This window comes from Balaenoptera borealis, assembly GCF_965194805.1.
Source record: "Balaenoptera borealis genome assembly, chromosome: 4".
Taxonomy (NCBI): domain Eukaryota; kingdom Metazoa; phylum Chordata; class Mammalia; order Artiodactyla; family Balaenopteridae; genus Balaenoptera; species Balaenoptera borealis.
The window spans coordinates 146,042,007-146,184,540 of NC_138861.1; the positions used below are offsets into that span (position 1 = coordinate 146,042,007).

Sequence of the window (142,534 nt, forward strand, 5' to 3'; positions counted from 1 at the left end):
TATACTTAGAAATGGTTAAGATAGTATATTTTATGTTACATGTATTTTATGGCAATTAAAAATTTTTCAAAAGGAAAAAGAAATGACCCAACTTGCCCAGGTCCTTCTGCTGGGAAGCGTGAGAGGCAGGATTCAGACTCAGGACAAAGTGACACCCCTCCCAGCCAGTGGTTCCCCAACACAAACCTCCCTGCCATATGTCTGTTCAATGGGTACAATTCAGGGGAAGAGCGTGGCGCTCAGAAAGAGAGCTGAATACTTTACTGAGGGAAAACACGAAAGGTGACCCAGGAGAGAGGAGCAATCAGTGGGCAGGAAGTCAGGAGGATGGGGTGTCAGGCAACTTCTGCTGTGTGAGCTTGGGCACACCGCTCACCCTCTCTGGCCTGCTATATGAGGGTTAGGTCAGGAGGGCATCCAGATCCTTCCAGCTCTAAGGTCTAGGGAGGGCCGAGATGAGATGCCCAGATACATGCTGACAGCGCCAACAGGCCTGAGTGCCCTCTGCCACCTGAAGATCCTTGCTGGGTGCTGGGAACTGCCTTCTCACTTGGGTACCTACCGTGTACCAAGCTCTATTCTGGGCCAGGTCCCCGCCCTGGGGCTGATGTCCTACTGGGGAGGACAGGCAATAGACAAGAAAATAAACAGAAATAGAGCCTATGAAGAAAGAAACATGAATACTATGGTAGGGTTTTTTTCATTGGCGGGGCCAATGTTCCCAGGGAGGGAAGGCAGCCCTCTGGTTGGGGCCCAGGAAGGCACCCTGGAGAAGGTGGCATTTGGGTCCCCGACCTTTGTCCCAGCCAACCAGAGGTACGAGAGGTAAAGAACTTGGGGGTCCAGTCTTGTGGGGAAGACAGACACGGCAGCAAACACATCGCATATAACTACGGGGCAGGAGAGAGCGGGGCGGCAGACCACCTCACAGGAGATTTTCCTGGACAGAAGGGCACACGAGCAGGACTTTGGAGGCTGAATATGTTAATCAGAGCTGAGAAGTGCACCCAGGCTTTGGGTCAGGACAGGCAGGGCAGGCGGACGTTCCTGCCACCGAGGTCTCCCAGTCTGAGCTGAAGGGGCTTTAGGGATCCGCCACCAGTCCCACTTTTCCATGTGGGAAACAGAGGCTCTGAGAAGTAAACCACCTGCCCCTGGCGGCTTGCTCTGTGGCACGCTCTGTGCCATGAGCTTTACCTGACGTGTCTTCTCGCCTAAGGTCACCTCTTCCTGGAAGATGTCAGCTTCCTGTTAAGGATACTTAAGCATTGTCATCAGACTGTGACGTAATTATGGCACATAAACACACATATAAAATCCATTTTAATAGGCATCCATTATATCTATTCCCCCCTGTAAGCACCACAGTATCATGAGCTGTTAGTAACAATCCTGTCTCTTATGAATGATCCAAATCGGACTGTAAATCTTTGGCATTCTCTGATCTTTATTTATTCATTCAACCAGTATTTATTTTGAGCACCTGCTGTGTGTGAGGTCCTGCGCTAGGGGCTGGGAATGCAGCAGTGCTCAAAGTAGACAGAGCCCTAGGGACTTCCCTGGAGGTCCAGTGGTTAGGGCTCCGCGCTTCCACTGCAGGCGGCACGGGTTTGATCCCTGGTCAGGGAACTAAGATCCCCACAGGCCATGCGGTGCGGCCACAAAATTAAAAAAAAAAAAAAAAAAAAAGGTAGACAGAGCCCTGCCTGCCCTCCTGAAGCTTACAGTTAGAGCAGAGAGAAGTGCCAGAGACAAATACATATGCAAGAAAGCACGTGATGATTAGTGCTGTGAAGAACAAAACCAGATAACACAGCTGGAAGGACAAGTGGTTGTGCTATTTTGTGACCATAGAAGATTTTTAGGGCCATAATGTAGTGGGTTGAATGGTGCACTCCCCCAAAAATATGTCCACCCAGAACCTGTGAATGTGACTGTATTTGGAAAAAGGGTTTTTGCCAGTGTAATTAAATTACAGGTCTCGAGATGGGTTCATCCTAGATTATCCAGGCGGGCCCTAAAGCTAATGACAAGTGTCCCTATAAGAAGAAGAGAAGACAGAGATACACAGAGAAGGTCACGTGAAGGCCCAATGTGACCACAGAGGCAGAGACTGGAATGATGTGGCCACAAGTTATGGAATGCCTGGAAACATCAGAAGCTGGAAGAGACAAGGGATTCTCCCTGAGAGCCCTGAGAGGGAGCATGGCCCTTGATGACACCTTGATTTTGGACTTCTGGCTTCTGGAACTGTGAGAACATCGATCTCTGTTGTTTTAAGCCACCCAGTTGGCGGCCATCTGTTACAGCAGACACAGGAAACGCATACACATAATTTCTGACTGAAGCTTGAACACGGTGAGGAAGTAATCACGCAGGTGTGTGGGAGCAAAACATTACAGATCAAGGGAATAGCGAGTGCAAAGGCCCTGAGGCTGACTGTGCAGAATTAGGGAATAGCAAAAAGCCAATATGGCTACAGCCGGGTGGGTGGGGGGATGTGAGAGCAGGTCAGAAGCAGCCTGGTAGGTGAGGACCTTGTGGGAAAAGAACTTTGACATTTACTCTGAATGATGTAGGAAACCACTGGGGGTGTTGGGATAGGAGGGTAACATGACCTGATGTGATTTATAATCAGACCACTCTGGCAGCTGAGATGAGAGTAGACTGAGGGGTGGGGGTGGAAGCCCACTTGACATGACCCCCGAGTCAAATCCAATTCCAAAAGCATCATTAAGGTCTCATGTTTTAGTGAAGGTTCGATGGGAAAATAGAAGGGTCAGTTGCCTGGCACAGCACCCAGCAAATGCTACCCTCTGTTCCCTTTAAACACCTCAGTTCCCTTCTGAACGCATTTCCCATAGAAGCTACTGGTTCTCTCTCTCTCCAGGCAAAGTCTCTTATAGCCAAACAAAGCCTCCTGAAAACCCCGGGAAATGATTCCAGACTTTCCGATTATCATTGTCAATGTTATCTGCTTATGGTTCAGATTTGGTGCCAGACAGTGAGCAAGCATGTTACATAGATTATCTGTCTCCCTCTAAACTCACAACAACCTAGGAGATGGACACGATTATCCTCATACCCATTTTACAGATAAGAAAGCTAAGGCCCAGGAGGGGCAGGGACTGGGCCCAAGGCTATGCAACTGACAAGTGGAGGAGTCAGTCCCTTGAACTTGGGCGTTAAAGTCAATGTAACTTCAATTGGACTGAGGTTGGGGAAGTGTCCATATGTATTTGCATGGGTGTGAACTGGCAAAGGTATCCACCAGCCACCCTTTTCACTGGGTTTTCACAGTGGCCTTGGAAGTGACCAAGTGCAGCCAGGAGACTCAACAGTGGCCTATCTGGTACCAGGAGTTTCCAGGCCTCTGGGTATATCCCAGCTGATCGGGACTCAGGCCTCCAGACTCCAGCTGTAACCACCACCCTCCCTGCTTCCTCCTCAGGTTGTGGCTTAATAGATGCTCTCTTGGGACTTCCCTGGTGGTGCAGTGGTTAAGAATCTGCCTGCCAATGCAGGGGACACAGATTCGAGCCCTGGTCCAGGAAGATCCCACATGCCGCGGAGCAGCTAAGCCCGTGAGCCACGACTACTGAGCCCATGTGTCACAACTACTGAGCCCGTGCGCCACAACTACTAAGCCCATGTGCCACAACTACTGAACCCACGTGCCACAACTACTGAAGCCCATGAGCCTGGAGTCCATGCTCTGCAACAAGAGAAGCCACCACAATGAGAAGCCTGCACACCACAACAAAGAGCAGCCCCCGTTCGCCACAACTAGAGAAAGCCTGTGCATACCAACGAAGACCCAATGTAGCAAAAAAAAATAAATAAATTTATATATATATAAAAAAACGCATTTGTGAAAAAAAAAATTAAAATAGGTGCTCTCTTTAGCCAGCCTTCAATGCTATTGTCCCAAACTTGCAGGGTTGGAGAGGTCCTTGGAGCTCAGCCTGTCTAGACCGTAGTAAGTGCTTCAATATCTCTTGCAAGATCTCAGCTAAGTGATCAGGCCACACACACATACTCCATTTACAAGTTTCTCACCACTCCTGAGAAGGTCAGTCCCATCTTGGGACACCCATGGCTGTTTAAAGTGGACAGAGCACCAGAAGGGAGAGTCGGTTTCCAATGCTGGGTCCAGTCACCTGGACAAGTCACTTCAGCCCTCTGAGCCTCAGCGTCCTCACCTGTTAAATGGGGACTCGTGGGGCGGTGGATGAGGTTGAAAGGAAATAGTATAGGTGAGAGTTCTTTGCACAGAGTATGTACATAGTAGGTGCTCAGTAAAAGCATCCATTGCTCACAGTCCAAATATGTACAACCTTCCTGCAGGCAATTCCAGGTACAGGAAGAGTTCTGAATGCTCATTCCCTGCACCAGGTATGTTTTTTTAAAAATTATTTATTTATTTATTTGGCTACGTCAGCTCTTAGCTGTGGCACGTGGGATCTTCGTTGCAGCGCGTGGGCTTCTCTCTAGTTGTGGCGTTCGGGCTCCAGAGCGTGTGGGCTTAGTTACACTGTGGCATGTGGGATCTTAGTTCCCTGACCAGGGATCGAACCCACGTCCCCTGCATTGGAAGGTGGATTCTTAACCACTGGGCCACCAGGGAAGTCCCCCAGGTATGTATTATTAACCCTCTCTCACAGATAAGGAAACTGAGGCTCAGTGGTCACCCAAAGTCAGACAGCTTTGGCCACAGTCTGGCTCTTGGCACTATACAAACTTGCCACTTCCCATGAGTCTGAGATATGGTTAGAAGTCAAGGGCAGAGGGTCACCAAGAGGAACTTCCTTTTTCTCACTCCTTCGCAGGCGCACACATGGCACTGACAACTTTGCAAGGGAGGAAGCAGGAGCCCTAAGAAAGGGCGTAACTTGCCCAGGATCACCAGCAAGTGAGAGCCGAAGCCTGGCTCCTTCTTCCGGCACACGGCTCCTGAATGGTGGCCTTGCCTTGGGGACATTTTTGAACTGAGATTTGATCTGGCACCCGGAAGACCTGAGACTCCCCGCGCCATGCAAACACCTCCAGAACATGAAGCGTATCATAAGTGCTCAATCCAAATGTGTTGAATAGGTAAATGAATTATTCCATAGCACTCACCATAGATTCACGGCTCCCACCTACACTATGAATAAATTCCAAACTCCTTGCCATAGCCTCCAAGGCCAGGCTTGATCTGCACTCTGTTCACACACACACACACACACACACACACATCCCACCTCTCCAATGTCACCTGGAATCCTCCAGCCATGCCAAACTGCTTTCATTTTCTCAGTGCACTATGACCTCCCCTGCCTCAGGACCTTTGTATGTGCTATTCCTCTGCCTGGAATACTCCCTTCAACCCTTCAACCTACCTTCCGGTACTGATCACAAAGACCTGGGTCCTTTTCATTTTCCAAACCTCAAGCTGAATATCACTTCCTCAGAGAAGCCTCTTGCTGATAAAAGTCTAAGTAGATAATTAAGTAGATTCCCCCTGTTTGTTTCTTCTTAGAGCATTTAACAGGTTAGTAATGACATATTTCTATTTTTTTTATAGTTGGTTTCCACACTTAGATTGTAAGTTCCACGGAGCCATGTTCGCTTTACTTACCAATGTGTACCAGGAGTCTAGCACAGTGTCTGCCAAATTTGTTGAATCAATGGACAGAAAGATGGGAGGGAAGAAAACAGATTTGGGATTGACAGGGACCTGGCTGTTTCCCAGTCCTGAATCTGTGAACCAGCTGAACTGTAAACTTGTGAAAATTACTTCAATTCCCTGAGCCTCAGTTTCCCCCTCTGTAAAACAAAGATAATAATAGTCCCTCCCTTCTTGTGAGAATTAAATGAGATAGTGTGTGTAATACACAAGACCAAGAACATAGAAGGTGTTATGGGTTGAACTGTGTTCCCCCCAAAAGATATGTTGAAATCCTAATCCCCAGTACCTCAGTGACCTTATTTGGAAATAGTCTTTGCAGATGTAATTAGTAAAGATGAGGTCATATTGAGTAGGGTGGGCCCCTGCTCCAATATGATTGGCATCCTCATAAGAAGCGAGAGAGACAGAGGAAAGATGGCCATGTGACAACCAAAGCAGAGATTGGAGTAATGCATCTACAAGCCATGGAATGCCAAGGATGGCTGGAAAACAACAGAAGCTAGGGACTTCCCTGGTGGCGCAGTGATTAAGAATCCACCTGCCAATGCAGGGCACACGGATTTGAGCCCTGGTCTGGGAAGATCCCACATGCTGCGGAGCAACTAAGCCTGTGTGCCACAACTACTGATCCCGTGCTCTAGAGCCCACGAGCCACAACTACTGAGCCTGCATGCCACAACTACTGAAGCCCGCACGCCTAAGATAAGCCACCGCAATGAGAAGCCGGTGCACTGCAACGAAGAGTAGACCCCACTCACTGCAACTAGAGAAAGCCTGCGTGCAGCAGTGAAGACCCAACGCAGCCAAAACAAAACAAAACAAAAAACAGAATCTAGAAGAGACAAGAAAGAATTCTTCCCTAGAGCCTTCAGAGGGACATAGCCCTGCTGACGCCTTGATTTCAGACTTCCAGCTTCTATCGCTATGAGACAACAAATTTCTGTTGCACTTTTTACAGCAGCGCTAGGAAATGGATACAGTAGGCACTGAACAAATGTCAGGTCAGCGTGCCTTCCTTCATTTTTGCTCTATCACGTTCTGTTATGTACACGTAGTCCCTGGAGAGACGGTGCAGTCCTCAAAGTGTCCACGTCTGATCCACATAGCACAGACCTGGTCTGAGAGTGCAGGAGGTGGGAGTCAAGCACATCAGTGCCCTCGTAAGGGCCCTGTGCCCTTAGCGCTTGGAAGACAAGGGCCGATTTCCTGTCGTCCTTGCCTGGCTGGGAACTGCCCCACACTGTGCACTGACAAGAATGGTGCGAGAACTGGTCTGGCCCAAGACGTGGAGGTAAATGGAGAGGATCTCGGTCTGCCCAGGCTTCCCAGTGGTGGGACCTGCTTTCCTGAAAGGCATTCCCTCTTATGCCTTCCCGGCCCCTCCTCCTGGTATGGTAGCAGGGGAGCCCCTTCTGATGGAGGAGAGGGGATGACTACCTTCCAGCTCACCTGCTCTGGGCTTTTAGATATCACCTGGATGGAGCATCCTCTCCTATAGAAGGCCTGGTGTCTGACAAGCTGCCGGTAGGCTATGCTCACAGTTTAATACCTTGATTAAAAATCACCTCCAAGCCCTTTGCATGTCAGTCGCCCAGATGCAGGGTCCTCTTGGGCGTAGAAGGGCAAACCAGTGCAGAGGAAGCCTCTGTTACTAATAATAACAAACCATCAGTGCTGAGGCCAGGAGGTCGGGAGGTGTGGTCAATGTCTAGCCTTCAGGCTCCAGCAGAGGGACGTCAGCCTTGCTTCCCACCCAGACTCACAAGGGGGAGGCGGTTTCCCCAATCGCAGGAAGGGGCTTCATATCCTGGGCAGTCAAGAGGCTGGTGTTTGCTCCTGGAGGGTGCTCTGGTTGTTTCTATTTTCGAGGTTTGGAAGCCAGCTCAGAGAGAGGAAGTAACTTGCTCAAGGTTGCACAGCTGCCGAGCGGCAGCATTGGACTCCCACCCTGGTCGGCCGGACCTCAGAGCCCGAATGCAAGGTCATTTCTGGAGCAAATTTCATAGGGCAGAGCATGAGGGCTTTAGCTCAGCGGCTGGGGAGAGGGCACTGATTATTTGGGGAAGGCAATGAGTTAGCTGTGGACATGCTGCAGTGCGGGTCCCCACCAGCAAGGTGACAAGTGCAGGAGGCAAGTCTGGGGCCTCAGAGAAAGGTCAGGGTGAGGAGAGAGATATACGTGTCCCTCATCTCCATGTTAGTTCAAGCTGTGGAGCAGATGAAACTTCCCCAGGAGGCTGCTGAGTGATGGGGTGAAGCGGTGGAGTGAAGGGGGACAGAGGAAGAAGGGACCGGAGCTGGGGCCGGCGTTTACGGAGTGTTTCCTGTGCACTGGGCACTATTCTGACCCTCTACATGGATTCACGTATCCCCCTCACAACAACCCTCTCAGGTGGATACTATTATTATTATTATTTTTAATTAATTAATTAATTAATTAATTTTTATTTATTTATTTTGGCTGCACCGGGTCTTAGTTGCAGCGTGCGTGCGGGATCTAGTTCCCTGACCAGGGATCTAACCCAGGCCACCTGCATTGGGAGCTTGGAGTCTTATCCACTGGAACACCAGGGAAGTCCCAGGTGGATACTATTATTATTACAGCATTTTGCAGATGAGGAAACTGAGAGGCTAAATAGCTTACCCACGTCAGCAAGCTAATAAGTGGTGGAGCTCTGCTTCAACCCAGTGGGCTTAACCACCGTACTTACCCGACCTCTAGATTGGCCCGTCGCTGGCGCCACTGTTGAGTTCTCCGTGGATTGGGGTGAAGGGGTAGGAATGAGGAAAAAGCCAGCAGCCATCGGAACAAATTTGGAAGAATAATGGCAAGACCGCGCCTCTGATTTTGTTTGGCCTTGAACACAGCTAACAGCCAGGCAGGGTAGGCCTATTACCCCTCCGTCTTCTGATGGAAATGGAAGCCCTGTGAAGGTCAGTGGGCTCCTCAAGGTCATACTGTGAGGCTGTGTCAGAGGCTTGACCTCAACTCTCCAGATGCTGGAAGGGTATCTAGCACCCCCAAGAGGAATGCAGCGCCGCTGAGAGGAGGGGCGGTCGGTCAGGAGGGGCTGTAGGTCCAGCTGGCCGCCTTGAGTGACAACGTTCAAGCTGAGGTGAACGTTAGAATCCTAAAGGAGGGGATGGGTCCCAAGGGGAGTCAATGGGGAGCTTCTCTGGTCGGGGGATCATTCACTGAAAAGCTGGCTCGGGATGGACTCTCAGGGCACCGCGGGGCACAGGGCTACAGTCAAATCCCGGTGCTTGCCACACAGCAGCAGCACGGCCTGGGCAGGCCACCTAACCCCTCCAGAGCCCCCGGCGTCTCTAACTGCCCATAGGGGTAACCTCCCCACTGCTGGCTGATGTGCGGGATCAGTATGGCGTGAGTAAAGCAGCGGGCACACAGCTGGGGGCTCAGTAAATGGGCTGCTATTGTCAGTGTTGGACACAACTGAGGTCTGTACACATTCTTTGATTTTTAAGATCAGGCTTTATTTTCTAGAGCAACTTAAGCTTCATAGCAAAATGGAGCAGAAAGGACAGAAATTTCCCATATGCCTCCTACCCCTCCCTCCCTAGCCTCCCACTTGTATTAAAGTGTAGCTTCATTGAAATTTTGTTTCCAACGTTCACAGGAAAAAGAAAAAAAACAAAAAGGAGACTTTTGAAACCTTCCTGCCTAAGTCCCTTGCTGTGTAGAAGGGGAAACTGAGGCCCAGAGAGGGAGATTACATACCCAAGGTCACAGAGCCAAGGAGGCCTGACCCCTGCTTTCTATCAGTCAGTGTGGGTTGCACAGCCTCACCAAGCATCCTGGACTCAGCCTCGTCCCGCTGTTCACCACGCGTACATGGGGTTACAAAACTACTGCCCCAGCTGGCATCCACCGAAATCCTTGCTGGAATCCAGAACATCAAAGTCAGAGGGCACTGGAAGTTGTCACATTCCCCCTCTCATTGCCTTGTCCTCGTGCAGGGGTTAAAGAGCCAAGACAGGTGGTTCTCAGACTGGAGAAATGAACGATCACAGACATACACAGAGGCCAAGATGGTTTCTCTTTACAAAATCCTGAAGTGGGGCTCCAGAGCGCAGGCTCAGTAGTTGTGGTGCATGGGCTTAGTTGCTCCGCGGCATGTGGGATCTTCCCGGACCAGGGCTCCAACCCATGTCCCCTGCATTGGCAGGCGGATTCTCAACCACTGCGCCACCAGGGAAGTCTGAACCCACACTCTTTAGTGTACCACCCTGCCTTTGACATTCCTTAAAGTTTTGGAAGCTCGTGGCTCTCTCTGAAGCCCGTGAGCCGCAACTACTGAGCCCGCATGCCACAACTACTGAAGCCCGTGCACCTAGAGCCCGTGCTCTGCAACAAGAGAAGCCACCTCAGTGAGAAGCCCACGCACCACAACGAAGAGTAGCCCCTGCTCGCCGCAACTAGAGAAAGCCCGCGCGCAGCAATGAAGACCCAATGCAGCCAAAAATAAAGTATAAATAAATTAATTAATTAAAGAAAAAGAGTGTGGGCTCATGCTTGAGAACCCAGTTCCCGACGGCTCCCATGAACACAGGGTTGTTTTCTCACGTGTATCTACTTGGACTACATTACAGATGACCTTTCAGTCATTCATATACAAACTCGTAGGCCCTGTGGTGGGTCGGTGAACACCATGGACAAGATGACTGCTCTCCTGGGATTCAGGTCCCCGGTGCAAGGGAGGCTGAGCTTAAAGAGTAAACAAACATACAACCAAGATAATTTCAGATACTGGTAAGAGCTATGGATAAAAACCAAAACTAAACGGGATGGGGGCATCATGACTGGGAAGGCTGGCTACTTTAAAGTGGGGATCACGGAAGGTGTCTCTTAGCAGGTGACGTTGTAGCTGAGCCTTGAACAAGGAGGAGCCAGCTATGCAAACATCTGGGGAGAGAAGGTTCTGTGAAGAGAAATCAGCAAGTGCAAAAGCCCTGAGGCTGGAGTCAGCCAAGCCTTCTAGGACTTTCATCAAAACAAATAATCTGGGACTTTCCTGGTGTCGCAGTGGTTAAGAATCCACCTGCCAATGCAGGGGACACGGGTTCGAGCCCTGGTCCAGGAAGATCCCACATGCCGCGGAGAAACTAAGCCTGTGCGCCACAACTGCTGAGCCTGCGCTCTAGAGCCCGTGAGCCACAACTACTGAGCCCGTGCGCCGCAACTACTGAAGCCTGCGTGCCTAGAGCCCGTGCTCTGCAACAAGAGAAGCCATCGCAATAAGAAACCCGCGCACCGCAGCCAGCGAAGAGTAGCCTCCGCTCAACGCAATTAGAGAAAGCCCACACGCAGCAACAAAGACCCAACGCAGCCATAAATAAATAAATAAATAAATAAATAAATAAATGGGAAAAAACCAAAAAACCAAATAATCTGAAGGCAAGGGGGCTGGATTTTTTGTTTGTTTGCTTTTGTTTTGTTTTGGCCGCACCACAGGGATTGAACTTGGGCCCTCAGCAGTGAGAGCACAGAGTCCTAACCATTGGAGCGCCAGGGAATTCCCAAGGGGGCTGTTTTGTTAAGGAAGCAAAGTAAACAAGATATTTTCATTTTCTAACCTGTAATCTTCCCCCACCACCTCAAAATCATACTAATTCTAGTTAATTCCTACTCAGTTTAAATACCTCTTCCTCCAAGAAGCCTTCTGGTCCCACTAGTTCATGGTTTATAAAAACTGGTCTGTGGCAAAATGAGAAAAATGTCAGAAAACCCGTGTGTGTGTGTGTGTGTGTGTGTGTGTGTGTGTGTGTGTGGCTAAAAAGTTGCCAACCATGTTACCTTTCTCTGAGAATATCTGAGATACATTGTTACTACAATCATCCCTCCGTTCAGCCGGGATTGGTTTCAGGACCCTTTCGCTACCAAAATTGGAGGATACTCAAGTCCCTTACATAAAATGGCACAGTATTTGCATATAACCTATGCACATTCCCCTCCTTCATACTTTAAATCATCTCTAGATTATTTATAACACCTAATGCAATGTAAATAGTTATAAATACAATGTAAATGTTATGTAAATAGTTGTGGCGAAGTCAAAATTTGCTTTTTGGAACTTCCCGGAATTTTTTTCTCAAGTATTTTTGATCCATGGTTGTTTGAGTCCACGGATGCAGACCCATGGGTACAGAGGGCTGACTGTATTTTTATTTTTTACTGTTAATAAGTCCTTTTCACTAAATGATGAGTGTAGATGACGACAAAGTTAACGCGGCAAAAATTAAAAGTTGACCACTCTTTGCAAATCCCCTATATGGGGGGGGGGGGTGGAATTTCGCTGGTTGGTCTGTGAATCCCAGGTCTGAGGGCACCTGGGAACTACACTCCGAAGCTCCATTACTTGCCCCTTCTTTGCACCCAGGTCACTCTGGATTTCCCACACCCTTTCATCCTCTCCCTCTTTTCAGAGTTTGATCTCCAAGAGGGCAGGGCCACCCCTGCCTAGCGTCCAGCAAGGCCCAGAACAGGTGCTCAGAAGACATTGATTGAATGCACTGTGATTCATGATGAGACACGTTCAGCTGAGATGAACCTCACAGAGTAAAATTGGGAGCAAACTGATGAAGGCAGAGAGCTGTGTAAAGGAGAAGACCCCAGACCTCATAGCCAGGAGCCTGGGTTCAAATCCTGCAAGGGGCAGTGTGGTCTGGGGAAGTCAGAAGACCTCACCTCTTCCGGAGCAGGAAAGCTTAGGTGAAATTATTTACTTTCTCTGAGCCTCGGGTTTCTCTCCTGTGAGATGGGGGTGATAATGCCTTGACCCTGGATTCTTCTTAAGAACAAAACACAGGTGTACAGAAAAGCACTTTGTAGATAGTGTGCAAACAGTTCGTGGTCCATCCCTCCAGCACCCACCCAGGCCGTAGTATCCAGTTTGCCCCTTCCCAGCCTGTACGTCAGCTTCTCCTGCGCCGGGGAGCTGGTGCGGGAACCTTGCTTCGCAAGTTCTGAAAGGAAAGCTCAGTGCCTGGCACGTAGTAGGTACTCAACAAATAAATCAATGAAGAATGACCCCCAGGCAGGTCACGCTCCCTCTTAAGTAAATAGGCAATCTCCAAGGCTCCTTTCTCTCTGGTGCCTGTGATACTTATTTGCCTTTTTAAGGACAGACCTACGAATCACATTTAGGAAAAGTGGGTGGGTGTGAAGAGACTTTGATTAAAAGGTTAGTGCACATTTTTGGTTCCCACTTCCGAATCTTCCAGAATTTATTTTTGCCTACTTAATAAAAAGAGCCATGTCACATTTCTTTAGCTTGTCTTCTGGGTTAAAAAAAAAATTTTTTTTTAAGCCTGTATTTTAAACCGCCCACTCCAGCCATCCCAGGACGCGGCGAGGAGGGGGCCGCAGACAGGTGGAGCGTATGCCGGGAAGGCGGGGACCGAGGCGGCCCGGAGGCGGGTATGGGCGGCGGCGGAGTTCAGGAGCCCCACTCGCCCCTCCGCAGGGGGCGTCTCCGCTCCTACGCCCCGCACACAGGGTGGGCTCCCGCCTCTAGTCCTCCAACCTCCCGGCGACTCCCAGAACCCACCGACAGCGGCAGGCCACCTCCAGGCTCCAGGCCCCTCCGCCCGCCCGCGCCGAGAAGCCCAGCGCCGGCCGGAGGGGCGGGGCCGGGGCGGGGCGGTGGCGCTGATGTAATCCCGGCTCCTGGGCGGAAGGATATGGAGCGCGCCCGGTTGGCTGGGCGCTGAGGCCAGTTGCCGGGTAACGGAGCGGAGCGGCCGCGGTGCGCCGCCTCCTGCCCTCCGCCGAGTGGCGCCGGAGCCGCCGCCGCTTTACGTAAGGCGCAGGCCAGGGCTGCCCGGCACTCGGCAGCCGCTCGGAGCCCTCGGAGTGAGGAGGCGCCCCCGCCAGCCGCCGCGACGCCCGGCCGCTCGGCAGGTACCGCGGGTGGGCTGGGCGGGCTGAGCGGGCCGCGGCCCCTCGGGCGGCTGGGGCGGGCCGCCACCGCGGCCGAGGGTCTCCAGGACCGGGCTGAGGGAGGCCGGGCCGCCCCGCCGCCCCGCCGGGCCGCGGGCTCCGCGAGGACCCCGGCCGGGCCCCGGGCGTGCGGTGGGCTGCCGGCCCGGGGACCCCGGGCCTGGGGAGCCGGGAGCCGGGCGCCGGCGCACGGGGCGGACGATGAGTCCGCACAATGGGCGGGTGTCGCCGCGCTGGGAGCGGTTCTCTGGGGGGAGGCGCGGCGAGGCGGGGAGAGAACGTGCGGCCGGGGTGCGGCGCCCAGAGTGCGGCGGCCGCGGGATACCCGGAGCGGCCGGCCGGCCGGCCGGCGGGTGGGCGCTCGCGGCGCTGCCCTCGCCCAGCTGCGTTCCTCCGCCCCCTCCCCTCCTGCATTGTCCTTTAGGGGCCCGGGAAGGGAAGCCGCCGGCGGGGGAGGGGCGGGGGAGGGGCGGGGCGGGGCGGCGCGGACGGACGGGCGCGCGGGCCTGTGGCGCTGCGCGCGCGGGGCGGGCCCTGCCGGCGGGGCGGGCCCTGAGGCGCAAGGTTCGGCGAAGGTTACGGCCGCCCGCGGGAGGGACGGGCCCGCAAAGTCACCCGCGGCCGCAGCGCGGGAGGGCCTCAGCCGGCTCGGGCCGGCTCCAAGCACACGCGTCCCCGGCAGCCCCTCGGAGCTCTCCGCCCCTCCGCGTCCGAGGAACTGCTGGTCGCGAGGGAAATGCCTGCAGCCCCAGGATTTAGCGGGCGGTGCGCAGTTGAACGGGCCTGCCCAGCTGCTGGTGGCGGACCCCCCCAAATCCTGGCAGAAGCGGTTTTGATTTCACTTTCGCCACCTTTCACTTTTTGCCCTCCATAGACAAGCAATGGAGACCTCACCTAGTACAAAGTGCAGGAGATTAAGCGGGTAGGGGGACATGTGGTTCTTTGGAATGGTTTAACTAAATGTGGTTTCTGCTAATAAATATCTGGGTTGGATTCTTGGATATCTAGGTCGGCTACTTCGGCCAGGTTCCTAAGATTGAGCTTTACATGTCTGGGTCTTTGCTTGTTTAAAAAAAACAGTGGTAGGAGATTGGTGAAGAGGTCGGGGCAAGCAGTTTTGATAATAGGTGATGCCGTGGATAAAACTAACTATACAATCAAATCCCTAATCCCTAAGGTAGGTTTCTCCTGTGCAGTAAGACCGGGGCCAGAGCACCTTGACCATTTCATAGACTTCGAATCCGACGTGGCGGTGGTCGGGGGAGTTGGGGGGGGGGAATCTGTCACTTTGCAGCCTGAAGGTCAAATATTCTCTCATCGGTTATTTCGGATTGATCCACTCATAAATGGTTCCCAGGATCTTTATGACATTTCTTTGTGACAAAAATTATTTCTGAAATCGTGCCTTTGCATACCTGTAGGTAAGCGTCTTGCAATGTTCTATATTCAGTTGCTGTACTTGATAAATAATGAATTTTTAATAATTCAAAAAATATTTACTGCTTCAGTTTGGGCACACATATTACGGTTTTTACATAAGCCTGTGTCATCAATGAAATGCCAGTTTGGCCACTGAAACATTGAAGGAAGGAGAGAATATGACTCTTAAATATTTAATTTTGTAGAAAGTAGAATTAGAGGTACAAATGTTTTGTTTTTAAAGAAAAGTACCAGTCTTTACCATGGCATCAATATAAGGCAAATCTGTAACAGTTTTAAGGGTCATTAGCTTATTTGTTACATGTTGCAAACATTTAAGAAAATTAAATGGATTTTTAGCACTTCTTTAATGATACCATAGATCACTCTGTGCTTTATTTTATAGTAGCACTTTTCAAAAGCAGTAGGGTTGTTTTTATTTTGCATTGTGTGGAAAGTACTGAGCCTGGGTGGTTCTCCCTGTTTCAGCAGCGTTTGACTTGGAGCAGTTCATGGCCTCTGGGCCAGTTTTCTCGTCTCTAAAATGGGAAGAGTGATGGTAACTGTCTCGTGGGATGGTTGGAATGATCAAGTGAGGGGAGATGTGAAATTGTTACGCCAACATTCAGTCCCTTTGAAAATATTAGGTAGTGCTAGTGTGTCAAAGCTTCAGATTCCTCTCTTGGCTTAAAGCTTTTTTAGGCTCCTCCCCATCCCTTCCTATCTGCACTTTGCCTGGCTGTCAGGTCATCTTTCCTAAATCCAGATTGGATGCTGTCAGTCTCTGGCTCAGAAGGCTTCTAAGGACTGACCGACCGCCTGTTGTTTGGAGGCCAGAATCCAGACTCAGCAGCATCACATTCAAGGCCCCTCACAGTCTGGCCCTGGTCATCTCTGAACTGTACCTGTCTTCTTGGTTCCCTTTCCACACTGTCCCGCCAAATGAGACGACTCTTGGTTCTCTGAACAGGCCAGGCTGCTTCATCCCTTCTTCCCTTATATCTTCCTCTCTGGCTGGAATACCCCATCTCACTTCCACCCACTCCACTTTTTAAAAGTCCACATCTGATTTTATGTCCTCTCTGGAGCCCTTTGGAAATCCTGTCAAAGTGAATTATTCATTTCTGCAGTCATAATCTTCTATTTTTACTTTCGTTATTGCCTGTATCACGTGTTGTGTATGTAATACTCTGGCTGTGGTGACCATGTGATTATTTTATCCCCAACACCTTGCTCAAGGGTTTAACCATGAAAATGTTCAGATGTTTGCTAAATAAAGTCAAAGTCTGTAATCCACCTTATGGAGGACATTATTATTATTATAAACGGTTTTAATAACAGTACCAACCACAGCACTGGGAATGAGGTTTTATTATATTGAAGATGGGTAATACTTAGCATATTTCTTTTCAATTATTTTTAATCTCTCACAAAATACCAAGTGGTATTTTTACACAAAATACAAACAACCATGTGTGTGGAAACTTTCAGGGTCCATGAACCAGCAATGCTGACTGAAGTCACTGCACCCTGTCTCTTGGGAGAGGGGATCAGAGCATACGTTTTAAAATATTCCTTACCTTTAAAATGTAATTGCACTCTCAGCAGATTACACGCTTTTTGTTTGAAACTTTTTTGGAGATTTATTATACTCAAAAAGTAAACTGCTTTTGAGGGCGCTTATTTTAAGTGCATTAGACCTGGATTCGAGAGACTCAGGTTTGTGTGTTGGCTCATCTCCTCACCCCTGGGTCACCATGGGCAAGTCGGTGAAATCTCTCTGGAACTTCAGATTCTTTATTTTGTGAAATGAGAACAGTCTTGTCTGTACTATTTTTGCTTTGCGGTGTCACTTAGAGTGGCTATTCTTTGTGTACTGCATGCCCTTGTTCAGATAAAGGTAATAAGATGATACTACTTCACGGCACATTCGTCTTCCTTGTCACTCAGGCTGGAAACTTTTCGAGGCTTCCTTTTCTTGACCAGATTTTTACCAGGTCTGCCTCCATGTGTCTTTTCAGTCAACCTTTTTGTTTTTCTCCACAGTTCCCCTGCCCCTGCCCTCCCTGGCTCTTGTCAGTTCTTATGGGGGTTGTTCCTGTAGGCCTGCTGACTGGCCTCCCTGTATCTAGTCTCTCTAGTCCTCCTGTGTTCTGTTCCCAGAATTATTCAATATGTAAATCAAATCGTATCATGCCCTGCCCCCCAGGTATGTACCAGCGGTTCTTGACATTTCCCCCTATTCCGTCACGCCTGGGGTTATGACCTAGTGCTGTCCGTAGGCTTACTCCTACAAAGATTCTCACCTCGGCGGCATCACCCCCTGGCCGGTTGAGAATTAGTGTTAAGGGGTTAGGAAAGCATTCTAAGACCTGTGCCATCTGGCCTCATTCTGACTTTTAGCTTCATATTTTACTGCATCTCTCTTGTTACCTGGTATTTCAGCACTAGACCTCTGGCCACGTTCATGGTTGTTGGTCTGACTTCTTTACTCTTGAATGTCCTTTCTGCCTTTTTCTTCTTATCAAAATCCTTAATACTGAATGAAGGCTTGGCTTAAATGCTTCTACTTCTATGAAAGAAGCTTCCCCTGATTTTCAGAATTAACTCTTCATTATTCTCCTACACAGGGCTTGATGATACTTCCACTCAGCTATTTTTTCTTTTTGACTTTTTAGTTTATTCTTTACATGGATTACAGACTCGTTAAGGGAAGAGAGGAAAATCTTATCCATTTGCTGATTCCCTCTAGTGTGTAATGTAGTCTTTCACGTAGTACTTGTTGATTTAAATCCTTGATTGAGTTAACTCAATCACTCTACATTCTCTGAATTTAGCAGAGGGGGAGTGGGGTTGGAATGGCTTTATGTGAGCGCTTCATGAATCCACACGACATACTCAGAACAGGGCCCCAGTACGTAATAAGTGCCCAGTAAGTGGCAGCTTTTAGCTGTTAGTTGGAGCAGGTGTAGTGGTTGGGTATGTTGATTTTTTTTTTTTTAAACATCTTTATGGAGTATAATTGCTTTACAATGGTGTGTTCGTTTCTGCTTTATAACAAAGTGAATCAGCTATACATATATTGTCATATTTCCTCCCTCTTGCGTTTCCCTCCCACCCTCCCTGTCCCACCCCTCTAGGTGGTCACAAAGCATTGAGCTGATCTCCCTGTGCTATGTGGCTGCTTCCCACTAGCTATCTGTTTTACATTTGGTAGTGTATATATGTCCATGCCACTCTCACTTCGTCCCAGCTTACCCTTCCCCCTCCCCATGTCCTCAAGTTCATTCTCTACGTCTGCGTCTTTATTCCTGTCCTGCCCCTAGGTTCTTCAGAACCTTTTTTTTTTTTTTTTTTAGATTCCATATATATGTGTTAGCAGGGTATGTAGATTGATTGTATATGCTGGTTACTGTAACAGTGTTCACAGATTTATTTCTGGCTTCTGTGTAAAGGAAAAAAAATCGTCTGGTCTCTCCATCTTCACTCGTTAGTTTTGGGAATTAGCAGAAAAGGGAGTATTTGGTTGGAGGGAGCTTTTGCATAAGCAGATTCATGATGGTGGTCCTAAATTATTCTGAAGAAGGGAAACCTTTCTGTAAGTGAGCCAGGTTTTTTGCAGTGGCTTAAGAAAGTGGAAAATGGATTGTCAGTTGTTATACTATACGTTATTTTTCGGTAAAGCACATGCTTTCGTTTTAATCTTACATCTTGTAATTATATATTAAGCAGTAGAATCTTCTTATTTAGTGTTTGGAATGACTGTTGAAATTTTGTTTTTGAAGTCATCTCCAAAGCTTTTTCTTGCCACTAGGCTTTCTCCGTTAGTTCTCTATCTTTTCCTTTGTCTGCTCAGCAGTCTTGCCCTGTGGCTAGACAGGGAGAAGCTAGGGGAGGAAAACAGCTATCATTTTGAAACTTTTAATTAAATATTTAGGTACTGTTTTTAAGTTTATATGTGTTACTGATGGACAGGTTGTATCCAGAAACCTTAAAAAGTGGTATCTCTGGTTGTAACATAATATGGAATTCGCTACTTGCAGCAACATAAGAATATGTATCAATTGCTGTTTAACTTACGTTGACTATATTGATGATTATGAGCTTTTAAAAAATCATTGGAAATATTATATTCCTATTATTAGGAATTATTATATTCCTAATAAATCTCTCTTAAAACCTGCCCCAAAGAATTGGGGATGATAGGCCTATCCCAGTGGATGAATTAGTATCAATTAGAAATAAAAGCAGTAGGACAGTTAGAAGATTAATGATTGCAAAAATGCTTGAGAATGTGTTGCTTTGTGTGTGTGTTCCTAGCTAGAGTGATGAAGGAATGTGAGTTCTGTGAATGCAGGTTGTGTGTGTGTGTACACGTCTGTACATGTATGTGGTTCTCTGGTGACGGGAAGCGAGCCTAGGCACCGTGTGTCTATAGTCTTTATGGTGCCTGGCGCAGGGAGTGGTCACTCAGCACACACTGATGTCAAATGAGTCAGTCACACATGGAGATAAATAAGTGTAAAGAAATGGGCCTCAGCACGTTTTCAAATTTCTCTTTTGGTAATGTGGTTGTTACCTCAATAACAGGAGGAGGTAGAAAGTGGGGAGGGATTTATTTTCCCTTTCAGCCAGGAGTTTGTTTCTAGCTCAATTACGTTTTCCAGAGTACCTGTGGAATCTTAATAGCCAGTACATAACTATTTCAAAATTGTTTACCCAGTTTGGGGATTTATTCGAGCTCTTTACTTCTTTTCTTCAGTAACTAGCTTTTTCTTGGGTGTCTGATTAACATCTAGCTCCTTGTTAGCAGCTTCCCTGAAGATTTTAATGGTGAGAAAGTTGAAAAAAATTTTTTTATCGAAGTATAATTGACTTACGATATTATATGAGTTTTGCTACACAACATAGTGATTCAGTTATTTTTATGCATTACAAAATGATCACCACGAAAAAGCTGAAATTGAATAGACACATTTTTGGTCCTTTTTTTGGTTGTTGTTGTTTTTGCCACTGCTTCCTTTGATTACCACCATAGATAATTATTACTGATTGTATTGTTAATAGTTTTTTGCTGGTGCCATCGAAGCAGTTTCTTGTTTTTGTAAGATGTAAAGCTTAATTTAAAACTATCAAAATATATTTTGTATGATTTACCAAAACATTGTTTTGAATATAAGTAACTTTTATAAAGTCTATTTATTTTTTGAAAAGTCCATGTTAAATCTAAAAAAGCAGTAAGTTTTAAGATGAATATTAAGTCTTCTCTTTCACTCCCCTTCCCATCCTGTACTCATTTTGAAAAATCACTGATAAGCTTCTCGGATGTCATAGAAAAAAAATTATGCCTGTACTTCTAAAAAATGGAGTCACGGTAGAGAGTGTTCTTCGTTTAAACACACACTAAACTTTGTATCTTGGAGCGCTTTCCATATCAGCATGTACAGACCTACCTCGTGTACAGATCTACTTCACTGTGTTTTTTTTTTAATGTGCCCAGTATTCTGTGGTATGAATGCACTAGAATTTATTTGATTAGTTGATGGAGTGGGTGTCCATGTTGTTATTGTAACAAAGTAAACATTTTTTTTTTTTTAATTTATTTATTTATTTATTTATGGCTGTGTTGGATCTTCGTTTCTGTGCGAGGGCCCTCTCCAGTTGTGGCAAGCGGGGGCCACTCTTCATCGCGGTGCGCGGGCCTCTCACTATCGCGGCCTCTCTTGTCGCGGAGCACAGGCTCCAGACGCGCAGGCTCAGTAATTGTGGCTCACGGGCCCAGTCGCTCCGCGGCATGTGGGATCTTCCCAGACCAGAGCTCGAACCCGTGTCCCCTGCATTGGCGGGCAGACTCTCAACCACTGCGCCACCAGGGAAGCCCAACATTTTTATACATAATGTTTTGGTGAACTTTTGTGAGAAACCTCCTTAACCTAGGCAGCCTAAAACAAAACAAAACAAAAACTGATGAACAGGTTTCTAACTTCTCTAAATTATCATTGATCATATGGAAAATTTTCTTGGCAGCTTTATTAGTTTTTATAATTTTAGACATTAGGCTGGGTATTTTCTTTTCTGAAGTAGTCCTGCGGGTATTTAGGGTTATTTGGGGCGTTATTTAGTTTAAAAGTGGTCAGTTTGTGGTGAAGGGGAAAGGTAAGGGGTTCTTAGAAGTAGCTATTAGAACACGGGTAAGGAGGAGAATGAGCTCACACTTGTTAAAGCACTTCCTACATGTGAGGCCTTTTGTTAGGGACCTTAGGTAAACTGTTTCCTTTAATCCTTCTGACAGCTCTTGAGAGAGGAGGTATTATCTCCATTTTACAGATGATGAAGCTGCAGCTCAGAGGTCTCAAGAAACTTCCCTAAGGTTACACGTAATACATGGCAGAGCAGGAGCCCCAACTTCTATCTTTGCAACTTCCACTGCCCGGCTCTTCCTAGAGATTCATTGGTTCACAGGGCGCTTGTCTGCTCACAGTGTCCTATGCCTAGATGCCAAGATGGTTAGGCATGCCGGAGACTTACACGGGGAGGGAGGGAGCAGGAGTGCTGGGAAGAGCCATCGGCTTCCCTTCCGTGCAGGTGTGATCCTGTGGGAGGAGAGATGGGGGAGGGCAGGCCAGAGCAGCCTCAGGCCAGGGCAGTTTGGAGACAGTCTTGGCCAGGCTGCTGGCTGCTCGGCAGGTCAGGTCTATACCCCCTGCTGGTCAGCATTGCTGGGAGCAGCCTGAGGGACACGTGGCCTGATGTCTTTGCCGTGGTGACCGTGTAGCAACTGGAGGCTCTCAGTCAGCTGGGCTCCCCACGGCAGGCTGTCTCGAGGGGCTGCCTGTGGCCACCACACCATTCAGTGCTGGGGCGGGTGGGGGGGAAGCAAGCAGATGGGTACACGGATCAAGTGCAAATGCGTGCTAAGAGGGAAAATGAAGTAGGCCAGAGGGATGTTGTGTGTTTAGGGTGGGCAGGAAAGGGCTCTCTGGTAAGACGATACTTGAGCTGAGACCTGAGGGGAATAGGGAGAAAGGTGTGGGGCTGTCTGAGGAGCAGAGCATTATTCAGGGCGAGGGCAGAGCAAGTGGAAGACCCCGATCGTGCATCGTTATGAAGGTGGAACGGAGAGGATTCGCTGAAGGGTTGGATACGGAATGTGAGAGAAACAGGAGGAGTCAAGGATGGTGCCAGAGCTTTTGACTTGAGCAGTGGAAGCACAGAGTTGCCCTTGACTGACACTGGGAAGGTCATGGCAAGGATGGTGGTGGTAAGAATTTGTGGGTTTTCGTTTGTGTTTTTTAAGAGATGTTGTAAGTTGAGATGCCACTCAGACACCGTCTAGTAGCTTGATGGCTCTGTAAGTTTTGGGTTCATGAGAGAGAAACGGAGGTGAGAGAAAGTTTGGAGTAATCTCTACGCAGATGTAGAGATTACAATCATGGGAGTGGAGATCAGCTAAGCCTGTGCTGTTCAGTAAGGTAGCCATGAGCCACGTGCGGCTTCTGAGCATGTGAGATGAGGCTAGTTTGACTCGAGATGTTCTGTAAGTGTCACATACACACCATATTTCAAAGACTTAGTATGGGAAAAAAGAATGTAAAATAGCTCATTAATGATCTTTTACCTTGATTATATTTGGAGTGATAATATTTTGGGTCTATTGAGTTAAAGTATATTATGAAAATTAATTTCATCTGTTTTTCTTTTTTAACATGGCTGCTAGAAACTTTTAAATTACATTGGCGTGACTCAGGTTTTGCTATTGGATGGCTTCAAAGGAGGAAGTGAATGTAAACAGAGAAGTGTGAGGCCTGGGCGGAGAGCTGGGGAAGAGGAGGGCCCTGCAGAGGAAGGGCTGAGAGGGCGGCACAGTGAGGGTGGTAACAGTTGTGGTCTCTAGAGCTTGAGCGAAAGAAAAGTACCAGAGAGCAACTAGGCCTGCCACCGTGTGACCGACGGCCGTGGCTTTAGGAGTCAACAAGTCTTGGAGGTGGTCTGTAGAGTGGGATCTTTCCCTATACTGTTTTGTTTTTGTTTTTTAAGTGAGTCTCATCAGGACAAGAATGCAGCCTTTTCAACCAGAGTTATAATGTAGCCTCTCTGTGGATGCAGCCACACAGTAGGAAGAAGCACACATTTAGAAGATTGGACGCAGTTAATGCAGGCAAGTGGCTGTGACCTTCAAAGCCTCGCTCTCAGGGCTTGCTTTCATCTTGCAACCTTCCCTAGATGAAACGACTGTGAGAATTTCTTACCTTCCTTTTCCCAGTTCTAAGCCGGGGAGTGGACCTAGTCACTGGAGTGGCCGTCCATTATCTAGGCCTGTAATTGGGTTTTCTGGTTGACACGCAGCTTGTTCTGTTGTGGTAGTCAGATGATTTGGCACGCGTCCCCTCCCTGCCCGCCCCCGGCCCCAGTCCACTTCTGGCCTGATCAGCGCACAGGGCTCCAGAGCTGAGGAACAGGCTTGGCCCTTCACTGGCAACAGGCCGTCTGAGGACCTTCCGGTGCCGCTCAGGGGCTTCTTTTTACTGTGTTGGTATGTGTGTCAGGCACATGTTTTTGCCCTTAGATCTTATACTTTTTCCCCCTGCATTTCATTCTCCTGTTTCCAAAAACACACTTGCACATCTAAGAACAGTGTTTGCAAGTTTTTTCACTAGCCATGCGATAGGAGCTGTCATGGAACCCGCAGCTCCTCTGAGTGGAACTTGCGTGGGCCTTGCCAGGGCAGGCTGGCCACCACCTTGGGAAGGCTCCGGTAGTGCCCTGCGGTCTGCACTGGCTGCGTCGCGGCAGGGCTGGCCTCCCTCTCTCTCTGGCTCGGGAGTCAGGTCTGTCAGCTTCTCAAGAGGCCTCCGGGCCTGTGGGGACAGCGAGCAGTAATGGCCAAGCCAGGGGCTGATTAAAAGGATCTGCTAAGTGCAAAGCAAAAAGGCGTGGCTTTGATTCTGTACAATTACATGATGGCAAGGCTGCAGGTTAGGTGAGGGGCGGATGGTGTGATGGAAAGGGCACCAGTTTCGGACCTAGGCCCACAGCGGCCCTGGGCTTCACTCACCTGGGACCCCGAATACACGTTTAAGTTTCTTAATCCGTAAGATGAGGAGGTTTGGTTTAGCTCAGTGTTTGTTCATGCTGTGAGAGCAGTGTCTGCACAAAGTAGGTGCTCAAAGATTTATTGAATGAACGGATGAATAAAAGAATTCTAGAGAGCCCAGGTACTTAGGGCATGAGGCAGACGGTGGGGCGACGGGGAGGCGTGTTTGGCCAGGCCCCCCCTCCCCTCACCTGTGCCCCTTCAGCCTGTCTCAGATATGGTACTGGGTTCTGCTACTTTGAGAAATGTTTGCACAACACTAGATTAGCAGACCTGTCTCTGAACGTGAAGATGGCATGCTTCCGATGCGCCCCACTGTCACATCCCTATATACTTTTTACCAAGATAAAAGTTGTGTGAGAATAGGGCTTCCCTGGTGGCGCGGTGGTTGAGAGTCTGCCCGCCAATGCGGGGGACGCGGGTTCGGGCCCTGGTCTGGGAGGATCCCGCATGCTGCGGAGCGGCTGGGCCCGTGAACCACAACTACTGAGCCTGCGCATCTGGAGCCTGTGCTCCGCAACGGGAGGGGCCGGGATGGTGGGAGGCCCGCGCACCGCGATGAGGAGTGGCCCCCGCTCACCACAACTAGAGAAAGCCCTCGCGCAGAAACGAAGACCCAACACAGCCAAAAATAAATAAATAAATAAATTAAAAAAAAAAAAGTTGTGGGAGAATAAATGCAGTTTCAATCATAGGTAGGGTAGGAAGTGCTGCAGAGGTGCTGTATTGTTTCCTAGCGCAGCTGTAATGAAGTGCCACAAACTAGGTGGCTTAGAACAACAGACATTCTTTCTCAGTTCTGGAGGCCAGAAGTCTGCAGTCCAGATGTTGTCAGCAAGGTTGGTTCCTTCTGGAGGTTCTGAGGGGGGACCTGCTCTGTGTCCGTCTCCTAACTTCTGGTGGTTACTGGCGGTCTTTGGCATTTCTTGGTTTGTAGGCACAGCAGTCCAGTCTTTGCCTTTGTTTTCGTGTGACAGTCTCTGTGTGTCTTTGTCCACATTTTCTTCTCATAACGACATCAGTCATTGGATTAGGGCCTGAACAGAGGTAGACTGAAAATGAATAGTGCTTGTAAGAGAATGAAGAAGAGTTACTAATTGAAAGTGATTACGTTGTCTAGAGCTTTGATAAGCATGTTCATGTTCTTAAACACAAAACGTAGAGTTTCCATAGAGTGGAATGCTGGATTCTGGTTTTTCTGCAGAGCAAATGATGTGTGAGTATGATCATTTTGTGCATGTGCTGAAATCACATTCTCTTAGCTTTAAAATTACTAGACAACACGCCACCATTACCTTCCAGGTTAAGCTGCCTTGTGTCCCCCACTGCGTCTTGCACAAAGTAAACATACACCAAATGGTGGTTGTTTCTGATATTTAACTATGATTAAGGGGGTCGTGAATCTGATGGGGCAGTTGGTTCCTTTATGAGTTCTTTGGTAGGTGGGTTCTCTGGAAAGCAGCTGCATACAGTTTAGCATGCAGAATGTTGATTAGGAAGTACCCCTGGGAGGGACTTTCCTGGTGGTCCAGTGGCTAAGGTTCTGTGCTGCCAACGCAGGGGGCCTGGGTTTGATCCCTGGTCAGGGAACTAGATCCCACATGCCGCAACTAAATGATCCCGCACGCCGCAACTAAAGAACCCAAATGCCGCAGTGAAGGTCGAAGATCCGTGTGCTGCAACTAAGACCCGGCGCAGCCAAATAAATAAGTAGATATTAAAAAAAGAAAAAAAAGAGAAGTACGCCTGGGGGCCACACCTGCAGAACCTGCAGAAGGAAGGGAGAAGCGGGGCTGCTTTGCAGGCCCAGTCACAGCCTTGGCGCCCCCCATGGGGAGCTGTGGAGGTAGAACAGCCCTTCAGAGTTGCTCCAGGTTGGACCTGTGTACTCCTGACAGTCAGTCATCAGATGTGGGGCAGTCCTGGGAAGGGTCAGGACGCTGGAAGGGACAGCTCCCTGCCGCCGAGGCAGTCCCTGAGGAGCTGGCACAGCACTCCCAGCGGCTGGCAACGTGTCCTTCAGTTGCGGGTCTGGCTGGTACGTCACAGTGTCTGCCACAGGTGGACAGTAGTTTTCTTAGAAAAGTTTTGATTGATTTGATTTGATTCATTGGTTAGGCTTCTGGAGAAATACGGGATAAGTCTGTGCCCTGTGTCTGTGACTCCCCTCACCCCCCCACTGTGTGTGTAATATGTATGTATGTGTGGCAGGGGTGGGCTCGCGCGGTGAACGGGGTCAGAGTGCACAGTAAGCTTTCCTGTCCCAGGTTAAACACACTGGTTTCCTTAAACTTACATTATTTCACGTGGTATTGATGCTAACCTGCTATTTTCTTGGTGTGGTTGAGACTTCCTTGGTTTTCTTTAGCCATCTGTCTGCCTGTTTTCAAGTATTTGTCAGTGACATTGAGGTTCTCAGAGCAATAGCTCATTCTCAAAAATGTGAAACCTATTTAATGTGAATTTAAATTCTCATCTCATTTTATGCTACTGCTCTCTTTCCCCTGTTGATTTGTCCTGCTTTGATGATTTGAAGGACCCTTTACAGAATCCGTGGTCGTATTGGACTCCATTAGAGCAAAGTGTAATTCCTGGAAAGCCAGAGTTAGATGAGACCATTGCTGCTAAAGTCATCCCCTTTGGGGCCAGAAGGATCCTTCTGGGTTGTTGCGAGTTGTTATCAGATGGTCTGTGGTGGTGAAGAGCTTGACCCTGGCGTTAGCTCAGTCTGCTTTCAAATCCGAACTCTTCCTCTTTTCTTGCTGTTTGGGGAAATTAATTTCCTAAGTTTCAGTTTCATCATTTGTAAAAAGGGAACACGTAGATAGTAAGGATTCAGTAAACGTAAGCTGCTTCTGCTGTTGCTGGAAGAAAACCACGCTTAAAAGGAAGAAAGTGTCTTTGTTCACTAATTCTAGATATAGGTGACTGAGCTGTATTTGTGATCTTAGCAAATGTCAAGTAGAAGGAAATGTTCTTAACTAATAAAGAATGTCTACAGAAAACTTAGAGAGACATCCGTCTTAGTGAGGAAGTGTGGAAACATTTCCTGTATAATCTCATAGAAGACAGAGGATGCCCCACTGATACTTCTTCTCTTCATCGTGCTCCTGAGCACCAGCCCACACACAGAGAGAACAGCGTTAATGGGATTGGAATGCTGGGAACACAAAGCTGTCGTCATACGCAGACAGTGATTGTGTAGAAGACCTAAGAGAATCTGTAACCTAGTATCTGGGAATAAATCTAATAGCCATGGTCTGCGTGTTGAAAATTAAAACTTATTTGAAGGACATAAAAGGAGATCCAGTTCAATGGAGAAATGGGCCTTGCTCAGTACTGTAAAGCAGTCAGTTCTCCTCAGATTGACCTGTATATGTAATGCATTTCCAATTAAAATCCCAGTAGGGTTTCTCATAGAATGTGATGGCTGATTCTAAAATTATAAGAAAGAGCGAAGGGCCAAGATTGGGAAGACACCTCTGGAGAAAAATCTCGCAACTTCATGGAAAGGTCTAGTGATGAAGACAGCATGGTGTTGGCGTGGGATGAGTATACTGAGCACAAGACCTGTGATTATGTGGAACTTTGATCCAGGAGAGAAGCGGTGCTGCAGATTGGGGTGGAGGGCTGATCCGTAAGTGATGCTGGGTAGTTGCTTTTCCTTGTAGAAAAAATGAAATTAGCTGCCTTCTTCACAATTTCACTTCACTAATTCTAGATATAGGTAACTTGTGGATGGGTTAAGGACTTGAATATTCTATTAGATTTTACAAGGTTGTACTTTGATGACCAAAACCCCAAATCTCAGTGACTTAAACATCAAACATTTCTTCCTGGTTCACATCACATACTGGCTGCTGTGAATTGGCTGCTGTGGCTCTGTATTAGGTGTCTTCTCATTCTGGGGCCCATGCTGTTCTGTGATACCAGAAGAGGCCAGGCTGAATCCCATGATCACTTTTAAAGCATCTTTTTGGACCTGGTGTATGTTATGTCTGACCAGTCACAGGGAGCGGTGCAGGGGCATGTACTGAGGCTTCAGGGAGGTACTGCCGGTCTGTCCCGTGGTGACAGTAGAGACCTGCTGGGTAAAGGGATGGATAAGGGAAGGAAAAGGATAGTTGGGAACAATAGTATTGCAGTCTGCCACAAATGTGAGAAGAGAAACTTGAATACTTCAGAAGAAAATGCAGACAAGTATCTTTCCGATCTTGAGGTAAGGAAGGATATCTGAAGACAGTGTTTTTAAACTTTAAAGTATATGTGTTATCTGGGGGACGTGGTAAAATGCAGATTCTGATGCAGTGGATCTGGAGTGACGTCTTGGAGTCTGCATTTCTTTTTTTTAATCTTTTTCTTTCTTTATTTATTTGGTTGCACCGGGTCTTAGTTGAGGCAGGTGGGCTCCTTAGTCGTGGCACGTGAACTCTTAGTTGCGGCATGCACGTGGGATCTAGTTCCCTGACCAGGGATCGAACCCGGGCCCCCTGCATTGGGAGCGCAGTCCACTGCGCCATCAGGGAAGTCCCAGAGTCTGCATCTCTAACAAGCTCCCAGGGAATGCTGATGCAGCTGGTGCATGCACCACTCTTTTTTTTTTTTTTTTTTTTGCACCACTCTTTGAGTAGCAAAGTCTTTAAGGCATGAACAGTGCCAGCCATAAAAAAGGGAAGGTTGATAAACTCAGCGTATTAAAGTTAGAATTTTTTATCAAAGGATAGCGTAAAGGAAATGATGAGCCACACACTGGGAAAAATACTTCTGGCATATATAACTGGTGAGGGATTAGTGTCCATTATATGAAGAACTTCTAGAAGGCCACAAAAAAGGAACAGTTCAACAGAAAAATGAGTAAAAACTGTGCACAAGTAGTTCAGATAAGAGGAATCATAGCCAATAAGTATATGAAAAGCTGCTTGTCACTAATGATAAGGGAAATGCAAATTAAATCTCCATGAGGTATTTTTCTTTTTTTACATTCACTACAGTGACAAAAATTCATGTCTCTGAGTACCATGTATTAGAGAGGATGTAGATTAAGGGATAACTTACATACATTGCTGATTGGAGTGCAGTACTGGTATGACCTCTTTGGGAAATAATTTTACTTTATGTTGCAAAGTTCAGCATTTGTATATCCTGTAACTTGACAGTCCCACTTTTGGGTATATATCCTCAGGAAAATGTGTACCAAAAGCCGTATACCAGACTGTTCATAGCTGTTGTGTTTATAATAGCAATTGGAAACAACTCAAATGTTCATTGACAGGAGATTGAATGAAATATGGTATTTATACAATGGAGTATTATAAAATAGTAAAAGTGAATAAACTTCTGCATACAACATGAGTGAATTTTGGAAACATATGCTGAGTAAAAAAAGGAAGTCCCAGGAGATTATATACATCGTAATACCATTTTTACAGAGCTCAAGAATAAATACAACTGAAATATATATTGTTTAAACAAATCTGCATTTGTGACAAGTTTTCTCTTTTAAAACAATCAAAGAAAGGACACAGGTTAGTAGCCACTGTTGGATGGGGAGGCAGTGGGATGGGGTGGGACGGGGTGGGGAGGTGGACAAATAAATGGTAATGTGTTCTAGGCTGGGTGGTACTTACTACCTTTTTGTGTTTTATAACTGGAAAGCGTTATGTGCATAGATGTTTTACCTGTAATAAAAGCAAACGTTAATACCACTAGTAGGCTCCGTTCTAGAAGACAGATGAAAGAGACAGGCCTACTCTGTCTTAAGTGATTGTGTTAGTCAGGGTCCTCCAGAGAAGCAGAACCAACAGGATAGGGGTGGGGTGGAGGGTGGGGAGAGAAGAAACTGTTTCATGTGATTGTGGAGCCGGAGAAGTCCAGACCCCGGAGAGCTGATGGGGTACCTCCAGTTCAGTCTGAAGGCGGGAGAAGACCGGTATTCCAGTTCAAAGACGGGCAGAGAGAAAGAGAATTCTTTCTTACTCAGACTTCCCGTTCTACTCCGGCCTTCAGTGGACTGGGTGAGGCTCACCCACGTTGGGGAGGGCTGTTTTACTTACTCTACTGATTCAAATGCTAATCTCACCTAGAAAACACCCTCACAGACACAGCCCAGAAACACGTTTACCAAATATCTGGGCACCCGTGGCCCAGTCAAGTTGACACCTAAAATTCACCGTCATAGTGACTGTCTCCCTTCCTAACCGCAGTTGCTCTTCTAGTAAAGATCACAGATCCCTGGGGAGGCATCCTTCTATTTCAGTTCACGCTTTCTCGGAGTTTCATGATCCTGAGCAACCATCATGCCGGAGCACTGGTTAGCTCGCTCCGTAGGAGGCCTGGGTGCTGTTGGCTCTGCTGTGCTTCCTCTTCATCCCTCCCCCAAGGGCGTGAGGACACAGAGGGGATTTGTCTGGAACATAATAGGGTACACAGTGGTGATTCAGGTATAGAGCAAGGCGAAGTAGGTTGGTGATGTAGGAGGCGCAGAAGAATGAAATTGATAGATGTGAGATTATCTCAGGGAAAGAATGACAGAACATTGAAGGAAGGATAACAGTTAAACATGAGTGCGTGGCGGTCCAGTGGTTAAGACTTGGCCTTCCAGTGCAGGGGATGCGGGTTCGATCCCTGGTCGGGGAGCTAAGATCCCACATGCCTCCTGGCCAAAAAGCAAAACATAAAACAGAAGCGATATTTTAACACATTCAATAAAGACTTAAAAAAAATGGTCCACATAAAAAAAAAAAAATCTTAAAAAAAAATATGAGTTGCATGTATGTGCAATTCTTGTACAAATTGAGGTCTGGCTAACTTACGTTCAAATGGAAATATCCTCTGGGTAGTTGGAAATATTAGACTGAGAGGTCAAAGTAGGAGAATTGATTTGTAGGTGGTGATATTTGCATAAGTTACACAGATCTTTAACATTGTCATCGAATAGTTGAAACATAAATGTTCATAGGGTCTATAACACAACTCTAGGTAAAAGTCACTCCAGTAGTTACAATTACTGGTACTTAGGTAACACCTGAAAGATGCATTTGAATAAGGTTACTCTAATTTATTAAATATTTCAAGGGATGATAATCTCTTTCTTTTTATTAGAGTTGTTTAATTTTATATTCATCTGAGTAGAATACTCATTACTAACCCCCAAATCAGCTAGTTCACATGACAGAAAACTTGACCAGAATCTATAAGAAAGGAATAATCAATTTCATATTTGACATGAGTTGTTTGAAAGTTGATGTTTTTGTTTAGTGTTTGGATAGTTAACTATTTTTCTTGCATCTTTGTTTATATGCCTTTCTGAAACATGCTGCGTAATATTTCTGCTAATTTTTTCCTTCCTTTACATTCACCTTTGTGACGTAATACTTATGATTTGAACATATCTGTGAAGTTTTAAAGAGTTTTGACCTGTATTGGGCTCTACAGATAGTCATTTTAGTCTGTTTTTTGAGGGGAAGAGTTTTAATTAGTGTAAAATTCCAATCTCAAATGTATCACCTTTGTTGAGTGTCATACTTTGCTGAGTACAGTATTTTAAATATATTTTTCAGGAATGTTGCATTGTTAACCTGTCTTTTTTTTTTTTTTTTTTTTAATTTACTGTTGGCTGCTTTGGTTCTTTGTTGTTGTGCGCGGCTTTCTCCGGTTGCGGCAAGGGGGGCTACTCTTTGTTGCGGTGCACAGCTTCTCTTGTTGCAGAGCATGGGCTCTAGGCACACGGGCTTCAGTAGTTGCAGCTCACAGGCTATAGTGCGCAGGCTCAGTAGTTGTGGCGCACGGGCTTAGTTGCTCCGCAGCATGTGGGATCTTCCCCAACCAGGGCTCAAACCCATGTCCCCTGCATTGGTAGGCGGATTCTTAACCACTGCGCCACCAGGGAAGCCCTAACCTGTCTTTAAAGTACTTACATTTTAGGTTCGAAGAGTATGTCTATTTCATTGATCTAGGGAGAATTCCATACATAAGTAGTCACTTGGGCTCCAAGTGTAGTAGGGCTTCTCAGCATGTTTCCGATTCAGGAATGCCTCAAAGTACACTTAAATTTGGTTGTATTTCTAAATTTTTTAGCAACTGTGCCTGACATCCAGCAAAAGTTTGTTAAATACAGGTATTTCACGTTTAGCTTGTGTCTCCACCAGCCCCAGGAGTGTGCCCTCTGAGCGCCATCCTCTTTCCTCCATTGTAGATCCACTGGTCAGTTGGATTCACTCTTGGTGGTGGCTCTGCTATGAACATCCTGTTGTCAGATGTCTGTCTTGATCCACTACAAAATAGCTTGGTCGTTCTGTGAAATAGGAACAACCCAAGACCATTTCAGTGGCTGTAGGCACCCGCATAATACTCGGGTGCCTCCCTTGCCTGCTGCGCGTGTCACGTAGGTAGGTGGGTCACAGTGGACCCTGCCCTTGCAGTGCGGCAGAGAACGCATTGAGGAGTCAAGAGCCTCCAGGTGTATGTAGTCAAAGGTAATAAATGAGGATGAGGCATGCCCAGGGGAAAAGGGAGGTTCTGGAAGTTTCTGATACTATTAAAAAATGGAGTACTGATTGATTTTACTGTATAGAACAGTACAATTTATGCAGATTATTTAAAGAAAAGGAGAAGGATGTACTTAATGATCTATAATTCCTAAAATTATATTTTCAGTTTAACTTTTCAACCCTGGGAAATTGAGACTGTAAGGACCCTAGGTGATCTATGTCTTGCTTATAATGTGGGCCTTAGAGAAAATGTTAATTCTTTCTGGTTAGAAGATTATGTTTACCAAAGCGTATTCTGAGGAACACAGAAAGGATCCTTAACAAGTATGGAAAATGCTGTCTACTTTGTTTCCTTCAGGGAGGTTCCACAGGCACATTACCATATTCAAAGTTTCAAGATGTCCTAAAATAAACAAACCTTTTGTTTCAGCTCTGGTATTTCCCGAATTTATGCAAAAAGGAGAAGTTCTATAACAAAAGTAATATATTTTTATATCACCTGGAGTACACCTTGGGGAAACTGTAGCAGGTTATCTTTTAAATGATGACACTGTTCATTTAAATAGCTTCCTAGGGGCTATGATATTGTTATGTTAAGAGTCACATCTAGTGGTGTATAAACACAATGAAATATTACTCAGCCATTAAAAAGAGTGAAATAATGCCATTTGCAGCAACATGGATGGACCTAGAGATTGTCATACTGAGTGAAGTAAGTCAGACAGAGAAGGAGAAATACGGTACGATAATGGGGAATCTAAAAAGAAATGTTACAAGTAGAGCTATTTACAAAACAGACTCACAGACTTAGAGAAGGAACTTAAGGTTGGGGGTGGGGGAGGATAGGGGAGGGATAGTCAGGGAGTTTGGGATCAACAGGTACGCGCTGCTGTATTTAAAATGGATAACCAGCGAGGACCTACTGTAGAGCACGGGGAACTCTGCTCAACTCTGCAGCCTGGAGGGGAGGGGAGTCTGGGGGAGAATGGATACGTGTATATGTGTGGCTGAGTCCCTTTGCTGTGCACCTGAAACTATCACAACATTGTTAATCGGCTATACTCCAATATAAAATAAAAAGTTTAAAAAAAAGATCATTTTTAAAGCTAAAAAAAAGTCACATCTAAAAACTTGATTTAATCTTTGAAGCATGTATTGAATGAATAATGGATGTAAAATGAAAATATGTACTTTGAACATATTTTGAGTTCTCAAATATATATCTTTTTGCAAAATCAAAGAGAATTTTATTCTGATTCTTTAAAATTTATAACTAGTTGGATATGAGTCAGATAATCCATATAAAATTTTTATACTGAATTAGATATCTCTTATTAACAGATACTAAAACATCACCAATTGCTTATTACCTAAGTTCGTTTTAGAGAATTGTAATATGTATTACTTAGATTATGGCTTTTAATAGTAACTACAAAAAAGAATTGACCCATTGTCTTACCAGTGAGTTGTAGAATTTCAGGCCATTTTTTTCCCCCACTCATTGAAACTCAGAAGATAGATCACTTTGTAGTTTTGAGATGAGAAGTTGAAAGCTGTAAAATTTTTGTGCACAGACATTTTGACAAGCAACAGTATCACTTTGAAAAATTATTTTAGTACACAATGATCTAGTATTTTACTTGATAAAATGTTTCATCCTTGATGAAATGGGTTTTATCATGTTAGAGCTTTTTGCATTTTCAACAATTCTAAAAATCTACTTGTTTTAATTTTTTGTTTCCAAATAAACTTGCTTTGGGCTTGTGAATATTTGCATTTCTTAGAGTGAAGGTCAATTTAAGTTTCTCCTAATTGAAGTTTTTAGGTTTCTAAAATTTAGTTGTTCCATCACTTTTCCAACAATTTTTCTAAAAGCTTTCTAGAATTTCATAATAGTGAACTATGTTTTGATTTTGGGATTTTGTTTGGTAGCTGGTTTGTAATCTTTTACACTGTTTCTTTATTTCAGATGTAAGTGTATACGTTTCCCCCTCCCTTTTGACCCAAATGGCTTCATGCGTGTTTTTTTATCCTGTAAACTGTGTGACGTGAAGTCTTCCCCTTTTAGGGAAAAAGGGCATTTTTAAAAATCTCCATAGAACTTTTTTGAAGGCATAAAAACTATCATTTTGTAGCCCTGCTAAAGAATTCTGACATCTAATAGATCTTGAACTAAACACCCCATTGGTTACTGTACTGTGATAACCTGCAAAGAAATTATAACCTTTGAAAAGCAGTTCAGCTTTTCAAACCAGAAATATTAACAGATGAGTATGAATCAGCAAATAACTGCCAGTCAAGTGAAAGTTAGAAATAAAGCAACGTTACTTTACATAAGCAGTTCATCTCCTTAATATTCAGCCCAGTTAAAACTATAAGAACATAGAGGCTGATCCAAACTTTCATTTCTGTAAGCATTTGACAACAGCACGGTCAGTAGAGGGGAATTCATCCAAGCTGGATGGAAAGCTCTTCCCTTTTATTCATTCTCATTACACGCTTGATCTACATCTCATTTGTTTTGCTTTAATGGAAGTCTGTTTAGTACTTCTGATTCTTATGTAGAACTGAGTGCTTTCACCTATACTTTATCTTCATATAGTTGGTTCTTCCTTTTTTCTTCCTTATCTTTTAAACATAGATATTGACCCAGGTCTGTTACATGCCTGCAATTTATTAAGACACCTGCTAGTTCCTGTTACTATCAAGTAGTAGTCTTACCTATAAGAACAATCCCACATTTATGAAAAAAATTCATTTTATTTGTCACTGGGGAATATACACTTACCAGTTCATTTCTGATAACCTGTAGTAAAAATGGAATTTCTTAATCTGTTATTCAATTCTTCCTATTTGCACAGAAGGAACTCATGTCCCACACTAGATTTATTGATTACGTTATTTTAAAATGGAGCCTTATTCATTTCCTAGGACTTGACACACTTCTAGATGGGGAAGAGACTGTAGGTCTGATTGTCCATTTCCATATAGTTTTCCAGTTACGTGGCTAAACAGGTGTACACGACCAGCTTTTAGCCCTTGGTCCTGTCTTCAGTGATAGGGCTGTAGGTTAGGTTATAGATTCTCTGTGGATTTTCTCTTCTGGCCGTAAATTGGCTCTGGAGCCAGGCCACCTACTTAAAGAGAAAAGCAATGCCTTGTGTTCCAAATTGATGCACTGAGATCTGAAACTAACAGGCAAAGATTGTGTGTATAACTATCTCATTGTATGAGTGCACACTCTGGTTTGCTTGGCAAATATTATTTAGGAAATTTGTGAGAGTAGTAGAATATAAAAGCCAGAGTCTTACTATTTCAGACATCTATTTTCTTTTCTGTGATCTTTTTTCTATTTCTATCTTATACCCTTTACCTTTCCCCTTCAAAGGCTTGTCTTTATGTGAAAATCCTGTGGACACCCAAATTGAAGAATTATGAAAAGATAGTTGCAGGTAATGTAGGCCTTTGATGAATACTGAGCATTTTAACCATTTTTTGATGAAATTTGTAGTGAAAAAGGGCCAGTTAAAAATAGAGTGAAAGCATAATTTGCAGAAGTACCATACCAGGTCAAAGGGAGGGCAGTGGGTTTCAGTGGGAAGTCCAAATTGGTTACCTAAGGATGAAGACCAAAGCCCACTAATTCAGGGTGGTGACACCGAAGGAAAAACCCCGAGGGTCGCTGTCTGTGTGTCACTAACACCGTGCACACTGCCTGGTACACAGTAAGCCTCCAGTAGGTGTGTGGGTGGTGAGAGAATGAGTGAGAGCCCTGGGTTAGAGGGTTACTCCCTTCCGGGGGGTTTAGAACTTGACTAGAGTTGAGTCCCTCCCCAACCCTCCCCGCCCTGTGCTGGTGTTATGAACATTGTTTTATTTCCCAAACTTTCTCCTTCAGAGTTCATTCCCCCCATTAGATTTGGAAAGTATTTGGCTAGACACAGTTTTGATCACCTGCCAGGGCCTAAGCATTCTGCTAAATAGTACCTGGAGTATGTCACAGTTTGGCCCTGAAAGACCTTTCAGCCTCATTTGAGGGGACCCACACACAGGGAGGCAGTTGGAGAATCGTGTGAATGGAGGTCATTGGAAGGCGAGGGTGATGAGGACAGCAAGAGCCCTCAGTGTCGCAGGGAGAGAGCGGTGCGGCCTGGCCTTACCTAGAGAAGGCTTCTTAGAGGAGATGGGGCAGGACCCGACTCCACTGCCACTTAGGTGTTAATGTCTCAGCGGTGTTCATGCCTTCCGAAACCTTTCTGAGCGTGTTAGTCTAGTCTCTTTTGTATGGATTATTTTTCTTGTGCAGTGTTTTAGTTGATCTGTGCCTTTGAATATTCCATCTAAGTTTACCAGACGGCTGGTTTCAACAATGTTAGACTTTAGGGTTGTTTCCTATGAAGAGTCCCATATTTTTTGCCCCTTGAAGCAGTCATTAGGGCCACTGACACACCTGTTCCTGCTCTTCCCTCTCCTGCCCAGCCTGTGAGAGGAGTGCGTCTCCCCACCTGTGTAAGTGAAGTGAGGCCATGAGACTCGGTTTGACTGATGAGGTGTGCGTGACTCACGTCCAGGAGGAAGCTTTCAGAGCGCTGGTACACACTTGGGTGCAGATCTTCTTTTTCTCTCATTCCTGGACTAGCAGGGTTCAAGACTGGCAGCCGTAGTCATCCTGTGTCCCAGGGTGATTCTGCCGAGTGACTGTGCCGAGTACCCCTGCCAGCCCGGGGTGGCCGCGTAGCACGAGCGGGATAGCAGACCTTTGTGTTCAGCTGCGGCGATTTGGGAGTTGTTTCTGCAGCACATCTACCCTCTTTGGACTAAATAACCTTTCCTCCCAGTTTTGTCCGTTGGCCCTCTATTCTGTTTATTCTCAGTTTTCTTTTTGCTCTGTTGATAAGCTTCTCTCTTCTTGCCGTTCTGTATAGTCTGGCTTCATCATTAAACCTTCCATGATTGCGTTCTACCGTAACGAAATTTGACTTGTTGACATTTGAGGCCTCTCAAACATAAAGGTAAATCTTTTCCAGTTCCCTCACACGATTCCTCTTGGGCACGGTGTTATCTCAAAATAGCTGGGGTTGGTACCCTACCTTCCGGGTATAAGGAAGAGTGTCTCGTACAGTCTATAGGCACATGAGGAGGGACATGTGAACTCTTGAAAAGAGCTAACGGTTCTTGGTTTAGCCCAACATAATCATTGCCAGCATTGTCCAGTAGAACTGTGATGATGGAAATGTCCTGTACTTTATATTTGCACAGAAGCCGCCAGCCATGTGTGGCTGTTGAGCACTTGAAATGTGGCTGGTGTGGCTGAGGAACTGATTTTTAATTTAAATTTAAGTAGCCACATGTGACTAGTGACTACTGTGTCTGACAATGTAGTAAGACCCTAGAACATCACTGGGATGACATAATGCTAGGTGAAAAATGCAGGATACAAAAGTATATATTCGTTTTTAACATGTTGAAATAATGAAAAATTTTAAGTTCTTTGCAAAGGAAAAAACACTGATAATCACACCAGAATACTAACAGTGAATTGTATTAGGGTAGAGAAATGTGTATGGGTGCCCTTCTGTTTTCATAGTTTAAAAATACTTAAAAAAAAAAAAAACTTTTATAATAAAAGTATATATGAGCAGAAAGAAAAAGTGCTCTGAGACTAAAAGAATGCTTCAGCAAGTGAATATATTGCTTGAACAGAGCTGCACAGGTAATTCTTCACAAGATCTACATTTTATTCAGTACATTTTGCCTGAAGAAGCCAGATTTACAACTGTTTACTGTCTGGTGCTCTTTATGATCAGTTGTGCTGTAACACAAGTAAATTGAGAAAGCAATCCACAAATAATATTGTATGTACCGTGTCAGAAAGACATTATGCTTTTTGAAATAATTTTTATGAGCTTTGAGCAAACCTAAAATTATGTACATTATATTACCAAAAATGAAGGAAAGTACCTTAATATGTCTGCCACATGTCTGCTCTACTTGAGCACTAAGGAAACTGAGCTATAGATTGAGTGTATGTCTCTTACAGCTGTTTAAAGGCACTCATGGGAGCTGTAACTTGAATTATTTTCAGTAACGTATGTGGTGTTACAAAGAGTATAAAAAGATGGCACTACATTTCTTAGCACATTGTTACATAGGGGATGAGATTTTGGAAGATCAATGAGCTGCTTCAAAACCACCCCTCAGGGGCTTCCCTGGTGGTGCAGTGGTTAAGAATCCGCCTGCCAATGCAGGGGACACGGGTTCAAGCCCTGTTCCGGGAGGATCCCACATGCCACGGAGCAGCTAAGCCCGTGTGCCACAACTACTGAGCCTGCGCTCTAGAGCCTGCGAGCCACAACTACTGAGCCCACGTGGTACAACTACTGAAGCCCGCACGCCTGGAGCCCCTCCTGCACAACAAGGGAAGCCACCGTGTTGGGAAGCCCGCGCACCACAACAAAGAGTAGCCCCTGCTCTCCGCAACTAGAGAAAGCCCATGCACAGCAACGAAGGCCCAATGCAGCCCAAAATAAATAAATTTATTAAAAAAAAAAAAAAAACCACCCCTCAGCACCCTGCCCCCACCCCCACCCCCAAAAATCCCACTTCATTATTAAATTACTCATTTGAAGATTGTGGCGTTACTATGTTTGTCTGGCTATTGTTGAAAAAGTACTTAGGTAATAACCTCAGTGCCTAGATCTGTTTTTTCTCCTTAATAGACAAATCATTTGTGACTAATTATCACTCTGAAAACATGCGGACTAGATAAAGAATTAAATGCTTTCGGTTTTAGAATTCAGTTTGTTATTCTAGTTCCAGGTCTGATCATAAGCACCACAGGCCCCAGGGCCCTCACTCCTGGAGACTGAGGGTGACATGGGGTTTCTTGCGGGGGTGGAGGGGTGTGTGTGTGTGGAGGGGTGTCATGGGCGTGGACGGGGCTTGACGGATGTTCCCCCCTCACTCCACTTTCACTTCCAGGCTCACATTAATACTAGGCTTGGAGGCTTTCATCCATCCCCAAGTCTCTGGGGGGTGATTTTCATTCACCAGCAAGGCTATGTTTAATTCTAGAGTCCTTAAAATGTCTAGAAATTGCACACTAGGCCACAGAAGGAAAGCGGTGTGGGCTAAGTTTCTGAGTCTGTACTGTTTGGGGATAGTGTGGCTTAAATGCAGAGGTTGCCCTGCAGATGTGCACATTCCAAAAGACAGGAAACAGCAGGCATGGTATTTCTGTGTTCATCCTCTGCACTTCACCACCTGGAGTTCTTAGCAGCGTCGCACTGGAATTTGTAGTAGAGACCAAACTTACTTAAAAAGAGGAAAGGCTTTGGTATGACTAAAACTAGATTTTTATTGTAAATGAAGGTGATTTCATAGTTGTTTTTTTTTTTTAAGGATAGCGAGGAAATTATTTTTTGTACTAGAAGCCTAATGTATTTTACATAATTACTGTTCTTCAGATAATCATATTAGTGAAGAACCCTGTTAGAGTAAGCAAGTATAAACAATTTGAGGGGGGTAGTTTGTAATAACACCACCTTCCATTGGTGTGACATTTTGTGAGATACAAAGTCCACAGATATCAATACTTGGATGCATTTCCCACTTGCTCATTGAAACAACCTTGTGAGAAGTTGAGAGGCAGGGAGAGCAAGTATTTATTATTCTCCTTTACAGATGAGTTATGGGCAGAAAACGCAGCTATTCAGTAGTGGAAGTGATACTGACTACAAAAACCTACATGTTATGGACCACTGGGCTGGTGCACTTTACACTCTTCCGTCCTGCGCTCCTGAATTACAGAAGACGCATGCTTCCATGGGCATTAATCAGCTATATATATTTTTTGGTATCCTTAATAGAAACCGTTTAAAATTTAAAGTAAAAAAGACAAGAGAAATTCTAAAATAAGTGTATTATTGTTGGACCTTTAAAATTATCATTTATACAGCCCAGTCTTCAGGATGATTTGCGTTAATTTTACGTGGGAGAAAGATGCTCAAGACAATTTGAAGGTCCTTTTTTCTCAGCGTAAACCTTTGTAGAAGGAAAAGTTGAAAAAACGAAACAAAACGAAGAACCTTTGAGTGTATATGGTGGTGCTTTTTCTTTAAAACTTTTAGAGAAGTTAAACTAAAATGCAGTTTAACTTCATACTGACTAAACTTCACATTTGGAATGAGTATGAAGGTGAATAGACAGAGTTTGACATTTGGGTGTTTGCCAGCCATGTTCTTGAACTTGCCAGGTGGATGTTAAGTGGGTTTTGCATGTGCTTGTGAGATCCGTCCATTGTTTTGGCCACGCGGTGGATCACACCTGAAGTAAGTTAAACAGATAATTTTCAGTTCAGAACTAGAAATAGAGTCTCTCATTTGGTCAGATGTTCCCTCTGCTACCAAAGGCTTGCAGCTTAGGGGAGGGGAAGCTTAGTTATGACCCAATATTTATACCTGGGCCATCTGTTAACAGTTTAGGTTCACAGTAAGGAGAATGGACACTCTTGAGCTCCAGGAACATTTAGACCTGTCATCACGGTACAGGAGGAAGCCAGCTTGGGGTGCTTCTGTCTCAGACCCTTGTTATTGGTGTCCAGTTTACAGGTGCTGCCCAGGTGACTACATAGGCTGACGCTCCCAGACTTAACAGCCTTTCCTCTCTTTTCCTCAGTCCTCTTGAGTCTGTTCTGTGTAGAGAGTAAAAACAAACTATAGTCACTAATGACTCTAGGCATATGGACAATTTAAAAATTATATGGCATCAGCTATTGAACTAGTCACAGCAGGAGTTCTGTTAGGGCTATGATGCAAGGGAAGGTCTTAACTGGCTTTGATGAGATCATGGGCATTCAATGTGTTTTGCTTTTTTTTTTGCATCTCACCTACTTCTTGAATCCTTTCACTTGTCTAAATCTCTTTGACAACAGAGAGAATCCCATGGTTGGGTTGATACCATGTTTTAAAGTAAACATAGTAAACTGAAACAGTTTTTCTTTATCAGTCTTAACAGTGAACCAGGTCTGTCATATGTGAATTTTTAAGGCCTTTATGCATTTAAATAATGGAAAAAAACCTTATACTAAGTTGTTCACAGCGAAACTAATTTTTAGAAGTTCTCTGGCAAAGACAATTATATACATTTCATTAATGACATTCTTCTGATACCTCTGTACTCTCTGGATCTGATGTATATTGTTGGATTCAATTCCCTAAAATTTTGTTTAGATTTTTTGCATCTGTGTTCATGAGCCATATTGGTCTGTAGTTTTCTTATAATATCTTAGTCTGGTTTTTATGTTAGGATAATGCTGGCCTCTTAACATGATTTGGGAAATATTCCCTCCTCTTCAATTTTTGAGAAGAGTTTGTATAGAATTGGCATTATACTTTCCTTAAATATCTGGTAGAATTCACCTTTAAGCCAACTGGGCCTGGAAATTTCTTCGTGGGAAAGTTTTTGTTTGTTTGTTTATTTATTTTGGCTGCGTTGGGTCTTCGTTTGGTGCGTGCAGGTTTTCTCCAGCTGCGGCGAGTGGGGGCCACCCCTCGCTGCGGTGCACGGGCCTCTCACTGTGGTGGCTTCACTTGTTGCAGAGAACAGGCTCCAGGCGCACGGGCTTCAGTAGTTGCAGCACGCAGGCTTCAGTAGTTGTGGCTCGCGGGCTCTAGAGTGCAGGCTCAGTAGTTGCGGCACGTGGGCCTAGTTGCTCTGCGGCATGTGGAATCTTCCCAGACCAGGGCTCTAACCCATGCCCCCTGCATTGGCAGGCAGATTCCCAACCATGGCACCACCAGGGAAGCCCCTGTGGGAACGTTGTAAACTGTAAACCCAATTCCTTTTATAGGAACAGGGCTATTAATTCTATTTATTCTTGAGTGAACTTTGGTAGTTTGTGTTTTCAAGGAATTTGTCCATTTCATCTAAGTTTATTTTATTGGTGTAAATTTTTCTAATATCCCCTTATTGTCTTTTTTTATATCTGTAGAATCTGTAGTCTCACCTCTTTCATTCTTGATATTGGTAATTTGTCTTCTCTCTTTCCTGAACAGTCTGACTAGAGGTCCATCTTGTTGTCTAAAAGAACCAGCTTTTGGTTTCATTGTTTTTCCATTTTCTATTTCATTGATTTCTGCTCTCATCTTTTATTTCCCTCTTCTGCTTAGCTTAGGTTTCATTTGCTCTTCTTTTTCTAGTTTCTTAAGATGAAAACTGAGGTCACTGATTTGAGACCTTTTCTAATATAGGCTCTCTTTGTGCTGTGAATTTTCCCCTAAATACTGCTTTAGTGACAACCTAAAAATATTGATACGTTGTGTTTTTATTTTCATTCAATTCAAAATACTTTCTAATTTCTCCTTTGATTTCTTCTTTGCCCTATTGGTTATGTAGAAATATGTTCTTTTTAACTTTTTAAAAAAAATTTTGGCTGCATTGGGTCTTTCTTACTGCGTGCGGGCTTTCTCTAGTTGTGGAGAGCGGGGGCTACTCTTCGCTGTGATGCGTGGGCTTCTCATCGGGGTGGCTTCTCTTGTTGCAGAGCACGGGCTCTAGGCACTCGGGCTTCAGTAGCTGTGGCACGCGGGCTCAGCAGTTGTGGGTCACGGGCTTAGCTGCTCCGCAGCGTGTGGGATCTTCCCGGACCAGGGCTCAAACCCGTGTCCCCTGCACTGGCAGGCGGATTCCTAACTGCTGGACCACAAGGGAAGTCCCATCCTTTTACTTTTAACCTATTTGTGAGTTTACATTTATTGTAGAATTTTTACTATATTGTAATTGGGACTTGTTGTTTTAAGACCCATCTCTGCCTTTTAATTGGTTGTTTAAGCCATTTAAATTTATTATGATTATTAACAGCTATCTTATCACAGTCTTCAAGAGTTATCATACCATTTCATGTGATGTGTAAGAACCTTATAATAGTGTTCCAGTTTCCCACTCCTGGTCTTTATGCTGTTGTTGTCATACATTTTATTTATACATATGTTATAAACCTCACAATACGTTGTTGTTTTTGTTTCAACAGTCAGTTATCTATGTTCTTTCTTTCTTTTTTTTTTTTTTTTTTTTAAATCTTTGGCCATGCAGCAAGGCATGTAGGATTTTAGTTCCCTGACCAGGGATAGAACCCACGTCCCCTGCATTGGAAGTGCGGCGTCCTAACCACTGGACTGCCAGGGAAGTCCCTCAGTTATCTTTTAAAGATACTTAAATAACAAGAAAATTTTAGTTAATGTTTCTGGTGCTCTTTGTTCCTTTGTGTGGGTAGGACATTTTGTCCTATCATTTTCCTTCTGCCTAAAGGACTTCCTTTGACATTTCATTTAGGGCAGGATTGCTGGTGATGAATTCTTTCAGCTTTTCCATGTCTGAAAAAGTGTTTGTTTCACCTTTGTTTTGAAATATACTTTTTTTTTTTGAAATATACTTTTGATGAGTACAGGATTCTCAGTTGACAGTTTTTTTTTCTTTCAATACTTTAAAGTGTTTTTGCCCCATTATCTTCTCATTTGCATAGTTTTCATCAAGAAATCTGATGTCATCCATATCTTTGTTCTACCTAATGTTTCTTTTTTTCTCTGGTGACTTTATTACTGGTTTGAATAGTTTTATTATGTGTTGATTTCTACATGTTTCTTGTGCTTAGAGTTCATTGAACTTCTTGGATATGTGTGTTTTGGTTTTCATTAGTTTTGGAAAAATTTTGGCCATTATTCAAATATTTTTTTCTGTCCTTCTCTCTCTCTCCCAATTACATGTATGTTAGATTTCTTAAAGTTATCACCCAGCTCACTGAAGCGCTGTTAATTTTTTGAACTTCTTTTTCTCTCCATATTTCATTTTGTATAGTTTTGTGTATGTGTGTGGTTTAAGATTCAGTAATCTTTTCTTCTCAAATGTCTGATCTGCCATTAGTCCCGTCCTATATTTTTAATCTCAGACATTGTAGTTTTCATCTTTAGATATTTGAATTTTATGTCTTTTCAAACATATGGAATATAGTCATAATAACTGTTTTAAAGGCTTTTTCTGCTAATTCTAACTTTTGTGTTGATTCTGGATTGGTTTCAGTTAATTTTTCTCCTCATTTGCATTCCCTTTGTGTCCCATTTCTTTGCATGCCTGCTCATTGTTTATTTATTTATTTATTTATTTAGGCTGCACCATGGGTCTTGTGGCATCTTAGTTCCCCTACCAGGGATTGAACCCAGGCCCTCGACATTGAGATCGGAGTCCTAACCATTGGACCACTGGGGAATTCTCACATGCATGCTAATTTTTGATTGGATGCCAAACATTGTAAATTTTATCTTCTTGGGTGGTGGATATTTTGTATCCCTTGAGCTTTGTTCTGGGGCCACAGTGAAAATAGTTGGAAACAGTTTGGTCTTTTGGGTCTTGATTTTAAGATTAGTTAGGCAGGTCCAGAGCAGTGTTTAGTGTAGGGCTAATTATTCCCCATTACTAAGTCGAGACCCTTCTGAGCACTCTACCTAGTGTGCCCTGAATTATGAGGTTTTCCAGTCTGGCTGGTAGGAAACAGGCACCATCCCCAGCCACGCTGAGCCTTAGGGACTGTTTCCTCCTTTCCTTTATGATGACCCTTTCCTGTGCCGTGGCTGGGTCCTCACATGCATGCCCCGATTAACACTCTGTTGAAGGCTTAGGAGCGACCCTTTGCAGATATCTGGTGTTTTCCTCTGCACAGCTCTCTCCTCTCAGTACTTTTCCTGTGATCTCCAGCTGCCTTAGATTCTCTGACCTACTTCCTTCAGCCACCGCTTCATGTCTCCTCATTGTCTTGGTGCAACCTTCATTGAATGAGTATTGGCTATCCACTTGCTTCAGGTGATGTCCCCAGAAGTGAATGTATTGTTTAATCGATGATCTGTCTGGCATCCTGAGATCCACACGTATTAAACAATTTATGGAAAATGTTTTAATTTTGAGAGTCAGCTGGAAAATTTCAGCAAGTAAACATTATAGAAAATCTTTGCTTTAATTTATCTAGTTTTTATAATTCAGAAAAGAATTATAGAGAAGATCTTAGAAAGTAGCAGAATACATATTAGTGATACATTAATCTAGTAACTTCATCCTGTGGTGGATTTAAACATCTTTTCTTTATGTTTAATGTTTGTAACATTTAGTGTGTAGTTCTAGATGAAGTGCAAGAAACTGAGCATTAAATCTTTGGTGAAGAGTGTCTGTCTTTCTGACTTGATGCTCTTACTAAAAATAATTATTAATACTTTTTAAAAAGTCATTTTTGTAACCCTCTTATTATCTGCTAAAATTCATGCAAAAGCTGATCCAATGAGATTTACCTATCACTATGTTAGTTTTCATTTTCTAGTGGCATAAATTAATCAGAACTCTAGCATAAAGAATATTATGACTTAATAAAGCCATTGTTAGATTAGTATGACGTATTGAAAGTATGTTAATTTAGTGGAAAAGAGTGGCGTCTATCACAAGTAATCAGAAAGCCAACCTAGGTATATAAGAAGAAAAGTTAAAATAGATATAACAGTATAGCCTGGCAGGGCTATAAGACAAATGTGTGTTTCATCTTAATTTTTATGAAATAAGTGATGAGCAGTCCAAAGTTTTTAGCCATACAAAAATTGATTACCTATGTGAAACTTAAATTTATGGGACTAATTTTTTTTACCAGTGTTTCAATGAAATTACCGTTCAACTGCTTGTTTCTGTTTTACTTTAAAATGAGCTAGTGATTTGTTACGAGGTAAGTTCTTTCAGCATAGCAAAATTTTACAAGTCCAGTCTCTTGAGACATAGCAAAATAAACATGAGTATAATTGAGCATGAGTACAAAAATACAAATTTCTGAGTTTTCCTTACTTTTAAATGATATGAAGCTTTTAAAAGTTTAAAATGTCACTTAGTTTAAAATGTCAACGATTACAGTAAAAAAAAAAAATAATGTTCTAAGATACCGAAGGTATTTTAATAAAGAGGAATGGTTCATTTGGATTTTTTTCAAAAGATCAGTAATGTAATTTATATCTATACATAACACATACCTTTTTTCTCTCTTATTTTTGTAGGTTCTGCTGGAGACTTACATTTGGCCTCAATGTGAAATTAAAGTAGAAAATCACATCTACATGTATGTTGCTATCAGGATGTTGATTCATTGGTCATGCCTGAAGAGGGAAATTCAATTCTAGATGGCTGACTGCCAGCAAAAATAAATGCTTACCCTAGATGTCAAGCATCTCTCCTTTTTACTGGAGTGAAAATCCCCTCCAGATACCAACAGAACATCACTGCAGAAAATGCTCCGCATTTTAAGGATGTCAGCAACCTAAATTCATGCGCCCTATCTGTACAGTTGTTGTGGATGGTTTACCATCTGAAAGCTCCTCAAGCTCTTATCCAGGCCCTGTATCTGTCTCTGAAATGTCTCTGCTTCATGCTTTGGGTCCAGTGCAGACCTGGCTGGGACAAGAGCTAGAGAAATGTGGCATTGATGCCATGATTTATACTCGATACGTCCTCAGTCTTCTGCTGCATGACAGCTATGACTACGACCTGCAGGAACAGGTATTTACATGTTGTAAATGTCTTGTGAAAATTTATGATTGTGTCTACATTTTCCTTCAAAGAGCACTTCCGTATTCTAGCACAAGTTAGACGGCTGGGGTCCACAAACTTTTAAGCTGTCAGTGAATATAGATGAGCCGCGTTACGAAACACACTGTTTGGTTCAGTCATTTTCTCTGAGATTTTCTTGATGTTGATTGCATTCTGGCACAGACTCTGGATCTTGTCACAGATGGTAATAGTTTGATGACCCGCTGCCTTTGAGTTAGCACTGCTCCAGAGTGTTGGTTTCTACTATTTAGGAAAATCACACATTGTGATTAGACGTTTTAATCGTTGGGTCTGTTATACTTCTTAACATTCCAAAGTTTAATATCTCATTTTATCTCCAAGAACGATGATAAACTGCTTATTAATCAAAGTGTGTGTTTTGAATCAGTAGACTTAAAATTTTGGTAAAGCATATAACCTTAAAGTGGCCAATATACATTTTACTTGACTTAGGTGCTTAAAGTGAAGAAAGCAACCAAATCTATGTTCTTGAAAAAAATCTCAACTTCAGTCTCACTCTCCAAGAGAAGCTCCGGAATGTGAGGCTTGCTGAAAGGGAAGCAGAGTCATCAGCACTGAACGAATGAGCTCGGGGTGACTTCTGGGTACAAATTTCATGTAAAAGGGAGTGTTTTGGGAATTCCCTGGCGGTCTAGTGGTTAGCACTCCGCACTTCCATTGCACAGGTTCGATCCCTGGTTGGGGAACTAAGGTCCCACATGCCTTGTGTCACGGCTAAAAGATAAAAACTTTTTAAAAAGGGGAGTGTTTTGTGGGCAGTATTTGTTGTTGTTTTAAACCGTTGTTACTAACACTGAAAGCAGGGACAAACTTTCATTGATGGAAGAATCTGGCTTTGACCTTCCAAACCACAGAGCAGTTTCAGAGTCCTGTACATACAGGGGGTTTCACAGCATGCCTAACATTCTGTCACATGTCAGTTGTGCAGAGTATTTTCCACTGCTGGTGTTCCCCATCCTTTCTAGCTGGACACAACTACATTTCCCCTGCTTCCAGGTTGCTTACTGCCCTGGCTGGTGATTATTAGGTCAAGTAAGGCTTTGAGGGGGTTGACTTAAAACCTAATAATCAGAAAATGTGTTATTTTGGTGGTCAGTATTTTGTATAATTTTCTTACCAAAGCTCTATTATTTTCCATCATCTTTCCAGTAAATGTACTTTAAGGGCAAGTAAAATGTTAAATCTACCAACATAGAAGAATTTTTATTTCCAGAAATGAGGCAGATATTTCTCTTAACTCAAAAATCATGTACTTCAGTGGTAAATATGTACTCATAGGAAACAAATCGTTTTTTAGTAGGAGTTTAATAAGACTTCTCACTTCTTAAAATTGTGTATTAACAGTATCAACACCAATAAATTTATTAGCACAAAGTATTTATGTGTTAGGTGCTATAGTACATGGAAAAAGGGGTAAAACATAGGTCTGCTATTAAGATTATAATGAACACTTCCGTGATGAGACCTGTTTGTGAATCCCTCTGGTCTCTGTGTTCGCTGTAGGGCGTGGCGGGGGGTGGTGCTTGGCAGCTGTCAGCGTCCTACTGTGTTGATCCTCCCTGTTCTGGTTCATTTTTAGGACACAGGACAGATAAAGGTTAGTGAAAACAGAGCATGCCTGGAATTACAAGGAGAATCCACAGGGAACTAAAAGGGCCCTAAAATCCTTTTCTGCTCAGCCCTGGCTAGCACAGTGCCAAGTCCCATGCTGATGGGGAAGGTCAAATTGAAAATGACCTTTCATAGGAGATGACCCGTAACTTTTCCATGACTCAAGGAGGAGGATATGCTCACTGAGTATCCCCCCAGAGAGAGTCAGGGCATAGAGCCGAGGGAAGGGCCTGAGCTGACCTTCTGTGATTCAGACTCCAGCTAATGGGCATGCTCACCAGCCTGCTGTGGGCGAGCAAGCATGCCACTCTCCTGATCCCTGGGTCACACTGAGGGTGGGCTCACCCCTCATTTGGAGGCCAAGTGACTCCACTTGGGGGTGTTTGTTTCCTTGCATCTTTTCTCACCGCTCAGTCCTTGAATTAGTCTAACCTTGACTTGAAAATGGCTAGTTTTAAGGCCATTGCTTCAACTACTGGCCTTATTTGTCATGTTGAATTCATGGCTTTTCACAGTTTTGGCTAAAAGAAACACACAAAGAGCTCTTGAGTTCTGAGAAACAGATTTTGTACTTGTCTCAGCAGCCCCTGGTGATTGGGTAGGAAGTACAGCTGATCAGGCCCTGGTCTTGGTTGAGGCTGACTAACAAACAGAGTTACATGTAAACCTCTGATTTGGGCACGTTTGTAAATACAGTTGTGGCATCAGCTGTGTACTGCATAGCTCTGGAGAACAACTGCCTTCTAATACGTAGATATTATAGGTGGGTCATAGTAATTTTATTTACACAGATTCTTTTTTTTTTTCTTTTTGTCAAGATTACCATATTCTGATAAATGTATGCTTAGATAAATCAGGAATTCACTATACATCATTTTTAGATGTAAATATAAACTACTTTTCTAACCCATCGTTCAAGGTCCAGGTCACCTTTCTCTGTGAATCCACTTCTGATAATTCCTGATGAAAACAATGTCTTCTTCTTCCAAACTTGACCATATTTCTACTATAGAACTCTTAATTATAGTTATTAGAATGTATTATCTTTCCTGGTAGTTTATAAGATGCTAAATGGCAGAAATCATATATTCATCTTAAAAATTTTTTTAAACTTACTTTTTGAAATAATTTCAAACATCAGAAGGAATGGAAGTGTACGACAGAGAACTTCAGTCAGCCCCAGTTGCTAACATTTTCCCACTTTTGCTTTATTTCTCTCTTCCTTTTTATGCCCGTTTAGCCTACATAAATCAGCATATTACTTTATTTATTTATATATTTTTGAGTTTTTGAATTTTATTTATCTTTTTATACAGCAGGTTCTTATTAGTTATCCATTTTATACATATTAGTGTGTATATGTCAATCCCAATCTCCCAATTCATCCCACCCCCACCCCCCACCCACCACTTTCCCCCCTTGGTGTCCATATGTTTGTTCTCTACATCTGTGTCTCAATTTCTGCCCTGCAAACCGGTTCATCTGTACCATTTTTCTAGGTTCCACATATATGCGTTAATATACGATATTTGTTTTTCTGACTTACTTAACTCTCTGTGACAGTCTCTAGATCCATCCATGTCTCTACAGATAACCCAATTTCGTTCCTTTTTATGGCTGAGTAATATTCCATTGTATATATGTACCACATCTTCTTTATCCATTCGTCTGTCGATGGGCATTTAGGTTGCTTCCATGACCTGGCTATTGTAAATAGTGCTGCAGTGAACATTCGGGTGCATGTGTCTTTTTGAATTACCGTTTTCTCTGGGTATATGCCCAGTAGTGGGATTGCTGGGTCATATGGTAATTCTATTTTTAGTTTTTTAAGGAACCTCCATACTGTTCTCCATAGTGGCTGTATCAATTTACATTCCCATCAACAGTGCAAGAGGGTTCCCTTTTCTCCACACCCTCTCCAGCATTTGTTGTTTGTAGATTTTCTGATGATGCCCATTCTAACTGGTGTGAGGTGATACCTCATTGTAGTTTTGATTTGCATTTCTCTAATAATTAGTCATGTTGAGCAGCTTTTCATGTGCTTCTTGGCCATCTGTATGTCTTCTTTGGAGAAATGTCTATTTAGGCCTTCTGCCCATTTTTACATTGGGTTGTTTGTTTTTTTAATATTGAGCTGCATGAGCTGTTTATATATTTTGGAGATTAATCCTTTGTCTGTTGATTCGTTTGCAAATATTTTCTCCCATTCTGAGGGTTGTCTTTTCGTTTTTTTTTTTTTAATTATTTTTTATTTTTTTTTTAAATGCTATTCTTGTCTGCTTACATTCTTTTTATTTATGTATGTATGTATGTATGGTATGGCTGTGTTGGGTCTTCGTTTCTGTGCGAGGGCTTTCTCTAGTTGTGGCAAGCGGGGGCCACTCTTCATCGCGGTGCGCGGGCCTCTCACTATCGCGGCCTCTCGTTGCCGAGCACAGGCTCCAGACGCGCAGGCTCAGTAATTGTGGCTCACGGGCCGAGTTGCTCCGCGGCATGTGGGATCTTCCCAGACCAGGGCTCGAACCCGCGTCCCCTGCATTGGCAGGCAGATTCTCAACCACTGCGCCACCAGGGAAGCCCTGTCTTTTCGTTTTGTTTGTAGTTTCCTTTGCTTTGCAAAAGCTTTTAAGTTTCATTAGGTCCCATTTGTTTATTTTTGTTTTTATTTCCATTACTCTAGGAGGTGGATCAAAAAAGATCTTGCTGTGATTTATGTCAGAATGTTCTTCCTATGTTTTCCTCTGAGAGTTTTATAGTGTCTTGTCTTACCTTTAGGTCTCTAATCCATTTTGAGTTTATTTTTGTGTATGGTGTTAGGGAGTGTTCTAATTTCATTCTTTTACATGTAGCTGTCTAGTTTTCCCAGCACCAGTTATTGAAGAGACTGTCTTTTCTCCATTGTATATCCTTGCTTCCTTTGTCATAGATTAGTTGACCATAGGTGCGTGGGTTTATCTCTGGGCTTTCTAACCTGTTCCATTGATCTATATTTCTGTTTTTGTGCCAGTACCATACTGTCTTGGTTACTGTAGCTTTGTAGTATAGTCTGAAGTCAGGGAGTCTAATTCCTCCAGCTCCGTTTTTTTTCCCTCAAGACTGCTTTGGCTATTTGGGGTCTTTTCTGTCTCCATACAAATTTTAAGGTTTTTTGTTCTAGTTCTGTAAAAAATGCCATTGGTAATTTGATAGGGATTGCATTGAATCTGTAGATTGCCTTGGGTCGTATAGTCATTTTCACAATATTGATTCTTCCAACCCAAGAACATGGTATATCTCTCCATCTGTTTGTATTGTCTTTAATTTCTTTCATCCGTGTCTTATAGTTTTCTGCATACAGGTCTTTTGTCTCCCTAGGTAGGTTTATTCCTAGGTATTTTACTCTTTTTGTTGCAGTGGTAAATGGGAGTGTTTCCTTAATTTCTCTTTCAGATTTTTCATCATTAGTATATAGGAATGCAAGAGATTCCTGTGCATTCATTTTGTATCCTGCAGCTTTACCAAATTCATTGATTAGCTCTAGTAGTTTTCTGGTGGAATCTTTAGGATTCTCTATGTATAGCATCATGTCATCTGCAAACAGTGACAGTTTTACTTCTTTTCCCATTTGTATTCCTTTTATTTCTTTTTCTTCTCTGATTGCCGTGGCTAGGACTTCCAAAACTATGTTGAATAATAGAGGTGAGAGTGGACATCCTTGTCTTGTTCCTGATCTTAGAGGAAATGCTTTCAGTTTTTCACCATTGAGAATGATGTTTGCTGTGGGTTTGTCATATATGGCCTTTATTATGTTGAGGTAGGTTCCCTCTGTGCCCACTTTCTGGAGAGTTTTTATCATAAGTGGCTGTTGAATTTTGTCAAAAGCTTTTTCTGTATCTATTGAGATGATCATATGGTTTTTATTCTTCAATTTGTTAATATGGTGTATCACATTGATTGATTTGCGTATATTGAAGAATCCTTGCATCCCTGGGATAAATCCCACTTGATCGTGGTGTATGATCCTTTTAATGTGTTGTTGGATTCTGTTTGCTCATATTTTGTTGAGGATTTTTGCATCTATATTCATCAGTGATATTGGTCTGTAATTTTCTTTTTTTGTAGTATCTTTGTCTGGTTTTGGTATCAGGGTGATGTTGTTGACCTCATAGAATGAGTTTGGGAGTGTTCCTTCCTCTGCAATTTTTGGGAAGAGTTTGAGAAGGATGGGTGTTAGCTCTTCTCTAAATGTTGGATGGAATTCACCTGGGAAGCCATCTGGTCCTGGACTTCTGTTTGTTGGAAGATTTTTAATTACAGTTTCAATTTCATTACTTGTGATTGGTCTGTCCATATTTTCTATTTCTTCCTGGTTCAGTCTTTCACTGAGTTTGTCCATTTCTTCCAGGTTGTCCAATTTATTGGCCTAGAGTTGCTTGTAGTAGTCTCTTAGGATGCTTTGTATTTCTGCCATGTCTGTTGTAACTTCTCCTTTTTCATTTCTAATTTTATTGATCTGCGTCCTCTCCCTCTTTTTCTTGATGAGTCTGGCTAATGGTTTATCAATTTTGTTTATCTTCTCAAAGAACCAGCTTTTAGTTTTATTGATCTTTGGTATTGTTTTCTTTGTTTCTATTTCATTTATTTCTGCTCTGATCTTTATGATTTCTTTCCTTCTACTAGCTTTGGGTTTTGTTTGTTCTTCTTTCTCTAGTTCCCTTAGGTATAAGGTTAGATTGTTTATTTGAGATTTTTCTTGTTTCTTGAGGTAGGCTTGTATTGCTATAAACTTCCCTCTTAGAACTGCTTTTACTGCATCCCATAGGTTTTGGATCATCGTGTTTTCATTGTCATTTGTCTCTAGGTATTTTTTGATTTCCTCTTTGATTTCTTCAGTGATCTCTTGGTTATTTAGTAATGTACTATTTAGCCTCCATGTGTTTGTGTTTTTTACTTTTTTTCCCCTGTAATTGATTTCTAATCTCATAGCGTTGTGGTCAGAAAAGATGCTTGATATGATTTCAGTTTTCTCAAATTTACTGAGGCTTGATTTGTGACCCAAGATGTGATCTGTCCTGGAGAATGTTACGTGTGCACTTGAGAAGAAAGTGTAATCTGCTGGTTTTGGGTGGAATGTCCTATAAATATCAATTAAATCTATCTGGTCTATTGTGTCATTTAAAGCTTGTGTTTCCTTATTAATTTTCTGTCTGGATGATCTGTCCATTGGTGTAAGTGAGGGGTTAAAGTCCCCCGCTATTATTGTGTTACTGTCAATTTCCTCATTTATAGCTGTTAGCAGTTGCCTTATGTATTGAGGTGCTCCTGTGCTTCAGATGGTGGCCGCCAGGTTTCTGCACCGTAAAGCTGAACACTTCTCTGTGTAGTTTTCGGGTCACCTGTCCAGAGGAGACTTTGAGTTTGTCGTCCATAGATGACTCCCACCTGAATTAATTATTACTGTGATGGTCGCTAAATGATGATCTTTTTTCTAACTCGGTTATCCCTTGTACATTTAGTCATTGGCGTTGTGCTGCAGTGCCTTCATCTTTTTAAAATTAGTCTTCTTGTTGTGTAGAGAACACTACCATAGGCCAAGTGCAGTGCCGCCATTTCCTGCCACAACTTGAAGCTAAGTGGTATTTTCCCTGCTTTTACTCACCTGGAAATATATGTTCGGAGGGGTTAGGTGACATGCCTAAGGCCAGGTGGTTAGTAATGAGTCAGGATTTAAACTCATGTCTGGCAGCCAAATCCCGTGCCCATTTGTTATGTCAGAGTTTTGTTTTTGTTGGCTTTCGTATGTAACAAATAATTGTTGAATGAATAACATTAAAACACTCTACGGTAAAGGCAAGTTTTAGAAACTATGTGGAATTGGTTTACTGTTTTTTTTATGCACTGTGGGCTTTAGAGGTGGGGAAAGATTGGTTTGTCTTCTCAGCTCACAGTTGAACTATGAGTTGAGTGCCCATGGAGCAGAAGTGAGCGGCAGACAGTGGTGTGCATTGCTAGGAGGCTCAGAGCATTAGCCTGGCTCCTGCAACTCTTAAAACAGACTGTGTTACCTTGTTCCAAAATATTTCATAGTCTTATTAAAAATGGCTGAAAGGAAAGCTATAGTAAAACTGTAATTTAAAGGTGGGAGGTAGCTTTTTTTGTCTTGAGGATCATGGTCAACAGCAAGTTCCCCATAACCTGTCATGAGTAGGAAGAATTATTTTAGGAAGATGGAACTGCCTTTCACTACATCATTCTTATACAACCCCAGGCAGTCTTAGTTTTCCTATATAGCCAATTACATTAAAACCACCATCCAAGAGTTTATTAAAACATTTCTTATGTCTTTATATTTTAGTGTTCTCAGCGTCATGAAAGCTTTGTTTGTCTGGAGTCCGTGATTATGACAGAAAACCCAGCTTGATCTGTCTTAAACAGAAGTAATGGTAAAAAACAAGCCCATGTGCATCATGTACTGCATGTGAGCCTCAAGCTGGAGCGCTCACTTCCAACACACGGCAACTCATTTAACCCTGACAGCCACCCTGCTGTCCCCATTTCATAGGTGGTGGTACTTAGACACAGTGGCTAAGTAACTTGCCCAGCATCACACAGCTAGTAAACATTGGAGCATTTATTGGTTTTAAAACTTGAAATGTCCATGGGGTAGGGCTGGCCTCAGCGGCAGCTTGAGAGGCCTTCAAAGAATCAGTGCCTCATCTTGAAGTTTGCCTTCTCTGTTGCTGTTATTCTCGAGCTTCCCTGCTCCCCTCCTCACTGTAAGCCCAGACTCCCACCTTCATCCGTGCGTGACCTGGCCCAGCTGCTAGGATGAGGGGACTTTGGTGCCAGGGCTGCAAGCACTTGGAACCATGAGGACTAAGAATTGGAGAGGGTGGGCTCCCAAGGAAATCTGGAATGATGAGGGTGCTGACCCACGAAAAAGAAGCGCTCTCTAAATGCCTGTGTGCAAAGTCACGCTTTCTTATTATAAATTTAAATATTTCAGGGAAATATTCCCTGATTGTACTACATTCTAAGATTTGGGCCGCAAACCACTTGCTAACGTTATCCACTCTCTTCATGATTTTGTTCTCTCTGCTGCTTCTAGGAGTTTTATCTTTGCAGACCTCCTCTGAAATTGTCCTTTCATGATAGACCCTCAACCTGTGTGACTGCTTTAGATGTTCTTACGATGCTAGATTTTTTTTTTTAGGTCCCAAGACTCCCAAGAACTTCATTAACTGTTGCAGATATGGAGCAACTCTGGATTCTGTACAAGAATTAAACTTTTAATTGAGGTATAAAATGCATACAGAAAGGGTACAAATTAGTGAATTTTCACAAAGCTTGTATCTATGTAATTACTCCCAGAAAAATAAATAGAACATTCCATTGACACAGAAGCCGCCGCCACCCCCTCCCCACACAGTTTTAGAATTCCTCACGTGTCCGGAGGGGAATCCAGCAAACTGTGGCTTCTGTTTTCCACTCCTTCCTTTTTCTGGGATTGTGATGCCTACATCTCTAGTTTTTTCTCTCCAGCTCTGAGAGACCACCCCCAGCTCCACTGGTTTATTGCCTCTTAAAGGCTACCTTTTTCTCAGCCTTTTGTCCTGGGCCTGGAATGGGTACATTTCCCAAGGGAGAAAGCAGCCTTAGCTGTCCCTCCCTGGAACGGTTGTCCTTCCTGCTTTTCTCAAGGCCTGGGTGCCTCAATAGGTCACTAATGACTTAACACGGGTGTTGGATGTTTGGTTTGGTTTGGTATGTTATCTGGCTTTTCTGGTTAGTCTGGGCAGGAGAGTTGATCTGCTGCCAGTTTTTTGGTTTTTTTGTTTGTTTTTTTTTTTAAGGCAGTTTTTTTAGAGCACTTTTAGATTCATAGTACAGTTGAGAGGAAAGTGTAGAGATCCCATATCGCCCGTGCCTCCACGTATGCACAGCTTCCCGCACCATCAGCATCCCTCGCCAGAGTGGTACCTTTGTTACAGTCAACAGACCTGCATCGACATCGCTGTTACCTAAAGTCCATAGTTTACGTGAGGGTTCACTCTTGCTGTTGTACGTTCCGTGGGTTTGGACAAGTGTGTCATGACATGTATCCACCATTATAGGATCAGACGGAGTAGCTGCACAGCCCTAAAAATCCCTTTGCTCCGCCTCGTCATCCCTCCCTCTCCACTAACCCCCGGTGACTGCTGATCTTTTTACTGTCTCCATAGTTTTATCTTTTCCAGAATGTCATATCATCAGGATCATACAGAACGCAGCTTTTTCAGATTGGCTTCTTTCACTTAGTGATATGCGTTTAAGGTTCCTCCATGGCTTTCAGCGCCTGGCTGGCTCATCTCATTTTAGTGCTGAGTGACAGTCACTGTCTGGATGGACCACAGTTTATTTATCCCTTCACCTACTGAAGGACATACTGGTTGCTTCCAAGTTTTGGCAATTCTGAATAAAGCTGCTATAAGCATACGTGTGCACGTTTTTGTGTGGACGTAAGTTTTCAGCTCCTTTGGGTGAATACCAAGGAAGCCTGATTGCTGGATGGAATGGTAAGAGTAAGTTTAGTTTTGTAAGAGACTGCCAAACTGCCTTCCAACGTGGCTGCACCGTTTTGCCTGCCCACCAGCAGCAGCGAGAGTTACTGTTGCTCCACGTTCTCGCCGGCATTTGGTGTTGTCAGTGTTCTAGTTTTTGGCCATTCTAAAGGTGTGTAGTGGTATCTCACTGTTGTTTAATTTGCATTTGCCTGATGACATTATGTGGAGCATGTTTTCATCTGCTTACTTGCTATCTGTATATCTCCTTTGATGAGGTGTCAGTTGAGGTCTTTGGCCTATCTTTTAATCAGGTTGTTTGTTTTCTTATTATTTTCTTATTATTGAGTTTTAAGAGTTTTTTGTGAATTTGTGTAGCAGTCCTTTATCAGGTGTGTCTTTTGCAAACATTTCTTCCTGTCTGTGGCTTGTCTTCTAATTCTCTTGACATTGTTTTTCACAGAGCAGTTTATATTTTAATGAAGTCCAACTTACCCATTTTCTCTTTCATGGATTGTCCACCAGTTACTTTTTAAAAGAGGGTATTCATTTGTTTTCTTGTTTAGTTTGGTGTTTATTTTGCTTATCTTGTCCTCAGTCTTTCTTTGACCACCATATTTAAAAAGAAACCTTCCATTCTCAGTCCTCTTTTCTACTTAATTTTTCTTCATAACACTTGTTGCTACCTGGAATTGTATGATTATTTGTGATATTTTATGTTTATTATGTCTCCTCTGCTGGAATATACAATTCATGAAGTTAGGGACCTTGTCTGCCATGTTTTCTGCTGTATTCCCAGCCCTTAAAGCAATTCATGGGATGTAGAAGATGCTCAGAGATTTATTAAAGAAATGAATAGATGTGTGCTTCTTTCTCAGGTGTATGACTTGTTTGTGGAGGGGGAAACATGATGGATGTGAGTGCAGGTGTCATAGGTACACACTGGGGCCTGCCTGCCCTTCAGATAAGTTACTGTAGCTTCTTCCCTCATCACCACCACCACCTTTCCCATTTTTAAGTGTACAGTTCAGTGGTATTAAATGCATTCATAATGTGCAGCCATCACCACCATCCATCTCCAGAACTCTTTTCATTTGTAAAATGAAAACTTAATAATTCCCGTCTCCCCACAGCCCCTGGCAACCACCATTATACTTTTTTTTTTTTTTAATAAATTTATTTATTTATTTTTATTTTTGGCTGTGTTAGGTCTTTGTTGCTGTGCGCGGGCTTTTCTCTAGTTGCGGCGAGCGGGGGCTACTCTTCGTTGCGGTGTGCGGGCTTCTCATTGGGTGGCTTCTCTTGTTGTGGAGCACAGTCTCTAGGCGCACGGGCTTCAGTAGTTGTGGCTCACGGGCTCTAGAGTGCAGGCTCAGTAGTTGGGGTGCACGGGCTTAGTTGCTTCGCGGCATGTGGGATCTTCCCTGAGCAGGGCTTGAACCCGTGTCCCCTGCATTGGCAAGCGGATTCTTAACCACTGCACCACCAGGGAAGCCCTACTTTTTTTTTTAAAATAAATTTATTTATTTAATTTATTTACTTTTGGCTGCTTTGGTTCTTTGTTGTTGTGCGTGGCTTTCTCTAGTTGTGGCCAGCGGGGGCTACTCTTCATTGCAGTGCACGGGCTTCTCATTGTGGTGTCTTCTCTTGTTGTGGAGCACGGGCTCTAGGCATGCGGGCTTCAGTAGTTGTGGCACACGGGCTCTAGAGCACAGGCTCAGTAGTTGTGGCGCACAGGCTTAGTTGCTCCGCCACACGTGGGGTCTTCCTGGACCAGGGCTCAAACCCGTGTCTGCTGCATTGGCAGGCGGATTCTTAACCATTGTGCCACAAGGGAAGCCCTATACTTTTTGTCTGTATGATTTTGACTGCTCTTAAGTACCTCGTATCAGTGGAATCATAGTGTTTGTCCTTTTGTGACTGGCTTATTTCACTGAGCATAATGTCTTCAGGGTTCATCCATGTTGTAGCAGGTGTCAGAATTTCCTTCCTTTTTAAGGCTGAATAATATTCCATCATATGGATATGCCACATTTTGCTTATCCATCCATCTATCAGTGGACACTTGGGTTTCTTCCACGTTTTAGCTACTGTGAACAGTGCTGCTATGAACATGAGTGTACAGATATCTCATCGAGACCCTGATTTCAGCTTTGGGGGGTATATATCCAGAAGTGGAATCGCTGGATCATGCGATAATTCTGTTTTTAATCTTTTGAGGAAGTGACACTAGCTCCACCGTTTTACATTCTCACCAATAGTGCACAGGGTTCCATTTCTACATATCCTCACCAACATTTGTTATTTCCTGTGTTTTTTTTTTTTTTTTTTTTACATAGTAGCCATTCTAATTGGTATGAGGGGTACCTCACTGTAGTTTTGATTTACATTTTCCCTGATGATTAATGACGTTGAGCATCTTTCTTGTGTTTATTGTCTGTTTGCATATATTCTTTGGAGACTTTCAAGTCCTTTTCCCATTTTTGATCTGGTTGTTTTGTTGTTGTTGAGTTTATAAGTTCTCTATAGGTTCTGGATATTAACCCCTTATCAGATACATGATTTGCAAATATTTCCTCCCCTTCTGTGGGGTTTGCCTTTTCACTCTGTTCATAGTTCTTTCAGTGCACGAAATTTAAAAATTTTCACGGAGCCCAGTTTGTCTATTTTTTCTTTTGTTACCTGTGTCTCTGGTGTCACATCCAAGAAATCTTTGCCAAATCCAATGCTGAGAAGCTTTGCCCTATCTTTCTTCCAAGAGTTTTATAGTTTTAGCTTTTACATATAGGTCTTTGATCCATTTTGAGTTAACTTTTATATTTGGTATGTGGTAAGACTCAAATTCCATTCTTCTGCATGTGGGTGTCTAGTTTTCCCAGCACCATTTGTTGAAGAGACTGTCCTTTCCTCATTGAATGCTCTTGACACACTTGTTGAAAATAATTTGAGCATATATGCGAGGGTCTATTACTGGGCTCTCTGTTCTAGTCGTTTGTCTATATGCCTATCTTTATGCCAGTACCTCACTGTCTTGACTTTTGTAGCTTTGTTGCAGTTTCTTTTAAATCCCTAATTAATTGTATCTTCTACCTCAGAGTCCATCATTCTAGAAATGTAGCTGGGTTATTGCACTTTCTGGTTTACCCACAGGTTAAATAAGAATAATCCTCGCACTGATTGCTAGTTGAGTTGGATCATTTCTGTATTCAACAAAACTTGTTTGTTCTTTCAGCCCACTTGTAACCTACTTTACAGTATATCCCCATTATTGTAGCATTTCACTGCTTGGAAAAGCTGGCATTTGCAGTGTTTTCCTTTACAGATTACTATAATCTTTAACAATAACAGTGTACCCATCCTGGGTTCCTCAGGTGTCTTGCTGCATATACTATATTTCAACAATCATTCACTCAATAGACATTAATTTAAATTAACTTTACACATAAGGAGTATGAAAAAAAATTTAGAGTAGGAGTTAGTACTAATGGTGGGTGCACAAATTCATGTCCACAGACTCCCTCAGATACATAGTGAAAGGGGTGGGGGTTTTTTTTGGTAAAATCTTTTCATGGAATAGAGAAGATGTTTTGAATATCAGCACTGCATTTAATGCCTGGGTTTTTACTCACCACACGAATGGCCATGACGTGCTAGACACCGGCGGGCACCAGGACTGCAGAGATGATTGGGGGGGGGGGGGCTCTGGGAGACGGCCATCAGGTTAGGGTCTGTGATGTGCTCTGGTTGTGCACAGTCCGGGACGTGTGCCTGGGTGGCAGCGGCGGCGGGAACCACAGGAAAGATCACAGTTGAACAGCCTTGAAGGAAGAAGAAAAGGCGGGTGCATACGAGGTCACAGGAGCAGGAAGGGGCCTGATACTGGGAGGCCAGAGGAGGATAGGGAGGGAGTGGGAGGAGATTAGACCGAGAGAGGCTAGCAGGAAGCTGATTTCAAAGAACCTGATGTGCTCTGCTGGAGGGTTTATATTTTAGTCCTGGAGACAAAAAGAACCATTGCTATATTTAGTCAGCAGTACCAAATGGCAAGCATGGTAATGGGTGATCGGGTTGGGCAACTGAAAACAGGGAGACCAATGAGGAACTTGTTGGCTGAAGACCTAGCAGGGAAAAAAAAGGATGTACTTAACCTGAAGTTATCCTCATATAATTGGTGCTACTCATTTTTTAGAGGCAGTTTACAGTTCCTTAGAGCAGTGAGAAGTGAATTTATTACTGAGGGCTTTCCTCAGATTCTAGCTATATCTTTCATTCACAAGCAACCAAAAATTTGGCGTAAATCGCCTTAATTGGAAAAAAGAAAGTCTTGTACAGCTGCAAGTCCAGAATGAGGACTGGCCCTGCCTGGCTCAGCTCAGAGCTCACAGTGTCATTAGGGCGTCCGCCCGCCTCCCAGCACCAGCTTGGTTTTGCAGCCACTGCCGGGGACTGGAGGGCAAATGGCAGTGAGCACGTTTCCAGCGTCCTGCCATCCTGCTCTCACACTGTGCGGAGGGTGTGTTCCCTGCGCTCCCAGCAGGAATCTTGTGTGGAGGGCCCATTTTCTAGTGCTCATTTCTGATTGGTCACATGCCTCTCTCTGCGCCAGTCTTTGTGGCCAGAGGGATGAAGGCCCCAGATGGGAGTGGCATTAGTCCCATTCAGACACTTGGTGGTTTGGTTTCTCAGGACTCTTGTTAACAGGAAGCTGTGGGAGGCGGGTGCCGCGCAGCGAACAGCAGACGTCGTTGATCCCAGCTGCATTTCACAATGCCGTGGTCTTTTCCTTCCTCCAGTTCTCAGTTTCCTTTTTGGTAGAAGACGGCAAGACAAAGTCAATCAAAACTCTAGCCTTATGTTACCTCACAGTAGTGTCTGGAAAAGCGCCTGACAATAGATTCTCGGCCTGAGAAGTCCTTTAGCCACATCTTCTTTTGGTGCTTGATAATTGTGTTCTGTCTTTAAGATTATGACTTTGAAGAATCATAGTTGATTTGCTGAGTTTACCTAATAAATATTTGACACATGCGTAATATTCTATGTTTATGTCTAAGTGGACTTATAATTAGTATAGTACAGAAAATATAGCAAGTAAAAAAGAAATATCTTGAGCTTTTTTATACTGTGTTCTTTTAAGGTCTAATTATTAGTTCAGTGCTAATGGGAAATGAATAAGTCATAATACATTCACACAGTACATGAAGGCAGAAAAAAATAGAATAAGGGAGCTCTCAAATACAGTAAGTGGCAAGAGCAGGATGCATAAAAATATATCTAGTATACTAGTGTTGGTATAGCTTTTGCTATAGACTTGATGGTGTTTCTTAATGAATTCAGCCTAAAATTGCAAGGCAAAGCAGCACGTATAAGCAAAATTTGTAATGTGGTAAAGTCTTTCTAACAGCTAACGTTGTTTGAATCACAAATAATGTCAAGTTGCTTTATGCATTTTCATTATGTCAAAAGTTAAAACAAGAAACAAAATCTCCATTCCCACACAAATTTGCACTGGATATGTTGTCCAAGGTCAAACTGCAGTTCTAGCAGCATTTTTCACACCTTGACACAGTGCAAAGGAAATGTCTGTATCTCAGAATCTATTTAACTTCAGTGAGAAGCTCCCACCTAACTTTCACTTGGGAGTGATTGATTGCAATATGATGACATGCTAAAAGGCACGTATCAAGGGAAGAAGCTAACAGAATTTTATAAATTCCTTCTAAGCAATTCATCTGTTCCATTGAACCCATGCCTGTGGATTAATGTCAATAAAGACATTTTCAAAGATGAAATTCATAAAATCTTAAAAATCAGCATTAACAGGGTAGTTAGGTAAGAACCAAAAAAGACATCTAGATTGGAAAGGAAGAACGGAAACTATCTCTATTGACATATGACATGGTGTTGTGTATAGAAAATCCTAAGGAATGAAATTAAGAAAATTCCATTTACAATAGTATGAAAAAGAATAAAATATGTAGGAATAAATTTAACAAAAGAAGTGTAAGACTTGCACACTAAAAATTATAAAACATCATTGACAGAAATCAAAGAGACCTAATAAATGGAAAAGCATTCCATGTTCATGATCAGAAGACTTAATATTGTTAACATAGCAATGCTCCCCAAACTGATCTACAGATTCAAGGCAATCCCTATCAGAATCCCAGCTGCCTTTGTTGCAGAAATTGGCAAGCTGATCCTAAAATTCATACGGAAATGCAAGGGACCCAGAATAGCCAAAACAATTTGTAAAAGCAGAACGAAGTTGGAGGACTAACACTTGCCAGTTTTAAAACTTACTGCAAGGCTCCTGTAAGCAAGATGGTTTGATCCTGGCATGTATATGGCTGGCCGTATGTAATGGAACTGAGAATTCAGAAATAAACCTTTGTAGTTTCCAACAAGACCATTCAATGGGGGAAAGAATAGTCTTCAACAAAAGGTGCTGGGACAACGGGATAACCACGTGTAAAAGAATGAAGTTGGACTCCTATCTCATACCACATACAAATATTAACTCAAGATGGATTATAGACCTAAATGTAAGAGCTAAAAGTATAAAACTTAGGAGAAAACATAAGAGTAAATCTTCATGACTTGGATTAGGCAATGGTTTCTTAGATACCAAAGCACAAGCAGCCAAAGAAGATATCAATGTATTAACTTCATCACAGTGAAAAACTTTTATACTTCAAAGGACATCATCAAGAAAGTGAAAAGACAACCCATAGAATTAGATAAAATAGGGACTTCCCTGGTGGTCCAGTGGTAAGAAATCCGCCTTCCATTGCAGGGGACTCGGGTTTGATCCCTGGTCATAGAACTAAGATCCCACGTGCTGCGGGGCAACTAAGCCTGCGCGCCTCAACTAGAGAGCCTGCGTGCCACAACTAGAGAGAGAAAACCCGCACGCCACAACTAGAAAGAAGCCCGCACCGCAACAAAAGATCCTGCATGCCTCAGCGAAGATCCCGTGTACCACAACTAAGACCCGACGCAGCCAAAAAAATAATAATAATAAAGAAAATAAATATTTAAAAAATGAATTAGATAAAATATTTGCAAATCATTTATATCTGATAAGGGATGTGTATTCGAATAGATAATTTAAAAATGGGCAAAAGATTTGAATAGACATCTGTCCAAAGAAGATACACAAATGGCCAATAAGCACATTAAAAGGTGCTTAACTTCATTGGTCATTAGGGAAAATGATGAGATACCACTTCATCCTCACTAGGATGGCTAAAATAAAAAACACAGACGATAACAAATGTTGGTGAGGATGTAGAGAAATTAGAATCCTCATATACTTCTGGTGTGATTGTAAAATGGTATAGCTGCTTTGAAGAATAGTCTGGCAGCTCTTCAAAAGGTTGAATATAGAGTTACCATGTGACTCAGCAATTCCACTCCTAGGTATATCCCCAACAAGATTGAAAATATGTGTGCATACAAAAACTTGTATATGAATGTTCATAGCAGTATTATTCACAGTAGCCGAAAGGTGAGATCAATCCAGATGTCCATCAGTGGATGAATGGATAAACAAAATGTGGTACATCCATGCAGTGAAATATTATTTAGTCATAAAAGGGAATGAAGTACTGATACATGCCACAACATGAATGAGCCTTTAAAATGTTACACTAAACAAAAGAAACCAGGCAGGAAAGGATGTGGATTGTATAATTCCATTTATATGAAATGTCTAGCGTAGGAAAATCTATAGAGACAACAGATTAGTAGGTACCAGTGACTTGGGAGAGAGAGGAATGGGAAGTAACTGCTAGTGGGTACAGGGCTTATTTTTGGGGTGATGGAAAATGTTTCAAAATAAGGTAATGGCGGGACTTCCCTGGTGGCGCAGTGGTTAAGAATCCGCCTGCCAATGCAGGGGACATGGGTTCGATCCCTAGTCCAGGAAGATCCCACATGCCGCAGAGCAACTAAGCCTGTGCGCCACAACTATTGAGCCTGTGCTCTAGAGCCCGCAAGCCACAACTACTGAGGCCCGTGCGCCTAGCGCCCGAACTCTGAAACAAGAGAAGCCACCGCAATGAGAAGCCCGCGCACAGCAACAAAGAGTAGCCCCCGCTCGCCGCAACTAGAGAAAGCCTGCGTGCGGCAACAAAGACCCAATGCAGCCAAAAATAAATTAATTAAAAAAAAATAAGGTAATGGTGATTGTTGCACAACCCTGTGAATTATACTAAAAACCACTGAATTGTATATTTAAAAAGCAAATTCTATGGTATGTGACAAATAAAGCGAGTGCCAGACACGTGTTCTAGGTGAAGAGCTACAGGAACTCTTCTCATTTCTCTATTCTTGACTTACGAGTATTCCATTTAAAAAACGAAAAACTAAAAACAACTTTCCACTGTTAAAGGAGTATGACCTAGTTACAAGAAAAGTTATAGATTCCTATTCCTGCTCACCAAGAGACAAGCTTCTTGGTGGCCTCTTAGTACATTTCTCTCAGACATTTTAATGCACATTAATAGGTGTGCATGTGTATTTTAACCAAAAATGAGATCATACTGTTGTATAAACTACTTCTCTTATATATATTGTGAGTAGCTTCCCATGTCAGTAAATACACTTCATAATCTCTTTAATGGCTGTAATATCTAATTGCCTGGATGAATTATAACTTATTAACCAAGTCCTCCTTATTTGACATTTAGGTTGTTTCTACACGTTTGCTGTTATTGACAGCTATATAATCAACATCACTGTAGCTAAATCTATGCACACTTCGGTGATTTTTTTTCCTTAGGCTAAATTCCTGTAAGTAGAATTATTGATCAAAAGTACATATGCATGTTTAAGATACTTGATATGTATTGTCAAACTGCCCTCCAGAAGGAGTGTGTGTCCATGTGAATTTTGAAAGTCCCTTCTGTCTGTATAATAAAACTTTATTTGGACCTTTGAATGTGTTATTAACCCTGCTGAGCTTTAATATAGCTCCAGTAGTGGACTTCCACCACTGGACCACCAGTGGACTTCCCTGGTGGTCCAGTGGGTAGGACTCCATGCTCCCAACGTGGGGGGCCGGGGTTCAATCCCTGGTTGGGGAACTAGATCCTGCATGCTGCAACTAAAAGATCTCGCATGCCGTAACTAAGACCTGGCGCAGCCAAAATAAAAATAAATAAATAAATAAATATTTAAAAAAAATATATATATATATATGTAGTTTCAGTAGAGAAACATGTTTATAATGCTGAGTAAAGAGAAAGCCAGTCTCAGCAACTCAAACAGAAAGGAGTCCTGTTTTCAGTAATTACACAGAACTTTTCTACCTTCTTTGTTTTATACGCTGTGAACAATAGAGGAAAATTATAACATTTTCCTCTGTCTTCAGAAGCTTCAAATCTACGTTGTTATGGTTCTGTTTCTGCTCCTGTGAAAGGACAAGCTCTGTCTCCAGAAGATATCGCTGATAAGGAATGTCAGGTTTCAGGTGTTGTCCAGCCAAACACATTAGATAAATGGAAATATACTGAGAGTTCTTACTTGGCCATCAAGCACATTTTCCCTTGGCAAATGGAATTGACACCACTCAGCCAGCAAATATGTTTTTCGGGTTCACGAGATCTGCAAACATGCCCAAGAAATTAAATAAAATGTATGTTAATTATGATGAGTATAGAGGGGAGGGGTCCTCCCACTCTTATCTGGTGGCATGAAAGTAATTTTATGTATTTGATCAAAGTAAAGATTGCCTACACAGTTTATGGTATATGATTTGATCCAAGAGATCTTTTGAATTTATTATTATTGTGCTTTTCCTTTCTTCCATCTCATTCATTAATTCATATCTATTTCCTGAGGCCCCACTGTAGGCCAAATATTCTTCTAAGGAGTTTTCTTAATTTTGCCTTTGTCTTTCTTTCTAATCTTCCCCCCCCCCCCCCCCCCGCCGCCTGTCTGTTCACTGGTTTTAATAATAATTTACCAAATGAAGGGCAAAATGAAGTGGCAAAGCAATTAAAAATACTCAAGTCCCAGTTTAGGGAGGTAAAGTAAACCTACATCTTGGAATATTGTATAACCAAAGAATTTGTAGTAACATGGGGGTAATGTTTACAATATAAGTTAAGTACAAAATTGTACAAATAGTGTGAATTCAATCTTGTTTTTTTTAAAGCATGTGAAAAAGACCAAATGAAGCAGACCAAATTGTTATAATTTTCTCTGGGTGGTAGGATCGTGGATGATTTGCTTTCTTCCTGCTTTTCCAATTTTCCTTAGTTTTTATAACGGGCATATATAATCAAGGGGAAAATAAGCTTAAAATACATAAAATATTTTATATCTGTTGTTTTTTAGACTGCAAGATATAGGAATGAACCATTCACCTGTTAAATGTTAAGATCTGCTAGTAAGGGACTTCCCTGGCGGTCCAGTGGTTAGGACTTTGCCCTTCAACCGCAGGGGGCACGGGTTCAATTCCTGGTCTGGGAGCTAGGATCCTGTATGCCGTGTGGTGCGGCCGGGGGAAAAAAAAATCTGCTGGTAACATGAACAGTCATTATTGACGAGTGGGAAGTACAGAAAAGAGGACATTTAATTGTGTGTATAGTTTAGAATTTATACTGAAATTTAAATGATAACACTTGAATTTACATGTGAATGAGTTTATTAGCATTTTCTATAAATATAAATGGGTCAGATTTATTGAGATCATAAATCCTAAATAATAATTACTTCAGGAACAGATATCAAAACAATGGATTATTCTGAAGTGTTCTGATTGACAGTGTCCTGTGGTCTCTTAATTTATTAGTGTGTACCAATTTGTGAATGAAAATAATTTGGTAGGGGAATATATGTGTAAGTATGTGGGAAATAATAAGTGTTTGAAACTTGTGATTCAGCATTGATCATTGAAACTCGTCCAATCTTATTTTAGGAGAATGACATCTTCCTGGGCTGGGAAAAAGGAGCTTATAAGAAATGGGGAAAGAGTAAGAAAAAGTGCTCAGATCTAACTCTAGAAGAAATGAAAAAACAGGCTGCTGTCCAGTGTCTTCGATCTGCTTCTGATGAAGTAAGTTTACATTTGATTTCTAATACTTAGGGGAGAAAAAAAGGAGGCGGTGTTTCTTAAAAGTTTACCGATAATACATCTTGACCAAAAAAACCTTAGAAAAGTAAAGTACTCATTATCTCACCAGTGTTACGTAAACATTGTCATTTTTTCCTTTATAGCATTTTTCTATATATATTGAGTTTTATATAATATATTCTTTTTTATGTACTATTATAATTGGAGAATACATAAAATTTTATATATTTTTTCCCCATTTAACATATATTTCATTTTGTTATTATTGATACATTATCTTTATTCTTTTTAGTGGCTAAGTTATATTTCATCAAATAATATTCTAATAGCCACCTAATATATTCTTTATTACTGGATATTTAGATTGCTCTTGATTTTTTGTTATGCTGTCTAGAATATATTCATGCGTGGCTTTTCCCATGGTATATCTATATATTTTGGATACATTGCTGGAAGTGGGAAAGCAGTTCTAACATTTAAGAACACTATGTTTGCTTGATTCATAATTTTTTGTTTGTTTTTAAGGAAAATATTATAAGATTGTTTTAGTGACCTTTTAACGTTTCATGTAAAATATTTCTTATGTCCTTCAGCATCCTGAAATAACAACATAGTTTTAGAACATAATCGCCTATTTAAATTAATACTCTGATTCTTTGTTACTCACTATACAATATAATCTCTGAGATCATAACTACTTAGAAAATTATTTTGCTTTTACCATGCTATTTGAGATAGTGTGCTTTAAGCACCTTTACAATTCAAAGTTAAATTGAGAAGATTCATACCAGGTGTGTAGAGAAGCTTCCGACCTGCAGAAACTTCCTTCCTAAATTAAGTTATCAGGCGGTCTGATGTTGGGGGTAACCAGCTTTGCTCCATTTGATAATCTGCAGAAGTTCTGTTTTGTCTCCCACGTACCACACATGCCCTTGACAGCTTGTTCAGTGCTTCCCAGCTGTGTGTTCTCATCCTGCTCAGAGTTGTCTGTGGGAGCCCGACTCCCTGGCCTGTGCCCATGGCACCTGGTGCATACCCTCACATCCTAAATGCAGTTGTGCATTTCTGTCTTCCCTTCACGACTGTGCTCCTTGGACGCCAGGACTGTGAGTTCCCCATATTTGCATCTCCTGGTGCCTAGCGGAGTGAGTGCCTGTCGTGTAGAAGGTCCTGCATTTCTCTTGAATTGAGTTGAACCTCAGTTTCCAAAGAGTCTTCCACTTTCATCCAGTCCTTCTTTTTCCCCTTCCCACTGTTTTCCTCTCCCTCACCCCTTGGATTTTTTTTTAACTTCTGATTTCTTGAAGCTGCTGCCTCATAGACTGTGGGATAGGAATTTGGAAGTTACCACTCATGTGGTTATCTTAGGTACCTTTTTGTTACAAAGAGAAGGAACAATAATTAACCTAGTTTAAGAAAAAATGGAAATATACATAAAGGTTACAGGGATATCTCACTGAAACCCAGTGCTGGAAATGCAGCAGCCTGGGGAGTGACCTGAACTGGGAACCAAATGATTGGCAGCCAAAGTCATTTTCTCTAATGACCCACAGTCTCTCATTTGCTTCTCTCTGTGTTTCTGGGTCGTTCCCTCTCTACCTGAAGTCTGGCTTTCTCTGCTTCGGCACACGCATGGTGAAAAAATGACCATTCTAGCCCCAGCCCAGCATGACTGCTGAAGTCTGGTACCCAACCCCATTCAGTTGAGGGAGAATCTGATTTGCTAGGCTTGGGCCAGTTGTCCACCTGTGCTTTGATAAGCTGTGGCAAGGGGACAGAGTCGCCTGCAGGTCCACTCCTTCAGCAGGGGCTGAGTGATGGGCAGTCCTCAGAGAAAAGGGGGTGGTTGGACAGGTACCCAAAAGGTGTTTTCTGTGTGACACTGAAGGGGCTAATAGATTGGTAAAGGAATTCAGAGCTTTTAAAGGAATTGAAAATGGAGATGGTTTTTAAAAGTGAGAGGTTAGTTCAGGTAAATTCTTTGAGCAAAATCCAAAAAAGCTACTGCTGAGTCATGGTTGGGAGGAAAATATGAGTAGGGAGTTTCAATCTGGGAAAGGATCTTATTTCTGCTTTGGACCAAAGTTGCTGAGAAATGACTCTAGCCTTCGACTCATGGTGAAGTGGACTGAAAAACAAGGACAGCTGAAATCAACTGTGGGCGAAGGGGGAGCACAGGCACCTTGTTGTGTGCAGTGCAAGACCCTGCTCCTCCGACAGCTTTTGGAGTGTGTGTAATTCATCCTAGCTGAGCATGATGTGTGCCAACAAAGAACTTGGTGTCAGGTAGAAACAGTGCAGGGGAGGAGAGTGGCTTGCACAGATCTTTGATTCTTTAAGTTGTTGCTTTAGAAAACGCTTTCCTTTGCCTGGCAAAGGCAGGATTTTTGTTTTCAAACCCAATGAAGCATATTTGTCCTAACTCTTTCTTTCTCATTTCATTAAAAATTATTGCGTTCTTTTTCCTAATAAGGATTGTTTTTTTAATCTTACCAAATTAAAGTCGGCTGAGGAAGTGAATGTGCCATACATACACCAGGAGCTCAGCCGAGTGCCTGGGGACAGAGTGAAAAGGAAGTAGGAAGTCCTCAAGACCCCGAGCCGCCTGCTGTGTGTGCATCAGCGCACAGCCCCCTTAAGACAGCTCACCTGGCTCTTGGGAGCCAGTGGAAAGAAGTTGAAAAGAACCCTCTCTAACTATGGCCTGTAACAATGGAAAGGATTCACTGTGGTCACTTACGAAACTGTAGGCTGTTTTTTTTTTTCTAGAATCTGCCTGGTGGCTTCAGTGAAAAGAAGAGAGCAAAGAAGGCCCTATGTAGGAAATTATAATGCAGAGTTCTATTTTATCTTATATTTTTGCCACAGTGAATGTTTGCACATGGGCGTGTTGTTCATTCCCTAAATACTGAGGATGGTAACGTTCGCGATTCTGTGCTTTGCTTTCCCACCCAGTTCTAATGCCAACTTAGACCCCTTCTTTGTGCAGCTCTGTGTAGTCACTACTAACTGATCAGAGTCAAAAGCCACTAACAGGTTTACAGTCTAATTGCTTAAAATGTTAATGACATAATCACAAGACAATAACATAGGTGATGCTTTCACTGTATTAGGTAGGTAGGTAGAGGTGATGTTTTGCGTTACATGTGAGATGAATTCTTTTCTCGTTACTTTCGTGTGTGCATGTGTGACTGTTACAGCTACAATATTAGCTGTTATCAGACTCTTCGCTGCGCCATGGTTTAAATAGAATGGTTGACTTCTCTGACTGCAGTTCTACATCCCTGTGGTGTGATGCTGTGCCTCCACTTAATCCTTGCATCAAGTTGTACCCACATTTCAGCACGTCTCTGAACCCGCTCAGCCCAATATTTATCTGAGAAACGTCACCAAAACCATAAGGAAACTCAGTTATGTCCGAATTTAATTTTATACATTGATGATAGTTTGGCAACACCCGTGAACATCTGTGAGCCATTGTTTATTCCTGTTGGGGACCATGACCTTTAATGGGCTTTGTTGTTTGTTAAGTCCCAGCTGAAACTGCCTTTGCTAATACTCTTCGTTTAAACGTGCAAATAACATGGAATTCTCTGGTACTCATTTTTTGCTATAACATTTTGCATTTGCTTTGAGTGCAGTTAGTAATGGGGTCTGTAAATAAGAACGGTGCTGTGACTCAGCGATAGGTCACTCAGACCTCCCCCAGGTGGGCATTTTATAGTTACGTGATGTTATCCTAAGTTGTTCTGTTTCTGTTACCAGTGGACATGGCACATGCCTGATGTGGTTACATATATCCACACCTCCCTTTCTCCCTTTTAAAAACATAAAAAGTGGAACTGTGCCAACTGTTGTGTTTTGAATCCTCAAGTTTACTTGGTTCTGTTTTCTCTTTCCCCAGAGTTGGAGCTTTTCATATTGCTTTGTTTTTGTTTTTAATAATTAGTTATATTTCTGTTTTATTTTTATTGAGCTCCTTAAAACTGAATCAGAGCTAGTATTTCATCTCCCATTTTGGGAATGGCTAGAATATTAGAAACTCAACAAGGCCCTGTTTGGGGAATAAAGTTAGGAGGCAATGATAACTTATTTCAATTAAGTTAGTCTTGAAAGTAACAGCACTGCAACTTACCCTGGGTAACTGACTTGATCTGTGGTTATTTAAAGAGTCTTGTAGAGGATTTATGTCCTCGGTACAGTGAAGTCTTATTGCAACTGCTCATATTTTCACATTCAGCTAAGTTCACCAGTAAAATTCTTTTTGCCAGTAAAAGTACATAGTACATCTCAATATTTTGCGTATGTATTGTTTATATGCTGTACAGGGTTGTATATAAAAAAACATGTGAAGTCATTTATGGCAATTTACTTTCAAGGTTAATTTTGACCATATACATTGTTTCTTTGCATGCTGACGTTTGAACTTACCCATTCTGGATAATGAGCATCAAGACAGTGATAACTAATATTTACTGAGCCCTTAAATGTGTGCAGTACCCGTCTGGGTGCGCTGTCTACGTTGTAAGAGGTGATGCTGTGCTCCCTCTACAGGCCAGACCCCTGAGAAGCCAGTGGTTATTAAAGCCAAGAATGCTCACAATTGCTGTGTTGTCACAGCCAACCCTGCCTGAGGAAGCCTAGGCCTTATCTCCTTGGGCATAGATAGAGCTGGGCATTCAAGGAAGCCTGTAGGCCGTTATGAGGGCTTTGGCTTTTCCTCTGAGAAGCCTTGAAAGTTGGAGAGTTTGGAGCAGAGGGCCGATGTAGCTTGACTTAAATGCTGATAAGGTGCTGCTGGCTGCTGCCTTCAAGAGTAGATGGGTTGGGGTGAGGCAGGGTAGATGGAGGGGCAGAGGCAGATGCAGAGAAAGCAGGTAAGGAGCTATTACCTTATGAGTCCAGCTGTTGCCTTAGTATTAGTCCAGAAGGCCGATGAGGGCGAGACCTTGTTAGTTTCTAAATGTATTTTGAAGGTAGAGCTGACGAGATTGGATGTAGGGTGGAGGAAGAGGGCAGAGTCAGCGAAGATAGCCAAGGTTTTTGGGCTGAGCAACTGCAAGAAAGGAATCTTCATTTACTGAGGAAAAAAATTGGGGAAGAAACACTAATTTGTGGGTGGATGGGTATGAGTTAGGATTTGAACGTGAGATGCCTGTGAGAGAGAGCCGGTGGCGGTTTTGAAAACGCAGTTGGATATGCGTGTCTGGGGTTGATGGGCTGGGTGGTTTGGGTGAGGAGATTGAACAATAGACCACTTACTTGCTTGTTTGGCCAGAGCTTGCCGTCTGGCGTGTCTCCAGGGGCTGAGTAGGACGCTAAATGAATGAGGCGATGGGGAGCGGGTTGGACTGTGGGAAACACCGTCCCGGTGGTGCCAGGTCTTCTCTCTTTTTAGAAAAGGTAGAAAGTTGGGATTTTTATCGGAAGTTTCCTACAGTATTAAATGCTGAAAGTGAGGGTGTGGAAAAGGAAACGAGTGGGAGGGACTGCTCTAAAAATCTGAGGGTGAGGTGAGCAAAAGGACATAAAAAGAGGCATACGTGGGGGTTATGGAGTGGGGTGTGACAGACCGAGCGCGTGAGGGCGGGAAGGCAGACGCGGGGAGGGACAGAGACCAGAACAGTGCACACCTGTGCACGTGGCTTGAGAAACACGTAATTATGCAAACAGCTTGAGCCCCGCAAGTGCCCTTTCCTCGTGGCACTTCTCTCCATCACTCTCCGAGGTTACCAGTGCTCTGAACTTGGTTTTCCTCTCTCCTGTGCACATCTTTACACTTCTACTAAATGTTGTTCGAGGGGATACACAAATGTGTGACTATTTTGCCTGTTAGCTTTATATGAATGGTATCATACTCTATGTATTTTGTAACTTGCTTCTTTTAGTTAACATTTGGAAAGATTTATCTATGTTACTAGTATGATCTTATAATTTCTCTTCACTGCTAAATGTCCATTGTAACACTGTAAAGCTATTTATTCTTCTGGTAATGGACCTTTCAGTTGTTTCCCAGTTTTGATTGTTATAAAGAACACAGCAAGGACCGTTATTGTGCTCCCACCCTTGTGCATATGTACAGTGCCTTTTCTAGAGTATATACTTAGGCATCAGACTGCTACATTAAAGTCAGTTGTTTTTTTCACCATTTTAGCATCACAGGCTTGCGTATCTGATGAAAGCTATGGACCTAACCAGAAAGATTATCTTTTCTAATATGCCTCCTTGGCCTGTAGTAGGGGCGCAGTAATATTTATCCATTGCATACTTCCCTCCTCCTCTATACCACATTCTAGAGAGGGACTATAAATAAGAGCTGGAGGCAAGCCATTGGGTAGATTTTTGTAGATCCTCCTGTGTTTAACGATGGGAATCACAGCCCTCATGCAGGTGCCTTGGCAGAGACAGCCTTTTGTTTGTTTGGATTTTTTGTTTAAAAATTATCCTTAAATGGCTGTAGGCCATGGATGTTTATTCCATCCACGTAGCCACGTGCCCCACTGCTTCCTATTGCATTATACCTGGGTGTCACATGTTTGTATTACTTCCCTGGCCACTGAAGACATGAGTTTATGAACCCTGGTATATATTCTCAGTTGTCTTACTGGTGCTCTTTTGTTTATTGACTTAACAAGTCTGTGGGTTGGGTAGGGCTCAGCTGGGAGGTTCTTTTGCTGGTCTGGTTTTTTTTTTTTTTTAACTTGATATATATGTATTTTAATATTTATTTATTTGGCTGTGCTGGGTCTTAGTTGGCGCGTGTGGGATCTTCATTGCTGCACGCGGGATCTTTTAGTTGCGGCATGCGGGCTCTTAGTTGTGGCGTGTGGGATCTAGTTCCCTGACCAGGGATCGAACCCGGCCCCCCTGCATTGGGAGCACGGAGTCTTAGCGACTGGACCTCTAGGGAAGTCCCCCTGGTCTTGTTTGTTTGTTTTTTAAATAAATTAATTTATTTGTTTTAATTTTTGGCTGTGTTGGGTCTTCATTGCTGTGCGCGGGCTTTCTCTAGCTGCAGCTAGCAGGGGCCACTCTTCGTTGCGGTGCGCGGGCTTCTCATTGTCATGGCTTCTCTTGTTGCAGAACACAGGCTCTAGGCACGTGGGCTTCAGTAGTGGTGCAGGCTCAGTAGTTGTGGTGCACGGGCTTATTTGCTCCGCGGCATGTGGGGTCTTCCCGGGCCAGGGATCGAACCCGTGTCCCCTGCATTGGCAGGCGGATTCTTAACCACTGCGCCTCCAGGGAAGCCCCCGCTGGTCTTGTTTGCGGTCTCATACCGTTGCAGTCATTGGCAGCTGGGACCGGAACATCCAAGATTGCTCTCTTAGCTTGTCTGGCACCTCAGGAGGGATAGCTAGGAGCTGTGGCCTTCTCCGCGTGGCTAGCTTAGGCTTCTGTCTACGGCAGATGGAGCCCGGGAGTTAGCATTCCGAGAGGGCATGCGTCACAATTGCTAGTGTCTCACTGAGGAATCCTAGCACATTTGGGGGAGGGGCCTACACTAGGGGTGAGTGCCAGGAGTCGTGGCTCACTGAGGGTACCAGGCTTTCCCCGTCCTGACAGGTACTTTCGTGACAGATGGAAACCAGACAGGCTTGGGACACCAGGCACCTCTGAGGGAAAGCATGAGATACCATAATGAAAACTGGGGACTAAATGAAAGTTGGCAAATTGTTGAATCCCCATCCCTTTCTTCTCCCTGTCTGCCAGAACTCTGAAGATTGGGGAATTTCTCTCTGAGGAAAAGGTTGCTGCAAAGAAGAAACAATCCAAGGGACAAGATGATCTCTTGAAAATTCTAAACATGATAATAGGAATGAAAGAACTCAACAGAAGGGTTGGAAGGTATAGCTGAGGAAATCTCCCAGGAAGTAAAACCAAAAAACGAAGAAATGGTAAATAGGAAAGAAAAAAAAAATTAGGGGACCAATACAAGAAGTTCAAAACCCAGCTATTAGGAAGTGTCATTGGTATGCTCCCATTTTCCAGCTGTGAAAAGTAAGGCTTTGCTAGGTGACTGGCTTAAGGGGGGTCATGTGGCTAACCCTGAGGTGAAGTTCAAACCCACGTCTCTTTGACTCCCAGCGGCACGGACCAGGCGGTTGAGTACCGGCCCCTGAGCACCACATTGGTTAACGATCACAGGGTTGGTGTGGAGCTGCCTGTCACGCGTTCAGGCACTACCCAGTCCCGAAGGGCTCTCCGTAAAAGACTAACCTTTGAGATGATTAACATAGCTACAGAAGCCTTTGACTCCGGAGAGGAGACAGAATGAGGCAGAATGAGTCAGATTGCCTTTGTTTCCTTGATGCTGATGATTAAGGTCAGTAGTTGAGAAAGATGGGAAGCACAGAGAGGGGGGAGAAGCATTGGAAACGCTGTGGTATGGGAAATGATAGAAGTTTATCAGGGAACAAATAAAAAATCTTTCCCAGAAGCAGTGGGGCAGTAGCTGCAGTGTTTGACCTGGGCCGCATCATCACGAAAGCGTCTGGCTCCGCGCTGTAGCCTAGGAGAGGGAAGGCAGCGGTGCCGGCACCGTGGAGTCCCGGCAGAACCCAGAGGACTTTGCGGTGTCTGGATCAGGTTAGTTACCCTTCCTGCTCCTCCACCCTCAAACTCAAATCAGGGCAAAAACTCAAGGCATTTTAAAAGCAGTGAATCCAAAAATGAGACTCTGGGAAGTGAGAAACGTATTGACAGTCTAGAGGGGGCACCAGTATTCAGGTGACTCATGTGACAGGCACTCTTGAGAGGCGCCTCACACGCACATCACCTTAGTTTACCCTCGGGAATCTTGAGAGGGAGGTGTTCAGGGACCAGGAGCGGCGCTGCACCCCACTGCCCAGTGAGTATGGGCAAGGCAGGAGTGCGGGCCCAGATACATTGCCCCCGGCCATCTCCCAACTGTGAGAAGTGACAGTTATTCGAGAGTAAACTCCCTGAGGGTAGGGAGCTCATCTCTGCGGGTGTCCTGCCTGGCCGTGGGGGCCCTGCCCATTTGCTGAGTGAGTGAGTGAGTGAGTGAGTGAGAAGTACACGAGTGAATGGTCGTGTGTCTGGAGGACCGCTTATTGAACATCTCATGAAAAGTGCCCGGCTCCGTGTGTGCGCCCCCCGGTGTTCAGATTTGGATACCATAACTTGAATTTTAGAGTGCTCCTGTGGTTTGCAGAGCAGCTTCTCATGTTGGTTTGGTATTGGGAGGTAAGTGGGTATTACCCATCTTACAGCTGAGAAAAGCAGTTCATGAGTTAAGCGGTAGAATGTCAGTGTTTTTTCACTTACGGCATTGTTTCCCCTTAGGTTGTCACTAAAATATGAGTATAATGTACTGCAGGCTCTCAGTATTCTTGAATGCCCTTGTGGATATGGTATACTGTTAAAATATGATTAATAAAATTATCTAGTACTTAATATCATAGTTGGGAAAGTGGATAAAATTTCTCATTAACAGCACCAAATCGACACTTCAGAATGCCTGCCAGGAGATGACAGGGTCCAGTGCTGCTTCTGACACCCCTTTTTGTTGCTCAGTTTACTATTATGATAACCCAGTGTGGTCTAATGATTTTTTTGAAAAAATACAATTATGATGCTGCAGGAATCAAGGAAGGAAGACAGAAGCGGGGTCGGTAGAGCTTGCTCTTGTGTGCAGGGTTAAGGACTAAGCGTGTTGTCTATTTTCCATTTATATATGAGAGCAAATGTATATACTTCTAAGCGGCATTACTATCCGGAACAGCTAAATTTTACAGTTGCTTGGAAGTGATTTCCAAGACAAAGCGTAAAAAGTAACATCTGCTGACTATTGTAATGAGCGCTTTATGGAGAATGGTAGGTGGCCCGCCGTTGCAGAGGATCGAGCGGAGTCGAATAAGCAATCCCTAGGGCTTGGTGTTCTGCCCTGGAGACTGGCACCGGCTTTAGAAACAGTGACACAGGCTTGCTGTACAGACCAGCGTGCAGCCGCGAGTCAGCTGACACCGGTGTTAGGTTCATGGTCTGGAGGAAGTGGAATAAAACGGCCATACTCATCACACCTTGAACATTATGGTAAGCAGAGTCTTTCCGATGGAATTGTGTAGTCAGAGTTGTGCTTATGACTAATATCTGCCATGTTTTTTAGGAGTTTTTAAGGAAAGGACAGCTCTCCTCTGGCCCATTTCCCTTTCTTCTTTTGTCCTGTCTCCTGTTAAAAGCTGTGATATGATGTGGATAGACTGTAACTATCAATGTTTACAATTAGCTGTTTTCATTGTAATCTTTCTTGCTGCTCAAACTGTGTAACTGCGGTTTCTTGTTGAGGATATCTGTAATACTTTGCTGAGTCATTTTGGGTGAAGTGAATGGGGTAGCGTCTATTTTTAGCCCCTCAAGGCCCTGTGAGGACGACAGGAGGCAGAGTCCTGTGCGTCTGTTCGGGTTGTGACCACCTAGAGAGACTCGATTCCAATTTAAATAGGGCTTTCTGCCACTGAATAAGTAAAAAGTTCCTAGGAAATAACACGGTCACTTTTTTTGTACCTTGTAAAAGGTTTTTCTTTCCTCCTGTGAGAAATAGAGAATTTTAAAAGTTTAAAAGTCTGCATAGTAAAAGATTTGCTTTTGCCTGTTTCCATCATTCATTTTTCTTTAGAGTTTGGCTCTTATTCTTTTCCTCCCAATTTCAGACTCTTCCATGCACTCTCCTTAAATTTTACCCCAGTTCTGTACAGAGGCTAATACCCTATTCATGACCCTTAAAGTAAAGCTTTCACATTCGCTTGCAGTAATGACGTATGTTTTCCACCTGCTCTGTTTGTTCCAGTCATGAGTGTTCACTTTAAGAGAAAAAAAAAAGTCACCTGTTTTCTTTAGACCATGTACTCCCAGAGGACCACGAGGAGATTTTTGTGATTTTAATTTGTATTGAGTCTCGTACAAGCCCTTGCTCGTACAGATATTGAATAATAGTTTTGACAGTGACTGACTTTTAACCGTAAGATGGGCATTTAGGTCCTTAGGCTCCCCCGTGAGCAAGATGCTGTATCCCTGGGAAGACAGAAGCCTCTCTGGGAGGTACATTAGTATTTTCACATTTTCTCAGTAAGTGCCGGTGAATATACTTTATTAGTAAAATATGTATACTAAATTGAATCTAGAAACCTATAGTTTTTAAACTCTTATGTTCATTTAAATATCGATCATGTGTTTCTTTTGAAACGTGGAAGATTTGTAAAGCTTTTATATTAAGACAAAAGTATACAAATACCTGACTCTTACATACCTGGCAGTAAACTATGTGCATTTCTGTTCCCACGCAGAGCTCTGGTATCGAGACTTTAGTGGAGGAGCTCTGCTCCAGGCTGAAGGACCTGCAGAGCCAGCAAGGTGAGAGTGCCGCCTCCAAGGGCTATCCACGCACAGGGGGGTGGAGTCACCAGATCTTAGAATTGATCAGAAAAGAAAGGCAACAGGAGCAATGTCTTTGTATTCAGTGTGTCACCAGGCCAGTGTCACGCTCTGTCTTTAGCTGTGAGTGGCTTCTGGGTCATTCCATAGCCATCACTGGTCGATAGATCCCTGCCCTCAAAGGGATGACTTAATCCACAAGTGCCCTCGTGGAAAGGAGACGTTTCATTGTGTTTGTCTTCAAACTGAAGCTCAGGGATCTGGAGCAATAATCTCTTATCTTTCCCATCCTTCTCCTCCCCCCCACCCCCCAAGTTAATATTTGCCTGTTGACATCAAGGCCTGCAAAGGTGTCAACTAATTATTTTAGGTTTGGAAGGAACTTTTGCCTTGACTCTTGAAATTCTTGGAAAGGCAGGCTTGACAAGCTCATTAAGTCATTTTGATTCGTGAACCCTCAGAGCTTCTTTTCTCAACTTTCCTGCAAGCCCCTAGAATAAGAGTGACCTATTAAAGTTAAGGATCTTTATTTTACATGTCCTCTTCATGGTCATTTTGCTGCCCACCAAGCCTTGAGCGTTCTTTTTAATAAGGGCACAATTTATTTGTTCTAATCTGAGGGCAGTATCATGAGCTAAGCTTAGAGTAGAGCCCTCTGCTTCTATTTTAGTTGAAACCCAGCCCTCACCTAGATGTTAAGTAACAGAGAGCTAACTGTAATAACTTTCTTTACAGATTAGTGTTAGTCAAGATGAGGCAGTATGAAGTCGGTGAGTGCAGAGTTTTGTGAGAAAATATTTTTGGAATCTAAACAGGTGTTCTCTCCTTCTGGTGTAATTAGTAAGTACCCAGGGAATTTCAGTCTCTTAATTAAGTGCCTCTAGAGCCTCTGTCAGTGATGAGGTGAACTTCTCTCCGTTCTCAGCCCAACGTTAATGTGGTTTAGCCAGAGAGTTCCCTCTGGCACACTGAAGAAATAGATTTTTATTAAAAAGATAAACTGGTGTAGCGTTCTTTTAAAGCCACAAAAGCCTATGTAATTTCTGATTAAATTTACTTAAGAAAAAAACAGGAGCATTTATTAACTAAATATAAGACAAATCTTTCTGAATTTTTGTTTCATAACAGAAGAGAAGATTCACAAAAAGTTAGAGGGGTCTCCCTCTCCAGAGGCAGAATTATCCCCTACAGCAAAGGATCAAGTGGAAATGTATGTAAGATTGTATTCAGTAATAAAGCGTGCATTTGTTAAAATCAGACTAATAACTGCTACATGGTTTACAGTTTTTTGTTTGTCATATTCTATTTAGTTTGATATTTTATAACTCAGGAATTTATTGAGCACTTACTGTGTGCTTGATGCTGAGAATTCAAAGGTGAATAAGAGGTCTTATCTTTTTCACGCATATTGAATCAATATTTGTGAAATTCACGAATGACAAAAACAAGGCCATTTAATGGTCCATTCATAGAGGACTTTTGAAATTCACGCCAGTCCTTTGAGACAGCTGTAAGCAATTAGGCTTGTCCTTGTTTTATACACAAGGAAGCCAAGTTCCCATTGCTGATTACAGAGGGAACTGGGCAAGTCATTGACCTTGTTGGACTTGTTTCCTAAAGATGCTTTTCTGTCTTTCTTTGTAGATGGTTCGTATTTAAATTGACTGCATTGTAAGGAGACTTCCTTATTATACATTTTATTTGAATCTTCTCAACTTCTAAATCTGAAGGGAAAAAGAGTACTTAGTTGGTTGTGTTGCTGTGCTGTCCAGCACGGTAGCCGTAGCCGTGTGCGGCTGTTGGCCGTTTGCGACATGGCTGTTTCAGGTTGAGAGGTGCCGTGTGTGTCATACCCATCAGCGTTCAAAGACTTAATTTAAAAAGAATGTAAAACACTATATTGATAGTTTTTACTGTTGATTACATGTGAAATGATAATGTGGATATATTTGGTTACGTAAAATATATTATTGGAATTAATTTCACTTTCTTCTTTCGCATTTAATGGGATTCCTAGAACATTAAAAAGTACTTATGAAGCTCATAATATATTTCTGTTGGACAGCTCTGGTCTAGACTGAAAAGGAGAGTCAAGTATAGGCCCTTTGAACACCCGGCCTTTTATCACTTCATGTGTGACCTTGACTTGCCTCCAGAATGACAGTCCCCACTTTGGTAGCCATCCTGACTCTCGAGTCTTCCTTTGTCAGTCTGTCTTGCTCTGAAATCTTCAGTGGCTACCAGTTTCCTAGCAAACTGAAAACCCTTCTTTCCTGTTTTCAAGCCCTCTGAAGCCAGCCTCCCTGGTTTTCCGGCCCTGGGTTCCCAATGGTTGCTGGTCTAATGAGGCACCGCATCTTCGTGTCCTCACACAGGTTCCCATGCCTCACAGTTATACTCACCAGACTGCTGCGCATCTGGCACGTCAAGGCTCAGCTGTGGTCCGCTTTGTCTGATTGTTCTAGGCCTCACCAGCATCCCCTTTTCTGAACACTTGAATTCCAAGAAACCTGCCATTTCTGAGGGTCTGCTTAATGCTGGGCATTGCACTTGCCTCCTGAGAAAAGATTCGATAACAACAGTCACTGAAGGTGTCGTTCTGACTCATTTCGCATGTTAATTCCTTTACTCCTCACAACTCTGTGAGATAGATACTATAATTACTCCGTTTTCTAGGCCACAGAGAGGTTAAGGATCGTGCCTAAGGTCACACAGCTAGGAAATAGCAGAGTGAGGATTCAGACTCAGGGAGTGCGGCTCAGAGCTCATGCTCTCGACTGCTTTGCTCTCCAGCTTTTCACCTACATCTGCTTCCAGTGCTCATAGCAGCCTTGTGAGGTAAGTCATAGTATCACCATCTTACAGGTGAGGAAAGGGACCAAGACATTACATGATTAGCTTAAAGTCACAAGCATAGTAAATGACTGAGCTGAGATTCAAATTCAGATATTTCGTATCAAAATATTACATTCTTTCCCCTGTATTAATTTGTAACTAGTGACTTACGAAAATCCAAATTTTAAAGAACAAAGTCAACTTAATGTATTTTCTAAATATTCCTATAGTGCTTTTCTCACTGCTGAATGTAAGGGTGCTTGATCCATAGAACTAAATATAAAGTATATTTTACGGTATTATTAATTTTTAAAAAGTTACTCATTCACGGGTGACGTAAACGCTGACTCTTTGAAATGAAATATCCCATTTCTCCGATTGGTGATGTTGTTTTTACTATATCTGATACGTCTGAGCGCCCACTTTTGAATTCTCTACTTGCTTTTCAGGTACTATGAAGCATTTCCACCACTTTCTGAGAAACCAGTTTGCCTGCAAGAAATCCTGACTGTGTGGAACAAGTCTGCAGTCTGTTCTTACCCTAGCTCTTCTTCATCGTCCACAGCCCCACCAGCTAGCACAGACACGTCCTCCCCGAAGGACTGCAACAGCGAAGGTGAGCTCATCAAGGAGAGAAGCAGCGACATGCCCACCACCGTGCACGAGAAAACCCAGAGCAAGAGTCAAAACGAGAAGGAGAACAAATTTAGGAATGGCACAGGTGAAGAAAGGCCGGCTTTGTACAAAAAGCAAATCCGACATAAGCCTGAAGGAAAGATGCGCCCTCGCTCCTGGTCTTCCGGCTCCAGCGAAGGAGGCTCGAGCTCAAGTGGTAATCAGGGAGAGTTAAAAGCATCCATGAAGTGTGTGAAAGTGAGACACAAGGCACGAGAAATCCGAAACAGAAAAGGGCGGAATGGGCAGAGCAGGCTTTCACTGAAGCATGGCGAAAAGGCGGAAAGAAGCATGCATGCCGGAAGCAGCAGCAGCAGCAGTGGTTCCATCAAACAGCTGTGCAAGCGGGGTAAAAGGCCGCTGAAGGAGATGGGCAGGAAAGACGCCGGGAGCACTGAAGGAAGAGACCTGCACCTGGAGAGCAGAACCGACAGAGAGTACAAAGAGGAGCCGTTGTGGTATACCGAACCGATTGCTGAGTATTTTGTTCCTTTGAGCAGAAAAAGTAAACTAGAGACCACATACCGAAACAGGCAAGATACAAGCGATCTGACCTCAGAAGCAGTAGAAGAATTGTCTGAATCAGTGCATGGTCTTTGTATCAGCAACAATAATATTCATAAAACATACCTCGCAGCAGGTACTTTCATTGATGGTCATTTTGTAGAAATGCCTGCAGTTATAAATGAGGACATTGACCTCACTGGGACCTCATTCTGTTCTCTGCCGGAGGACAACAAATACTTGGATGATATTCATCTATCAGAATTAACGCACTTCTATGAAGTGGATATTGACCAATCCATGTTGGATCCTGGTGCCTCAGAAACAATGCAAGGAGAAAGTCGGATTTTGAATATGATTCGACAAAAAAGCAAAGAGAAAACAGATTTTGAGGCAGAATGTTGCATAGTGTTAGATGGAATGGAGTTGCAAGGGGAGCGTGCAATATGGACAGATTCTGCCAGCTCTGTGGGCGCTGAGGGCTTATTCCCGCAAGACCTTGGCCGTCTGGCTCAGTTCTGGGAGTGTTGTTCATCCAGCTCTGGCGATGCCGACGGAGAGAGTTTTGGAGGAGATTCTCCAATTAGACTCTCCCCGATCTTAGACAGCACAGTGCTCAATCCGCATTTGCTTGCTGGCAATCAAGAGCTCTTCTCAGATATTAATGAAGGATCTGGTATAAACTCTTGTTTTTCAGTGTTTGAAGTGCAATGCAGTAATTCTGTTTTACCATTTTCTTTTGAAACACTCAACTTGGGAAATGAAAATACAGATTCTAGTGCTAATGTGCTTGGAAAAACACAGTCTAGATTACTAATATGGACCAAAAATAGTGCCTTTGAAGAAAATGAACACTGTTCTAATCTTTCAACAAGAACTTGTAGTCCATGGTCCCATTCAGAAGAAACACGTTCGGACAATGAGACATTAAACATTCAGTTTGAAGAATCCACACAGTTTAATGCAGACGATATGAATTATGTAGTTCCTAGAGTCTCGTCAAATTATGTAGATGAAGAACTTCTAGATTTTTTGCAAGATGAAACTTGCCAGCAAAACAGTAGAACTTTAGGAGAAATTCCGACATTAGTTTTCCAAAAAAAATCTAAACTAGAATCTGTCTGTGGTATTCAGCTAGAACAAAAAACAGAAAACAAAACCTTTGAAACTACGCAAGTATGTAGTGAAAGCAGCCCACGTGGAGATGGCTACAGCTCAGGGGTTATTAAAGACATTTGGACAAAGATGGCAGATAGAAATTCTGTAGCTGTGGTGGAAGTAGAAAGGATTGATGATGAGTTGTTTTCGACAGATGTAAATAACTGCTGCTGCTGTTTGGACGCTGAAGCTAAAATGGAGCCCCTCCAGGAGCCTAATAAGGCTGTGCAGAGATCCGAATATCGTCTGTGGGAGGGACAGAAAGAGAACCCAGAGAAAAGAGCTTTTGTTTCTGGTGAGCTATCAAAGGTGGATGGTGGTGATTACACTACCCCCTCTAAACCTTGGGATGTGGCCCAAGATAAAGAGAACTCATTCATTCTCGGAGGAGTTTATGGAGAGCTCAAAACCTTTAATAGCGATGGGGAATGGGCAGTAGTACCACCCAGTCACACAAAAGGAAGTTTGTTACAGTGTGCAGCTTCTGACGTGGTGACAATAGCTGGTACAGATGTCTTTATGACCCCAGGAAACAGTTTTGCTCCTGGTCACAGGCAGTTATGGAAACCCTTCGTATCATTTGAACAGAATGACCAGCCGAAGAGCGGGGAAAATGGATTGAATAAGGGGTTTTCTTTTATCTTCCATGAAGACTTATTAGGAGCTTGTGGTAACTTTCAAGTTGAAGATCCTGGACTTGAATATTCATTCTCTTCCTTTGACTTAAGCAATCCATTTTCACAAGTTCTTCATGTAGAATGTTCATTTGAACCCGAAGGGATTGCATCTTTCAGTCCTAGTTTTAAACCGAAATCAATCCTCTGCTCTGATTCAGACAGTGAAGTTCTCCACCCCAGGATATGTGGCGTTGACAGAACACAATACAGGGCTATTCGGATCTCTCCTAGGACTCACTTTCGCCCTATTTCTGCATCTGAACTGTCCCCAGGAGGAGGAAGTGAGTCAGAATTTGAATCTGAAAAAGATGAAGCAAATATCCCTATTCCTTCTCAAGTTGATGCATTTGAAGATCCACAGGCAGATCTCAAACCACTGGAAGAAGATGCAGAGAAGGAAGGCCATTACTATGGAAAATCAGAGCTTGAGTCTGGAAAATTCCTTCCCAGGTTAAAAAAATCTGGAATGGAAAAGAGTGCTCAAACATCACTGGATTCCCAGGAGGAATCAGCTGGGATTCTGCCAGTAGGAAAGCAGAATCAGTGTTTGGAATGTAGCCTGAATGAGTCTCTGGAAATCGATTTAGAAAGCTCAGAAGCAAATTGTAAAATAATGGCACAATGTGAAGAAGAAATTAATAATTTTTGCAGTTGCAAAGCAGGTTGTCAGTTCCCTGCTTATGAAGATAATCCAGTTTCTTCAGGACAGCTGGAAGAGGTATGTGTCAGTGTGTATTGGTATTTGGTAAAAGCATTTGATCAGACTTTAATTCTAAAGAACAGTCATTTCAGACAGTGAAAGATAGGGTTAAATTATTGGAAATTTAGTTTAAATGTCTTAAAACTTAGCAGCATTCTGATGATTTTTACAGAAGGACTTAACGTGGATTTGATATTCATAAATTTGAACTAGACAGTAGACATTTTCTGCAAAGATATTTTTAAATAAATCAGGATATGAGATGTTTCTGTGTTGTCTTAATGTGCACGTACTGTGCTTAAAGCAAAGCCTCCTGGCATGTAAGTGCTCCAGCTTTCAAAAATTGATGAATCCAGAAGTCGCTGTTTACTCTTCAAAAGGTCCTTTGCTCTTCAGAAGTGGCAGCAAAGGGTTTCTTTACATAGGAAGCCTGTCTGATTGTCTCTGAAACACTGATTAGCTTATTGAAACTTACGTTTTACATGTAAAATAAATTACATCTCTATAGAATTCTCTAAAATTTATCGTGGTACATGTAAAAATTAAGCCACAATCCAAATGCAACAAAATAGCTTCTACAGAACCCATACAGGTGGACTTTGCTTTATACGAAGTACATATTCCTGAGGTTACATGAATGATATGGGGCAACCTATCAAATGAGGTTAACAGTAATAGCTTTGTTAATGGGAGTCATTGTACCATTTGACTATTCCTGAACTGAGTGAGTATACAAGAGATAACACTTAAGGCAATAACCTGTTTCACAAAAAAAGCACAGTGCTCTGCCCATTTGCAGCCATTATTTGATACAGCAGTGCCTGGCCTTTTTCTAGGGGCAGCTTTTAAGAAGACAGTTGGAGGTGTTTAGAAGTCAGGCCACCTGTGGCTGGAGAGCAGCTGTGTCGCCCTTCCTCCCATCTGTCCCCCCGCACACTCTGACCCCCCTTCACATGGCTCAGTCTCACTGGTACCATGAGGCTCCCTCAAGCTCCCATGTCCCCCACTGACGCATCCCTCATTCCTCTTCTCTCCCCTGCTGCATCCCCACCTGCATCAGAAATCATTTCTCCCTTCTTTTAATTTTCATGTGCTCTATGCCTCTTCTTTTAATTGCATTTGCCCTTTTTCATGAGTCATTGATGTACTTTCTTCATTAGATTATAAGCTCCTTATGGATACAGGTCATGCCTTACTCATTTGTCGGCTAGGTGCTGAGGTGTGGACCTGAGTGCATGTGATGGTCGGTAGCCCCACAGGCAACTCGAGAATCAGTGCTCCCATGAGCTGGCCTGGGGATGTTTAGACATGAGTTGAACCCCACTGAAACGCTGAAATCTGAACTGCTCTGAACAACAACAAAAAATAATGTTAGGCTTTATCTGTTTGTTTATTGCCCCACTTTTCTTCCTTAAAAATTCCTTTACGTACTTTGTATTTCACCTGGTTCCAGATTGGGAAGAAAGAAAAAGAGGAAAGGAGCGAGATTCTGCATCATACCATTACCATATTCCTTAGCTTTCTAGCATGTTGATGTATTTATGTGTTACCAGAATTCTGCGTTGTCCTGAAAGGTCTTGGCTGCCAGTAAAGTCCTCAAAGGACACGGGGGTTGTCCGATGTCCTAGCTGTCATCGGTCCTCACAGCCCCGCTCTCTCAGCAGCATCGCTTACAGTTCAGAGCCGGGGGGGAGCTCACTTCACAGGTTCATCTGGGGTACAGAAAGGTTGAGCGTGGCCTGAAAGGACAGGCTGGGGCCAGATCTGTGCCTTTTCACTCTCTCACACTGCCTGTCAGTCTTGGGGAGCTCCTGCCAGGGTCTTCTTCCCCTCCTTTCCTGAGGGAGGGCAGTCTTTACAGAGGGCAAAGCTCTGTTTTAAAAGTCACTAGCTGCGGGGCTTCCCTGGTGGCGCAGTGGTTCAGTCTGCCTGCCAATGCAGGGGACACGGGTTCGAGCCCTGGTCTGGGAGGATCCCACATGCCGCGGAGCAACTGGGCCCGTGAGCCACAACTGCTGAGCCTGCGCGTCTGGAGCCTGTGCTCTGCAACAGGAGAGGCCGGGGACAGTGAGAGGCCCGCGCACCGCGATGAGGAGTGGCCCCCGCTCACCGCAACTAGAGGAAGCCCTTGCATAGAAAACGAAGACCCAACACAGCCAAAAATAAATAAATAAATAAAATAAATAAATTTAAAAAAAAAACCAAAAACAACAACAACAAAACACTACAGTTCTATGTAATCAAAAGAAAAACATAATTAAAAAAAAAAAAAAAAAAAGTCACTAGCTGCCAATCTGTTTCAGAGCAAGTGGTCTAGAAGGTAGGATTTCTAATAGAATTGGTACCCAGGAACATGAATTATGATCCTTTTCAAAAATTTAGTTGAGTTCAATTCAGCAAACATTTATTAAACATTTACATGTTCTGTGCCCATCGCTAAGGTAAGTGACCTGGATGAACAAGACACTGTCCTTGCCCTGGGAGAGAGAGTTCAGTCTAGTCCTGAAGACCAGTTGGCAAACAGATCACTTCTTTTCCTTGACGTAGGTAATTCACTCCGGGGTTCCAATTCAGGAGTTACAGGAGGGTATGTACACAGTGCACGGGTCCCTCCCCAGCGGCAGCCGTGAGTGTGAGGCCCGCTGCGTATCCTCCGAGGATACTGTGTGCTTGGAGAAGCAAATACCTGTTCACGTATGTTTCCTCCTACTTTTTTATTTATTTATTTATTTTGGCTGTGTTGGGTCTTCGTTTCTGTGCGAGGGCTTTCTCTAGTTGCGGCAAGCGGGGGCCACTCTTCATCACGGTGCGCGGGCCTCTCACTGTCGCGGCCTCTCGTTGCGGAGCACAGGCTCCAGACGCGCAGGCTCAGTAATTGCGGCTCACGGGCCTAGTTGCTCCGCGGCATGTGGGATCTTCCCAGACCAGGGCTCGAACCCGTGTCCCCTGCATTGGCAGGCAGACTCTGAACCACTGCGCCACCAGGGAAGCCCTACTTTTTTTTTTTTTAACTGAGATGACACTTTATTATAATCACCCTTCCTTTTTTATTTTCTGCATATTATTTCATTGTATGGATGTACCAAAATTGCCTAGCCAGGTCCTTATCTTTTAGGCTGTTTGGGTGGCTTGGGGAGGGTGAGCATAGGGTGCCGTGGGGTCCCGGAGGAGAACCGACCCGGCCCGTGAGAGTTGAGGAGGGCTTTTGCACGCACCTGAGCATCCAGGGCAGAAAGGAGGAGGCAGGACAGGACGCTCCAGGCAGAAGCAACAGCGCGCACAAAGGTAGAGAGGCTTGAAGTTTCTCACGTGTGCAGGGGAGCTGCCAACATTTAGGTCGTGGCTGCTGAAGTAGGAGCGAAAAGGTGAGGAGCAGAGTGTGCCAGGGTGCCCATTATTTGTGCATGAGTTGGTGGCAAGAGCGTTGTCTGTGTCACTTGCTTGATTGCTGCCTCCATGTTGTGCACTTTAAGGCACAGAGAAGCAGTAGAAGGCCCCGCCCTGTCTCCGGGAATTCCTAGTCCAGGCCCGGAGAGGAGGCCTCCCGCCAGGAGTGTGCCAGGGGAGTCGGAATGCTCGGATGAGCGGAGGGTGCTCGGGCCCAGCCCCCGTGTGCCAGCTCTGTGCCCACTGCTGTGCCACCATTACCCTACTGAATGCCCGTAGTGACTTGCCGCCGTGGGCTTATTCCACCCGTGGCGGCTGCGGACACGTAGGCCCAGAGGGTGGGATGCCTGCCCCAGACCCCAGTGTAAGGGCAGAGCCCAAGTTCCTTCCAGAACGGGGCGCTTCCCGTCAGTAAAGGAAAACTTAGGACAGCAGCGTCCCTTGCTGGTCTATGTTGCACAGGGTATCTCTTCATCTACATTTCCTCTCTCCTCTTCCAAAGAACAAGGCTTATTACAGGAGGCTTTCTTTTCCTTCTTTGATGCAAATAACTGAGAGCTGACTGTGTCAGAGGGCACTATTCAGTGCTCTATTCCCAGAGCAGAACTCACCTTTCTCTTCACCAGAACTAGGACTATCTAGTGAGAATTTAAAGCAGTGAGCCTTAACCTAACTTTCACCTTCTAAAAAATTACTGAGTATTACATCTGTGGCTAAAGACGTTTCTGATAAGCCTTTCTGGATCAAGTTCATGTTCTTCTCTCTCTTTTTTTTTTTTTTTTAACTGTTTCATTCATACATTAAATATTTATTAAGAGCCTACTATGTCTGGGCGCTATTCTAGGTGCTAGGTATAAAGGAATAGACAAAGACCCCTGCGTTTGTGGAGGTATATTCAATCAACAATATGAAGTTACACAGTATGTTAGAATCCCAATGCTGTGGAAAAGAAGAGCCGGATAAGGGATGTGGTGGGATGGGAGTGCTTGGAGGAGTTTGCCATGGTAAATGCGGAGTCAGGGCAGGCTTCCTTGCCAAGGTACAACTGAAGAAAGGCTTCCAGGTGGCACGTGAGCCAAGAAGCTACCCGGAGGGAGCGGGAGAGCACTGCTGAGGCAGAGGTGTGCCTGGGTCATCCAAGCTTGTGTTCTGTTCCGCTTTCCATTTCTTCCATTCTTTCTTCATTCTTTTCGTTCTCAACCAAGTCAGAAGTTGAATTAATACATTAAACAGACATTATTTAAGCAAAGCCTGGTTATCTTTTGCAGCCTAGAAGTTGGAAATAGCTAAGTGGAAAGATGTCATAACGCATATTCATTGACCATGTATTCGGTGTAACATAAAACAGGAAAAATAGTCCTTGCTGTTGGAATTGACATTCAAATGGAGAATGCAGAAAATATCCTAAAACTGTGCCAGAAACGGCATGATCTAACAGTGATTTCAGCAGGGGAGGGAGAGAGAAAGTGGTGTGCTAGATAATCAGGGACTTTGGCCCGGGGGAACCTTTTCTTGAGGCCAGCAGACATGGAGTATCTACTTCGTGCCAGGCCCTGTTCCTGGAGGTGTGAAGATCAGTAAGATGGGCTTGCTGCCCTTGCGCTCACCGTCTGGTTCTGCCTGTATCTCACCTCCTCCTGTTCATGCTGACCCAGCCCCCCGGCTACACCTCGGGCCCCTCCAGCCTGCCTTCCCCCACCGCGTCCTGTCTGTCCCAGTGAATTCTCCCTTTTCTTACTCTTCACCTCACTCGCACAATCTCAAGAAAGGATTAAAGATAAGTAGTCTGACTGCACTCACATGAATAAAACACTGATCCTTCCACAGCCTGCCCCAGACACTTTCTTTCTCAAATAGGAACTTGTTACCTTCAAATCCATCTCTCTTCGATAGTGCCTTGGGGATGATCGGGAGACTTCTGTCCAGGGAGCCATCCTTGCTCCTCCTGGATAGCACCAAGTAATCTGTTCGCAGATAGGTATGCCTTGGAGAGAAGGCAGAGCCTTTCCAGAAGGGTCTTACAGTGCTGTGAATTATGTGCCAGATGCAGGAATCAACCTTGCATTAACTGCAGACCTGGCATGTTGCTGGCTTCATTTGCGTTAACCCTGGCCTTGTTGTCGCTGTTGCCCTTGGTATCTGTTTATCTAATAGGTTTACTAATTTTTATCGTTAGAATACTCTGCACGAGAAAACGGTGAAGGTTAACTGACTGCTCTGGATAGACAGCAGAAATTCTTCAGTTTCTAATTGAGGGGTATTTCTGAAAAGTTAAATGAAAATCAGAATTTGAAATATATTTCCCATTTAGTAAGTAATAAAAATCACACATTACTGAATCAAAAAGTTTTTGATAAAGTAAAATAATTTACTTTGTTTAGGAGAGTAACAAAATCCTATTAGAGAATTGAAGATCATCAGTTGCTAAAACAGTTCAGGTTTTAAACTTGAACATGTAATGAAATGTCTTCTAAAACAAAGGCGTATGCAGTGTTTACAGGTCGTATGCATCGGGCAGGCACTTGTTGAGACTGCGATGGGTGATGGGAGTTGCAGAGATGCCCAAAGCAGGCCTTACTTACCCTGGGAGGGCCTGTTGTCAGGCACAGTGAGGAAGCAGCAGGGAAGACCCCCAGCACACCAGGATGTCCCCGGGGCGGCTGCCCCCGGCCACGCCTCCTGACGACCGCCCCCGAGGACGCTCCTTGATCACGCGTGACAGCCACACTGCATCTAGTCCTTGCTGCCCAGGCAGGTGGGCGCGTCCAGCTGGGACGTGAGCGCTCCACCGGCGGAGGGTGGGCGTGGGCGCCTTCCCCTCTGCCAGGGCCGTGGGTGTGCACGGAGTACGGGGTCCCTCCTGGTCTCAGGAGTCCTGCCCTCCTCTCATTTCGATGTCTGTTTCCTGTTTTGCATTTGAATTACTATCAGTTTTATTACTTGGTTTTAGTCTCAACTTCCTTCTGGTTCTCATCAAAGCAGATAATTGTTATAAAGACATTAGGTTGGTAACTCTGCCTATAAAACTTCCTCTGTCCCATTTCTTCTTTGACGCCCTCCTGCCTGAGTGTGTGAAGGAGAAGAGGGTCCTCCTTACTTTCTCTCGAGCACCTCACACGAGCCACCCCGTTATCTCTGTACTTCCAGAATCTAAAAACTTGCCTTATTTGAGGCTGTTTCCTTATGTTTTTGCCTTGTCAGAGTTTTGTTGTTTTTTAAAAAGACTTTTTATTCCATTTCCAATATAAGTGCTTTTTAAGAAAAACTTCCTTTATATGCTATGAACACGTTGGCTTTTTGTATTCACTTTGTCTAGAACGGTAAAAACAAAAAACCAAAAAAACCCTCACCAGTTCAGAAATCCTGGGTTTGTAGTCCACAGTTAATAACGCTTGAATTTTTTCCCCTTTATTTTGGAAGTTTGTGAACTTTGTCTATATTTGGTTTAATCTAAACAGTTTCCTGTATTGAACACTGATGTACAAGGAATAAATAGAAGTCAAGAAAAACAGACCTGGTGGGAAAAAGCCTTGTACTCTCCTCTTTTTCCTGCCTCAGAATGTGAAGGTAAGAAGACCTGCATTAGGTCATTCATTCATGCACTCAGACTTCTAATTCATTAAGAGCAGTAAATCCTTTTGCTGTAAAAATCAGTCCAAAAACATTCTGTGTGGCCAGCGTTTGTCAGGCACTGGGGGCGCAGAGATGCACGAGGACTGGACCCTGCTCTAACGCCCATCACAGCCTGGCGGGGCGGGGCGTGGAAACGCACAGGAGCAGCACCGGCCCTGACGGCTCCGTGCCTGCTCCCCGTGCGAGGTGGAGCGGGGAGTCTTCAGCTCGGGGGGGCCTGCAGGAAGGGCCCCGGTGGGAGGGCTGGGGAGAGGTAGTCCCCGTGACAGGAGCGGCCTGAGCCAAGCCCGAGGGTCTGCAGCAAGTCGGGCCGGGGGACAGGGACCCACTGGGCCCAGCTGGGTCGTAGCTGAGGCTGGAGAGAGGCGGGGGGCGGGGATGGGGCGGTGAGTTGGCGCGGAGGTTCGGGAGCTCCGCTGAGTTAGGCAGAGTTGAACAGCCAGGAGGAGAGGGCCACTTAAAGGAGTTCACGTTGGAGCGTATCAGGTCAGGTGTGTTTTTTAAAACAGTTCTAGCAGCAGAATGGAGGGGGGAAGGACTTGAAAAACTGGAGAGCCCCTGCTGGGGTTCTTAGGCTCTTGCAGTGATCTGGGTGTGACAGGATAAAGGCCTGGACTGAGGCACTCGTGGGGGCATAGAGAACAGCATCGAGAGGTTTTGTGGAGGATGCCGGAGTTTGCTGAGTGACTTTCTGTGAGTAGTGAACAGCAGGAGGGAGTTAGGGGAGACCGGGTAGAGAGGGACATCGGAGCAGTAGCAGATTTGGTGAAGATGATTTTAGTCTGTGAGCCTCCCAGGTGGACATACTCAGAAGCTATAAAAAGATCCTGATCTGAAATGTTGGGAGAAGTGAGAACTAAGGAGGCAGACCGAGTGGTCAGCTCAAGACTCTGAGCTTGTGCAGACCACCGTGGTCCCCTGGGCTGTCAGCTGCAGCACTTCATCAGCGGTCTCTCCGGTCAGAGCCCTGGGGGCAGGTCAATCTCCTGTTAGTATTTGCATGTTCGCGTGTGTGTCGTCTCCCCAGCTCATGTGTAGTTAACCTGGAGCAGTGACGTTCCTGACTGCCCGCGGGGCCTTGCACACGCTGGGGGCTCCAGACGCCCTCGCAGCCTGGCCTCAGCCGACTGGGGGGAAGGCTGGGATTGTTTGCTTCTCTCTGTTCTGTGGGCACAAGAAACGGCTTCCCCAGCCCTGCCTTCCTCCTTCCCAAAGGGTCATAAGGGGAGCGTAGAGCAGAGTCTTTATTTTCAGCATCTTTTTTATATAACAGCATTTATTAAAGGCCTGTTCCTCCATCATTAGCTAGTATTTGGGTTGCTCTTCATGATTTACGAGGTGCTTTCAGTCTTTTATACAAACCCCGTGAAAGCCTGGTTTTCAGATGAGGAAGCTAAGTCTCCGGTTGAATGCCCGGAATCAGGCACTAGTCATGCAGCTCAGGCTTGAATCCAGAAGCTTGCTGTCCACAGCAGCTGTCTGCACTTGGTGCCCCGGAGACACCAGGGTGATAGGAGTGCAAACCGGACCTTGACCTCAGTCCAGTCTGGTGCACTGGCTGAGTGAGTCCCAACTGCAGTTAATGGGAGTGCAGGTGGGGAGGGCCGGGGACCCTGGAGCAGTGCAACAAGAGGACACCCACACGCAGGAAGGACCCAGAGGGAAGGAGGGACGCGGTGGCAGAGCAGGCAGGGCCGGGGTGGGGGACGGCGTGGGGTGACTTCCGAGCACACTGAGGTGGTGCTCCGTCACTGTGTCGCGGGCTGTCTCCGCAGCCTCCGTCCGGTTTTCTGTTGTTAGTGAGGAATGCGCTTCAGCTCTCAGCTCCAGGTCCGTGGTTATCTGTACAGTGCCTTGTAGGTGCTGTATGTGGTCATCAGTCCATTCAGCTTTTTATAAATTGTGGAGTGGCGTGCAGGGAAACTCTCAGTGGATAAGTGTGGTGACCAGGTTTTTGAATGACCTTGAACTCACGACCGTGAGTTAAATCCTTGCACGGTTGCCGTCATGAAGTGTGGTGCTTTCAGCCTGTGGGGTGGGGGCATAGTCTCAGGAGAAGCTTAGCCGGGAAGCAGGCGGCCTTCTCACCCACTCAGCAGCCGTGACTGCCGACGCTCGTCCCCGCTCCTGAAGCCTCTGACGTCGCTGATGATTACTGAGAAGCCTGTGCAGCTCTGAGTCTGACCTGGGAGCTCCAGCCTCCCTGGGAAGGAGGGCAAGGAGGATTGTCCCTTTTTCCTGTGAGTCAGGAGATGGAGGCCCCAAAGGAGGAGGAGGCAGTGTGGCCCCGGAGCAGGGGCAGCGAGGGGCCCGTCGGCACGAAGGCCCAGCCCCCGCCCTGCTGTGTGCCCACACACACACCCACTCCGCACATATTTCGTGCACGCTTGCCTCATGCCAGGCACTGTTCTAGGGGCTGGGGACGCAGAGCCGTCGTCCCTGCCCTCCTCATCAGCTCACCTCTGAGCAGGACCTGAGGGAATCAGGACACAAGCGCCTGACGGCTGGGGCAAGGTCCAGGCAGGAGCAGGAGTGCACGCGCTGTGGCCCCTGTGTGCCTGGCATGTGGGGCTGGCGGGGGAGGGGCAGGTCAGGCGGGCAGCAGGGAGTCCGACCACAAGGGCCTTGCAGACTGTGTGCCACAGTCTGTCCCACACGTCTGTCCCACGCGTCCGTCTCCAGAGGTCATACACTGGATTCAAAACATTTGGAAAGCTCACTTAGACAAGTGTTTGTGTTATTTGAGTCTTAAAGCGAGAGCCCTGCAGGGAAACAGTATAGGTAATAGTGGGGGGGGATCCGCTCCATCTGTGGGCACATCCGAGCCAAGGAAATGGTTACCTTCCCCACCTCGTACGAGTGGTGACCAAACGCGGTGGGGCGCGGGGATGATGAGAGCTTGGTAGGCGAGCTGAGAAAAAGATGACGGCCCAGAATGGGTGAGGGTGAGGGGTCCCCTGCCTCATGGGAGAGCAGGGCGTCCTCCCCAGCTGTCCTGCGGCGGGCCGGCCCCAAGCCCAGGGCTTTCGTTAGTAGCAGCTGTGGAAGGTGTTAGTGTGCCAGCCCGAACTTGAGGCTGCACACAGGTGATCTCTGAACTTGCACAGAAATCTGTGAGGGCAAATGGTGATCCTGTTTTAGAGATGAGAGAACTGGGGCTCCAAGAGGTTCAATAATTTGCTGCAAGTTACATCAGAAGTAAGTAGCATCATCAGGAATCAACTGACGTCTGTCTAATCCCAGAGCCTGGGTTTTTTCATGAACCTACACTAGTAAGTTTGAGGGCCTGAGGCTGTCAGAACTAAAGGTCACGGAGAGTACAGCCTTTTGTGGGAGGCCAAGCAGGGCCCAGGCTTGCCCGCCCGCGATGATGGCAGGAGGGCCCATGGTCATCGAGCTGGCCCTGCCGCTGCTGTGACGCGTGGGGTGGCGTGCCAGCTCATCAAGCACCTCGCAGTAACTGCTGGCATGCTGACACCCTTTCCATGGAGTTAAAGGTGATTGGGGGGCCAGTGTAGGTTAAGGCCGGTGGGCATCAGCCCTGGCTGTGCTTCAGACTCACCTGGGAGCTTCTCAGAAAGTGCTCATACCCAGACCAAGTCAGTCAGAATCTCAGGTGCAGGCCTGGGCTTCCAGACTTTTCTTAAAGCTCCCCAGGTGGTTTGAATGCGAAGGCAGGGTTGAGGAGCATCAGACTAAGTGATTTACCTGCTTCCTTCCAATTCCAGCTCACAGTCCTGTCCCCTTCCGAGAGCCGCTTACCCAGTCGGAACGCTAGCCCCCTTCCTCCGCCCTGTTCCACAGGTGGCTTAGTTTGCTGCTGAGCTGAGGAAGAGCAGAGGATGTTGCCCTGCTTTGTCTTCTCCGTTGCGCCCCCTCTTGTCTGAAATCCCTTTGCTCACTTGTTCTGTGAACATACGCGTGGTGCATCATCTGTCCCCCTCCACACCACGTACGCGCTTGAGAGCTCGGACCTGGCTGGTCTTTTTATCCTGTGCTCCCAGGGCCTGTCACTTAGAGGTGTGAGTACGTATTTGTTGAATGAATGTCTCATGGTGGGATAACAAGAATGTATGATTATGCTGGCCTGTGTTTTTGTTTTTTGTTTTTGTTTTTAACTCTATGAACAATTTGTTAGAAGAATTTTTAAATTGGCCTAACATTTTCCTCGTACACACCTATCTGGCTGATGCTGAACATGTCTGCTTTTAGTGACTTCTTAAAATCTCCAAAGGGCTGTAGACCTAATTGATCTGACTTTTCATTGAAAAATGAAACAAGAATGTATGTTTCGTTTAACTGTGTCTTAATGAAATTTCCCCCCCTTTCCCTCTTTTCCCTTCTCCATTCAAAATGATTAAGAATGTTATACAAATGCCAAGGGAGAGAATGGTATAGAAGAATATCCAGATGTTAAAGAAATGCCCAGTAATGAAGAGCGTCTGTTAGATTTTAATAGGGTAAGTGGACTGTCCTCCTCCTTATTATTAACTTACAAATGGCCACCACAACCCCCAAAGTCTGGGAGCCCTGTGACTGCCTTTCCCTGTCACCAAGCTCTGTGGATGTGGCCTTTCTCGTCTGTGGCCCTTTGGTCTGCATCACCTCCCACTTACTGCCAAGGCTTCCCTCTCTCCGTACAGTCTGTCCGTCACACTGCCGCCAGAGGGAGTTTCTCCATGCAGATCTGACCCTGTCACTCCCCTTAAACTCCTTGGGTGGGCGCCCTTTTCCCCATCAAAGTGGTCACCACAAGGGAGCCCTTCCGGTGCTCATTCCTGCCCCTCAGCCGACTGCACTTTCTGCTCGCCCGCCCCGCAACCGGCCTGTGAGCTCCCGGGGGCAGGGACAGGGCCTGTGCCTCGCCCGGGGAGGCAGACAGGTGAATGAGTTGAAGGGAGCTTCTGTGGCTTCTCAGTGTGATTGTCATTGTCAGTTGAAGTCTCGTGAGAAATTGCTCCCAAAGCGCCCTGTGGTCTTGGTGTCCGTGGACCTGTCAGACCGAACACATCAAGGCAGACGTTTGGGGGCGTCCCCCAGCGTCTCTCCATCTCCGTGGATGTTCCACCCCCCAGCGTCAGTCCCCAGGCCCAGAACTCGTTCTTCGTTCCTCTTTCTCTCACCTACACACGCAGTCTGTGTGCCCGTCCTGACCACCCGCCTCTCAGCCGGCTCCATCGTTCACGCTTCCTCCGCATCACCGCCCCCTGCGGACCGCTGCCGTGGGCTTTGCCGTGGGCTTCGCCTTGGCCTTCCTGCTTCCACCTTTCCCTCCCCAGTCTTCTCCCCACACCGTGAGGCAGGACAGCCTCGCGAGGGTTACTTCGTTTAGTCTCACAGCCGCCCCGGGAGGTAGGTGCTGTTATTTTGCGGAAGAGAAAACTAAAGGCCCGTAAAGATTCAGAACGTGTATCTGCACAGCCACAGCCTAAGTGCAGACCGGAGCCATGACCCTCAGCCCTGAGTCCGACTCCCGCTGCCGAGCGCCATGGCCTCTCGCCCTCGCGCACTCCCTGCCAGGCCGTGTGTGTTCGCCCTCGCCTGCCTCTGATCCCGCGTCCTCTGCGCCCCCCTCAGGAGTGTGGTGGTCTTTCTGTCCTCCTTCCTCCGGGGCTCTCAAGCAGGGACAGTACTGCCATCTGGAAATGGTGGGGGGGGGGGGGCGGGTGCTTGGGGGATTTACTGTTATTCACTGTGGGGATTCACTTGGGGGATTTACTGTTATTTACTGTTATTCAGTGTGGGTGACTAGGGAGGCGTTGCTCGTCACTTTGGGGAGGGGGAAGAATTCCTGGTCACTGCTGCGGGGAGGGTGACGTTGCTAATTACTGTGCTGGGAAGCAGCACCAGGTATTATGACTGGGGAGGGACTGCCACTTGCACTTGGTGTCCTGAGGGCCAGAGATGCTAACCATCTTGTGGGTGGGGGAGAGTCCCACACAGCCAGAAGTATCCCCAAAAGGTACCATATACCTATGGACCCCCAATTCAGAAGCACAGCCCCGAAGTCCCAAGCCAGCTCCGGCTGTTTCTGTGGCGCAGCTGGCTTCTCGGCCTCCGGGCGAGGATGCCCCTCCTCAGAAGAACCGGCCCCCACCCCCCCCACCCCCGCTCCTACCTGGAGAGCCCCGTCGGCCGCACCCCCAGCTGGTCAGCGCAGCAGGAAGCCGGGAAGCTGTGCTGGTCGGGTCGGGCTGCTTGCTGCCCTCTCCCCTGGACCGTGAGCCCCAGCAGGGCGAGGCCGTGCCGTCCTCCCGGTGGAGCCCCCGCTCAAAGACTCGTTTCCACCCAGCCCTGACGTCGGCAGCGTTTTGTCCAAGGGGCTGAACATGGAGAATTAGGATTTGAGATCATGTATAGATCAGGGAGGAAAGCTTGTTTGTTTTGCTTTCAAACAGGAAAACTCTTTAGATTTTTGTAACTCTCCACTGGAAAACATCAACAATTTGTTTCTTAATCTCTGCATACATAGAGTGTCTCACATAGCCCTTTTGAAAAAATATCTGGCTTTTGACCTGTTGAAAATTGTTCCTTTCATCTTAGGTGTCTTCTGTTTATGAAGCAAGGTGCACAGGAGAGAGAAATTCTGGAGCAAAATCAAACGGCTTCCGCAGAAAGATGTACTCCAGTGCCAGCTCCGCCTCGGAGGACACGGGCTCGGAAGGTGGAGGCGCGTGGGTGGAGCCCAGGGAGGAGGAGCTCTTTTCTCGAACTCATCTCTAAACCTGCAGAGTAGTACAAATTATTTTTAAAAATTGATATGTGAGCGAAAAGTACCCTTTTGTGAGGCCTGTTCATCTAAAACAACAACTTAGGTTTCTAAGGTTTCTTCTTCAATTAACTGGTTCAGATCAGTAATTATCTTTCTCTTCTTGCTTATTTTAGAGTTGAGGACAGCTATCCTGTTGAAGATTTTTTTTTTTCAAGCTGTTAAATTCTTGGCTATTTGAAATAGACTAGATGTGTTGTCCTACCAAGAATGGGTGTGCATGTGCTCGTCTTAGAAGCATCACTGCCTGTTGCACCTTCACTGCAGCGCCTTCCTCCCAGCTGCAGTCACATCACTGTCACCTTACTAGCGTCGCAGTGTCAGCAACCACCTCCGCTATCCAGAGACTTTAGCTTTGGAACATTTAGGCTTTGTCCTCTAAGAACTGGGATATGAATACTTACCCTGCGGTGGATCAGTGCCTTTCTGAAGGCAAGAGGGCAGCACGGGTGACTCATCCCCGGTCTTCATTCAGTAAAATCTCATGTACATTTAAAGTAGGAACCACAAGGGTGTGCTTTTAGAGACTTACAAAATACTGTGTTTTCTCTCTTAGGATTTTCCCCCTAGAGTATCATGGACAATACCATGGTTTGTGACTTTCTTGCCACCTGAGGCAGCCAAGGCTTTGAGGTACGGGGTAGCGTTTGAGGCCAAGCGGGGTGAGAGCGCACCCCCGACCTGCTCTTAACGCTGCAGTTACATTTCCCCCAGGCACCGCTCAGGGTTATTTGCGGTGAGTCTTACAGTACTCGATGAGGACCTTAGTTGCAGATGAGATTTTTCTGGTGACCGATACTGAATCGAAGCCCCCAGAACTTGAGACTGTAAACGTTTGGCACGCAATAAAGGCCATCCCAGCTCCCCAAAGAGACCTTGGCTGCTACAGCTGGCTGCTCTTGTGGCTGTGACTTAGTATAGCTTAGATCTCATTTTGTGTTTGAGAGAATGTTCTGGGCAAGTTCTGTGTGTGGCGGGTCGGAGGGTAGAGTACTGATTTCCCCCATACCTGTGTGATTGCTTCATGGGACCCGCTTTCCCGTGTCACTTGGGAACCCAGGGGTCAGTCCCTCATCCAGTCCCGTCCATTCGTGACGGTCGCTTCCTTGAGCTTTCACGCTGCCATGCAACAGGTTGAAGTTAGAAGGAGCAACATTTGCAAAACCTAAAGGTTTAAAATTGTTTTTCTTTTTTAACCAACTCATTGTTTTTTTTAAAAAAAAAAACAATGTGTGACATCAATTTAGCATGTCTAACATCAGGAAGTCTAATATGGGTGAGACACCTTCACCACTATTTTGGCAGGCAGTAAACACATAATTTACTAGCTGGGAGCTGAACTGGCTGAGAAATACATGATTTGCTTCGAGCATTGGGTTTTGTTGCCTTTTTCTTAATTGATGACACAGACAACTCCATCCAGGGCTGTGGAGTCGTCCCCGGCGCTGTCTGTCCTCACCGTGGGAAACCTGATGGGCCGTTGGGTTTGGTCTCACCACATGTCAGGGTTTGTTTTTATACAGCACATCTTTGACACTTTAAAGTGGGTTTGTGTGTGTGTGCGTGTGTGCGCGTGTAAGGTTTTATGTTGCTGTTATTTATTTACAGACTTTATAAGGTTATATGTATTTTTCTTTCTTCCAGAGCTTCCTAAAAATTGATTAGCATCTGCACTGAAATATAATTTAACAGCAAAGGCAAAAAAGAATTGGAAGTTGTAAATTCCTAAAATCACTACAGTGACGATCATCCTAGAGATCGTTGCTTATGTAGCCGAGACCAAATAAATATATTTCAGACACAACCTTTAGCTCAGTTGATTTTGGACAGCTGCTTTTTATCACGAAAGGGCTCCAGGTGGTCAAGGTGTAGACTTCCTTACACGCTAGTGGGAAGACATTGCACCTTCCATGGGGGAATGGGAATGGATTATAAGCGGGCAAGGGGATTAACAGATTATGTATTTATTTGTTTTCATAGCTAACTGGCTGAAGCCCAGAGGCTTTCAGCGACAGAGCTGAAAGTATGGTTTTCAGTTTTGTAAATGGATGATCACAAAGAAAAAGCATTTTTTAAAAAGTTGGCAAAACGCTGAAACGCACTGTGGTATGAAGCGCATTGCATATCCATAGCACTGAAGTATCAGTTTTCCATTCCTGGGCTATTTTTTTCCCCGTGGTTGTATTGTTCTGATTTCACGTACACCAGAGTAACTGGTTTTTTGTTTTCTTGTGGAGTTAACACCAAATAAAAGATCTAAAAAAAAGTTGGTTGTCTTTATTTATCGTAGCAAAGATTCTTTTATAAAGAACCCCAGCCTCCTCTTAATTATGTGTGCCCAGGTCACATCATCCCAGAAGAAGGTTATTTAGCTCTTCCTATACGCGTTGCAGAAAGTGCCGGCGTCTGCTTTGCTGGAGAAGAAAATGGGTGGGGCCTGCTGAGAAAAGAGTCCACACCCCCCCATCCCCACCCCTAGGAACTACTGCCTGAACCTTGCAAAGAACACACCATTTTTGTCTTGTGGTGGTAGACAAAGCTTAATCTTTCTGTTCTGAAAAAAAAAAAATTCCATGTATGTATATTAACATGATCACTGTACATTGTAAGAAAGAAATCAATGTATTATTAAAGAAGTATAAAGGAAAATTCATCTGTACCTCCATCACCCTGAGAGGGTAGCTTTCTAACATTTGTGCAAAACACCATTCTAGACAGCTGAGTGTATATATGGATATATATAGAGAGAAGTTTACATTGAAGGGTTGTACTATATATTTGCCCTTCTGTAACTTCAGAAATAGGTTTTTTTCTCAGACATCTTTTCATGTCAGTAATGATAGATCTGCGTCATTTTTATAGCTGTATGATTCTGTTATATGAATTTAACAGGTTCCTTGTGGATCAACTTTTTTTTTGGCTGCGCTGGGTCTTCGTTGCTGCGCGGGGGCTTTTCTCTAGTTGTGGTGAGCGGGGGCTACTCTTTGTTGCAGTGCACGGGCTTCTTGTTGCGGTGGCTTCTCTTGTTGTGGAGCACGGGCTCTAGGCATGTGGGCTTCAGTAGTTGAGGCACGCGGCCCCTAGAGCGCGTGGGCTTCAGTAGTTGTGGCTCGTGGGCTCTAGGGCACAGGCTCAGTAGTTGTGGCGCACGGGCTTAGTTGCTACGTGGCATGTGGGATCTTCCCGGACCGGGGATCGAACCCGTGTCCCCTGAATTGGCAGGTGGATTATTAACCACTGCGCCACCAGGGAAGTCCGTGGATCAACATTTACAATGTTCCTTTCGTGTTTGTTCAGTATTCTAAATAGCATTTCTGTGGACGTCCTTAAACATGGGTCTCCTTGGACGATGGCTGCGGAAGGGCAGTTCCAGCCCGTGGGATGCCTGCTGCCGGTGCGGTGGTGTTGCCCACGTCACACCGACACAAGGTCCTTGAGACCTGTGCATGAGCTTAGACATCCTTTTTTTTTTGACTTTTAAAAATAGTTTATTTCAAAATAATTACGGATTCACAGGAAATTTCAAAGATACTACAAAGAGGGCTCATGAACCCTTCACTGTTTGCCCCATGTCTACATCTTCCATAACTACTGTACAATATCAAACTCAGGAAATATGTGTTGATAAAATATGTATGTATAATTCTGTGCCATTTTATCACATGTATAGATTCATGTACAGCCGCCGCCCACCCTTACCATGGTTTTACTTTCCAGGGTTTCAGTTACCCGCGGTCAACCTCAGAAAGCTTAGACATCCTTTTTCTCAACCATCCGTAAGCTGAGTACTTGCCTTTCGTCAGCACGGAGGAGAGGTGGGTTTCTACAGGAGGATTCGAATTGTGTTCTCCCCATCTTTTTCTTTCTGGTTTCTGGGATGTGTAGGCACGTTTTTAAATGCCTTCTCCATCTTAAGAGTAAAAAAATATTCTCTCGCGTTAGGTAGAGCAAATCTCTGGAGCATGCATCTTGCAGACAAAGACCAAAGCTGAAGGAGTCAGCTTCACTTTTCCCAGCTAGCTGAGCGGCCGCCTCGACACCGTCGTCTGTGAAATCCTTCCCCAACCCGACTGGAGGTGACATCTGTAAAGGGAACCCCAGGGCTGAGCACTTAAAGCAGCGCCTCGTGCCCAGCAAGCCCCCGAGCGTTCGCTCGTGGCTGAGCAGCGGGTGGACGTCATCCCGGGATGCGTCTGCATCCTCGCTGGCTGAACTGGCCGAACTCCGTCTTCCTTGGTCTGGCCGCGGCGCCCCGCTGGGCGGTGTGGTGGCGGGGCGGCCCCGTGTGCGGGCGCGACAGGAGACGTCACAGGAGTGTGCCCTCCGCTGCCGCGTCCAGGACCTCTCCCGTCCGTCAGCTCCTTGCACGGGTGTGCGCCTCGTGGCCACGCCGACCGTTGGCCCCACCTGTCGTCGTGGCTCTTTGAAGACCTGCGAGCGTAACTGCTTCACAAGTGCCCTCACCCGCAGAAGCAGGGTGGGGTGTCGAGCTGGACTGAAATGGGGCTGCCCTGTGCACAGCGGCTGGAGGCGGGGCCCTGGCCTGTTACTGTCCCCAGGAACTGTGGCGTCGCAGCCGAGTGAACAGCGAAGGGCCGTGAAGGCCCCTGCTTAGGTGTCCCTAAGGTGCCGGGCTTGCCCCTTCTGCCACTGCAGACGCCGTCCCGGCGGCCCTGGGCCCGTGGGTGAAGTGGCTGTGAGCAGGCCTGGGAGGCTGGCGGCTGCACAGCGGCCGAGGAGGAGGAGGAGGAGGGCCCCGCCCCGGCTTCTCTCGGGAGCAGCTGGTGGACGGCCTCCCAGGCTGGGCTCTTGCCAGCACGGAGACCAGCACCCGAGCCTCTGCTTCGGAGCCCGCCGCTGGCCTTTCGTCGCTGGCGGGTAGTTAACAGCATTTCTCAGGGACAGTTCCCTCCGTGAGCTGACAGCAGCTCCTGGCACGCGAGCGGGGTCGGCGTCACCAGGACCAGCTGAGCACGTGCCGGGCGTTCTCGCAGACGGTCTTCGGTGTTCATTCTCAACGCCGTGGGCTAGGTACGACTGCCCCACTTTACGGGTGAGAAAGCATACACGGGGGGAAGTTAACCACCCGCCTAGGTCTCACGCCTCGTGAACGGTGGAGCCCATCCCAAAGCCTCCATCTGGCCAAAATGCCACTATGAAAAGTGTGCTGGGGGGGGGGCGGGGGGAGATGTTGAGCAGCTGCCTCTGCCCCGCCGTCTCTTTCTAGTCCTCGTGAGCTACGTAATCGTAAGGGCGTCATCTCCAGGAGTCCAGACTGAGTCAGGATGCCGGGGGGGGGGGGGGGTGAGTCCTGGCTCTGCCACCCGCTGGCCATGCGCTCCTGGGCTAGTGTCCACGCCCCGGTGTCCTCGGCTGTCAGTGGAGATCACGACAGGACCTCTCATCGGGGTTGGCTGTGGAGATGAAACAGCGCAGCCGCACGGGCTAGAGTGAGCGTCAAGACTCCTCCCGGAAGCTGCCGTGCCCAGCCCTGTGACTCAGGAAGATCACAGCTTCTGCAGGCTGCCCCTCGCTTCCTCCCCTCCCCTCCCTTCAGCCAGTGGCAGCAAAGCCCTGGGCTCAGGGTCAGGCCCTGCAGAGGCCTGTGCCCCTGGGCGCTCACCACGGTCACGTGGCCATCAGGTGGCCTGCTCAGTCCTACCCTGTCACCCTCACGAGATCATACTGTCCCCCCTGGCGGGGGCTGGGGCAGCAGCAGAACCAAGTGTGCCCTTTGGAGCGGAGCCAGGGTGGCAGGAGGGCCCTGACCCTGCGGCAGAGCGCCAGCTGGGACCCGGCCAACACTTGTCTCCCTGGGGGACAGGCACGTGGCCGGCTGCAGCTCACACTGGGCTGGCCACTTCATGTCACAGTCCCGGGACCCAGAGCTGGGGAGGCCTGTGTGGGAGGGACAGAGGAGGCCCCACCCTCTGGCCTGCCATCCCAACAGGCTCTGGCTCCCCTGAACCCCAGCCTCGGTCGCAGAGGGGGACTGGGGAGGGGGCAGAGGAGGGCACGCTGACCACTGGGCCTCTCGAAGGAAGAGGCCGGCCTACCTGAGCAGGGCCCCTTCCTCCCCGCTTCTTGTTGCCCACCTGAGAAGCTGCGAGGTGACCTCGGCCAGCCATGTGACCCTGAGCTGGTCCCTCTCTCCGCCGACTGGTGACGGGCAGGTGTAGCTGCCTCCCCTCCCCTCCCCTCGCATGCATGTGTTTCTCTCTGTCTCCGAGCCAGTGCGCGGGTCTGGGACGCGCCCGGGTCTGGGATGGGTGGAGGAGACCAGGCCCGCCCGCGCCAGGACCTCCTGCTCTGACCCACCACCGTGGCCAGAGCAGACCTGCCACGTGCCCGGCCCCTCCAGCCCCTCGCTCGGGAAGTCCGGGGGCCTGGCCAGGAGCACCGCCAGCTGGGGTAAGCAGGCCTGGGCTGACTGCAGCACCGTGGGCTGGGGTCCCCTCAAGGGCACACGGAGGCCTGGGGGCCGTAGGCTGCGAGCCCCAGGGCGACAGCGCAGGGTGTTGGGCTGGCTCAGCCGGGAGGCCAGCTTCGGGGCGCTTCCTCCCTTTACCGAAGAGGGGCCCTGGACTCTGTGCCAAAAGCCCCAGGCTCACCGAGGGCCTCGAGCACGTCCTGGCCCCTCTGGGCCTGGCTCTCAGCTCTTCTCATCCCAGCCCCGGGGGCACCTCCTGTGGCCCTGCTCAGGGCCCAGTTCCTGCCGGTCACAGACGTCAGGTGTGACCACGGCGTCCTCCCAAACACCGGAAGCTGCGAGCCAGCGATAGGGTGCAGCCCCCTCAGCGGCTCCCCCTCTGGGCTCGCGTGCGCCCCCGGCGCCACTGCAGCCTGCAGCGATCGCTCGCACACCCCAGGACTACTCAGAGAGGTTGGGGACCCTTCAGGAGGCACACTCGCAGTGGCCGGCCCTGGCTCTTAGCAGCGGCGCTGCCCTGCATTGGTCACCACCCCTCACACTCACCTGGGCCTGTCTCCATGCCCCAGCCTTGGGAGCCTAAAATTGCCTGGCACTCAGTCCCGCTGGCAGCCCCACCTCCCCCCAGTAAGGCCCTACCGGGGGTGCTGGGTGAGCCTGGCCTCTCTGCCAGCAGGCGTTGGTAGGGTCTCAGGTGGTCTCCTTCTGGGCTCCTCACTTCCCCAGGCCCACTCCCCCACCGGGCCTCCCCTTCCTGAGCTTGGGAGGAAGTGGGGAGACCTGAGCCTCTGGGTCACGTCCTCATGCTGAACTCGGGTCCCCCACTCAGAAACGCTTCTCCCAGGCTTGGTGGCATCGCGCTGGGAGGGTGTTTTGTTACCTGGACGAGGTTGGCGAGCAGTGGAACCTTGGAGTCTACGCCTTGACCTTACTGAGCCGTCACGTGGAAGTAGGGACAGCAGTTTGGGGCCTTTTGGGGGCCAGCGTGTCTTCATGTTGGCATTAAGCTACTAATTAGGAAGAAAAGGAGGTCTCTGGGCCTTGGTTGCAAAAATAGGGTTTGGAAACATTCATTCATTCAACAAACACATGTTAAGAGCCTACTAATGTGCCAGGCCCTCAACCTGATGCTGGTATGAATTTTTTTTTTTTTAACATCTTTATATGAGTATAATTGCTTTACAATGGTGTGTTAGTTTCTGCTTTATAACAATGGTATGAATTTTATTTTTCTAAGCCAGTAAGCCTCCCTCAGCCCTAGCTGTCTGGTGATAAAGATACCACAATTTCCTCTTTCATCTCTCCTCGATAAACTTCGGAGGGTCTCTGCAGCCTGCCTGAGCTCTGGCCATCTGAAGTTTTCAGCAGTTTGAAGGAAAGCGGTGAAGCCCCCCAAGCCCAGGCAGCCCCCTTCCTTAGAAGGCTGGCTCTTCCTTATCTTGCCCCCAGATTTCCCTGCCTGGAGGCCCCCTAGCCCCACCCCACTCAGGGGCCTCGGAAGTCAGCAGGCTAGGGGTGCAGGGTGAAGCGTGCAGGGCCCAGCTCTGCCCTGAACAGCTGGGTGGCCTTGGCAAGGCCATGTGATGTCCCTGGGCAGGGCAGAGGGAGGAAGGCGGTGCAGTCGTCAATTTCACACACTCCAAGGGCATGCATGCGGCCCTTCCTGTGGAATGAGTTACGCGGTTCATCTGGAAGAAACATACTGGGGTCCATTTCCACCCCGTCACTCTGCAGATTGGCCGTGAACAGCGTGGTTTCCTTCCTGGCAGTGACCGCTCTCCAGTGCGCTGCAGATGACGGAAAACACAGGAGACCAAGGCCCGGCACAGGGAACTCCGACGGCGTGTGGAGTGGAGGTCTCCGCCACACTTTCTGGGGCCCACATTTTCCCAGCCCTGGGGAGGTGGCTGCCTGCGGCCACCTGGAAGAAGCCCGGGCTGAGGCCAGCCTGCCCGGCTCCTCGTGAGCTCCGGCCCCCTTTGGCAAGCCGGTCACCCTCTCCAAGCCTCGGTTTTCTCATGTGAAAGCTGGAAAGGTGAAACCCACTCCCCAGTGTTGAAAGCAATAACGTGCCTGCACACATGGGTGCTGGACAGGGGTTAACCCCCTCCTTAGTGCCCACTGAGATCAGCTGGTCAAGCCGTAGCAGAAGTCTCCTGTTAGTGTATCAGAATCCGAGTTCAGTGTCCCAGTTGGGTTTGGCTGGGGTGGGGACGGTGATGTGGGAAAAGATGGGAAGAGAGACGTAGGAGGGGCTTGAGAGGGTTTGGGTCTCATCCTGGAGGCAGCAGGAGGCCTGAAGGGGTGTGAGCCGGGCCACCATTTGTGGGTGAGCGGAGGGCTCTGAGGTTGGAGAGGGATGCTAGAAACAGCTGATGCACAGCAGAGAACCCTTCAGAACTTTCGTAGCTTTTAAAAGAAGATCACAGGGCCTTTCCTGCCTTCCCTGCAGCTGCATGAGCTCAGCATACTCCAGTGAACGGAGCTCTGGGTGGCGGCCCTGCCCAGGCCTGGCCTGCTGCTCCTATTGAGCTGTGGGGTCTTGTGCCCTTTCCCTTCTCTGATCTCAGCCTCCTTGTCTGGAGAAAATTATCAGAAGATTATCGATAAGTGGGGAGACTGGGATTGACTTAGACACACTACTATGTATAAAATAGATAACTAATAAGAACCTACTGTATAGGGCTTCCCTGGTGGCGCAGTGGTTAAGAATCTGCCTGCCAATGCAGGGGACATGGGTTCGAGCCCTGGTCCGGGAAGATCGCACATGCCGCGGAGCAGCTAAGCCCGTGCGCCACAGCTACTGAGCCTGCGCTCTAGAGCCCGCGAGCCACAACTACTGAAGCCCACATTCCACAACTACTGAAGCCCACGTGCCTAGAGCCCGTGCTCTGCAACAAGAGAAGCCACCGCAGTGAGAAGCCTGCACACCGCAACCAAGAGTAGCCCCCGCTCGCCGCAACTAGAGAAAGCCCACGAGCAGCAACGAAGACTCAACGCAGCCAAAAAAAAAAAATTAATTAATTTTTTAAAAAAAGAACCTACTGTGTAGCACAGGGAACTCTAGTTAATACTCTGTAATGACCTATATGGGAAAAGAATCTAAACAAGAGTGGATATATGTATAAGTATAACTGATTCACTTTGCTGTACAGCAGAAATTAACACAACACTGTACATTAACTATACTCCAATAAAAATTAATTTAAAAAAAAGAGGAAGATTATCGGACCTGCCTCCAGCATAGCTGTGAGTTTGGTTATTCGGTCCTGGATGGGAAAGCCCTTTGTAAACGGTATGTGAGAAAGTATTAAAGTCATAATTGCATTACACTAAAAAAAAAATAGGTCTCACCATCCCGCAACCCGAATGGTTGATCTAGACCATGATTACGAATGGCTGCGGAATCATCAGGTGATGTGCTGACAGCACCGGGACCCCCTAGTCCAAGGCGATGTTGCTAAGAGTGGGATGCGCTGTCCAGTCCTGATGGGACATGTAGGAAGTACACATGCGTGGACGCTGGGAGTGACCCCTAGATGCAGACCGCTCTACGGGTCCCGCTCCCATCCCCAGCGCAGTGCCTCCTAAGGGACTCTCTTCCGAGGATACTGCAAAATGTTCCTTGGGGGCAAAATTGAGGACCACTGCTTGGGATGAAACTGAGTTTATAGGAAATACTGGGGCTAGAGGGGCTTGTTCAACACCACCACAAACGTACAGTCCTCTAAATCCATAATTCAGAAAGTTCTACGAGACAACGCAATGTCATCAACAAATATATTGCGTAGGAAAAACAAACCAAGGGAGAACTATTTCAGACTAAAAGAGACGTAATGACCCATCTACCAAGTGCAGTGTGTTGCTTTTGGAACCTGATTTGGAATCTTAGTTCCCTGACCAGGGATCGAACCCGTGCCCCCTGCGGTGGAAGCGCAGAGTTCTAACCACTGGACCGCCAGGGAATTTCCCAGAACCTGATTTGAACAAACTATTAGAAGACATTTTTAGAGGTAATTGGGGAATTATAAAACATTGAGGAGTTATTGTTAATTTTATAGGTATCTGACGGTATTGTGATTATGCCTCAAAAAAAAAAAAAAACCTTACTACTAAAGATGTGCATGGAACAAGTTGAAGTATTTTCATGGGTTCTGATATATCTGAGATACACTCTAAGTGAATCCAGGAAAAATAAAAATAACAAGAATATGGGGAGGGGACAGGAAGAACAGCATATAACCAGTGTTGAGATGGGTACATAGGGGATCACTATACGGTTCACTGTATATATGTTTGAAATTTTCCACAATAAAAATGGCTCTCAAGATTAAAAAACAAATAAGTTAGAAGTGGACCGAGAGAGCAGCGGTCAGCAGTGGAGCCTAATTCTGAAGAGTCCAGCTGGTTCTCAGCCCCCGCACGCAGGGCACGCCCCCTCCCAAGAGGTAAACGCACAGCTCGCCCAGCCTCGCCCTGTCTGGCCCGGGGAGGGTTCCCCATCAGCACTCTAAACAGAAGTCCTGCTGCTTGAGAATGGAGTGTAAAATCAGTGTCCAGCCCCTCCCTGAGCTGCCCCAAGCCTTGCTGGGCGGCAGATGTGGTGGAGAAGAGGGTGCCTTCCTTCCACCCTTTCAGACCCTGGGCCGCCCCCCAGCCACCTGGGTGCCAGGAGAGCAGCGCTTGCGGGCTCCACGGGTCTGCGCAGACCTCTTCTTGCCGCTGGACTCTCATTTGCCTCTGCCTGCCTGCATCCCTGGAGGGGGTGGCTTAACTTCATAGATGGCTTCCTCCTGGCCTTTCTTTTTTTTTTTTTTTAAATATTTTATTTATTTATTTATTTTTATTTTTATTTTTATTTTTGGCTATGTTGAGTCTTCGTTTCTGTGCCAGGGCTTTAGTTGCGGCAAGCGGGGGCCACTCTTCATCGCGGTGCGCGGGCCTCTGCACTATCGCGGCCTCTCTTGTTGCGGAGCACAGGCTCCAGACGCGCAGGCTCAGTAGTTGTGGCTCACGGGCCTAGTTGCTCTGCGGCATGTGGGATCTTCCCAGACCAGAGCTCCAACCCGTGTCCCCTGCATTAGCAAGCAGATTCTCAACCACTGTGCCGCCAGGGAAGCCCCCCTCCTGGCCTTTCGAAGCTGTACTTTCAAGGTACCCAGACGTCCTTGGCACTGCAGACAGTGTGCGATCTTTGCAAACTGCAAAGCTGACCTCACCGCTCACATTTACCCCCTCTTCAGCCCCAGCCGTGCTGGTGGACCCTCCCCACGGTTGCTCCCGCCACCACCACAGGACCTTTGCACATGCTGTCCCTATGCTGGGCACTCTTTCCCCACCTTCCCCGACTAACTCCCACCAGCCTTCAGGTCTCAGCCTCCTGGACCAGGCCAACCCCCTTCCCCCAAGCCCAGTACATGTTTTGGTGACACGTGTCACAGTTTCCGTATCTCTACTTTGTGTGACTATTTGATCCACGTCTCCCCCCTAAAACCACAGGCTTCACGAATACTGGGACTGTGCCTGCCTCTGCTCCCCAAGAGCCCCTCATACTCAGGATGCGCGCTCCCGGAGGATGTGTGAACCGGGGCAGTGGGGGGTAGTGTAACCTCCCTGCAGACCTGTCACTCTCTCCCTTGCACCACCTTATTTTAGTAAAGATTTAAAAACTCTGATTATGAAGATAAAATAAGGGACTTCCCTGGTGGTCCAGTGGCTAAGACTCCACGCTCCCAATGCAGGGGGCCCGGGTTCGATCCCTGGTCAGAGAGCTAGATCCCACGTGCTGCAACTAAGACCCTGCATGCTGCAACTTAAAAAAAATAAAATAAAAAGAAAGAAAAAGATAAAATAAGACTGTAGAGATTTTGAAAGTTAACAAATTATAAAGTGTATGTGGTAAAACCCCACCACAGACTAATTTCTATGGGCATGTTTCACAGTCAACATCATTCCATAGGTTTGATTTTACACCCAGCGCTTTCCGTGGAAGTTCACAAAGCATCGTCTCACACCAGGAAGATGTTCTAAAACCTCCGTCAGAGAAGCAGCCCCGCCTCCCTAGGCTCTCCCCATTGGGGCTCGAGAACCACTGTCATTTATGCAAAAGCAATGCTTCACCAGCTATCTCAGACCAACAGGCAGGCTTCGTGGAGAAGCAGGCGCCTTCGAGAAACTTCACTTTTTACTGCAGGGGCCACAGCCCAGAAGGGGTCGGATTAGACGTTCTAAGGCCGTGCCCGGCCGTGGTGGGTCCCAGGCAGGAGAGGAAAAGGCTGGGTTCTCATCTTGGCTCCTGTAACCCTCTCCTCCCTGGGCCTCGGTTTCTGCATCCGGAGAGCAAGAGGTTGGGCTGTGACGTCGGCTGGCGATAAAGAGAAATTAATAGCCTCCAGACGCTCTGCTCATCGACACACAGCAGCCGCTGTCTTCCAAGCACCTGCCGCCCCGCCGGCTACACCGCTCCACGTTCACTGCCGCACTCGACTTCACACTGTCCCACGGGGGAGGGAACGCTTTTTAAGCTCTGTTTCAGAGATGAGGAAGGTGCAGCTCACAGAGGCGGCTTGCACCGAGTAAGCAGCAGAGAAGGACCGCATCGGGGCTGTCTGACTGTTACAGAGGGTAGTCCACAGGAAGAGAAGACAAAGGGGACGTCTGAGTGGCTCACCTGCCGGTGGTTCTCTCTGGAAGGGAGGGTGGCAGGCGCCGTGTATTTTCTTCTGGGGACTCATCGGCATTCACCAAATTTTCCACGGTGGGTATTCCTCTCACACGGAGCTAAAGTAAAAGTTTGAAATAAATAAAATATCGTTTTACACATGTCTCCTCTATAAACTGAGAAGAGATTGTTCCTGAATCATTTCTTGGTCCTAAGCTTTTACCACATGACCTGGCACGCACGAGATAATTTGGTAAATATTTTAGCAATGATAAAAGATCCTTGTTTTTTAACCTGTAAAAAGTACCTAGGGCAAAAATCACACCACCAGCCAGTTAACGAGCAGGAACCCAAACTACCTGGGCCCTCACCCCTTCAAGGGCCACTCAGGGTCTCCGTGAAGATGCTTTATATTTTCTGCAAACGGAAGGCCAGCCTTTCCCTCTAATATCTTTTTTTTTTTTTTTCTGGCAGCACTGTATGGCATGCAGGATCTTAGCTCAACAACCAGGGATCGAACGATCGAACCCGCGCCCCCTGCAGCAGAAGCTCGGAGTCTTAACCACTGGACCGCCAGGGAAGTCCCTTCCTCTAATATGGAAACACATAAAAATGCAAGTGCTTATCCCTGTACTTCTAAGATCATCCTTGTGAAATTCTAGCTTGTCTCACTCCACACACACATGAGAGCTCTGTCTGTGCCACACACTCCGTGCCTCGGGTAAACCGCACACCTCCTGATGTGCCCATTTCACAGATGAGGAGACTGAAGTTCAGGCATGTTAAAGACGCCACCCCATCGTTACACTGGGATGGGGTGCTGACCCCAGTCTCCTGGCTCTTAGCCTGGGCCTCTTTCCTGACCCCACGTGGTCTCCCTGCATAGGCCTCTGGAGGGGCTCAGGGCGGCTTCTTGGGCCCCTCCTATGTCTCCAATGTAGATGTCTGCCGGGAGCCTCGATGGGGCGCTGAGGGAGGCTCTGTGTCCCCCAGAATGTGGGCCCGGCTCAGGGCTCCCTGGCACACCCCCGCTCACCTCCTCTAGGTGGTGCTGCGCCTGCCCCTTCCACACGCAGAACCCCACCTGCCACTCCAGCCCCGCCTCTCCCCAGGGATGCACCTCCCCACAGGCTCCCAAGAGCCCAGGGAGGTGGCGACGGTCATCCGCATTTTACAGATGAGGAAACCGAGGCTCAGAGAGGGGCAAAGTCAAGACAAGCCAGTGCCAGACGGGTGTCTCCAGCCTCCACCATGTGCTGGGGGAGCAGAGGCGGGCAGAGCAGGGCGGCCCGGCCCTGCATGTCAAGGGCAGCGAGAGGGTGCGAGGCAGTGTGGATCCGAGTGTGTGGACCGCTCTTTCTGGAAGCTCAGCTGGGCAGGTTTGGCAAGAGGTAGCGGCAGCTGGGAGCAGGCCTCGGAAGAGGTTTGTCTCCTTCTGGGACAGGAGGCAGCTGAGCCTTGCATGGGCCCAGGGGAGGAGCTGGAGTTGGGGAGAGGAAAATGGGGACTGGCCCTGGGTGCGAGGAGGCCCCCAGGGAAGGCGCCCGGGGCCTGGTGGACCCTGAGGGAGTCCAAGTGACCAGCTTTTTCTTTCTCGCCCCTGGAGCCCAAACCCAGCTCTGCTCAGCGCCCCCGGGCAGCCCCAGGCCCATCTTTTCTGGACGTCCCACCCAGGGAGTGGTTGTGCTTGTTGGGTGAAGCCTGGGTCTCCCTGGAGGGCTAGGCCCACTGGGACTGGGGATGCCTGGAGGGGGGACCCTGATGCCTCGAACAGCCATCCTCAAACCGGCCTGAGCACTTCCTGTGTGCCAGGGTTAGGCTCACAGCCTATCGGGGAGGCAGGTGGACAGACAATTCTAGAGGCCACTGACCGGGACCCGAGGCTCTGTCAAGAGGGCCCCGAGAGGGCTCTCCGGGAGAAAACCAGAGGCCAGCGTGCTCGGCCTGGTCCGCCTGCGGCTGCAGACAGCGCACTTCACGTGTGGCTCTTGGCCCATCTCTTGGCCCATTTTAGAGCTTAGGGGCAGCTCCTCCCACCCGCAAGCCCAGCCCCATCCCCGCAGGGCAGGAGGAGGACGGGACCATCGGCGGGTGTTGACGACGGAGCGCGCCCCAGGCCAGGCTGCGTGGGGTTGGGAGACCCCTACTCCTGCGGCTGCCACCCCCTCGGAGAATCTGGTTCACGCGCCACGTGTCCAGCACGGAGGGCCACGGGGATGAGCAAGGGGCTGCCGGGCCTCTCAGGAGGGCGTGGCCAGCTCTGCCGGGTGTGGGAGCTGGAGGTGGCACGTGGCCAAGGGGACCAGGGTTGTGATGGTTGGAGAAGGCAGGAGGGGGTCCAGGCAGAAGGAACAGGACAAGCAAAGGCGGGCTCTGTGCAGCCAGGATTGTAACGTGTCTGGAAAACGCCAGTCTGGATGGGAAGGGGGCGGCGAGGCTGCAAGGTTCGGCTGGGGCCGGATTTGGGAGGGGGTCCTGGAGAGATCGGGGCTGGTGGCTGTAGGGGGGTGGGTGGAAGTGAAGAGGCAGCAGTTTGGAGGTGGATCCGCCCCCCTCTGTCTCCTGTGTCTCCCTGGCCGCTACCGCTACGCTGCTCCTCTCGGGCCCACGCACCCTCACCTTCACCTCTGCAGGCCTGTCCTTGGGAAGTCCCCCCGCCCAGATTCAAACAAGAACAAAAGCCTCGCAGCCAACTGTCTCCCAGCCATGAGCTCACCCTCCGTAGGAGGGAGTGGGCAGCCAGTGCTCAGAGAATCAGCGCGACTGGCAGAATCTCAAGGCTTTTCCTGGAGACTTCTGTGACCTTGAAGGGCAGAGGTGGACCTTGTTCAGGCGCTCACCGGGCATCAGCTGGGCATCGGAGCCTGGTGCAGAGAGGGTGCCTGCAGTATCTGGGGGTTGGGGGGGGACTGGCTGCGGGAGGGGAGGTCTCCTGATGGGTGACACTTGGTGGTGGGGGGGAGGAGGGGCTTGTGCGAGGCCCCTCAGGGCAGAGACCCCGGGCGGGGAGGCTGAGGCCTGCTCCCTCCCCAAGGCCGCTCTGGAGGGGAAACGGCAAGGAGCCGCCAGGGGGGTTTTTGTGAGGGTCAGGAGCATCCTCCACTCCAGGTGCAGGACGGAGGAAGGACAGGGGCTGGACTCGGTGCTGGGACATTTAGGAAGCCAACTTCTGCAGCCAGGAGGGAGCTGAGCCCAACTCTGTGTGTGTGTGTGTGTGTGCGCACGTGTGTCTCAGGAGCTGTTGGTTGGTGGGTGGATGAGTGAGGAGAAAATAGGGGCTGAGGTTTGGCAAGAAGAGGAACATGGGGTGCATCCAAGAAGGTTCCTCTAAGGCGGGCAATATCTAAGGTTGTCTTAGGATGGAGGAGCAAAGGGAGAGGTTGAAGTCGCTAGGTCAGGGTGGGTAGATGCGCCAGGAAGAAAGACAACACATATTAAACCCCTCCCCCACCTGAGGTATGTGGGCCACCCCTTCCTCTGAAAGAGGAAACCAAGGTTCAGAGAGGTTAAGTAACTTGCCCAAAGTCACACAGTAAACACCAGAGCTGGGATTCCAGCCCAGATCTGCCTGACCTGAAAGCTCATGTTCTCTCCTATCATCAACTGCTTCTCAGGGGCTGGAAAAAAATGGGGTCTCTTGTGGAGGGGCAGTGGGGAAGGAGGGGTGGGGAGAGTGTGGCGTAGGCAGGGCCTCACCCCAGGTGTTCCGTCTGTCACCACCAAACAAGCACCACACTGTATGTTACCTGGAGCCAGACGGCCTGGTTGCCAATCCTGCCTGTGTCCTTAGCAGCTATGGGGCCTTGGGCACAGAACGTTCCCCCGCGTGAGCCTCAGTTCTTCTCGGCGACATGGGCGACTGTGAGGACGAAGAGGGTAGATACACACTGCGCAGGGCTCAGGCAGGCTACGCTCTTACCGCCTCCTCCGTGTGGGCCCTGGCTACCCGCTGGGGACCTGGGGACCGCACAGAGACCAGACAAGGCGATAAGGCATCTGGGAGGTGGCCCAGGGGCTGCTGGAGCCTTGCACGGCCTCGGGTGGGAGTTGGGTTAGAGTCGGGGATGCTGTTCTGAGGGTCAGAGCACCTGGGGTACCATTCTGAGCCACACACCAGAGGGGACTAGGAAGTAGAGGAGAAGGGAATCCCAGGAGGTCCAGGAGGAGGGCAGAGCAGGTGCAAAGGGGAGGACTTGAGAGAGTTCGAGGTGCTTCCAAGGAGCCTCACGCGTGGAAGGGAGAGAGAGTTTCCCACGGCGGATGATCGGGCGTGAGAAGCATCTGCATCCCCTGCCACCTCTGCCCTCTGCACCCATCTCACGTGGCTCCCACGTGAGACCTGATCCTGCAGCTTCTAAATCGGGTTTCGCTTTCTGAGGGTGGCGGCAGCAGAAGGCAACGGGGCGATGCTTTTAAAAAACAAGGCTATTTGGAAAATTCCACTGTGGTGTGCTGTAACGCAGAGCCCCACCCCCATGTGCTTTCTGTGGTTTCTTAGTACCTAGAGCCTTAAGGCCTCCAGCCCTGGGCTCTTCTTAAGCATCAGTGAGCCACAAGCCACAGGGGGTCCCCTGTACCACATCTCCCGCCCCCCCACCCCCCATCGCCAGGTTGTGCATTCCATACTTTGCAGGGTCTGTTGGTTTCATTATAACTTACTTCCTCCAAGCAATTACTTGGGATGCTCTGAGAATTAGTGACCTTTGAGTTGGGCACCAGACCCCACTGGTTCAAGTGTCCCCAGTAAAATGGGGCAACAATACAGCATCATGGGGCTGCTAGGGCAGCTAGAGACGCTGTTACAGACGGTAGAACACACAGACCGTAGTCACAGGGCTCTGTGGTCAGCACTCCCATCACAGCAAGTGTGTTTGGCTGTGCACTGATTACCTAACCCCCTGGAGCACAAGTGTTCCCGCTGACAAAATGGTGACAGGACTTGTCTTGCTTTGGTGAGAAGGGCCAGGGTGCAGAGCCCTCATCCGATGGCCTCAGGTTACTGTGCTCCTTAAATCCTGTCGGTTACCCATCAGTCAGCATCTTAACACATCTCATTATAAATAGAGCACACAGGGAATTCCCTGGCGGCCAGCGGCTAGGACTCTGCGCTTCCACTGCAGGGGGCGTGGGTTCGATCCCTGGTCAGGGAACTAAGATTCCACAAGCCACGTGGCGTGGCCAAAAAAAAAACACTATAAATAGAGCATTCGTTTATTGCGGGGAAATCTAAAAGTTTCAAAATACATAATCAGAAGGTAATCATGTGTGTTCTGATATCATCTGAGTGTTTCTTCCTGTTTGTTTCTGTGGATGACATTCCATATTCTATGATTATATTTTATTTAAAATTCAGCATCACTCGTACAACTTATGCATTTCCTCTTTGCTATAATAAACTACTTGAAGATTTTTTAATTTTATTTTATTTTAATTAATTAATTAATTAAATTTTGGCTGCATTGGGTCTTTGTTGCTGCGTGGGGGCTTCCTCTAGTTGCGGCGAGCGGGGGCTACTCTTCCTTGCGCTGTGCGGGCTTCTCATCGTGGTGGCTTCTCTTGTTGTTGAGCACCGGCCCTAGGTGTCAGTAGTTGTGGCTCGCGGGCTCTAGAGCGCGGGCTCAGTAGTTGTGGCGCACGGCCTTCGTTGCTCCGCGGCATGTGGGATCTTCCCGGACCAGGGTTCGAACCCGTGTTCCCTGCATTGGCAGGCGGATTCTTAACCACTGCGCCACCAGGGAAGCCCTGAAGATTTTTTTAAATGGCTGCATAAAAGTCTCTCCAGTTAGTTAAGCTTCCCGCATGGTTGGACGTCCACATCATATCCATTTCACTGTTGTAAGTAACACTTCAGTGAGCATATTTTTTTTTTTAATTTTTTTTAAATTAATTAATTAATTTATTTAAATATGGCTGTGTTGGGTGTTCGTTTCTGTGTGAGGGCTTTCTCTAGTTGCGGCAAGTGGGGGCCACTCTTCATCGCGGTGCGCGGGCCTCTCACTATCGCGGCCTCTCTTGTTGCTGAGCACAGGCTCCAGACGCGCAGGCTCAGTAGTTGTGGCTCACGGGCCCAGTTGCTCCGCGGCATGTGGGATCTTCCCAGACCAGGGCTCGAACCCGTGTCCCCTGCATTAGCAGGCAGATTCTCAACCACTGCGCCACCAGGGAAGCCCGAGTGAGCATATTTTTACAACAGTCTTTGCCTGAATTTGGGGGTATTTTTTTTTTATAAGGACAACTCCCTTCAAGTGCACTATTAGATGAAAAGGATTCAGTGTGTTATAATTTTCTCTTTTGCTGGAGCCACACCTTCTCCTTTTTATAAATGTGCTATAATACTTCTAGGAGTTCCACCTCCCTGAATTCACTGATTTTAACCTCTGCAGGTAAGAAACAGGTAACTGCCCTTGTTAAAACTGAGTAAAATACGAGTTGATGGTCTGGTTGTGAGGGTCTGACGCTGCTTCTTTGCAGCAAACTGCAGAGGTTCGTGGTGACGACTCTGGTTGTTATGACACTTTTCCGTCTCTGTGTCTCTGGCCATCTTCTCCGGGCCTGAGGTTGCTGGAAGGCTTACCTCCAGCTACCTGGGCTACTCTTGACTTTGTTTTTTTTCCTCATCTTGATCAATTTTCAGAAGCGACAAGGCAAACCCAAGTTCCAGGCACTGTGTCCTAAAAACGAGAACTTCCATCTCCACAGTGAATTCTTTTATTCCAAGGAATGAAGACAGAAAAGATAGGCTTTCCTGGATTTCTGAAAGCCCTTGGGCCAGAGGAAAGCTCTTTTGAAATAAATGATGGTTGCGCAATCTGCCTCTGCCTGGTGGGGACGGCCTGCTGAGACTCCCAAGTGAAGTGTGACTGCCTCTGGTACTTTCATTCACATCCTGGGCCCCCGGTGGCCCTGAACAGAAGCTGGGGGCAAGGAAGGTGGGAGGGAGGATGGCGAGTGGGCAGGAGCTTTTGGACAGTGGGGGGCAAGCTGTGAGAGCCAAGCTGCGTGGCCTCACCTCACTGCGCCTGTTTCCCCACCTGTAAAGCAGGAGTCAACGTGCCAGTAGGTGTGGTAATGGGGTGAAACAGCCAGCACAGCATGGGGCACCTGGGAAGGCTCACGTAAGTGCAGGTATGGCAAAGGTTTATTCACGCATTCAACAAATATTTAAGGAGCTCACATTCCTGGGGCTGGGGAAGAGTCGGGGGCAAAATATGCCTTTGGGAGACTAGATCCCCACATCTCCCAAGAAGAGGTGCACAGGGGGTTTGGCAGGGCAGAGGCTACTGGCCAGGGTCCTGTACCCACCCCCTTCCCCACCTGACCTTGGGCCCCTCCCCATGTCTGTCTCTGGGCCTCACTTTCCCCACTGAATAATGAGAGGGGTGGGCTTGAGGACTCGTAAGGGTCCCGCCAGCTCTGACACCCTGCTGGTGACCCTTCTGGGGTCTGCCCCTGGTCAGTTACTATTTTCCTGGCGAGGGGATGTGAGTGCATTTGCGAGGTGCCACGTCTGTCTGCCCCTCGAGGGGCTCCATGGGCGCAGGAACTGTGGGCTGTCAGTCACTCTGATGTTCCTGGAGCCCAGGGCGCCGGCACAGAGTGGGCTCAGGCCTGGCTTCCGTGGGAATCAGTCACCCTGGGAAGGGCTTCCCACTCCTGCTTGGCGAGCTTGGGGAGGCTCAGAGGTCAGGCTTGAAGAAGTCCCTCCGAGGGATCCCTGGAGAATCTTAGCATCTCTCCTCACCTTGGCGGGTTGACTAACACACTTTCTCTACATTATATTGCTCGGAAGAGCTCCCTCAGATATGCCAGAAACCGACAAAACCAGACAGCTGGGTTTTTTCTTTTCTTTTTTGGTCCTGCCGTGTGGCTTGTGGGATCTTAGTTCCCCGACCAGGGATTGAACCCGGGCCCTCGGCAGTGAAAGCACGGAGTCCTAACCACTGGACCACCAGGGAAATCCCCGGACAGTTGTTTTACATTTAATCCTCACACAGTTCGGGAGGCGGAGATGCTCAGAGCCTTGTTGAGGTGGGGAAAGTTGGGGAAGGGAAGGGAGGGAAGGTTCCAGGGCTTATCCAGGCCAGGCCACCACCCACCAGTCCTGTGCCTGGAACTGAGGCGAGGCAGCTGCAGGCCTGGTGCTTCTCTACATCAAGCAGCAGCTTTACAGCCCCCAAAGGAGCGACCAGGTGAGAATCAGGCTGGGACCCTGGCGGTTAGGTCTGCACAGGGGAGCCGGGATGGCTTCCCCTAGGCAGGCAGCGGTGAGCCAGCAGAGGGGGGACACGGCGCTGACCACCCTGATACAGTTGTCATCTCCGTATCAGAGACGGGGGCTGGGAGGTGCTGTGAGTGCCCACTGCCACGCAGCTCGTCTTGTTCACTGTCTTTTTAATTTTGTTAGGCTGAAGTTGCAATGAGGATTTATCTAGAACACTCCTGGGTGCTGATGACAAGGGGTAAGAAATAGGTCAAATCACACTGAGGGTGTTAAGTGACAGATGGGCTCCAGTGGGGAGCTCTGGGCTGGGGCAGGGGTGAGGAAAAGGCAGACAGAGGGCGCCAAATGCAAACCCATGGACCACAAACTTCCTCGGTTCTGGATGTAGAACAATGGTTCCTGTCATTGTGGGGTTTTAAAACCCTAAGACTGACAATGAGGGCTCGAAGGGATTTGGGGAGTCGCAAAGAACACTGTAAAGGCAGATTTATTAATCTGATGTATTAAACTGCTAATTAAGTCAGGCCTGAAGCAAGTCTGTACTTTCCTGCTTCCTTAAACTAAGCTCAGGAGGGCACACTGGGGCGGGGGGCGCTTGAAGGAGACCTGGTATTAGTTTTCCTTAAAACATCCAGAAATGTAAGCATTTATAAAGCCTCCATTATGCCCTAAGCATAACAGAAGCACTGTGAAGGGTGTTAGTGTATTCTATTTAACAGATTTCCTTTTTAAAGTTCTCATCTCTCCTGCTATCATAATAGGTGCTAAGAGTTATCAGAGCTATGACCCAGGCAGGAGAAACAAGTCAGGGGCGCTTCGGCCCAGCGCTAAGGACCGCAGCCCAAATTAATCTTCCACCGCGTGCTTCCAGATGCTGTGATGGAGAGATCAGCCTTCCTGTCCCCGACGGCCCTGCTAGACAGGCCCTGGCTGTCTCTCTGAGGTTTCCTCTGTGGTAGTTCTGGCCGTGACAGCCCTCCCGGGTCCTGGTTGGCAGGAGCCAATCCTAGCTTGGAACCCAGGCCTTCCAGCTCCCAATCACTGGAGTCTTTCCTCTTGCCTTGATGTCCTCAGAATATAATCTTTCAGGCTCAGGGAACATACCAGTAAACAAGATAAGCCCGGTTTGGCTCAGGGAGCCTACATTCTAGGAGGGGGATGAGGAAGGGGTCAACAACCAGTGAACAAGAGCTTTCTTATTCAGGGCCTTGCATGATCCTGGAAGGCGGTCTGGGGCGGGGCATCTGGCTTCTGACCCCTCTCAGCTACTGACCAGCCCTGAACCTTGGGTAAGTGACTTCATCTCCCACTCTGTACGACGGTTTTGATCATAGACCCTGTCTCTGGAGTTTCTGCAATATTGACGGGAAGTAATGCACATTAACGCTAGGCCAGCGGCTCCTAAACTTGTCTGCACATTACCCAGCTTCCAAAACTGCACCTTACCTCCAGAGACTGATTTAGTTGGCCTGGGGTGTGGCCTGGGTTTTGAAATTTTCTAAGATCCCCAGGAGACGCTTAAGTGCAGACAAGTTTGGGGAGGCACGGCGCTATGCATTGCGTAACAGCTCGATAAAAGACAACTAACAGAAAAGCCCGTTTTACAGATTAAGAGACTAAGGCCCGGCAGGGAAGACGTCAAAGCGACTTTCCCGAAGCTGTACGTCCCGGGCCCGAGCTCGGAACTTGCCCACCTGGCCTCTCGCCTGCGGCCAGGTGGGGGCCGGGCTCTTCCTCCCCCGCACACCTGCTCGGGGGCAGGGGCGCCCATCGATGCGCTCCGTTGCTCGGCTCCCCACGCCTGGTCGCTGCCCGCTCGTGCCCCTTCCCCCTCCCGGGCGCTTCCCACTTCCAAGATGGCCGCGGGTGGAGCCGACCAGGTAAGGAGGCCCCTGATGGGTGTCCACAGGGGATCTGCGGGCATGAAAATCCCCTCAGGCCTCCCTTCGCGGATCCTCTTGCCCTTCGGGAGAGAAAAGGTCCGGCAACGCCGCTCCGAGGCCCGTGGCGGGCGGGCGAGCGGGCCGGAGGAGGGGCAGCTGGACGAGCGTCGAGCTCGAGGAGCAGCGGCAGCCCGGCTGGGCGCGGCAGCCCGGGCGGAAGAGCAGCCCGCGCAGGCACGGGGCGGGGCGAGGGTGCGCGGGGCGGGGCGAGGGTGCGCGGGGCGGGGCGAGGGTGCGCGGGGCGGGGCGAGGGTGCGCGGGGCGGGGCGAGGGCGCGCGCCGCTGTTGGCTGCGGGCGGCTCGCGGGCACCTGCCGGCCCGGCCCGCCGCCTGCAGCGCCGGGGTCTTCGCCGCGCAAGTTGCGGGTCCCGCAGGGCCTGGGCTGCGGGCCCACGGGCCCCGCGGATGGCGTCGGACCCGCGCTAACTCCGGTACTGAGGGCCTCCGGCGAGGGCCGGGCCGCGAGGGAGGGAGGGCGCCGGGGCGCGCGGGGCCGCTGCCACCTGCTGCAGCGTCGACCGGAGCGGGGAGGCGGCCTGAGGCGGGGCGGAGCTGGCCGCGCGGGTTCGGGTCCTGCCTGCGCGCCCCCTCGACGCGCGGCTGCCGCTTCCTCCCGCGCCGGGGGAGCGCGTGGGTCACGGGGAGCATCGCGGGGCCCGGGGGCGCTCGGCTCGCCCGCTCCTAGGTGAGACGCGCGCCCCGACCCGCTCCTTTCCCGGAACTTGACGAAAAGTTTTCCCCCTCAGACGCGCGGGGCTCCCGGGCCGGGAGAGGAGCCGGCTCGGCGCCCCCCAACCCATGAGAGCCCCCACGGCGTCGGGGCCACCGAACACCGGTATCCCGCCACTTCGGAGCCCCCCAGCCGCCGGGACCCCGTCCACCTCAGGGCCCCCGACCCTTGGGACCCCCGGCACTTTGCTGTCCCCGACTCGCCGGAGCCCCTCTCCCCACACCTCGGAGCCTCCGACCGCCCGGAACCCCCTCCATCTCTGGGTCCACCTGGCAGCTCTCGACCCCCTTGCTTCTCAGATCCCTGTTCTGGGGCCGCAGACGCCCCCCTTCTCTTGGGACCGCCTACTCCCCAGGCCGGGGACTCCCTTTTGCTTCAGGGGCCCCCGTACCTGGCCTACAGCCCCCCTCAGCCTCGGGGACCCGCGCCTGGGGATGCTTTCCAGCGGGAGGCTGAGGGGCAGGAGCTGCGTGGGGACAGGGAGCTGCCCCGGGGAAGGAGCGGGGGGCTGCGGCCGCCGGGAAGGCTCCTCCTCACGAGGCCGCAGCGCCGGCCGGCGGACCCCAGACCCCGCGCCTGCGCAGCGGGCCACGGGCAGCGGCGTGTGTTTCAAAGTTGCACAGGCGCCATCTGCTCCAATTTGGACGTGGAAGTGGAAGCTTGGCTTTGGGAAGTTCTGTGGGCAGGAGGCTCCTGGGCACGGACTCACGCCCTTCGTTTACGGGGGAGGGCGGTGTCTTGGGGCCCGTGTCTGCAGGCTGTTGGCACCTCGCCGTTGTCTTGGCCGCCTTTGTAGAGGATGGGTGGCTGCTGGGCACTGTTAGGGGCTGTGCATGGACCAGGCCAGACCTTACAGCAGCCCCTTCCTCTTGCCCGGTTTATCTGGCCAGTACCAACCCGTGTCTCAGGTTTGGGTAGGGCTTCTTTCCAACTTCTTGGCCCCTGTGCCACCTGGGTTGCTCCTCCCTCCCACCCCCCAACCCAGGCTGTCTTACTCCTGTCTTGGTGGTGGTATGTTTGACCCCTTGAGACTGTGGGCTCCACCTGATTTCCAGCCCTCGTGAGAACCTGGCATGTTCTTGGGGCTCAGGGTTATTGAGTGAATGCACCCTTTGGGACACATCGAGGGCGGTCGGGTAACTGGTTCAGGGTCACCCAGCTGGAGAGAGGCAGGGACGACATTCACACTGAGGCAGGTCACGGGGCCAGGCTCCGCTCATCTCGGTGTCCTTCACGGCGCCCAGCTGGGCTTGCTCCATGCTCGCGAGACTGAGTTTCTGCAGTCTGCCCCCAGCCCACCCTCTCACGCTCCGCATCAGGGCCGCCTCACCTGGCCCCCGCGGATCCCTGCAGTTCCCCTCAGGCACCCTCTCTCTACTTCTCCACCCCTCCGCCCCTCCGCCCTTCCACTTCTCCATCTCCCCCTCCCACTGCCCTACTCCCCTCTGTCCAGCGGGTGAATTCCTGCCCATCATACCTCCACTTCCTCTTGCTTGTGCTCTGCCGAAGACCTCTCAACGGAGAGGACACAGCTTACCAGAGCAACGTGTTTAAGAATCTGTCTTCCCTGTTGGTCCGAGCTTCTGACTGTCGCGTCCTCACCCTCGGCACAGAGGATGCCTGGCCAGCATGCCGTGGGCGCTCGCAGAGCTTTGAGACCTCGGAGAAGATTTGTCATCACACTAGACATTTATACCTAATATGTAAAAGAGGAGTTTAGGAAAATGGGTACGTGTTGTCTGTTAATGTTTGCTGTAGGGAGGGTATAAAGTTTCTGGGGTCTGGGTTTAGAATTCTAGATTGTCAGGTTGGAAGGACCTCGGGTAGCTTGGCTGGGCTAATCACCTCATTTGACAGATGGGGAAGCTGAGGCCCAGCGCTCAGTCAGTGCCGCAGCGGAGGTGCAAGGAGAGATGCTGGTGACAGGGGGAAGCCGTACAGTGAGGCTGTGCAGACTGGCTGTGTCTGGGCTTGCTTATGCAAATGAGTTGCTAAAATAGGGGGCCTGAGCTGGCTGGCCGTGTCGGGTGCCCGGGGAAGAGTGACGCCAGCCAGCATCTTCCAAGGCACGATTCTAAAGGCTTTATGTGGATCTCTTCCCCCCATCTTGTCAACTGCCTAATGAATAGAGTCTATTATTGTCCCCCTCTTACTACGTGGAAATCGAGGCACAGAGAAGTTAAACTAGTCCAAGGTCACACAGCTGCTAGGCGGAGGGGCCAGGATTTGAACCTATGCGGTCTGCCTCCAGAACCTGCATTATTTTTTCCCCTTGTGTATTTTAGTTTTAAAACTTTTCTATTGAAGTCTAACATACATACAGAGAAGTCTAAATGTTGTTGTATTTAGCTTATCGATGATCACAAAGTTTAGGGTCTGTACTCTTAAGCACTCCAGCAAGCCATGTTTGGCCTTTGATGTCAGACCCGGTTTGAATCCTGTTTCTCTTGCTGTGTGACCTTGGGTGTGTCACTCAGCCTCTCTGAATCTCATAGTTTCTTGAGTGTACTTGGCAGGCTTGTGATGATTAGAGCATGTGATAGCTCCTAGTATGTTTGGTGTTCGGTAAATTCAGTAAATTATTTGTCTTATTAATAATTAAGATTATAAATTGTGTTGGCTTTGTTAAGTGGACTATCTTCCGAACCTGTGAGTTGCCTCTCGGTCACTTTACAGGTACTTACGATGATTAGTTTTGGTAAATCGCTATATGAAGCTGAAACATTTTGGGGTAGAGGGGAAACCTCCCCTGTGCACTGAAAGTCCTTAATTTAAAATGTCCCACCTATGCCTTTTAAACATCACCACCTTTGGGGCGGTGTAAGTTAAATATCTGTTCCTTAGGGTTGGGAAGGAGCGTCTGGGGACCCTCAGCCAGTTTAACGCAAGTTTCTGCCTGGCTTGCTGATGGATGGAAACTTATTGAACTACATCGTGTTGAGTTCCAGGTGCCTCAAAGTTGCCGTGCACCCTCCAGAGGAATATATTGGGCTTCTAGGAAATTCTTTTTTAGGATTGTTTTTATCCTAAAGAATAACTCTTTTAAAAAAACAAACTACTTTTCTAGTTAACTTTCCCATTCTGTGGTTTTTTGTTTTTTTTTTTTTTGCCTGTGCCGCGTAGCATGCGGGGTCTTAGTTCCCTGACCAGGGATCAACCCCCCCCCCCGCCCCCCCCCGCAGTGGAAGCATGGAGTCTTAAGCACTGGACCGCCAGGGAAGTCCCGACTTTCCCTTTCTATGTAGTGCACATTAATCCATTATTTTAGGCCGCTTGTGCAGCAGTGGAAAGAGTAAGCACCTTTCCAGGTGTAGGATCCAGGTCCGCCCCAGCAGGACCACTTCATTCTGCGTTCCATCTGCGCCTCGGTCTTGTCTGTGAGATGGTGATGACGGTGTCCTCAGCTCTGGGAGTTGCTGGGGAGGTTACACAGATCATAGATGGTGGGCGTGGACACCAAACACAGTGCCCAACGTGCCGCGTGCACCGGTGAGCAGAGGCAGCTGCTTGTGTTAATTGTTAATGCCGAGGTGCCTGAGATCCAGAACGTCCTGTGCCTTTCTTTCCAGGCTCTTTTCTGCCTAAGCCAGGACTTGAATTAAAAAGAGAAAGAGACTCACAGTGGTTGGTGCTTGTGAGCCCTCTACACAAATGTCTGATTCCCTTGGGAGATGTCTCATAGGTCAGTGGGTTGTCCTTGGTGTTTGGTCCAGGCTTGAGGTGAAGGCCTGGGGGAGCCACTCCTGTGGGGAGTCTGGCGGTCCCAGCAGCATCCTCACCAGGAAACGTGAAGGACCCCTGAGAGGCCTTCTGGAGGGTGACGCAGGTGTTGGAGAGAGAAGACTCAGGTGGGACCCTCCCTGCAAGACCTTGGGCAGGTCGCTGCCTCTGGCTCAGCCCAGCGTTGTTCCCATCTGTGGAATCCTCTTCTTTCACAGGAGGGATGAGGATTTGAGGAGGTGCTTGATGTCTGCATTAGGGCTGTGAGTAGCAAAGCTTACCAAGGGGCTTTGGGGTCACAGACTTGGGCTCAGGCCCCAGCTGCTGCCACGTGAAAGTGGAGGCCTGGGTAAGCTGTGTGCTTCAGTTTCCTCCTCTGTGCAGTGGGGATAATACAGCGCAAAGGGCTGCTGAGGGCTCTGAAACAGAATGGCGTGTTAGGAGCTTAGAACAGGGCCTGGTACTCATGAAACTGTAGTTTTATGGCGATGCTCTGGTGTTGTCAGGAGTTGCAGACCTAGTTCCTGCCCTCTTGAAACTTTGGATCTGTGACAGACGTGCCCTCAGGCCATGGCTGATGGAAAGGGGCCGTGTGCGCCTGACTCTTAAGCGGAAGGGTACGGAAAGCAGCGGCAGGCCTGGGTTGACGGGAGGCTTGGCAGCGAAGATGAGCGCACCCTCCTTGGAGGATCAGGGAGGGTGGCGTCGTCCCCGTGCTGATGGGGGTGCCAGAGAGGAGCTGGGACAAGGGAGGCTGTGTATAGCACGCGCCCCGTGGGCAGGAAGGAGCCACGGGAGATGAGTGCAGAGGATGTCTGCCTGGATGGGCAGAATTATCTCTCCCTGAAGCCACCAGTGGGTGGACTTGTTTTCCCCTGGGACCCTAACTAAATCATTTAGTTTTGGTTTCATAGACTGTTTCTTTTATTTATGAAGACTTGGTCAAGACTTAGTCCCATTACTTTTGAAGGAGGAGAAAATTAAATTGTTGCTTCAAGATGGACTTGTTTTCCGAAGCCTTATTCAGAGTCACTGGCAGAGCTGCTCTCCACTCTCTGACTTGTATTAAACTAAAGACGGGCCCCTGGGAGTGAAGGTTGTTTCAGTCTCTTGGGCACTTTTCCTCTTTGCTTCCTGCAGAACTCAGTTTTGTGGCAGGTAAATAAAATTCAGGTGGCCTTGCCGCCTGGAATAAAAAGCCTTCCTCTTAGCTGTGCGTTATGTCTCGTGTGTTTCTCTCCTCCGGGCGGTGATTGCTGCTCTTCATCAGACTTGGATCTGGTGCCGGGCTGTGCCTGGGTGACTCTGAGAGCCCAGGTCGCATGCTGTGGCGGCCACTGTGCAGGGCGTCGTGTGAGACTTTGGGAAACAACTGCAGAGGGAAATTTCGTTTTGCTTTCCTGAGCCGTCAGGTGTTGACAGTGTTCCTCGCCGGCTAGTCTAGCGGCGGGTACGGCGCACAGGGCGGTCACCGCTCACCTGCTGGGTCTGCTGTCTGCACGCACTGCTGGGAGCGCGATGGATTTTCTTCCTCTTCTGTGACCTCCCCTGCTCACCTTGTTCTTGAAACACAACCCAGCTCTCAACAGATATTTCTTGGATGGATTGCCCCTGAAACCTGCCCACAACTAGAATGTAGTTGTTAGTAATAATTAATTCAGCAAATAGAATTTTTTTTTTTTTTGGCTGCACTGCGCGGCATGTGGGATCTTAGTTCCCCCACCAGGAATTGAACTTACGCCCCCTGCAGTGGAAGCGCGGAGTCTTGACCACCGGACCGTCACCAGGGAAGTCCCGCAAATAGATTTTTTAATCCTTAACCGTGCTAGGCATTTGACCAGGCAGTGGTATCCAGAAACTGTTAGCAGCATGTGCCCACCTGAAGCTTAGGAGCCAGGGGAGAGAGATACGGAAACTGCTGTAGGTGGGGTGTGACCGCAAGGAGCTCAGGAGGAAGGAGGGCCTGCAGCCTCCTGGGAGAGTTGAGGAAGCCTTCTCAGAGGAGCGGCCTTGGAAACGTGCTGTGTCTCCTTGTGGCACACGCTCCCAGATCCCCAGGGGCGCTGATGGCAGAGCTGGGGAGAGTACCTGCGGCAGTGGCGCAGGACGGCTGCGTGTTGAGAGAGGTGAGGGTGACAGCATGAGGCTGGTGTGGCTGGCAGGGATGGATCCAGAGGGCCCTGGGCCGGCCTGGGGAATTTAGGCTTACTCTGTCTTTAGAAAACGTGTGATTTGGAGGCAGGCCATCCGCAGCTGGTCTCCTGGCTGGCTTCCAGAGTCCACCCTGCCGCCTCTCTTGGAAGCACCCCCTTTGTGCAGCCTCCCCCTGCCGGGCCCCGTTGGAAGGCAGGTGCTCTGGAGTGCGGCTTCTGGTTTTATGGCACTGGTAGCGCCAGGTGAAAGGGCTTGAGGACAGGTGGCCTTGGCCCTTGCGGAGTTTGGTCTTAGAGTATGTTGCAAGGGGAAGTACTTTTTCCCTTTTAGGTTTATTTCTCTGAAGGCTGTTCTCTGAGGCTGTTCCTCAAGTTTAAGGAACTTAAGCTGGACTTGGAACCATCGGAGGCCTCAAAGGTCCCTCAGCTTCTCCCTAGAAGAGGCCCTCGGGCTTCTCTCTGTGGCCCCAAGGCAGAGGAGAGAAGACGGAGGACGAGGCCACCGCCAAGCGGCTTTGGACTCTGACCTTGTTTCTTTCTTTCCTGTGCTTCCATCTTGGCAACTCAGAGGAGAAGGGGTCCTTGGGTTCACATAACACACTTGTTCCATGTTGCTGCCTATTCTCGTGTCAAAATTTCAGTTTAAATTCAGTGTTTTTTTTTCAGGTACTTCAGTTCTTTATGTGGCTGAAGTGGAGGAAATTCACATTTATTGGGCACCTGCTGTGTGTCAGGTACAGGTATGCCGGTGCTTCACCAAACCTCTTTTCATTTATCCTTAGCCAGCCTGTGAGGTGTATGGTAACGCCCCCTTTTCCTCCTGGGGAGGAGGGAAGTTGAGGCTCAAAAAGGTTGAGCATCTCCCCAGCTAGTAAGTGCCAGGGCCAGAATTTCAGCTGGGGCTGTCAGAGGGTCTCAGCTCTGCTTCCTGTGTTTTTCCTCTTGTGTTTATGGATTTTTGCCAGTTTGACCAGTTGGTGTGTTGATGGTATTTGGATAATTTTCATTACCTTTGACATTGCCAAAGATTAGCTCTTAACTATGTGCTAAAAATGTTTCTTACTGGATTTTTCTCTTAATTAAAAAACAAGAAAAGTAGAACTTCCAAATTGGTGTACAGATTTGTCTTCCTGTGTCGTCCCGTTGTGAATCCTGTTGTTTCACAGCATAGTTTGGTTCGGGAGCTTTCCCAGCACAGGGTTCCAGAGACAGTTTGCTGTGGCCTTGCCTGGGAGGAACTCCTGGCTGGGGACTCAGGGTAGGGGCCGCTGCCCAGGAAATTCAGGGCAGTGTGAACTGCAAAACAGTTAAGACAGGTTCCCATGTGGTGAGGTGATGCCCAGATCCTTTCCGAGGATGAACTGAGTTTTTGCTCTGTAGGTTAGGGAAGCACTTTATTTTGTGCAATACCTTTATAATCTCATTTTTGTATTAAGCTCTAATTTTGCTTCTTTTGTTTTGGTGTAGTTCTACCTTCCAAGAAAAATTGATAACCAATTAGTATGACACCATGATTAAATAACCCTTCCTTACTCACTGGGTCAAATTTCAAGTTTTTATACATAGTTCAGTCTATTTCCGAATTCGGCAATTGAATTCATTCCTTCTTATTTCTGTTTTTGCTCCAGTGCTGCACTGTGTGACTGGTTCCTTCAGTGTCTGGGAGGGAGGGAGATTACCCCTCCCCCGTTTTCTGCTTTTAATGAATTTGCTTTGGCTGTGTTGACAGTGAGAGGCAGGCCAGGCTTCCTGAAGGGGAGCGGGAAGCTCATTGCAAAAGCTAAAATAACACCCGAAAGGGAGTGGTTATCAGTGTTATTGCCAGGCTTCAGACCTTCAACTGTTTGCTATTTTATGATAGCAGCTACTAGCAGTGCCTGCGGTGGGGGCCGCCTGCTGAATGCCTTTCTCATGGCACTTTATTTAATTCTCCCAAGGCAATCTAGTGGAGTTGGGATTAGAACCCAGGAAGGACTGAGCCCAAAGTTCCCTTCTTTACGTGGTTTCTATTCCATGGATCAAATTTAAATGCACCACCAGGTTTCTTTAGTTTTTGATGTTTTAAAAGGACAGGAGAAGGTAATGTAACACACCCTAGGGTTCTCAGTCCACAGGGGACTGTGCTCTCCAGGCTGATGCGCCTCCTACCCCAGTCTTAGGCCAGAGAACCATAGGCGGGGCCTGGGTGTCAGCAGCAGCTCTGACTCTCCTTGCTTAGGTGTTTACTGCAGGTTAATGGCCTTTGTTTTTTCCTTTATTGATCATCCGTCTTCACTGAGCCAGCCTTCTGACCTGGGTTTTTATAACCCCAAACTACGCCATTCATCCACTACTATGGCTTATTTTGGGGTCAGTCCTGTAGATCCCAGCTCTGCCGCTAAATAACAATATGATCCTGGACCCATTTCTTTTTTTTTTTTTTTTGGTTGCGTTGGGTCTTTGTTGCTGCGCACGGGCTTTCTCTAGTTGCGGCGAGCGGGGGCTACTCTTTGTTGTGGTGCGCGGGCTTCTTATTGCAGTGGCTTCTCTTGTTGCGGAGCACGGGCTCTAGAGCACAGGCTCAGTAGTTGTGGTGCACGGGCTTATTGACTCTGCGGCACGTGGGATCTTCCTGGACCAGGGCTCGAACCCGTGTCCCTTGCATTGGCAGGTGGATTCTTAACCACTGCGCCAGCAGGGAGGTCCCATGGACCCGTTTAACCTGAGCCTCAATTTCTTCCATGGTAAAGGGGATAATATGCCCCGCCTTGTAGACCTGAGTAAGGTGACTAAAACATTGTGGAGACCCATGGCTAACTTGAATGTGTTTGGGGTAATCTCACTGCACATGGCATACACAGTTCATCTTATTTTCTGTCATGATGAAGGCATCTTGATTTTTATGCTGTCTCAGAACAAGTTGAACCTTGACTTATGTATGGGTTATGAATTCACATACTTTTGACAGAGGTATCCTGTTTATCATTTAAAAAAACATGGAAAACAAAACCCTTTCTCTCTGCCCGGCACAGCCCTCACACTCCCAGTGCTGTCCTGAGGATCACAGATGTGACTGGGGGCAGTGATGGTGATGATAAAGATGGTTATTTTATATATTTTTACTCTAGATGTATCCTCTGTTTGAATTATCTTCCTGTTGTTTTATATCATGGTAATATATGTTAAAACTCTAGCTTCTGGACCTGAGTTAAAAGTTGTGTATGTAGGACTTTTTTCAAGGATTCCTCTCTTAAAAGGGGTGTCAGAACATTTGAAAGTGCGTCAGAGGAATTGCATCTTTGGCTTTTATATTCACTCTCCTAATTTCCATTTTGGTGTTTTTTCTAGTTTTTCCTTGGACCAAGATGACTGATGGAAACCTTTCCACCACTACAAATGGCGTAGCCTTGATGGGCATTCTGGACGGTCGACCAGGAAACCACGTTCAGAACCTGCAACACTTGAATCTCAAGGCACCCAGGTCCCTCTCGTTGTCTGAGTACGGGCCCAAGCTGAAACTTGGTGCTTTAGAGGATCGGCACAGCCTTAAATCGGTGGACTCAGGCATCCCTACCCTAGAGATCGGCAACCCGGAACCTGTCCCCTGCAGCGTGGTCCACGTGAAGAGGAAACAGTCCGAGTCGGAGATCATCCCGGAGCGAGCCTGCCAGAGCGCGTGCCCACTGCCTTCCTACGCGCCACCAGCTCCCACCAGTGCCGAGCGGGAGCAGAGTGTGCGCAAGTCCTCCACGTTTCCCAGGACAGGCTATGACTCGGTGAAGCTCTACAGCCCCACCTCCAAAACGCTGAACCGCAGCGACAATGTCTCAGTCTGCAGCGTGTCCAGCCTCGGCACAGAGCTGTCAGCCACGCTGTCCGTCAGCAATGAGGACATCTTGGACCTCGTGGTCACGAGCAGCTCCAGTGCCATCGTGACCCTGGAGAATGACGATGACCCACAGTTTACTGACGTCACCTTGAGCTCCATCAAGGAAACCCGTGACCTACGCCAGCAGGACTGTGTTGATGAAACTGAGGAGGGGAGGAAATTGAAAATATTGGGACCATTTAGTAACTTCTTTACAAGGTAATGCCGTCTTTATCTCTCTAGAAGAGCCAGGTTATTCAGTTCAGACCAGTGGCGTTGTTGTTCTTGTCTGCAGTGTGTCCTGTGTTTCCTGCCCACAGAGCAGACACTGTCATACAGATAACTATGCCGTTTCCAGTAGCCCAGAGTCCTGTGGACTTGTGCGGAGGACTGGTGATTCTGCTGTTTGATTCCTCACTGCTGGCTGTCACTTCTGTGTCCCTGTCGCTCACACAGTCTCTTGTCACTTCCTGGCCTCTGACCTGCTGTGGCTGAGGCTGACCTGTAAGTGACCACTGTTACGAAATCAGCAGCCTTTGTCAGCTTTATCCTCCGAAGGGCCCTTTATGCTGATAACTTGAGTCTCTTGGGCCAAGCGGAGGGTGCTGGCGAGGGTGATATCGGAGTCAGTAATTCCAGCCTCTCCTGGCACACCCCGGGGCTGGCATTTCTGGGTGCCCCTGGACGCGTGCCCTGTGCTCCTGCCCGGCCGTGCCCCTTTGTTCGTGTCCCGGCCCTGGGCCTGCTGCTGGGCTGTGTGCTGTCACTGCACTGCCGCCACACACGTCCCCACACGTCCCCACCTGTGCCAGGACCAGGCCATGCGCCCCACTCCCCGTGGTGCCCTGTCCCCAGGCGCCGAACCCGGGATGCTGGCGTCCCTGTGTCTCACCTTAAGCCCTGTGCAGCCGTTCCTACAGCCTCTTTTTTGTGCCCTCGTGTTTCCGTTCAACAAGTGTTTTGTGTTTGCGTCCTAGGCTCTGCCCTTGACAGGCAATATAGCAGTGACTCGGTACTGACCTTGGGCGGGCTTGCAGGCTGGGGGTGGTGGAAGTGGACATATCAGTCAGTCACATAGACAAGCGTGAACTCCCAAACTGTGGAGTGCCGCAGGGAAGGGCCGAGGGCCCTGGAGACTGTGCAGAAGGGCCGTCTGCTCCCCAGCAGCTCTCTGCAGGGCCTGGGCCCAGGGCCTGGCAGGTAGGAACGCCGCTGTGGTCCACCTGGCTGCCCCTGTCTGTGCCTGTAGCGGAGCCCGTGTTGGACACTTGGCGGTACGGGTGTCCCTTCGAGGTGGTGGATGTGCTGGCTTGAATCAGCCGGGGGCTTCTGCGGCTGTGGGCGCGCACGTCCACTTACGGCTGCCTCGGCTCACTCATCGGCTGAAGGTGGGGTCGTCTTGGATGAGCCGAGACCAGTCCTGAGTGAGAAGTTCTCCAATGGGGGCTGTGGTTTTATGGGGCACCGCTTCTCTCTGATGCACCCGCAGACAGGTATTGTGCTACTCCCAGGAGAATTCCTGGCCCCAGAACTCAGTGACTCCACGGTTGTCTTCAGTGGGAAGAACCCAAGAACTGTGGGGGGAGACCACGATCCTCACTGAGGCCATAGCCCTAAAATAGTGCTGCTGCAGATCAGATTTGTGTGGCTGAACTGCTCCCTTTGCTCAGATCAGTGTCTTCAGCTTTGCCTGTTTATGAATACCGTCTGGGTGCCTGTTAAATATGGCTCTTCAGGCTCCATCCCAGAACTCCAGGATCAGAATCTCAGGGGAAGGGCTTTGGAGACAGGTTTTTAGAATCACCTGAGGTTCTTGGCAAATTTGGGAAACCTTGCTCGAAAATGGGGGTGGCTGGGAAACAGCATAGAGGAAAGAGCTTAGCTTTGGAATTCAGCAGATCGGCACCCACATTCTAGCTGTGTGACTTGAACAAGTTACTTCACCTCTCTGAGCTTTCTCATCTCATCTCCTAGCCTAGCACAGGATGCCTATTATTTTGTTGATGTATTGATACCGTGTTTGTACTCTTACCTGCATTGTCCCCATCGTCATTTGCTTTCTGTCTCAGCTTCATCATCTACAAAATGGGTATGATGAGGCCTACTCCTACGGTGGTCAGGGGGACGAAGTGGGCTCACATGTGTGAACCTTAGTACGGACGCAGACAGAGTGAATGTTGAAGCACCCGTTGCTTGTTGTGATGGTCGTGACTGCGTCTTGCTTTGTCTGCTTGCCTTTGTCTTACTGTCTATGTTGGAGCCTCATTTCCTTTGAAAGGAAACACCGTCAGTTACTGCAGATTGTTTCTCGAAAATCTTTCTCGGCTTTGTGCCACAGAAATCAAATGTCTCCTCTTTGTTTTATTTCTTAATTCTTGTCTCCTTCCCCTTGTTTTGATGACTGTGACATTATTATTGTGAGCCATCATTAAGTACCTTTGGGAAGCAGGTGGAATATTAATGACAAGTGAATCAAGATGTGTGATATCACGGGCCAAGCGTAGTGAATTTTTTGTCCTAGAGTTTTAAGTGTTAGAGAAGAGTTTCAGTCCATAATTCCTTTGAGGGGAAAAAGGGGGGTTCTGTGCCAAAAATGTCTGGAAGCCACTAAACATTTTACAGGTGAGTTTATAGGCAGGGCCTGGCACACAGCAGGTGCTCTGAGGCGGTGGACCGTGTGAGTTCTTGTTGAGGGCAGGGCTGGGGCTGGAGCTGGTCCTTCGCGGTTCCCAGCCCAGGCTTCTGCGTCATCCCATGTCTCCACTCTGTCCCCTCAACCCAGCGACTCCCTTGGCCCTCGTGCCCGTCTGTTGCCCTTGTCCTCACCGAGTCTGCTTCTAGGGTGTAGAAAGCAGTGTGGGCGGCATCGTGGAAGGCCAGTCTAGGAGAATGGGGCTCAGAAGAAGCAGTAGAGGTGGTCAGGGAACTTGTAGCCTGCGGGAGCAGACCTGTTGGTGAACCTGCCTGCTTGATGAGGGTGGCGTGGACGAGTCAGGAGCAGAGGAGCGCCAGGAGGGCTGGCTGAGCCCGGCCACCGCCCCGCAGAAGCCCAGGCCCAGCTCCCGTTTGTGCCTTTGCCCCTTCCTTCACATAGACTGCGGTAAGCACTGCTTTTGGAGACTCCGCCCTGAGCTTAGAGATAGTCGCTGCCCTAAGGAGCTCCCTCCAGTGGGGGAGATGGACACACACTGCAGGGGTGGGGGGCACGCATCTTGACGGGTGTGTGTGTGTGTGTGTGTGTGTGTGTGTGTGCGTGTGCGCGTGCGCGTGCGTGTTGGGGGTACCGAGGTCAGGAGCGCTGGTTCAGGAGTTGGGCTGGCTGGGTTCAGTGTTAGCTGTCCTACTTAATAGCTGTGTGACCATGGGCAAGTTACTTCACCTCCCTGAGCCTTAAATGGGGCATAAAACTACTGTGCAAGGTTAGAGATCAAATAGGTGAAGCATCTAGCACACTTCCTGGCCCTCCGTAAGTAGTAGCTGTCAGTGATTCTAACATAAATATGATCATTTCTAAAAAATATGTTTTCTAAAGCTTTCTCTAGTTCTTTTCCCCATATTGTGCTTTCCTTTGGTCAGTCCAGGACTGAAAAAGATCAGGATTTCTCCACTTTGGCTCTGTTGACATTTGGGGAGGGGTGCGTCTTTGTGGTGGGAGCCGTCCTGTGCATTGAAGGCTGTTTAGCGGCATCCCTGGCCTCTACCCACTAGATGCCAGTAGCACCTTTCCAACTGTGACAACCAAAAATATCCTCAGACAGTGCCGAATGTCCCTGGAGGGCTGGGGTGGGGAGATGGGCAAAATCGCCCAGCTGTTGAGAACTGCTGAGCTAGCAGGTTGTAAATGTTGGTATTTAATTGCTTCTTTGAAGGAAACTTACTAATGTTATATATATATGTATATTTTTTATAAAGTCTAGTTGATTTATAGTATTATATTAGTTTCAGTGATTCAATATTTTAATAGATTTACTCCATTTAAAGTTATTATAGGGACTTCCTTGGTGGTCCAGTGGCTAAGGCTCCGCACTCCCAGTGCAGGGGGTCCGGGTTCGACCCCTAGTCAGGGAACTAGATCCCACATGCCGCGACCAAAGATCTGCGTGCCATAGCTAAAGGTCCCGCATGCCTCAACGAAGATTCCGTGTGCTGCGACTAAGACCCGATGCAGCCAAATAAATAAATAAATACTAAAAAAAAAAAAAGTTAATGTAAAATATTGGCTATCTTCCACTAATGTAATATATTTTGAGCAGGATCCTCATCTTATATAGAAGAGAGGGACTGTGTTCAGGGCTCCTGTGAGCCCAGCGTAGCGTAACAGCCTTTATCTAAAAGGCTGCACAGCAAATATGAGAGGAATTCAGTAACACGCTTGCTTTCCACAGGAGACAGGGTTGGGATTTCTGTGAAGCCCAGGCTTTAAGGCTACTCATCTGCTCCGGGCTGGAAGGTAGTAATTAGCTTTGATCACTTACATCTTCTTTTGCGCAGCCCTTTATTAAGCTCTCAGAAGAGATGACCTGAGTATCCTTTGCTGAGAAGAGGTGCTTGAACTGCATCTGAAGGGTGAGAAGGAGCTCGCCAAGCGAAGACGTGGGGGAGAGGGAACAGCTTGTGGACGGCTGGGAGGTGTGGAGCCCCTGGGTGTGTTTAAAGGACTGTAATGAAGCATTTTTCCGGTCCGCTTCCTGACCTGGCTGACAGCTCCTCGTGGGCACAGTCTGTGTCTGGTTCGCCCTGGCACTGAGTTGTAATTCAAAGACAGAGACAGAGGAGTCGGTGGTTCAGAGCCGGAGCTGCTCAGACCCAGGTTTGAACCTCAGCTCTGCCATTTTTGACCTGTGTGACCTCAAGAAACTTCCTTAACCTCTGTGGTCCCCAGGGTGTACTGGGTGACAGGGGGTTAATGGTACCTCTTGTGAAGAGTTGATGTGGAGGTTGAACGACATCCTACAGGTGAGGCTCTGGGCAGAGCACATACCCAGTCTGAGCAGGTTGGATTCCTGGCCCTGCTCTCTGCTTTTGTTGGGTTTCCCATAAGATTTCACTTTTTTAGAAAGGGTGTATGTGAAAAAACTTGAAACCACTGGCTTAAGAAAAATAAATCTTTAGATGGGCACTTTGACTCAGTGGGAAAGTGCTCAACTAAAATTTTAGTTCCTGTACTGATCTAGGCATTTGGGATTTGATCATTTGAAAGGCGACATGAGCAGCGCTAAGGAACACATCTGCCGCCTGCTTTCTTTTTAGGGAGGTGAGTTAGCTTAGCACCAGGGTGGACGCACTTCAGAGACACATGACAGCCAGAGCCTTTGGCACAGGGAGTAACAGACAATGTCCAGTGCTTGCCAGGTGCCATTCTCAGCACTTCCGAGGGGTCACCTTGTTTAATCTTCAACTACCACACGAGGGAGTGTGGTGTGTTAGATTCGATGGGCTGGCTTGTTCATCCTTTTAGGGGCCTTTCCTGCACGGTGGAGCCAGAGAGTTAAAAATGTGTGTTTCCCAGAGTTGCTTGCAGCCAGGGTTCTAGGCATGAATTAGGTCCCGTTGATGAAAGATTGGAGGCAGAAGTCAGACAGGCGGAGCCCACGTTTCTTCCCCTTTTGGCTGTTTTCTGCTGTTGAGTGATGTCGCAGAGATGCGAGGCTACCTGCAGCGTCCCCCCGTGTCCCTCGCCTGAATCTGTAGAGGCAGCTGCGGTGGAGGAGGGGCTGCGTCCTGCATCCCAGGGTTGAGAGGAGTTGTGCTGGCTTCCTGATCCTGCTGCATTCTGGAATTCCATTCCATTCCAGTGGCACTTCAGATGTGGCCGCTCCCCTGGTGCGTCAGTTCTGTATCGTTCAGGGAGCCGTTCCTGGGGGCCCAGTTTAGAGGCGCCTACCTCAGCCCTTGCGACGATTTTGAAATCATCTAATTCCTTGAGTTAAATCCCTTTCTGCTTAAAATTCCTAGAGTGGGTTCTGTATGCTGCACTGAAAGCTGATGGATTCAGGTAAGTACCGTAATAATTCTCATTTATAGGTGAGGAAGCTGAGGCAAGAGGTGGTCAAGTAGCTTGCAAGGGATACAAAGATGATACGGGGTTTGGGACTCTGAACTTAGGTTTCTTTTCTGGAAAACGGAAATAAGTTCATGCTTCAAAGGATTAAACGGGGAGGAAATGTACATGGACGGGAAGCACCCAGCACATGGCAGGCATATTAATGTCTAATTTATTTATTTGTTTATTATTTTTTTGCTTGACTGTAGTTTTCTACTGCTTTGACCATTTTAGAATTAGCATCAGTGAATTGAGGTATAACATTGTAACTGTGAATCTTCTGTAAAATGTGCTTGCCAATATTCTTGGTGACTTTGACCTGGCATTAGTGATACACAGAAAACACCTGCTGTATATCTGAGCTGCTGGGGTGTGTGTATGTGTACACACATGCACCGCTGTGATACCTGGAAGGAGCACTGATTGGTCTTCTCTTGATCTGCCTGTTTGCTGGCGTGTGGTCTTGGGTAAGCCATCCACTCAACCTCTCTGGGGCTTAGTGTCCTTGTCTGCAAAATGAGCTGAGGGTGTCCTCCTCTGAGTTGTGAAAATGAAAGGCGGGACCTGATCAAGGTGTTGAGCTCAAGTGCCAGGCGAGAAGATACGAAGATGGGCAGACACAGCTGGAGGCGGCTGTGCAAATCCCTATACTATGCCGTGTGATGAGGGTTTGAAAAGAGGTACGAGCACAGCAGCAAATGCCCTGGGGAGGTCCAGAAAGAAATACAGGGCTGACATGCCAGCAGGCCTTCAAAAGTGTCTTCCGTGTGCACAAGGTTGAGACAGTGTTTCTTCGTCAAAGTCACAGGAGCAGGGAAAAGCTCAGCATTTCTGGGAAAGCACCGCAGCAGGAGGTGCCCAGGATGGAGAGCAGAGGTGGGAGAGGAGATGGAAAGGTGGGCAGGAGCTCATATTGGGCGGGACCTTTAGGACCACATTTAGGCTCAAAGCACTCAAAGCACGTTAAGAGCCACACAGAGTAAGATGCAGGTCTGCCCAGGAGCTGCCTTGACAAGAAGGGTTGAACCTGGTTAGAGGAGGGGCTCCCCTTGGGGGAGGGAGTAGCTGCCCTGTTCTGAGCACACCAGGCGCTTCACTCTCTCCCTCAGGTGCTTCACTCTCTCCCTCAGGCGTTTGTTTGTTTCACAGCCCTTCGAGTAGGGATTGTGACCTTTCACTTGTCCAACTCCAGAGTCCGTCAGCCCTGCCCCTTGTCACGTGTGTGTCGTGATCAGAAAGGGGAGGGGGGGCTTGGGCAGGGAGGGCAGGAGGAGAGGAGCTGAAGGCAGAGGTGCGTGGAGATTCTGCAGGCCAGACCAGCAGAGACGAACCCGGGTGGGTCGGGGGGGCAGGGCTGCGGGACTTCCTCAGGGCACGGGAGGGAGCTCCTGAGGGGGAGGAGGGCGATGTGGGCAAGCAGGTGGAGAACGCCTTTCCTGGGTGTTCCAAAACGTGGCACGGGGCTGGGGTCAGCTCCGAGTCCTGAGGCTTGCTGGCTCGGGGGCGGGAGGTGGGGGGGCTGCGGCAGAGCAGGGTCAGTGACAGGTGCCACCTTGGTCTTGAGCGCAGGAGGAGCAGGAGGGTTTTAGCAGGCAAGGACCCCGGTAGGGTGGTTCCGTTGTCCCTAAGAGAGATCTGTGAGGTGTCTCCGTTACTCCGAGTGCTGCCCTTACTGTGTGCCTTGTTTTCACAGGCACACGTTTACCCTGGGGCTTCTGACCCTGTTTTGAAACCCGCACCCCAGGGTTCTCGGTGCCTCCCATGTGAATTCTTGTACCAGATGAATTTTCAGTAGCTCAGCCCCCTTGATTACGGAATGCCTGCACTTCTTTTCCGACCCCTATTTGCCCAGCTCAGTTCTCACCAACTGTTGTTTAGGCACCTGGGAGGTCATCGGTGACCTTGACTAGAGATGTTTCTCTCTCTCCAGGTGGGCGTCAATTTGAGGTTGTCCTTTGAGTTTGGAGAGGATGCAGCAGATAGTGGCCCTCTGCCGACATGTGACGGGAGCCGCAGGAGGCCGGCTGTCTGTGCTGGACACTTGGGGGAGGTTGGGTGCCCCTGCAGGCGCCGTTTGGAGAGCCCTTCTGTCGGCGATACAGCTGTGCTCAGAAAGAACAGCTGGGTTTGTTGAGGGTGTGTTGCCTCCCTGTGCTTTGCTAGGCTTTGTTTGTTTTCTTTTGGCAGCAAATCTCAGCCATAGTAATTTATTTACTGAGTGCCTGCAGTGTACCAAGCCTTGAGCTAGGTCCTTAATTATGTTTCTCATCATACGTTCTTTCCAGAAATATTTACTGAGCATCCACCATATGCCAAGGCACTGTTCTAGGTGCTTGGGATTGATTTGTGGACCAAACAAAGACCTTTGTCCTCAGAGAGCTTACATTCTAGTGGGGGGAGGCAGATAATAATCACCATTAATAAATAAGTGAAGCATATATGTTGGCAGTGATGAGTGCTGGGAGGAAAATGAGAGAATAGAGGTGGTAAGAGGGGCAGGGGGACTGGAGAAGGCAGGTCAGGGTTGCCCACCAAAGCAGTGCCCATCAGGTGAATGAAGAGGAG

The 142,534-nt window shown here is 47.2% G+C and overlaps 2 protein-coding genes and 1 long non-coding RNA gene across 17 annotated transcripts in view; all 3 read left to right on the plus strand.

Moving 5' to 3' along the window:
• Positions 1-13,392: 13,392 nt before the first annotated feature.
• KIAA0232 lies at positions 13,393-101,590 on the plus strand. Of its 10 annotated transcripts, none has more exons than XM_082391427.1 (10): positions 13,402-13,592; positions 46,709-47,207; positions 68,334-68,471; positions 79,796-79,862; positions 81,012-81,093; positions 83,168-86,450; positions 93,278-93,386; positions 97,815-97,912; positions 99,996-100,116; positions 100,338-101,590. In XM_082391427.1, exons 2-10 carry the CDS (start codon positions 46,977-46,979, stop codon positions 100,400-100,402), a joined length of 4,194 nt encoding a protein of 1,397 aa, XP_082247553.1. In that variant the 5' UTR covers positions 13,402-13,592; positions 46,709-46,976; the 3' UTR covers positions 100,403-101,590. The 10 variants fall into 10 exon arrangements, 9 of the variants coding, with proteins under 9 accessions (XP_082247554.1, XP_082247558.1, XP_082247560.1 ...); XM_082391430.1 differs by lacking the exon at positions 13,402-13,592 and adding an exon at positions 14,945-23,208; XM_082391429.1 differs by lacking the exon at positions 13,402-13,592 and adding an exon at positions 39,600-45,485.
• Positions 101,591-104,481: 2,891 nt separating this feature from the next.
• LOC309628413 lies at positions 104,482-113,945 on the plus strand. Its single transcript, XR_014244510.1, has 2 exons — positions 104,482-105,252; positions 113,787-113,945. It is a non-coding gene; the product is annotated as an uncharacterized lncRNA (long non-coding RNA).
• Positions 113,946-123,301: 9,356 nt separating this feature from the next.
• TBC1D14 (TBC1 domain family member 14) overlaps positions 123,302-142,534 on the plus strand; it is a 99,710-nt gene continuing 80,477 nt past the window's right edge. For 4 of the 6 annotated variants that reach the window (XM_082391443.1, XM_082391444.1, XM_082391446.1 and 1 more), the window contains exon 1: positions 133,407-134,145. In XM_082391443.1, the coding sequence (XP_082247569.1) occupies positions 133,424-134,145 (722 nt within the window). In that variant the 5' untranslated portion in view covers positions 133,407-133,423. Of the gene's footprint in view, positions 123,414-123,748; positions 123,908-133,406; positions 134,146-142,534 lie in introns of those variants that run through there. The other 2 variants (XM_082391445.1, XM_082391448.1) reach the window with 2 other exon arrangements.

Coding starts and splice junctions, on each gene's coding strand:
- KIAA0232 (XM_082391427.1), top strand. CDS start 46,977: ATGCGCCCTATCTGTACAGTTGTTGTGGATGGTTTACCATCTGAAAGC. Junction 79,863..81,011: donor GGACCTGCAGAGCCAGCAAG/GTGAGAGTGCCG, acceptor GTTTCATAACAG/AAGAGAAGATTCACAAAAAG. Junction 93,387..97,814: donor TCCTGCCTCAGAATGTGAAG/GTAAGAAGACCT, acceptor AAAATGATTAAG/AATGTTATACAAATGCCAAG.